This window comes from Miscanthus floridulus, chromosome 10 (assembly GCF_019320115.1).
Source record: "Miscanthus floridulus cultivar M001 chromosome 10, ASM1932011v1, whole genome shotgun sequence".
Lineage (NCBI taxonomy): Eukaryota > Viridiplantae > Streptophyta > Magnoliopsida > Poales > Poaceae > Miscanthus > Miscanthus floridulus.
This window is the reverse complement of record NC_089589.1, coordinates 117,070,018-117,214,196: the sequence shown is the minus strand read 5'-3', so window position 1 is coordinate 117,214,196 and position 144,179 is coordinate 117,070,018. Positions and strand designations below refer to the sequence as shown.

The 144,179-nt window shown below is 45.6% G+C and overlaps 1 protein-coding gene, 1 long non-coding RNA gene and 5 pseudogenes across 2 annotated transcripts; 2 read left to right on the top strand and 5 right to left on the bottom strand.

Annotated features, from left to right (window-relative positions):
* The first annotated feature begins 18,397 nt into the window (after window positions 1-18,397).
* Window positions 18,398-18,811, top strand: LOC136489391 (uncharacterized). The gene has a single exon (XM_066486040.1). It carries the CDS (start codon window positions 18,398-18,400, stop codon window positions 18,809-18,811), a length of 414 nt encoding a protein of 137 aa, XP_066342137.1.
* A 48,119-nt stretch (window positions 18,812-66,930) lies between these two features.
* LOC136489390 (AAA-ATPase At3g28580-like) lies at window positions 66,931-81,276 on the bottom strand (annotated as a pseudogene).
* LOC136487242 (uncharacterized) lies at window positions 74,045-77,001 on the bottom strand (annotated as a pseudogene).
* A 19,569-nt stretch (window positions 81,277-100,845) lies between the features above and the next one.
* On the top strand, window positions 100,846-102,860 carry LOC136486312 (uncharacterized). The gene is made up of 3 exons (XR_010766767.1): window positions 100,846-101,046; window positions 101,126-101,224; window positions 102,715-102,860. It is a non-coding gene; the product is annotated as an uncharacterized lncRNA (long non-coding RNA).
* A 154-nt stretch (window positions 102,861-103,014) lies between these two features.
* Window positions 103,015-107,844, bottom strand: LOC136489389 (disease resistance protein Pik-1-like; annotated as a pseudogene).
* A 615-nt stretch (window positions 107,845-108,459) lies between these two features.
* Window positions 108,460-111,231, bottom strand: LOC136489388 (disease resistance protein Pik-2-like; annotated as a pseudogene).
* A 22,531-nt stretch (window positions 111,232-133,762) lies between these two features.
* On the bottom strand, window positions 133,763-136,535 carry LOC136489386 (disease resistance protein Pik-2-like; annotated as a pseudogene).
* Window positions 136,536-144,179: the final 7,644 nt, after the last annotated feature.

The window sequence follows — 144,179 nt, the reverse complement described above, 5'->3', positions numbered from 1 at the left end:
TTTAACCAGGCGGGCGTCTCAGGATCGCCATTGTGTAAATTAACATTTACCCGGGCGGCAAACTCAACGAGCCACCCGTATGTAATGAAAGTTTACACGTCTGCTCAAAAGCAAGCCCAACACCACCACCGGACCCAGGCAGGCCTAACGATCTCCTTTCCAGGTCTGGCTCTACAATTTTAAGGGCCTTTGGGCAAGCAAGACGATAAGGACCCATTGAACTATGTAAAGACCAAATAATAAAAGTTAATTTGTAGCATATACTTAGTTTGTATAAAAGATAACGATAGTACAACAAGAAAATTAAAAGAACAATAATTGTTATGATTACCTCAAATAAAAATATAATGCTTCAGTGCCTTGTAAAAAACTGTCTTTAGGCATTTATTGATGCAAAATCTTTAAGAACAATATAAAGATCAATGTGGTCCAAAACATTCTTCCCAATATTTTACTTTTCTGAGCGCCCGACAAATGCTTCTTAGGCAACATCTAATAAGTATCTAAATAAATACATTGAATTAGAACTTTATAACCCTACCTCTGTACAAGTAAAGCGCATACACAAAACAATTAAACAAATAAGAAAAAATAGGCTTCGGTAATGTCCCTGGCGTTAGCTTCCAGAGGTCCAAGTAAAAAATTGGAAATTGGAAAATACTAACCGGTCATGGGTATTGACATGTTGGGGTTGCTTACTGTGATCGCATTTGCTGTTCGCCGTCCTTGCATGCAGTTGCAGCTCGCGCCGTCGTGGCACCACGGCGGTGTGCCGGTGTGCGGTTCGTTGGCGAGTCAGCGACTAGGTCGTGAGTCGGCGTCTCCACGCAAGAATAGCGCGTCCACGTCGATGAGCAAGAACAGGAAGCGCCAGCGCCGGCGGAAAACGAACGCTAGCTCCTCGCTCAATCCACGGCCTGCGCGGTAGAATAGAAATAGGTAGGTATGGTATGGCATGGGCTGGTGTTTGTTCAGCCTTTGAAAGCTTATGCCAAATAAGAAATTATATCTACTAATTACCTATATGCTCTTGGGCCCCCTAGCTCCTTGGGCCCTTGGCGGTCGCACCGGCTGCCCTCCCCCTAGAGCCGGGCCTGCTCCTTTCCAACACTCATTCCCGTCGGCCCACGCTTCCAGATCCTTCACCTCCTCCTGCGGCTCACCACCATTCCACCCGCTCCATGCCCTCCGCCGCCATGAGGCCCGTCGAATTCGCCATCAGAGATGATCTCACCGTGGTTGCCAGGATCCTCGGACAACTCCATGCGCTGTCCTGGTCAGGCGCATCGCCCACGTGCCCGATGACCGTGAGTTGCCCGCTTCCCTCACGAGTCACGATTCCTCGATTTCGCGTGGGTGGGTGGGTTCACTGGGGACTTGGTTGATGATTGCAGACACTGCTGGGTGTGCCACAAGCGGCGGCGGATCCAGAAAAAATTTTAGGGTAGACTGAGCAACACATACCTCCGACTGCTGCACGATCTCAGCCCCACCTACACTTTCATGGGGGCTCAACAAGGGTTCCACTGCTCCGGTATGGGTACGGGGTTGCCTAAAAATTCATGAGGCTCAACAGGGGTTCTACTGTTTCGGTATGGGTAGGGGCTACAGTGAAAATGCCACAGAGTACATACAGAGGAACCAATATACTACTACATGTTGAAGAAAAACAGAAATCAGAAGAACTGCTCGTATGCTGCTTTTACAGGATGCGTCCTGTTCTGTGTTACCTAAATGAACTGTAATAGGCGTTAGGGCCCTTCCTTTTCTCTATGCTTAGTTGAAACTTCATGCTGTTGTCTCTCCAGTAGATGACTGATCCTGAGACAGGAAGCAGTGTTAGGATCGATGTGTACCTTTCTGTGACCGTAGGATCGGGTAAGCATCCTCATCTTCTCCATGGATGCACCTCAGCGGGTAGACGCCGATGCCGTCGGTGTAGTAGGCGTCCATCGCAGTGGAGACGATCACCAGTGGCCCGGTGTAGATCCAGTGGCGCTGTGGTGACCCGTAGTGGTACGGTAGTGATCCTGCAGGGGCGACGGCGGTGGCGGGACACATCCCGTCGCTGGCAGCACTTCTTTAGGATCGGTTTAGGGTTTTCTCTATAGGTGGGTGTGGCGGCTCCGGTCAGCCTCGTTACCCGAGCCTAGTTCCCCACTCCTCTATATATATGTGCTGTGCGACAGGGGCCCACCAACCAGTTAGGGTTGGGCTCCCCCGATCAGGGAGCAGAGGCAAGGGCCCAATAGGCCGTTGGGCCTATTGGTGGAGATCAACTAACATTCTCCCCCTTGATCTCATTCCATCTTTCACTTTCATATATTTTATTTTGTTTATTCCATTACAGATTAGCGCATAGAGCATGTCTCATCGTCACGGTCCATTGCCGATAGATTTAATAGCTACAACACACTACTCTATTCTGAAATAGATACTAATCTTTGGGCCTTCTTTTGTCCAGGAATTTTAGGCTTTCCCTTAAACCCATGCTAGCTACATGTTCTCTGAACACCATGTTCTTTGAACATGTTGGGTGGTAAGCCTTTTGTAAGCAGATCCGCGAGCATCTTTTTTGTACTTATATGCTCAAGACTTATGACTTGATCCTAGACTTTATCTTTCACAACATAATACTCTATGTCAATGTGTTTGGCAGCACCACTTGACTTATGTTGTGAGCATCCTGTACTGCCAGATTATAATCGCAGTATAACTTTAGTGGTCTATAGATGTCGTCAACCACCTTCAAACCGGGTATGAACTTCTTTAGTCAGTTCACCTGCCCGTTGCCTCATAACATGCTACAAATTGTCATACATTGTGGACGATGTAGTGACAGTTTGCTTTGAGCTCTTCCATGAAATAGCTCCCCTTTGCGAGATGATAGAAAATCCACGTCTGGATATATATTCACTCTCGCATAATTAGAATCTGAACATCCCACTATGTGGAGTCAATCAGATCTTCTATACGTCATCATGAGGCCTTTCATTCCTTGCAAATAACGCAAGACTTTCTTTATCAATTTCAGTATTCTGTTCTAGAATAGCTCTAGAATCTGCCAAGTAAAAACCCGATAACAAATGCCAAGTCAGGGCGCGTACATACTTGAGCATGTTGCAAGCTTCCGACAGCTGAAGCATATGGAACCACTTTCATTTGATTGAGCTCATATTGGTTCCTGGGGCATTGAAAATCCCCATATCTGTCACCCTTGACTATAGGAGCAAGTGAGGGACTACATTTGTGCATACTGAATTTCTTTAAGATTCTTTCTATGTATGCCTTTTGTGACAGTCCTCATACCCCTTTTCTTATATCTCGGTGAATCTCGATCCCTAGAACGAACGAGACTTCACCAAGATCTTTCATAACAAATTTTGAGGACAAAACTTCTTTGTCTCCTGTAGTAGACTGACATCACTACTAGCAAGTAAGATATCATCCACATACGGGACAAGGAAGATAAACTTCTCATTCTTAAACTTTGTATAGACATAATTGTCCTCTACATTCTCTTTAAACCCAAAATTCTTTATTGTCTGATCAAACTTCAAGTACCACTGTCTTGAAGCATGTTTTAATCCATAAATGGATTTCTTTAGGCGGCATCCCATTCATTCTTTCCTTCCATGACAAACCTTTCGGTTGTGCCATGTAAATATTTTCCTCCAAGTTCCTGTTGAGGAATGCCGTCTTTACATCTATCTGATGTAATTCTCAATCGTAATGTGCCACTAATGCCATTATCATTTTGAAGGAAACCTTACAAGAGACTGGAGAAAAGTTCTCATTGTAATAAATCCCTTCTCTTTGCGTAAAGCTTTTTGCCATAAATCTCACTTTATATCTCTCTATATTCCCTTGAGAGTCAAGTTTTGTTCTGTAGACCCATTTACAGCCTACTGTTTTGGCTCCTTTAGGAATTATTTCCAAAGCCCAAACTATATTGGCATTCATTGATTTCATTTCATCTTTCATGGCCTCAAGCTATTTTGATGAATGATTACTTTTCATGGCTTATTCAAATGAGGTGGGATCATTCTCTATTTGAAATTCTTTAGTGTTGTACACTTTATAATCAACAGGAATAGCTAATTTACTAACTCTTTGAGACCTTCTAGTGGCCTCCACATTTGGCACATCTTCTATTTGAGGCTGTTGTTGCTCCCCCTCATGTGTGGTAATAGGTTCTATAGGATCCTGAAGAACAGGTTCCTCATTTTCATTCATTGTTGCCACAGGTGGAATAACAACAGGTGCTGACACCATAGTATCTTGCACTGTCGGTGCAGCGACAGCATGTAGTGAGAAAATTGGCTCATGAATCATTGGAGTGGGTGCATACACCTGCTTCACTTCAAGGTCAATTTCTCGAGCTACCATGCCCCCCTCATCTTTTCATCCTCTAGGAAAACAGCGTGTCTCATTTCCATAAACTTTGTGTGTCTCTCTAGATAGTAGAAATGAAAACCTTTTGACTTTTCTATGTAGCCAAACAAATGGCAACTTACTGTTTTGGGATATAACTTCCTAATGTTTGGGTTAAATACTTTAGCCTCAGCAGGGCTCCTCCACACACACGCAAGTGGTTTAGTGAGGGTACTCTTTCTGTCCACGACTCATATGGTGTTTTGGGCACCGACTTACTTGGTACTCTTTTGAGAATATGAATGGGGTTTTTAACGCCTCCATCCATAGACTCAACTGTAAGGTGGAGTAACTTATCATACTGCTCACCATATCCATCAGGGTATGATTAATTCTTTTAGCTACTCTATTCTGCTGAGGTTCACCCGGTATAGAATACTGGGCTACTATGCCATTCTTTTAGGGTATGCCGACTATAGTACTCCCCCACGGTCAGACCTGACTATCTTAATCTTTAATATCTTAAATTTATCCAATGCTTCTGTTCTTTCTTTGATTGGATAAATATAGCCATAATGGGAGTAATCATCTGTGAATGTTATGAACGGATCATAACCATCCACACTCTTTACAGGAAAGTTGACCACAGATGTCTGTGTGAATAATCTGTAAAATTCCTGCGCTTCGTTTGTCATCTTTCTTAATCTTCTTTACATACTTTTCTTTTATTGGATAAATTTAGCCATAATGGGAGTAATCATCTGTTTATGAACGGATCATAACCAACCACACTCTTCACAGGAAAGTTGACCACAGATGTTTGTGTGAATAATCTGTAAAATTCCTGTGCTTCGTTTGTCATCTTTCTTAATCTTCTTTACATACTTTTCTTTTATGCATTCCCTGCATTGAACTTAATCTGAGAGCTCTAATGGAGGAAGAATATCATTCTTAACTTGTCTTTCTATTCCCCCCTCGAAATATGGCATAAACGACAGTGCCATAATTTCGACAACGCATCGTGAGCTCTCTTATGCCACCATTTCCAGAGTAACACTCTGTCACCAGCTGCTTTATCAGCTGGGTAGCATATGTCTTTGAAGAGCCAGTGAACTGACTCTTTATTCTATCGAGGTACTCGGTGACTGATACACACTCTGGGATTGAGCCCACAATTGCAGGTTCAATCATGTTCTTTATCACAGCCAAAACATTTCTTGTTGGCAGTGACCCACTTCCTATGCATAAAAGTCATAGGACTATCTTTTGGGATTCAAAATCCCTCTCTTTAGTTGCCTAAGTGGCATCATTCTCTTTGTCTCCCTCACTGGTGCCACATAACTCAGTGGAAAACGCTGAGGTGACTACCCAGTCCACCTTAGACAAGATGAAAACCAGGTCAAAACTTTTCTTAACATAAAAATAACACCATTTGCATGCCTTGATTCCAACGTTGATTAAAATCAAAACATACAACTATTCTTATACACTAATTCTACATCACCGTTGGGCAGAAATATAATTAATGCATAAATCTTTAACTTTCACAACTGTTCTTACACACTAATTCTACATCACCATTGGACAGAAATAGAATTAATGCATAAATCATTAACTTTTATAACTGTTCTCATATACTAATTCTGCATCACCGTTGGGTAGAAGTAGAATTAATGCATAAATCATTAAAATTATCAACTTTTCTTATACACTAATTCTACATCACCGTTGGGCAGAAGTAGAATTAATGCATAAATCATTACAATTATGATATTGTTATTAACAACGTTGGTCAGAAAATAACAACATCATAATCATATCGAAACTCTTTTTCTCCAATTAAATACCACATTGGTTCAAAATAACTGGAGAATCAATAATTTCTTTAGCAGCGGAAAACTTTCTTTTTCTCTAATTAAATATCACGTTGGTACAAATTAACTAGAGAATAAACAATTTCTTTGGCTGTGGAAAAACTCTCTTTTCCTTGAATTTTACCCACAGGGAAAAATCACTTTTCTATTTTTCTTTTGAGCCAATTTGCATTTTTCAATTTTCCAGGAAAATGAAAAAAGAAATAACGGGCTCAATCCTTCTCTATCGGCCCAAAAACGGCAAAAGCCGGTTCGGCCCATCTGTCCGCGCGTGCACAGGCCGCACCCAGGCCGCAACCTGGGCCTGGGCCGGCAAAGTGCCGCGCGCGCTCACGCCCGCCTAGGCCGGCGATGGCCCGATTTGATCTGCGCCGTTGGTTCTGATTGGACGGTCGCACGCGTGGATAGGGAGAACAAAACCCCACCCATGGCCGCGCCCTCCAAACCCTAGTCCATTTCTCTCTCTCGGCCTCTCTCTCTTCGCTCTCTCATGCCGAGTCGCCTCTCTCTCTTCGCTCCTCACAGCAGCGAGGCGAGCGCAACCGAGCGAGCAGCGAGCGAGCGGGCGGTGGAGCGAGCATGGCGCCATTGCCGGCCCCCTCACCAGCGCGCGTGCTCCCCAACGGGTGAGCACGCCGCCGTCGAGCGGCCAGGCCGCGGTGCCCCTTTGGCCGAGCCCGACGAGCAGCGCCCCGACTCGGCTCTTCTTCTCCCACGCCGGCGAAGGGCCGGTTCGGCTCTTCTTCTCCCGCACCGGCGAAGGTGGGTCTGTCCCCCTTTTCCCTTCTTCCCCGTCCCTTCTCTCTTTTGGGATTAACCCGTGGTGGGGATGGGGTCAAAATTAGGGTTAGGGTTTCGCTTTTTGATTCGATTTTGTCGATTCGGTTTTCTGTTCTTTTGATTTCTTTTCTTTTCGTTCATCCGAATGTCGATCTAGGGTTAGGGTTCGGATCTGACCCCTGTTCTTTTTCTTTCTTTGGATTTTCCCTTTCTTTTCTTTGATTTCTCTTTTTCTTTTCGGAGTTCATCCGAATCGGTTAGGGATGGGGATTCGTTCTAGGGTTAGGGTTTTGGCTCTGTTCATCTTAAGGCCGAAACCTTTTCTTTTCCTCCTTTCTTTAACCCAGTTAGGGTTAGGGTTCAAGTGCCGAGAGCCCTTCCTTTTCTTCTTCCCCGAGCTTTCTGCGCGGGTTAGGGTTAGGGTTCTTGAGATCCTTTCCCCTTCTTCTCTGATCCGAACACGGATCTATTCTTTTCTTGCCGTGTCAGTGCGGCACTTTCTTCTCTAATCCAAACATGGATCTGTTCTTTATTGCCGTGTCAGTGCGGCACTTTTCCCGCGCAGTGGCGGTGGTGACCGGGGTTCTAGTGACCTCCGCCACCCCCGGTCCCTTTTTCCGTTTCTTTTACCCGATTAGGGTTAGAGTCACACAGAGGCAACCTAGCTCCGATACCATTGTTAGGATCGATGTGTACCTTTCTGTGACCATAGGATCGGGTAAGCATCCTCGTCTCCTCCGTGGATGCACCTCAGCGGGTAGACGTCGATGCCGTCGGTGTAGTAGGCGTCCATCGCCGTGGAGATGATCACTAGTGGCCCGGTGTAGACCCAGTGGCGCTGTGGTGACCTGTAGTGGTACAGTAGTGATCCTGCAGGGGCGACGGTGGTGGCGGGGCACATCCCGTCGCTGGCAGCACTTCTTTAGGATCGGTTTAGGGTTTTCTCTGTAGGTGGGTGTGGCGGCTCCGGTCAACCTCGTTACCCGAGCCTAGTTCCCCACTCCTCTATATATATGTGCTGTGCGACAGGGGCCCACCAACCAGTTAGGGTTAGGCTCCCCCGATCAGGGAGCAGAGGCAAGGGCCCAATAGGCCGTTGGGCCTATTGGTGGAGATCAACTAACAAGCAGTACTACTAGGAGCTGGTTACCTTTCTGTTTTGGGAAATTTTGCTCAGGAACATTGCACAAACGTCTAATATGCTGTTGGACACCGTCAACATCGAAATTAGTTGGCGGACATTACAAATTTCTGGTTCTTTGTCCAGAGACACCGTACCGATTATTTTATACATTTTTTAGTTTTGGAGAGAGAGAATGTGGGGGGAATGTCTAAATTGCCCTCGTCTTCAACCTCTGGCACCTCCTTCCCCGAGCTCTTCACCATGCCGTCCCGAGTCTGACTGTGCGCCGCCGCCACCATGTCCAACGCCACGCCGTGCCCTCATCCCCGGTGAGGCCGTGTGCCCCTGGCCAGGTCCCTGTCCCCCGGTCGCGCCCTCGCGCCCCTGTCCCTGCCGTCCGCCATGGTCGCACCCCGTCCCTGGCGGCCGCGTACCCCCGACCATGTCCCCGTCCCTGCCCGCGCCCCCATCCCCCACAAGAAGAGAAGACCGGTCGCCGCCGGAGTCATGCTATCCCTGCAGGAGAAGGCGGGCCTGGGTCTCCGACTGACGAGGACCGCGTCAGGCTTTTCCGAGCTCCGACGTTGGCTGCGGCGAGGCGGAAGGCGAGCGCACGACTGATGCCGTTCTAAAGAGCCCCACCGCGTGCACCTATGCCTGCACCGCCGGATCTGTAGGAGACGGACGAGGACGAGCTTGTCCGGGCTCTGGCGAGCCCGCCCTCGGCGAGGCCCCGCCCGCCCCCGGCACTACGTCGGCAAGGCCAAGGATCAGAGGGAGCAGGCCACGGGCAGGCGGCTTGTAGCTCTGCAGGCTAGCGAGCGCCTGGCCGGAGCGCCTCCCACCCCCACCCCCCACCCAAACGTGCACAACACTGAGCCATGGCAGAGAGACAGAGGTGGAAGATGACTCGCAGGGGCAATTTCGTCTATTCAGCGCCCTTTCTCTCTCCCAAACCATGAAAAATGAATATTTAAATGGGTGCGGTGTCCAGCAGCCAAGAATCATGATTTTATAATGGTACTGGGCATATTTTGGAGTTGGCGGTGTCCAACAGCATATTAGACCTTTTTGCAATGTCCTTGAGCAAAATTTTCCTTCTGTTTCTTGTTCTATCCTCTTATCAGACGCTTGTATTTCCGTTTTCTCCATAAATGGAAATGGGGAATGGCCTCGCGTTGGAAAAAAAAATACACTACTACCTGACGACAGTCTTATTAGAAGTATGTGGCAATGACAAGGGGGGCACACATCATCAGACATTATATTCTGACATGAGGGACACAGATACATGCTGTGGTCAACAGCGTTACACGGGACGCGAGGAGCGATGTACCATCCTGTGGTATGGATTGCCAAGCTGTAACTCTTGTTCTCTCATCTCCCTTCGGCAATTGAGTTGCCTCCAGAGACGAGACGACTGATCATTCCTGGTGCAACGAGTGTATATGGAAACTGTCACAGTGTGTATGGAAACTGTCAAGAAAATGGTGTTGACCCCAATGAGTTCGTCCAAGCGCGACGCTTTAGCTGCGTTACTCTCGACGGATCTGGTGAATGTGGAGGTGCTTCCTGAAATCTAAGTTCAGGCATCTTCATCGTCTGCTTCCTCTGGTCGCCGATAGTGTGGTTTCATAGTTAACTAATTGCAGCTTTTTTTCCTGTGGTAATCTCAGGATGGTAATCTCAGGATTACCACAGAGCCATGTTTTCAATCACTATGGCATGTTCTGGAATGAAGTCAAAACCTAGTATTAGGCACTGCAACTCGGGCAAGTCTCCGAGTTTATGCAGATCATACGTCACTTGATTGTTACAGATGGTGATTTGCACGAAAGATAGATAAAACAAGAGCCCATTGATCCACTGTGGAACACATGCAAATCTTCCTGCTGTCACCTTGAACTTCTCAAGCCTCCTAAGCGCATCATACTCTTCGAGGAAGCCCAGGAACTCTATCAGCCTGTTCGCTGGGTCATAAACGATCGTAAATTTTTAGCCAGAACAGTAATTTTCTCTCACACCAAATTAGTCAGCAGTAATAATCTATAATCGCAGCCGAAGAGGCAACATGGCGCCGAAGAGGCAGCCGAAGAGGCCAGGGACTCGAGGTTTTTCCACCTGCCAATGGATGACGGGAACGCTTCACAGTAGTCTCTGTCAGTGGACAGGTGAAAGGACGATGTAACTGCGAGCACCCTCAACTCTCGTAGATCACCGAGAGCCCTGACGAAGCTGGGTGTTGGGTCAAATCAACAGTGGGTGTCTGTAGATTGATAAGATGCCGTACATCGTGCGGCATAGCTATTTCCACGGAATTAATTGTTCCTTCACCACCAACGAGAAGAACCTCCAATGTACCCTGTAGGCCCGCAATTTGCTTTGGCAGCTGGCTTATCCGTGTCCCTCTTAGATGCAGGTGCCACAGATCTGTTAGCTCGAACAATTCGAGTGGGGTGCTCACTTATCTGCGTGTAACTTTACATCCCAATGTCCTCAGAATCCGCAGCTCCTTGATCTCGCGCGGGAGCTTGTGGACTTGTGTATTCCTGATGCTTAAATAGGCCAAAAAGATCATTTTGCATAGCTGCAGTAGGTCCTCATCCTTGAGATTCTCCCAGCCTTCGAGATCTAGCACCACCAAATTGATAAACTTTCCAGAGGGACTAGAAAAACTGGTGCGGCAGCCTGTGTAGGCCAGGATTATTTCTTTTGTTCTTTACTTGTATGGCGACACAACTTCTTATATTATATTTGAGATACTAGTGCCTGTTCACGGTTAGATATGATAAGTACTACCATTTGCACTCTCATGTAAATATAGGAGATAGGGTTTTCTAAATGGTTAGCTTTCTGAAGGCATTCCACATAGATTCGTTGTATGTATGGGACTATTAGTTGTTCTCTTTAACAATATGTGGTTGCCAAATAGAAGCTACTTAGTTTTTTTGTGCATAGATCGAATCATTAACAATATGTCTTAACACAAAATTGTAGACAGTCTGTACCGGAATTCCAGCAGAATCGATTGTATCGTTGATAGAAATCATTTGGCTGGTTTTTTGCAAAATGATCTTAACCATCTCTTATGCCAAGTACAGGTGAGTAAAAACACAAAGGAATTAGCAAAATAGGCCTCACTCATAGCAATATTCATAAGAGTTTGGTAACCCTCTTTTTTTCGCTACCTAGGTAGTGAGTGAACTGTAAGGAGATAAAGCAGGTCAACAAAAAATCATACCACTTCAATAGCAAGCATTGCAGCAAGTTCTTCCACCTTGTCTGAATGCTCATTCATTATTGCCTCTGAAAATCTTAACCTACAGGAATTGACGAACTAACAAATATTTAGATGTTGCAGGCATAAGTGATGACAAAAATAGCAGATGTAAGAATTACTACTCTATATTAGCAAAAAGACTATTGCTACTATTCTGAATAAACAGGTGAAGACACTACTAGAGAAACGGGTTTTAGTCCCGGTTGGGAAGGCCCTTTAGTCCCGGTTTTTCCAACCGGGACTAAATTCCCGGGACTAAAGGTCCACACCTTTAGTCCCGGGTCTGGGAACCGGGACTAAAGGTCACCCACGGAAGAAAAAAATAAAGGAAATCCTCGAGGCCTCGCTTGCTCTACGTGAGATTCGAACCCAACACCTCTCTCCTCGCGTGTAGGTACATTACCAACTCAACTGCACACCACTTGTGACAGAGTCATGTGCGCTCTCCTTTTGAATAGACTCGTGGGAGACCTTTAGTCCCGGGTAAAAGACCTTTAGTCCCGGTTGAAGACACCAACCGGGACTAAAAGGTCACCCTTTAGTCCCGGTTGGTGTTACCAACCGGGACTAAAAGTTGGTGAACTTTTACTCCGGGTTGGTGACACCAACCGGGACTAAAGATGATTTTTAGTCCCAGTTGGTATTACGAACCGGGACTAAAAGTCCTTTAGTCCCGAACGCAAAAAATATCGAGACTAAAGGCTAAAATCGAAGTGGGTGAAAGTTCTGTTTTCTAGTAGTGAGAGAATGATAGAAAGTTTGGTGATCTAGGGCATGTTATCTATTACATGACATAAATCAAAATGTGTAGTCATTTATGAAAATAAGCTTAGCGTTTTGGTAAGCAGCACATTGGAATTCTAAAGTTGGGATATTTTGTTGTGTTCATATAAGGAAACAAAGGTGACACTACAAGAGTTCAAATCCAATCTTCCTTTTTTGAACTGACTGATTAACATACGAATAGTTTGCAATAATGTGTAGCAGGATGGGTCACGTCTGAGACAGTTGACAGGTCACAATAGGTATGAATCAGTGAACTAATATGGTGGTTTTGCTCTGCATAGTTGAACTCTACAAAGATCTACTTTAGGTGGTTATACCTTACTCTACGTCTTCATGAAGGCACTGCATAGGTCTCTAAAATTGAATCTTAGATATGGCCTTTATTAAACTGCCATAGTCACATTTGTATCAAACACATCAAGTCGATGAAGGAAAATGGAAAAGGCCGCTGTAACCTTGACCTGGAACTTTTTTTTTTGTACCGAAAGAAACACAGAAAATTCAGAACATAACTGTCACACAAACAAATATAGCATTAACACTAATTACATGAAGGTAAGTGCATATCGACAGGCTGTAGGGTCTATCATGGGCAGAATGATGTATATTAATTATTGGTTCAAAAGATAAGTATGTCGAGCTGTCTCGCTAAAAAAAGGAATAGAATTATGCAGAGTGACTAAAGAGGTAAAATACGAAGATAGACAAAGAAGTAACTGTTCTCCTGATGCCTGCAAGTAGTATGAAGGCAACAAATTTGAAAACTGAGACAGAAATACCAAACATTTATTTGAGTTTGGTTACAACCATTTCCTATGATATATAACTATACTACGAACACCATGGGGAGATGATTTATGTCATGACAACCCGTGACGGGTTCCCAACCCATAGCTCTTACGAAATTCAACAATTATTTTGTCAGTAGTTTCACATGCACTTCTAATCATGTCTATTCTAACCTCAAAGGAACGATGTCAGGTTCATTCTAGTTATAGATAGCTGAGAAATGAAGCTGGCAACACATGTTATAGGTTTTCATTCTTCATACTAAATTGGTCACCTTTAATTTTTGAAACTGTGTAGGCACCGGTAGATTAGTTATTCCAGTCAAGAGTCACTCCCTCTTCGTAGTTTCCTCAACTTCCATCTCAGCGAGCAGTTTTGACGACAACAATACAGGTAGTACTGCAATATTCATACTGAGCAGATAAGGATCATGTTGCAACGTTAATAGCAAATAACTGTATAAACCATTGAAAGCATGCCAAAATGGGTACACTAAATTGCAATGGACAACAAACGATTAGAGTGACCATTTCTATATTCTAATATATTTTTTTTGTTGGGGCATTTCCATTGCATTTACCTATGTCAGAAAAACCTGCCGTGAAATTAAATAGAGCAAAATTGAGTTAGTAAAAAAGGAAAAACAAGCCTAAAAGTAAAGTTGATAAAGCAAGGCACGATTGAGAACCAAGAGGAGCACCTGACATGGCATCATTTTGTTCCCCATCCACACCTCTGCTGGACCCAAGCCCGGCTTCAACTTCATGTTCTGAACCCATGCCGCTGCCCATGAGCACACACATGTTTACTGTAGCACTACATTATCAAATCATGGACTACTTAGGCTTAAAAGATTCATCTCGCAAATTAGTCACAAGCTGTGCAATTAGTTTTATAATTAGTCTATATTTAATACTGCATGCATGTGTTCAAACATCCGATGGGGCAGCGACTAAAGTTTAGGAGGAGAAACCAAACATCCCCTAATCATGTTTATCGAGCAGCCTAGGAGTAACTCTTAACTCTAGGATCCTGACGTTTCTCTAAGAAAGGTCTGAATGATGTTTGGCGTATGTTTTTGATGTACGTGGAGCATGTGTAGCCGAATAACTTTTTTACCTATTCAAATATGATGTAAACTATCCTTCGTTTCCAAATACTGATACTTGGCAATTTTGATCGTGGCACGGAGCCCAAGACAGCCACCTTGTGTTGTAAAAATTGACCAAAATGTCCCTATGTTAAAATTGCTATATAAGAGTGTGTAGAAATTTCTAGAATAAGCAATGGTGAGAAGGGTAGACCCTACCAAGGGCAAAATTAGAAATGTAATCTTGGAAAACGTGTAGTGCCAAGTATTTAGAAGATTGAAAAGTGGTAAAAGTGACAAGTACTTTGATACGGAGGTTGGTATTATCGAATTTAGATCAAAGTCAAACCCAGCGAAGTCCAAGTCTTCACCGCCATGCTCACGAATGAAGTCGTGAAGGACCATAGTAGCGACAACAAATTTCCTGTGAACAGTCTCACCCGAGTGCTTTCATTTCTAGCACATCTATGTACGGATGGTTTCAGACCATACTATCTCCCAACCAATAAATCATGAAGGACGTAGAACATTTCTGTGCTCAACCGAAGCTGCGAATGACACTCACCAGGTGTGTTCAATGTCTCCAGCAACTAGCCCATACCACTGAGGTTGGAAGTCCTTAGGCCCTGTTCGTTTGTCTTATAATCCATAGTTTTCGGTTTGTCTTTTCAGTCGAAACAGTGTTTTTCTCTAACAGCAAATTAGCCATAACAGTGTTACAGCTTGTTTTTTTTCAGCGAAGCGAACGGGGCCTAAATCAATATAACCTGCAGCAAGTTTAGCACCACCCATTGCAAGATTCCAAAATGCCATGCTCTCACTGTTAGAGTCGCTTTGGTCACTACCAGTTTCGTCACTCTGCACACAGAGACAAAAAAAAACATATATATTGCCAATTAGAGACAAAAAAAGCAACACTGACAGAAAAAAAGGACATGCAAGTTGCCAAATAGCAATACATACCTCCTGGACCTCCTCATCCCCCTCAATGTTGGCATCAAATGGGTCACTTTGGGCAATATTCTCTCCACCTCCATATTCACTATCTACATCAAAAGGTTGCTCTTGAGTACTAGGGATAATAGGACTGTCACTAATAGGGTTCCAATGATCTGCTTCCACATTTGTAATTTCTAAACATTTTCCTAAGCAAATCCTCATTTTGGAGAGGCTTTTTCCTAAACTTGCCACACCCTGGAATATATCCTGTACAATAAAAACACAAACATCAGTACATATATCAGTACATACATCAGTACATGTGGGGGGCATGACCCTGGATATGCCCTCAGGGGTAGCCCAGCCCACAAGATGAAGCCTTGCAGGGCATGACTCTAGTCGGCGCCTTCCGCAAGACATCTGAAAGATATTCTGAAAGATACTACAAGATCTGTTAGGATATGTATGATCCCAAGATTCCTGTAATTAGTTATTACTTTCCGGTTATCTCTCAAATCTAACCGACCTGTAACCCTGCTCCCCGGACTATATAAGGCGGACAGGGACCCCCTCCAAACTCACGTAATATCATACGATAGCTAATACAAACCAACAGACCATAGGAGTAGGGTATTACGTCATACTGACGGCCTAAACCTGTCTAACTCGTGTGTCTCTGTTGCCTTCTTGTTCTTGATCTCACGCTCCTTTGCCGATCAATCTACCTTCGTGGGATACCCCTCGGAGGACTGCCGACGATATTCTGTCGACAGGTGGCGCGCCAGGTAGAGGACTATGTGTTGTTTCCTTGTCAAACAAGATGTTTTTTCTGTAGGCTCTTTGTCCCTCCCATAGCCCGCCCAGATCTTCATGGTCGGATCGATCTCCTGGATCATCAACACTGACGGAGTCGGAGAGCTCCTCGAGCCGGCGCAGATCGTTTCTGTGCCGATCATCCCCGCACCTGCGACTGCAGATCCGATCTCAGAACCACCTCCGAGGTCACCTTCATTGGCAACTCGCCGCCCGCTTTCTCGCTACCAGAGGAGGCAAATCAATAACGACGATCTGATCGAGTCCATCGATCGGGTCAGTCTGAAGCTTACCGATTGCCTCTCCATCGCTGAATCGGGCCTAGACACTTTGGTTCAGCGCCGACCACCCTCCGATCTAGATCTATCCTACTCGGAAAACTCCAGGAGTTGTGGCTCTGCCCTTCAGGCTCACCAACGTCGCCGCTACTTACCAAGATGACCTGAGGGGCAAATTCGTCGACCAGGTGCGATGCGCCCATCCACTCACCGACCAGATCGTCATCCAGCCTCCGCCAGTCATCAACATGCTACACATAGGCCGGTGCCAGGAGTGTCCCTCCAGACCATCCTAGAGGAAAATCCGGGCTTCGAGTCTCAGGGCTCTACGGAGACCCTCACTGAAACCTTCACTAAGCAACTCCTTCCCCCACCCTTTCGAGGTGGCATGATCTTCAACGTCAGCGTCGATAGCCCTCCTTGGAACGGTGAAACCAAGGAGGAACGTGTCACTCGTGAGAACCGAAACGTCAACTGCATGCCGCGCCAAGAAAACGAGGCAACCATTGCGAGGGCTGAGGCTGCTCGAAATAATTGGCTCGATTCACAAGGAAGGCCACTCCCGCTCCACTGTGACCTCGACGAAGAGTTTCTCCACGTTGACGGCCACGACGTCTTCAAGACTCCAAGCGCCAATCTGGCAGTGGCCGCTAATGAGCTCGCCCGCCTTGCGTAGACGCTCGAGCTCACCAAGTTCGCCGCCATGCTTAAAGCAGCACACTATCAGGTTAATGAAATTCGTGAGGATCAGAGACCTTCGTGCTCTACGAGCATGATTCACTGATCAGCTGTGCCGAGATCCAATCACCGCCCCAGTCAAAGCCGTTTCACCGACCAGTCACTGCCACTCCAGGGGGGAGCCAGGGGCCACCGCGCTGAAAACTATCGCCAACACGACCAAGAGGTCGAACAAGACGCTCGAGTGCACCATAGCAACCTCCGGGATGCACGACGGCGTATCGAGCAACGTCTCTTCGGTCGCCATGAAGACGAAGTACGCCACCGCCAGGAGTACGACCAGGTGTATGGGCACTCGGACTCAGCTCTCGAGCCGATCGACGTCGGCAACGCTGCAGCTGACACTGACCACAACCCCGAAGGGCCCCCAGCGTTCACGAGGGTGTTCTGAACACTTCAGTGGCCCCATGGCTTCAAAATCACTAGGGTCGAGCCCTACAAGGGAAGGATGAATCCAACACAGTGGCTATAGGCTTACGCCACTGCTGTCCGCACCGCCAGAGGAGACACCAGTGTCATGGCGAACTATGTCCCCGTCATGCTCACGCCAGCCATCATGAGCTGGTTTACCAGCCTTGCCCCAGAGTCCATCGGATCCTAGGAAGAGCTAAAAAAGTCTTCACTGACAATTATATGACTATGTGTACTCGGTCGGGCACCAATCATAATGCCAACCATATCAATCAGAAGCCGTTCAAGCTCCTCCGTAGTTACATCCGACGCTTTTCCGAGATGATGAATTCTATTCCCAATATCACAGAAGTTGAAGTTATCACCGCCTTCATCCGAGGACTCCATCACCGTGAGCTTCGTTCCAAGTTCAACCGCAAACTGCCCATAGGGATTGGTGAGATGATCATGACCACCAACCAATACGCTGACGCCGAGGAAGCTGAGGTGTGCTTCAATGAGGATGCGGACACTCATCGCCCACCTCGCCACTACGATGACCACCCTGACGACCAACACCACAATGACCGCCGCTGCAGTTACCATCATGATAGCGGCCGTGATCGAACAGAAGGACCCAAGTCTGGCCAAAATCGCCGCCGCCAGCCAGACCACATCGTCGCTGTCGTCAGTCAACCTTGCACCAAGCACAACTACGATGAGCAATACCAAAAGATCCTTGATGGCCCATGCCCTCTCCATAAGAACGCCAAGCACAAGATGAAGAACTGCCTAGGCTTGGCCAACGAGTTTCAGGACAAAAAGCTAGAAGACGACACCAACGACGGAGCCGGAGGCTGCCGACCACCTGGGGGCAACAACAATGCCTTCTAGGACCACGACAAGGTGGTTGCCACCATCTTCGGGGGCCTTGCCTCCACCGAGAGTAGAAGAGAATGGAAGCTCGCCATACGGCGGGTGCTCTCCGTCACTACGGAAGACGCCACCGCCAACCCCAGTTATCACCCATGGTCCGAGGTCCACATCACCTTCACTAGGGCTGACCAGTGGGCGGACATCCCCTACACAGGGCGTTTCCCCCTCGTCCTCGATGCTACCGTCCAGAAGGTGCTTTTCAGAAAGATGCTCGTCGACGGGGAGGGGAGTGCTCTGAATCTCCTCTTCGTCGGAGCCCTAAAGGAGCAGGGCCTCGGGCTATCAGATCTCACACCCTCCGACTCCTCCTTTTGGGGTGTGGTACCTGGTAGGGCCTCCAAACCACTTGGAGAGATCACACTACTAGTACAGTTTGACACAGCAAGCAACTACCGCGTCGAACACATCAACTTCTACGTCGCCGACTTCAACACTGCCTACCACGCCATACTTGGTCGGCCAGCTCTGGCCAAGTTCATGGCCATACCGCACTACATGTATCTGGTACTGAAGATGCCTTCGCCTGCAGGAGTTCTGGCCCTACGGGCCAACCTCTCCATCGCCTACACCTGCGAGATAGAGAGTCTCGCCCTTACTGAAGCCACCGACCTCTCCATCTAGATGGTTAGTGTGGTCACTGAAGCCAAGACGCTACCCACCGATGACATGGAGACCCCAGAGCAGGAGCATCCCCGTGCCTCCGCCAAGTCCAAGGAAAATTAAGGAGGTCAGCCTTGGCCTCGACGACCCCTCCAAGACCATGAAGATTGGGGCTCACCTTGACCCCAAATAGGAAAGTGCGCTCGTCTCCTTCCTATGTGCCAACACCGATGTGTTTGCTTGGAAACCTATAGACATGCCGGGGGTACCACGAGAGAAGATCGAGCACTCCTTGAATGTCTCGCCGACCGCCAAAACGATCAAGCAGAAACTTCGCCGATTCACGCCAGATAAGAAGGAGGCTATTAGGGTAGAAATAAAACGGCTCTTAGCTGCCGGATTTATAAAAGAAGTGTATCATCCTGAGTGGTTAGCAAACCCTATTCTCATTCGAAAAAAGAATAAAGAATGGAGAATGTGCGTTGATTACACTGATCTTAACAATCACTGCCTTAAAGACCCCTTCGGTTTGCCTCAAATAGACGAGGTTGTAGACTCCACCGCCGGCTATGAACTGCTCTCCTTCCCTGACTGTTACTCCGGCTATCACCAGATCTCCCTCAAGGAAGAAGATCAGATCAAGACGTCGTTCATCACACCCTTCGGTGCGTATTGCTACACCACCATGTCCTTTGGACTCAAGAACGCTAGGGCGACTTATCAAAGGGCTATCTAGATGTGCCTCGATCAACAAATTGGCCGCAACATCGAAGCTTACATCAATGATGTGGTCGTCAAGTCCAAGACCGCTGATGATCTTATCACTGACCTCGAAGAAACGTTCGCCAACCTAAAAAGGTACCAATGGAAGCTAAACCCTTCAAAGTACATCTTTGGAGTTCCATCTGGTATACTCCTGGGCTACATTGTCAGCACACGAGGTATCGAGCCCAACCCTAACAAGGTCTCCGCCATCACCAACATGAAACGGCCAACATGCGTCAAGGATATATAGAAGCTTACAGGCTGCATGGCTGCCTTAAGCCGCTTCATATCGCACCTTGGCAAAAAGGGCTACCTTTTTTCAAACTCCTCAAGGCCTTCGAGCGCTTTTCTTGGTCAGAAGAGGCAGACACAGCTTTTGAGCAGCTTAAGTTATTCCTAACAAGGCCTCCAATCATGACGGCGCCATGGCTAGACAAAACTCTCCCGATCTATATCGCCGCTACTTCTCGCGTCGTCAGCACAGCAATTGTGGTCGAGCGTGAAGAGGTTGGGCATGCCTATAAGGTGCAATGTCCGGTATATTTCATCAGTGAGGTTCTTAACAAGCCCAAGACTCGTAACCTTAGGTCCAGAAGCTGCTGTACGCCGTCTTGATCACGTCACGTAAGCTCCGTCACTACTTCAAGTATTACAAGATCGCCGTGGTCACCAAGTTCCCTCTAGGGGACATCCTCCGCAACAAAGATGCCAACGGCCGTATCATCAAGTGGGTTGTCGAGCTCAGCACTTACTCCATTGAATTCAGAAGTAGGCCTATGATCAAGTCTCTGGCACTTGCTGATTTTGTTGCTGAGTGGACCGAGATCCAAGATCCCATCACCGCCACATGCCCCGAGCACTGGGTGATGTACTTCGACGGTGCCCTTAACATCAACGGTGCTGGTGTGGGCATTCTGTTCATTACGCCGAACAAGGATAAGCTTCGATACGTTCTCCGGATACACTTTCTGGCCTCCAACAACACCGTCGAATATGAAGCATGTCTCCATGGACTCCGTATAGCCATTGAGCTCGGTGTCAAATGCCTCATGGTATACGGGGACTCCACGCTGGTCATCAACCAGCTTAACAAAGACTAGTCTTGCTCCAGCGAGAAGATATATGCATATTACGCCGAAATCAGGAAGCTTGAAGGAAAATTCTACGGCATCGAGTACCACCACATGGCACGCGACCAGAATCAACTCGCCGACCATTTATCCAAGTTGGACTCTTCTTGCGCCGTGATCCCATCGAGGGTCTTCGTTCAAGATCTCCTGGCGCCATCCATTAAAGAAGATAAGGAAGTTCAGGAAGTTCCCCCTGCCGAGCAACTGGTACTGGCGGTACCTTTGTCGGCCGCCGATTGGAGGGAACAATTCATCAAGTACCTTACCAATGCCGAAGTACCTGCCGATAAGACTGAAACCGAACGCCTAATCCATCGAAGCAAACATTACGTGCTAGTGGATGGCAACTTGATGAGAAAAAGTGCTAAGGAAGGGATTCTACAAAAATGCATCACCCAAGAAGACAGAGTGAAGGTACTTCTCGAAATTCACTCTGGTTCCTACGACAACCACACGGCTTTGAGAACACTAGTCGGCAAAACTTTTTGAGCTAGTTTTTACTGGCCCACGGCCATCTCCGATGCAGAAGACCTCGTCCGATGTTGTGAAGGATCCCAATTTTTCGCCAAGCAAATACACATGCCAGCACAAGAGCTGTAGACCATTCTAGCTTCCTAGCCCTTTGCATGCTGGGGACTGGACATGATTGGCACTTTTAAGCCAGTGCCAGGTGGCTTTTGGTACGTATACGTCGCCATTGATAAGTTCTCTAGGTGGATTGAGTATAAACCGTTCATCTCGGCTACTGCAAAGAAAGCAGTCGAGCTCTTCAAAGACATCATCCACAGATTCGGTCTCCCGAATAGCATCATCACCGACCTTGGAACTACATTTACTGGACATCACTTTTGGGACTTCTGCGAAGACCATTGCATCTTCGTCAAATACATCTCCGTTGCTCATCCTAGAGCCAACGGCTAGGTCAAGCGAGCAAATGGCATGATCCTTGATGCCCTCAAAAAGAGACTATATCAGAAAGAAGAAAATCACCTGGGCAGATGGCTCAAGGAGCTACTAGCTGTAGTCCAGGGACTGCATACTCAAGCTAGTCGTAGCACCAGTGTGTCTCCATACTTTTTGGTCTATGGCTCAAAAACCATACTACCAGTGGATATTGCCTTCCGAGCACCTAGGGTGGAAAATTATGATGAAAGAGCAAGCCATAGTTGTTCGGACAGAGGACGTCGACAGGGCCGAGGAAGAATGCCTAATCACCTGTGTCCGCACAGCCAAATATTTGGAAGGCTTGCGGAGGTACTACAACCGCAACGTCAAAGGTCGTTCATTTGCTCTCGGCGACCTTGTTCTCCACAGAAAACAAAAAACCAAAGGGATGCACAAGCTCTCCTCCCCTTAGGAAGGGCCTTATGTCGTCAAAGAGGTCACCAGATGAAAGCTCTAGTTTGGTTTTGGTGAATTGATGAAACCCTAAGTGCTAATCTAGTTTATCAAGTGATCATGAGATAGGTAGCACATTCCAAGTTGAGAAGCAAACAAAGATCATGGCATGATGAAGATGATGCCATGGTGATGATCAAGTGCTTGAACTTGGAAAGAAGAAAGAGAAAAACAAAAAGCTCAAGGCAAAGGTATAAACCATAGAAGCTATTTTGTTTTGGTGATCAAGACACTTAGAGAGTGTGATCACATTTAGGTTTGATAGCTGTACAATTAAGAGGAGTGAAACTCGTATCGGAATGCGGTTATCAAAGTGCCACTAGATGCTCTAACTCATTGCATATGCTTTTAGGATCTAGTGGAATGCTAACACCCTTGAAAATGTTTGTGAAAATATGCTAACACATGTGCACAAGGTGAGACACTTAGTGGTTGGCACATTTGAGCAAGGGTGGAGAAGTTAGAAGTGAAAACGAGTAAGTGTCGCTGGTTATACAGTGACCGGACGCTGGACCTCTGAGGGACCGACGCGTCTAGTCATGTGTAATAGTGTGATGCTGGTGTCGGTCAACTGACCGGATGCTAGGTCGCTCTATGACCGGACGCTGAAGGGCTACGTCCAGTCGTGTTTTCGGTCAGCACAGTAAGAAGTCACAATGTGACCGGACGCTGGCAGGGTCCTATCAAGCTTGACCGGACACGTTCGGTCGGCAAAAACATGTTTTGGACCCTTACTGTAAACGACCGGACGCTAAGGGTCCAGCGTTCGATCAGCTCTGTCGGAGCGTCTGGTCAACATGTCGACCGTTGAGATCAAACGTTCACTGTTGAACACAGGAGACACGTGGCCGCCATCGGGCGACCGGACACTGAGGAGCAGCGTCCGGTCAGTAGGACCGGAGCGTCCGGTCACCCCGATCATCACCCAGTGAAGGGGTACAACGGCTCTATTTCATGGGGGCTTCTATTTAGTCCCCACGGCCGGCTGTAGCTCACAACCTTTGGCCATTTTCATTGACATAGCAACCTTGTGAGCTTAGCCAAAGCCCTCCCACTCATCTCCATCATTGATTCATCATCATAGTGAGATTGGGAGTGAATCCAAGTGCATTGCTTGAGTGTTTGCATCTAGAGGCACTTGGTGTTCGTGTTTCGCTGTAGATTTCGCTTGTTACTCTTGGTGGTTGCCGCCACCTAGACGGCTTGGAGCAGCGAGGATCATTGAGCGGAGGGTGGTGATTGTCTTCGGCTCTGATCGTGGTGATTGTGAGGGGTTCTTGACCTTTCCCCGGTGGAGCATCAAAAGGTACTCTAGTGGATTGCTCATGGCTTGTGTGATCCTCATCTTGTGTTGGTTGTGCGGCACCCTATTGAGGGTTTGGCGTGTGAAGCCAATTAGCGCATGAACCTCCAAGTGAGTGAATCGCCACAACGAGGACTAGCTTGCCGGCATGCAAGTGAACCTCGGTAAAAAAATCATTGTGTTCATCATTGATTCTAAGGTGATTGGTCTTCATTGTTATTCATCCTTGTGATTGATTGTTTCTTCATCTACATGGCAGTATAACCTTCTTGATCACTCTCTTTACTTTACCGCAAACTAGTTGACAAGCTCTTTAGTGTAGCTAGTTGTGAGAGCTTGCTTGCTTGGTTGGTGTGGCTCTTTAGATAGCCTTTGAGAGCACACTAACATAGGGTAGTGTCATAGCTTTTGTGTGAATATACACTATCTAAACTAGAATTGTGGTAGGTGGCTTGCATTTTGAGTAGGCTAGCGCAACACTTGCTTCGCCTCATAATTGTCTAACTATTTTGTTAAGTGTTGTTGTAGAAATTTTTATTAGGCTATTCACCCCCCTCTAGCCATTAGGACCTTTCAAGTGGTATCAGAGCCGAGGTCACCGTTATTTGAGGCTTAACCACCTTCGGTGTTAAAATGGCTCAAATCAACAACACTAAGAAGCCACCCTAATTTGATGGCTCCAACTATCCCTATTGGAAGGCCAAGATGACAACTTATATCAAGTCAATCAATAGGAAGGTTTGGAAGGTGGTAGAAACAAAAATTAAGATTGAAGATCCAGAGAATCCCACCATGGCCGAAGAAGTACTTCTCCAAAACAATGACATTGCTCTAAGTGCTATTCATGATGCAATTGATGAAAGAACATTTGAGCAAGTCAAAAATATTGAGATGGCTCATGAGGCATGGAAGAAGTTGGAAGAATCATTTGAGGGCACTCAAGCCGTAAAGGGTGCTAAGGCATATATCCTTAAAGAGAAGTTTACAAGCTTCAAGATGAAGGATGATGAGAGTGTGCCAGAGATGTTCCATAGGCTTCAAGTGCTTATCAATGATCTCAAAGCACTTGGGGAAGAAGTGAAGGATAAGGACTTCTCCCACAAGTTCTTGAGATGCTTACCTTCAAGATTTGGTACATTGGTCACCATTCTAGTAAGAAGCGGTTTGGACACCATGACACCAAATCAAGTATTGGGAGATATAATGACCGATGATACTTATAGAGATGATGATGAGAAGGAAGAAAAGAAGGAGAAGAAAGATGAGAAGAAGAAGAGCGTGGCATTCAAAGCCACATCATCCAAGGGCAAAGCAAAGCAAGAAACATCATGTGAAGAAGATGAATTATGGGATGATGATGATGATGATGAGAAGATGGCTCTATTTGTCAAGAGATTTGGCAAGTTCATGGTGAAGAAGGGCTACTGTGCTAGAAGAAAGAAGCCTTCATCCAAGAACAAAGAAGAGTCAAGAAGGTGCTTCAAGTGTGGAAGCAAAGATCATCTTGTTGCTCAATGCCCATACAATAGTGACAATGATGATGACAACAAGAAGAACAAGAAGAAGGACAAGAAGGAAAAGAAAGAGAAGGACAAGATGGCCTTCAAGAAGAAGAAGGGTGGTTCATATGTAGTCACTTGGGATAGTGATGCTTCCTCAAGTGATGATGATGATGATAGTGATGGTCACAAGACCACCAAGAAGAAGGTTCTTGCAAGCATTGCTATTAATGAGAAGCCTTCTCTCTTCGAGTCTTCATCATGCTTCATGGCTAAGGCCACTAAGGTACAATATTGTGATGATGAAAGTGATGAAGAACATGATGATGAAAATGAAAATGATAGTGATAGTGAAAATGATGAACCTACTAAAGATGAATTATTTGACATGCTAGAAGATGCTAAAGAACATTTTGACATTAAGAGAAGAGAATGCAAGAGCTTGAATAAGGAGGTAAAAGCCCTTAAGCAAGCCCTGGATGAGCTCAAAGCAACTTATGAGAAGCTAGAGGAAGCCCATGAGAAGCTTGGCAAAGCTCACAAAAAGCTTGAAAAGGCTCATTCATCTTTGCTTGATGAGCAAAATAAAAAGAAGCATGTTGAAACTTGCAATGTAGGTTTAACTTGTGATATAATTGATAATCACTATCTATGCCTATCATTGTTCCACCCACTAAACCTTCTTGTAGCACTTCCACTTCTACCTTATCTAGTAGTGATGGTCTCACTTGTGATACCTCACTAGTGGTTGAGAATGAGAACCTCAAGGAGGTCACTAAGCTCACTCACACCTTAGCTAAGGCTTATGGTGGTGACGACCGCTTGCTTATGTGCTTGGGTAGCCAAAGAGCTTCTCTCTACAAAGAGGGATTGGGCTATACCCCCAAGAAAGGCAAGGCGGCCTTTGCTCCTCACAAGACTAGTTTTGTGAAGAACAATGGTCGGTTTTGCACTAGTTGCAAGCAAGGTGGTCACAAAGAGCAAGAATGCAAAAACAAGAGCAAAAATGCTAATGTATCCTCCATTAAGCTTGATTCATGCTATATGCTTACTAGGGGTACAAATGGTGTAAAGGTTAAGTTCATTGGTAAACCATGGATGGGCTCAAAGAAGAAAGTCATTTGGGTACCAAAGAGCCTAGTGACTAACCTTCAAGGACAGAAGCAAGTTTGGGTACCTAAAAAGAATTGATCTTCTTTTGTAGGTCAATTACAAAGCTGGAGGAAGGCATTGGGTTCTTGATAGTGGGTGCACTCAACACATGACCGGTGATACAAGAATGTTCAACTCAATCAACACCAATGGCAATGATGGTTATGATAGTATCACATTTGGTGACAATGGCAAAGGCAAGGTCAAAGGGCTTGGTAAGATTGCAATATCCAATGACATGAGCATATCCAATGTGTTGCTAGTAGAGAGCTTGAACTTCAATTTTCTATCCGTGGCTCAATTGTGTGATCTTGGATTCAAGTGCATATTTGGGTTAGATGATGTAGAGATTATAAGTGTAGATGGCTCTAACTTGATCTTCAAAGGCTTTAGATATGAGAATCTATACTTGGTTGATTTCAATGATAGTGAAGCTAGATTGTCTACATGCTTGTTCACTAAGTCTAGCATGGGTTGGTTATGGCATAGAAGGCTTGGTCATGTTGGAATGAAACAATTGAACAAATTGGTTAAGCATGACTTAGTTAAAGGCTTGAAAGATGTTGTGTTTGAAAAGGATAAGCTTTGTAGCTCTTGTCAAGCCGGAAAACAAGTTGAAAACACCCATCCTAAGAAAAGCATGATGAGCACTAGTAAAGCATTTGAGTTATTGCACATGGATTTGTTTGGGCCAACACAATACACTAGCATCGGTGGTAACAAATATGGTTTTGTGATAGTGGATGATTACACTAGATACACATGGGTATTCTTTCTAGTGGACAAAAGTGATGTGTTTGCAACATTCAAATCATTTGTCAAGGGCATTCACAATGAGTTTGAAACAACCATCAGGAGAGTTAGAAGTGACAATGGTAGTGAGTTCAAGAATACTAGAATTGATGAGTTATGTGATGAATTTGGAATTAGACATCAATTCTCAGCTAAGTACACTCCACAATCAAATGGCCTTGTTGAGAGGAAAAATAGAACACTCATTGATATGGCAAGGTCTATGCTTAGTGGGTACAATGTGAGTTAATCTTTTTGGGTCGAAGCTATCAACACGGCTTGCTATTGTAGCAACCGCCTCTATTGTCACCCATTGAAAGAAAAGACACCATATGAGCTCTTGAATGGTAGAAAGCCCCACATTGCATATTTTCGGGTCTTTGGTTGCAAATGCTATATCTTGAAGAAAGGCACTAGATTGGGCAAGTTTGACAAGAAATGTGATTAAGGATTCCTACTTGGTTATTCCACTACAAGTAAAGCATATAGAGTTTGGAATTTGGATAGTGGTACTCTTGAGGAAGTTCATGATGTTGAATTTGATGAAACCAAGGGTTCACAAGTAGAGAATGAGAACTTGGAAGATGTTAGAGGCATTTAACTTTCAAATGCCATGAAGAACATGGATATTGGTGAATTGAGGCCTAGGCAAGTGAATGATGATGAAGATGATCAAGTGCAAATGCTCTCTAACTCAAATGTGCAAGATGATACAAATCAAGTTAGTGCAAGTGGCTCTCATGATAGTGAACAAGATCAAGTGGCTAGTACATCATCTCAACCAAATGATCAAGCAAGTGTAAGCAATCAAGTTCCAATCCTCCAACCAACCAATATTGCAAGAGATCATCCGTTGGACACTATCATTGGTGATATTTCAAGAGGTGTACAAACAAGATCAAGATTGGCATCATTTTGTAAACACTTCTCATTTGTGTCATCCATTGAACCAAAGAAGATAGATGAAGCATTGAAGGATGTTGATTGGATGAATGCTATGCATGAAGAATTGAATGACTTCACAAGAAATCAAGTATGAGAATTAGTAGAGAGACCAAAGGGACACAATGTGATTAGAACCAAATGGGTCTTTAGAAACAAGCAAGATCAAGATGGGATAGTTGTAAGGAACAAAGCAAGATTGGTAGCACAAGGCTATAAACAAGTTGAAGGTCTTGACTTTGGAGAAACATATGCCCCGGTTGCTAGATTGGAAGCAATTAGAATCTTGCTAGCCTATGCTTGTGCCCACAACATCAAGCTCTATCAAATGGATGTTAAGAGTGCATTTCTCAATGGCTACATCAATGAAGAAGTATATGTTGAGCAACCTCCCGGTTTTGAAGATGACAAGAAGCCCAACCATATGTACAAGTTAAAGAAGGCATTGTATGGCTTGAAGCAAGCACCTAGAGCATGGTATGAGAGATTGAGAGACTTCCTACTCTCTAAAGGGTTCACAATGGGCAAGGTTGACACCACTCTTTTCATCAAGAAGATTGGAAAAGATCTATTTGTATTGCAAATCTATGTTGATGACATCATATTTGGATCAACCAATCAAGAATTTTGTGATGAGTTTGGAAAGATGATGGCTAATGAGTTTAAAATGTCCATGATTGAAGAGTTAAGCTACTTCCTTGGTCTTCAAATCAAGCAATTGAAGAATGGTACATTTGTGAGTCAAGGCAAGTACATCAAGGACATGATCAAGAAGTTTGGCATGATTGATAGCAAAGTCATTAGCACACCAATGGGAACCAATGGCAACTTGGATAGTGATGCAAGTGGAAATATGGTGGATCAAAAATTATATCGGTATATGATTGGAAGCCTGCTCTATGTGACCGCATCAAGGCCGGATGTCATGTTTAGTGTATACATGTGTGCAAGATTTCAAGCCTCACCAAGAGAAAGTCATTTGAAGGCTACAAAGAGGATATTGAGGTACTTGAAGCATACACCAAATGTTGGTTTGTGGTATCCCAAAGGAGCAAAGTTTGAGCTAGTTGGTTACTCTGACTCGGATTATGTGGGATGCAAGGTTGAAAGGAAGAGCACCTCAGGCACATGTCAATTGTTGAAAGATCACTTGTTTCATGGTCACCAAAGAAGCAAAATAGTGTTGCATTATCAACCGCCGAAGCCGAATACATATCCGCCGGTAGTTGTTGTGCACAAATACTTTGGATGAAGGCCACTTTGAGTGACTTTGGAATTAAGTTCAAGAAAGTGCCATTGCTATGTGACAATGAGAGTGCAATCAAGTTGACCAACAATCCGGTTCAACATGCAAGAACAAAGCACATTGATGTATGCCACCATTTCATAAGAGATCACCAACAAAAAGGGGACATTTGCATTGAGAGTGTAGGCACCGAAGATCAACTTGCCGATATATTCACCAAGCCATTGGATGTGAAAAGGTTTTGCAAGCTTAGGAATGAGTTGAACATATTGGATTTCTCAAATATGTGTTGATGCACCCCCCACTCATATGACATGCCTCTCCTTCGAGCAATCCAAGGTAAAAGTTGATTGGCATGACATACATCTTTGCTAAAGACATGATTAGTGCATCTAGTCACATCTTCAATTTTATTAGGACCTTTCTAGTGGTTCTATTTTATTAGGCTCATTCATGAAAATCAAATGATTTTGATGTCTATATGGTATCACTATTGCTTCTATGCTTGACTTGATCTAGTGGTAGCATATGACATGTTTATGGGCTTGTAAACCTAGTGTTTGATCTAGAAAATGAGCTATAAGTGTTTAACTCAACAGGGTACAAGATAACCCTTATTTGGAGGTGTGAAGAAGCTTGTCCTTGGATCAAACCAAGTTAAATATCTTTGGCATATATTCTAGTTTGAACCAAATTTGGAACTTTGATCCTCACCCCATTGATTGACATTGATAATCTTGACTCTACAAGTAATACTATCTATATTTTGAACATTTATGGTCATTGATGACAAAGGGGGAGAGAAACAAAGATAGTAGTAAAAATAGTGAAAAAGGGGGAGAAATATCATAGAGGGAGAGAAAACATAAAGATACCATGATATATGACATAGGGGGAGAGATATGACAAAGGAAAGGGATCAACTAAAATTTTGAGCACACAAGTAGGGGGAGTAAGCTCATGAACTTGTATGGTGCATTTGAATGTGCATTTCATATGTTTGCTTGCATGGCACAAGTATTAAATTTAAACATCCATGCTTGTGTGATGTATGTTAGTTGTAAGATTGAATGATGAAATGAACTCACTAGATAACTTTCATTTCCAAGTATTGTTTCCAAGTGGTATTGAGCTAACCATGGTGCTAAGGATGGTATATTGGTGGCATCATTTGGTAGACATTGACTCCTATATTTCCTATCTAAGCATATGTGCAAGCTACAATCTAAACTCTTAGCACATATGTAGGAGGAGCAATTGCTACCATTTAGGGTTCATGAAACTTGTCCATATCCTTTTACACATGGTAAATATGCTTGGGCAAGCAACATGGATTCAATTGAATTTCAATTCATATCTTTGTGTAAGGGTTGTCATCAATTACCAAAAAGGGGGAGATTGAAAGCTCTAGTTTGGTTTTGGTGAATTGATGAAACCCTAAGTGCTAACCTAGTTTATCAAGTGATCATGAGATAGGTAGCACATTCCAAGTTGAGAAGCAAACAAAGATCATAGCATGATGAAGATGATGCCATGGTGATGATCAAGTGCTTGAACTTGGAAAGAAGAAAGAGAAAACAAAAAGCTCAAGGCAAAGGTATAAACCATAGGAGCTATTTTGTTTTGGTGATCAAGACACTTAGAGAGTGTGATCACATTTAGGTTTGATAGCCGTACTATTAAGAGGGGTGAAACTCGTATCGGAATGCGATTATCAAAGTGCCACTAGATGCTCTAACTCATTGCATATGCTTTTAGGATCTAGTGGAATGCTAACACCCTTGAAAATGTTTGTGAAAATATGCTAACATATGTGCACAAGGTGAGACACTTAGTGGTTGGCACATTTGAGCAAGGGTGGAGAAGTTAGAAGTGAAAATGAGTAAGTGTCGCTGGTTATACAGTGACCGGATGCTGGACCTCTGAGGGACCGGCGCGTCGAGTCATGTGTAACAGTGTGATGCTGGTGACGGTCAACTAACCGGACGCTGGGTCGCTCTGCGACCGGACGCTGAAGGGTTGCGTCTGGTCATGTTGTCGGTCAGCACAGTAAGAAGTCACAATGTGACCGGACGCTGGCAAGATCCGGTCAAGCTTGACCGGACGTGTCCGGTCGGCAAAAACACGTTTTGGACCCTTACTATAAATGACCGGACACTGAGGGTCCAGCGCTCGGTCAGCTCTGTCGGAGCGTCCGGTCAACATATCGACCGTTGAGATCAAACGTTCATTGTGAAGGGGTACAACAGCTCTATTTCGTGGGGGCTTCTATTTAAGCCCCATGGCCGGCTGTAGCTCACAACCTTTAGCCATTTTCATTGACATAGCAACCTTGTGAGCTTAGCCAAAGCCCTCCCACTCATCTCCATCATTGATTCATCATCATAGTGAGATTGGGAGTGAATCCAAGTGCATTGCTTGAGTGTTTGCATCTAGAGGCACTTGGTGTTCGTGTTTCGCTGTGGATTTCGCTTGTTACTCTTGGTGGTTGCCGCCACCTAGACGGCTTGGAGCAGCGAGGATCGTTGAGCGGAGGGTGGTGATTGTCTTCGGCTTCGATCGTGGTGATTGTGAGGGGTTCTTGACCTTTCCCCGGCGGAGCGCCAAAAGGTACTCTAGTGGATTGCTTGTGGCTTGTGTGATCCTCATCTTGTGTTGGTTGTGTGGCACCCTATTGAGGGTTTGGCGTGTGAAGCCAATTAGCGCGTGAACCTCCAAGTGAGTGAATCGCCACAACGAGGACTAGCTTGTCGGCAATCAAGTGAACCTCGGTAAAAAAAATCATTGTGTTCATCATTAATTCCGAGGTGATTGGTCTTCATTGTTATTCATCTTTGTGATTGATTGTTTCTTCATCTACATGGCGGTATAACCTTCTTGATCACTCTCTTTACTTTACCGCAAACTAGTTGACAAGCTCTTTAGTGTATCTAGTTGTGAGAGCTTGCTTGCTTGGTTGGTGTGGCTCTTTAGTTAGCCTTTGAGAGCACACTAACATAGGGTAGTGTCATAGCTTTTGTGTGAATATACACTATCTAAACTAGAATTGTGGTAGGTGGCTTGCATTTTGAGTAGGCTAGCGCAACATTTGCTTTGCCTCATAATTGTCTAACCATTTTGTTAAGTGTTGTAGAAATTTTTATTAGGCTATTCACCCCCCTCTAGCCATTAGGACCTTTCACCAGACCAGGGTCTTATCGCCTATGTGACTTAGACTGAATCGATGTTCCCAACTCATGGCACATCGAGCACCTTATACGTTTCTATCCTTAAAATGCTTGAGATATGTACTCTCCACTTTATGTTAAATAAAGTTTTGGTCTCCATAACTTGTCTCCACTTTTTCTCCATTGTGGTTTAACTCTCACTTACGGTCGTAGAGCTCTATGCTACTCCATAACGAACTCCAATACGAAATCGCCATAACTGCACCGACCACGTTTCTCCAAATCTCAAACGTTATCGCCGAACGGTTTTCTCCAAATCGCCGAACACTTTTCTCCAAATCGCCGAACACGTTTTCACGAAAAATTGCCGAATAAGTTTTCTCCAAATCACCGAATGATTTTCTCAAAAAATGCCGAACACGTCTTCTCCAAATCGCCAACGTATTTCGCCATAGGTTTTCTCCAAACCGCCGAACAATTTTCTCCAAATCGCCGAACACATTTTCGCCAAAAATCGCCGAATAAGTTTTCTCCAAATCGCCGAACAATTTTCTCCAAAATCGCCGAACACGTCTTCTCCAAATCACCAACATATTTCGCCACAGGTTTTCTCCAAATTGCTGAACACTTTGCTCCAAATCTCCAGGAAATTTCACCGATCAGCGAGCAACATACTTTATTTTCTGTTCTCTTCAGAGAAGACCCAGTCCTCGATCTCTCCCTTCATGTGCCACAGGCTCCGCGCTCTGCGTTATGGGTGGTCAGTTGTGGTTCCTTGGTCATGCTTGTTCCTCCTACACGTCCACGGGCTCTGCGCTCGACGTTATGGACTATGGGCTAGCCAAGGCCGAGAGCTCAGCACAGAACTAATTGCTCGGACGCCGCTTATAATACTGCGTATATCTCCAAGTTATGTCAACAACCGCCGAGCAGCACACATTCCATTCTATTCTCTCTAGAGAAGACCCAATCTCCGATCCCTCCCTACACATGCCACGGGCTCCGTGCTCTGCATTATGGGTGGTCGACTGCGGTTCCTTGGTGATGCTTGTTCCTCCTACACATGCACGGGCTCCACGCTCGGCGTTATGGACTATGGGCTAGCTAAGGCCAAAAGAGTTCAGTAATGAACTAACTGCTCGAACGCAACTTATACTACGTATAATTGCGTTATGGTTAAAACTATGAAGATTTTTTCACCTAAATACCAGCAAACTGGATAAACGTGCACCGTGTAACATTTATACACATACTTAAATATTTTTTGCGCTTTTGCGCGTTCTAACTACCCCATCCAGATGTTACAGATGATACCCACCAAGCAGATCATCGAGCTTCACCATCACCATCTGTCTCACCAAATAGGTCGATGTCACCGGCCAGCTTTTTTGCCGCGTCCTCCACCTCGTCCTACAGCTGTTGAGTCTCCACCTCGCCCAACCCTTCGGCGAATCCGACCCCTATCACCTGAAGGTGAGTGCCTGGATAGTGGGACCGAACCACAGCAAGCGTGTGGGTAGCAGCAGAAACAACGGTGTCATGGTTGAAGCTCTTGAAGCTCTCCCACGTCGTCTTGCACCTTTCAATGACGATGTCCAGGCATGACGGCTTGCCATTGGGCTAAGGAACCACCTCTGGGTCGACGCAGTCGAGCACTAGTTTGATGCCGGCAACTATGGCATCAAACTTGTCCCTCTGGGTCTGAGCGTCCTACTCCAGCACATCAAACTATGCCTTGACCCTCCGACGGTAGTCTACAAGCATTATAAAGTTCCATCAAGCAAGGAAATTACTTCAGCAGTAACCCTGACCAGGGAGTACTCACCGTTTAGCTCTTTGGCCAGTTTGTTCGCTCGCCTTGTCTTCTTCACCTTCTCCTCTCAGAGTTGTTCGAGGGTCTGGCATAGCTGGCCGAGCTCCACATCTTGCTCTACAAGCACAACAATCACCACAAAAAATAAGCATATCCAACTATGCAAAGCGCTTTCGCCGATCACACATACCTTTCTTCTGCTCGGAGATTTTCTATAGCTGCTCCAACTGCTTGGAAGCATCCTTTAGTTGTGTGGAGGCAGTGGCTAGCTGCTTAGACTTGCTCCGCAGCTGTTCGAACGCAGCTACCAGCTGCTCAGACAGGACCCCCTCTGGTGTTCTAGGTCCCACGCGTTGGACTCAGCGAGGTCTTGCTCGCGTCGGGCCCTCTAGGTATTTCTCTCCAAGAGGTTCATCGCCTCCTTGAGTTTTTGGTTCTCCTCGGTGAGGGGCTCCATCCTCTTTGTCAACTAGTGCCAGTGTTCGGCAGTCCGAGTTATCCCTTGAAAATGCACGATGACAATGATGGAATTCGATCTCCAACGTCAAAGACGAGTACTTAGAATTCAGTACTAACCTTGATTTGTTTTATTACTTTGGCGAGGGTGGATTTCAGTCTTCTCATCTCCTTGGGGTGTCCTCCTCTTCGACAATTACCACTTCATCGCCGCGCTTGTGGAGGATTCAGATGGATTGGGTTTGAGGTTCGGCATGAATGATCTCTTCCACCTCGTCCTCCTCCACTGCAGCTAGAGGCACCGCCGGGGGCTCTGTGGTCGGATAGTGGGACCGACCATGCCCTACGATGCCTCAGGCGGTGCCGTTAGCTCCTCGAATGCCACTGGATTTGCCAACTCGGATTCTGGTGCATTGCCGACAATTCCAACTTCAGCTCCTAAGGGTCCGACAGTACCAGCTGTTGCTTCGGGTATTGTCATCGACCCACCCTCCCCCGATGTCGACCTCTCACCGTCTCCAAGTCCACCCCCAGTGGTGGTTGACTCTTCCGCCGGCTACCGAGCACTTAGGGATTCCGATACGGGAACCGCTGGCGTTGCCTCCACCCTGGGATTAGCCTGATGCTGCTCGTCAGTCTGGGCGGATGGGTCTGGACCCTCCGTATGCCTTGCACTACATCAGATCATTTTGTCAAACGCCAAAAAGCTAAGATAAGACAGCAGAGTAACTCCAACATAAGGATACTTACCATTTGGTCTGCCGATATAATTTTTTGAATCGGCGATGCCTGCCCGACCCCTAGACGGGGCTATGGGGTCGACTCCCATGCACTGGGGTAGAGGTCTCGCCTCCTCCACAGTTAGCCTCTGCTCCACCTGCTGCTTCGAGACTTCCCCCGCCCGTCGCTCTAGGTTTACCTCCGCCTGTTGCTCGTGGACTCCCGTTGCCCACCCAATGGGGACTTCCGTCGTCTGCTGCACGGGGATTTCCTTCACTTGATGCTCGGGGAATCCACTTGCCTGCTGCTCGGGGACTTCTTCACTTCCCCTTGATTGCTCCTCCACGTGTGTGCTACGTGAAGGTGCCTGTGTGCTCGGAGAAGGAGCAACTGGAGCTTCGTCATCATCAGACCACTCGATCACCACGATCTTTCACGTTTGAGTGGTTTGGTCACCTTCAATCGAGATGCCACCCAGTTTGAGGGGAGCGGCAGCTACCATCTTTCTCTTCTTCTAGGCCGGCTCGTCTTCCGCTGCCCTCTTCCCCTAGACTTTCTCTAACACTGGGGGTGAACTCTCCGTCTGACCAACGTCGGTGCCTTCAGACTCTAAGGAGGCGCTAGCAGCATCTTCCTCAGGTTGAGCCAGTGGCCGGGCATCTAACACTCTCGACCAATCACCCCTAGGCATGCCAGAGAAATATACTGCTCTTTCCTGTGAATGGATCTTTGCATAAGTGAATCAGTTCACTGCTCGACAATGCTTCAGGATTAAAAGTATCAAAAATAAAAAATCGAGATGGTTACCTGAGGAGGCGGATCTGTGCAATTGAAGGCCCTCGTTTGCTTTGGCCAGATGAATGAAATGTTGGGAGCGAACAGCTCTGCACCCCGCTCTAGGACATTCTTCTTCATCAGCCACTCTGTCCTCTCCTAGGTCCCATTGTCATCACCTCTATAGTCAAAGCCTGGGTGGGCCCTCTCCTTGCAGGGCTAGATGCGGCGCACTATGAAGCTTGTTGCCACCAGTTCACCTCTAATTTCCATGCCTTTAATCAGGTCGAGGAGCTCCCTCACTTGTTCCATGTTAGCACTATTCGGTTTCTCCGACTAGCTCCTCTGGTTCTCCGGGATATGGTGGATGTCGTGGTAGATTGGAGGGTGACTCTGTTTCATGTAGAACCACTTGGAATTCCACCCTTTTAGAGAAGTGTTCAGCGGTACATTAATGTACTCGCTGGCCATTCCATCCTGGAGCTGTAGATATACGCCGCCAACCACCTTGGAACCACCACCGCCTTTCTTCTTCAACTAGAACAGGTGTTTGAAGAGGTTGAAGTGCGGCAGAACCCCTAGAAATATCTCACAGAAATAGATAAAGATCGAGATGTGTAATATGGTGTTGGGGTGGAGATTACACAGATTAATCGCCCAGATTTCCAGCAGATCCCGTAAGAAAGGATGAATAGGGAACCCCAACCCACGCCAAAAATAATACTCAAAGACTATAGCTTCATCAGTGTTGGGCATCGGGAAGGGCTCACCGCTGGCTGGCCGCCATCCGGCGGTGACTCGATCAGGAAGCACGCCCGCCTCCACCAATCTCTCGAGCTCCGCTTCCCCCGTGCGCGACGGCAACCACTCTTCATCATGACTGGCTCCTGCTCCTGATTTCTTTGGGCTCGCCTTCTTCGGGTTCACAGTACTCCTCTTCAGCGCCATCTCTTAGATCTGGATGGGGACTGGCGTCGGGAGCATGCGTGGATTCGAATCTGGAAATATAAGGGCTGAGGATGAAGACGGGATGGCAAAGTGGCAAAGGTATGAACGCAGGATACGGCGGTGCAGTTATAAAGCACTTTCCCGTCCTTTCGCATTTGGTGGTTTTTGGGAAACCGTTCCCATGATTTGCGCCCCTCCGAATTCTCCGATGCAGCTTAATGGGCAGTAGCCTGGGCTTTCACGCAACCGTAGCCCATGTCGCTCATTTATCGTCGCCGTTGGTTTTTACTCGCCGAATAATCACCGACTTCTCCGCCATTTATTGAGGCTTAGTAACAGTTACTGTACAGCCATTACTCCGGTTTTTCTCCACGGTTGAGTTTTTTAGATATCTCCATAAACAGCTCGGGGACTGGCTACCTGCTCGGCTGGTCTTTTTATTATTTTTCTGTTTCTAACCCTGGCACCACGTGACTGCGTCACCTACTGTCAGGCTCGCAGACTAAGTGGGCACACTTCACCTTGTGGTGAATGTGCTCTCTCTCATTTTAGGGCTACGCTCGAGGACTGGCTGCCTGCTCGGCTGGTCTTTTACTATTCTTCTACTTTGGATCCTGGCACCACATGACTACATCATCTACTGTCAGGCTCGGGGACTAAGTGGGCATACTTCACCTCGCAGTGAATGTGCTTGCTTTATTCTAGAAGACTCCACGCCTCTTGAAGTTGAAGAAGACTATCTCCTTTTCTCGTGGTCGGACTCTAAGTAGGTACACTTGTTCCACTACGAAGAAATTTTTTATTCTAAACTTGACCTCCTTACACCCTTATGGCAAGCCGTGCGTGGGTTATGCTGCTCGGCTACAGTTCATGCTACTCGGCAACTGCTCACAACTGCTCGGCAACTCATCATGGTGGTCTGACCATGAGTTCGACTACTCAGCTTCGTTCGCACCTGCTCGGACAAGCTCAAGGCGGTGTTGCACTACGGGTACAAGGCGCTTAGGGACTAGCTATGGGGGGCACGACCCCAGATACCCACGGCAGACTACATGAGCTGCGCCCTCAGGGGCGGCCTAGCCCACAAGACGAAGCCTTGCGGGGCACGACTCTGGTCAGCGCCTTCCGCAAGACATCTGGAAGATATCCTGAAAGATACTACGAGATCTGTTAGGATATGTATGATCCCAAGATTTCTGTAATCAGTTATTACTTTTCGGTTATCTCTCAGATCTAACCGACTTGTAACCCTGCTCCCCGGACTATATAAGGCGGGCAGGGACCCCCTCCAAACTCATGCAATATCATACGATAGCTAATACAAACCAACAGACCACAGGAGTAGGGTATTATGTCATACTGATGGCCTGAACCTGTCTAACTCGTGTGTCTCTGTTGCCTTCTTGTTCTTGATCTCACGCTCCTTTGCCGATCAATCTACCTTCGTGGGATACCCCTCGGAGGACTGCCGGTGATATTCTGTCGACAATACACAATTATTTAATTATTGACAATTTGACAACACTCACATTTCTTGCCTTCTTCCACCACTCAATCTCCATGTCAATTGTTTTTGTCGCATTATTCCAATCTGTACCTATTTGCCTCCTTTTCAACTTTAGCCAAATGGTCTGATTAGCCTCTAATTTATCCCACTTGTTCTTTATTTGAGTCTTTGATAATGAGATATCGGCCAATTGTAAAAACCTATCCGAGACCTCGGTATAACCTACGGAGTTCAAATGAGTATTTCGGCGATTGCCTCTACTAACTTGTTTAGCCATCAACTCGCAAACTAATGTCACATGTGCATCGGTCCATTCCATTTGATCACCCTGACCATGATATTGCAACAGCATGTTCAAGCATTCAACACAATCTATTGAATTTTGCAAGCACTATGTCGCACAAGTACAATTTATTCAAGGCATCTGAAGCTCATATTGAAATTTTACAGCAAAGAGCAATATCTGTTCATCTTTCTTCTTCGCTAGTGCATCGCGTTTTCATGCAGCAGACCCTGCAGGGCGCTGGCTGGCCGGAACCACCCCAAGGCCGGCCGTGGCTTGGGTCATGGCAGCCTGGGCGCCTGTTGGCTGGCCGTCCGTGGCCACCAAGTGTGGGGCAGTCGTCGGCCCTGTGCGGCAGCAGCTGGCAACAGGCGGCCAGCAGCCGTCCCTGGCTGGTCGGAGGTGGCCGGCGGCGCCGCCTGAGGAGGCCACGGCAGCCCCACCCTTGGCGCCGGCGAGCTACCTGGACTCGCGGTGGCGGTGGTACTATTGAAAACTTGTGTTGAACTCTGAATCGATCAAGAAAAAGGTTAAAGTTGCTGTTTTCTGTTAAATGCGCAAAACTTCGTCCGATTTTCGCCGATTCTCGCTCATAAATTTCACATTTTTCACCAAATTTTGGATAAGTTTCGGTGTGTCAGTTTGAATTGGTTTGACACATTTTTGTACTGAGAAATCTCGAAAATCGGCGAAAATCGTGGAAATCGCTTCTATCACAGTGGTCCGATATTTTTTCACTTAACGATAGCCTGAATCTTAAGCATGGATGGTGGATGCGTGACCGCGTGTGGATCGAACGACCCTGGTTTCGGGGTGACGTGGCCGCTTGGAGGAATGATGAATAGTGAATAGTACCGACGCGAGAAACATAAGGTTTTATATGATGAGGTAGATCATATTACAAATTAAAGTGTCAAAAGAGAGAGCCATCCACAATGCTAGCTAGTATTAAATATTTTACTCTCTGTCCACCAATGCGTGTTTTAAAATTTGTCTGTCCATGAATGTGTGTTTATAATTTGTTAGGATTTCTGTAAGAAAAATGTCTCATCAATTACCTCCCCTTTAAATTTCTTTCCATTTTACCCCAATCGCCCTTTCAACTTCAATCATCCCTCATTTAGCGAAGGGCATCACCATCTTTTCTTCTTAACCTTAATCTCATTTAATGAAGGGCACCATGCACATTCTTTTTTCTCAAGCTTAATCTCCGGCAAGCAAAGTTTGTATTTGTTGACGGAGGATTGCTACGTAGCTCTGACACCTCCTTCTTGCTTGATTTATTTTAGTTTTTCCATGTCTTAAAGATATGACTTCAACTAGTTTAATTTTTTTTACAATTTGGATTATGTATAACGATGAAATCTCTTAATACAAATCACTCACCAAAAGCGAGCCAACGAGAGTGGCCACGTCGCTCGCCGTTCTAGGACGTCGGATTGGGCGCATCGACGGCCCAGATCGAGCCCTGGTAAAGCGGGTGGGTGGCCAGCGACCCCAGCGCGAGCGGGGTGCGGGCGACGCCTGCGCCGCAGTCGCGGCGTTCCTGGGCATCCCCGGCTGCCGTGCCGCGGTCGCAGCCGAGCTACGCCACTGCAGCCAGGCCTATGCTCGTGGCCAGAAGGCCACGGGCGTCTCCAGCCGAGCCACGGCTGGCCCCGGTGTCCGCGCAGGACCAGCGCAGCTCGCCGGCAGACCAGGCGTCGGCGCTGAGGCCGTCCCCATCTGGATCGACGCCGGCGTCGACACCCTGCGTGCGTGCTTTGCTCTGCTGAGCGCTCCTGGGTGAGGAAAGGAGAATAGAAGCTTTTTCAGGGTTCCTAATGCAAAATCTCCTAACACATATAAACAGTTGTTAACTTTTACATCATAGCACATTGAGAATAAGGAAAAGTATAGGGGCCTAAGTGCAAAACATTTGTCCTATTAGGTTTTCCTTTTACTTTCATGTTTTAATCCGCTAATAAAAGTTATAAAATCTATATGAAAACATACAAAATTCATAAAATAAAAAAACAAGTTATGTTTTGTATCTCATAACGAGATCTATGCAATAGATACATAATATCGTACACATTAGTGCAACATCAAATATTCAACATTAACGATTCATCAGTTTGTCCATCTATATCCATTTCACATATTGAAGTATTTTTATCATTTACTTCCAGATAATCATGCTCCAAAATTTATTTGGCATCGGTATAATAATATTTGAGAAACCAAATCAACCAAAGGTTCATTTCCACCGGTTAAAATCCATGCATGTGATTATACTCTTAAATAACCACGTCTATGAACGTTGTTGCCCATTTAGAAAAATTCGATTTTTTATTTGCAAATTCTATACTTCATATAAAAATTGCTTATATGACTAACACAATACATATCAATAACATCCATTATTGTAGGGCTAAACAGGTAATTTAAATACATACACTAACATTTGTTTATATTCACGTATCTACGAAGGTCGCTCCATATTACTACACATAATTTCCACCTATAATCTTTTCACGTACGTTTTCTTGTAAACCATGGATTTGTCTTTCCAACGTTGCTTAAAAAACATACATCTGTCTATGTACAATTATTATTACTCTGTACATGAAATAAATTTTTTATCAACTATAATACTTCGACATAACACAGGCACTGCGCGGCAACGCCGCGCGCCTTTCTAGTGATAGTACTATAAAAGAATTCATGATAAATCCAATGACAATTTTATATATAAATGGCAAACATATTATTTATCAAAGTTTGAAAGGTTGACAAGACAAATTCTATAGAACATAAGTAGCAGTTGAGGTTATGACCACTAGTAGAGAAACTAGATGTACTCCCGGTTCTCAACCCCTTTAGTCCCGGTTTTGGAACTGGGCGCACGAATCCGGGACTAAAGGGCCTCTCCTTTAGTCCCGGTTTCGTGCCCGGGACACCTTTAGTCCCGGTTGGTAATACCAACTAGGGCTAAAGAGGTCTCCCGGTCTGGCCACGTAGGCCGGTCCTTTAGTCCCGGTTGGCATTACTAACCGGGACTAAAGGTTTTCTTTTTTTATTTTTTTTTGTTTCTATTTTCAATTGATGATTCGTTTTGGTTTTCGAATACGCATTCTACGATGCTAATAATATACGTATTCTACACATTTATAATGTTTGAACATTTTGTACAAACTAAAGTATAAAACTAACGTATATATTACATGCATATATATATATATATATATATATATATATATATATATATATTGTACGTTATTTTATGAACATATAATATGTATATATATATATATATATATATATATTACAAATAAAGCTTACATTGTATATTCTATCATATTCTTGGCATAACAAATTCACTCCATCTGGTTTGGCTTCCATGTTTCGTTCACGTTATTGTAGAACTCGCCGACGGGGTTTAGGACCTGGTCATTAAGAAATCCTGCTATGGTCTCTTGAATTGCTTTCAGTTGGTCACGTCATATGACTTTTTCCTTCAATCATAGAGTCTTCAATAAAAGTTAAAGGAAAAATATTAATATATATATATGTGTTGGTCACGTGATTACTTATATATATGAGCAATAAAAGAAATTGTGAATATATGAATATATTTATATAACGTACTTTGAGGTTCTCTTCAGGAGTTCTTTTTGAGTACGTCATGATGAACTCGCAAACATAGTATCCGCAGTAGTTGTTCCCCTGTTCTTGCCTCAGAACCCACTTTTACGAGAAAAAAGATCCGATGAATTGAAAGCATGCATGGTGTTAATTGAATTATATATATATATATATATATATATATATATATATATATATATATATATATATATATATATATATATAGCTAGTACTTACTTTGTGTGCGATTACATCTAGTGGCGCTTTACAATGTTTCATGTGGTGTTCCTCGATGAAACTTTTCCAAACACTGCGCCCAATAAAATAAGAAATTAATTTGGCCTTTAATAATTGTTGCAGTTAAGAGATCGGGGTATATATAGTTGCTAGAGAAACCAAATTACCCTTGGATAATATCTATCATGTCTTGGTACTCTGTTTGCTCTTTTCTTAATGAGTCTAAGATGCTCAACTGACTATTGGCCATATCGATGACCATCAATATCCAGTGATTGTTGCATATGTTTTTATACACAAATATGATCGATATTAACTAGAGTCAACATATATATATATGGGAGATAGCTTAGCTAGTAAGCAAATAACTGAACAAATATCCATATGATCGACATTAATTATTTAACACTCACTCGAAGTTGTAGGGGAAGAGTATGTCCTTATTTTGTTGGTTCACTAAGAACCTCATGAGATTTTTCTCGAGTTCAACTTTCCATTGAGGCGGTGGATTAGGGTATTTGAATACGACATTTGGATCAACGAAACCAACATCATTATCCTTTCTCTTTCTGAGTTCTATCGTCTTATATCTGCATATATAAAAATATAGTGTGAGGATATATAATTTATATATATACATGTAGCTTTATATATATACACTTTAATAGTAGAAAATAATCACACTTACAGACAATAGCAGCTAATGAGACTTTTGTCGAGAGAGTCCAGGTGGCATAGTTGGTGTAATTCTAAAAACTCGACATATATAACGTCATCGCCACGGAAGTAATGTTGGTTTCTAACTCTGACAGAAACAAAAATCTCTCCCCGTTCACACGCCACCAAGTACCACATGTTTAGCAGGTACATTTACGTACCCAGTTCACCTAAGGCCTTAGGGTTGTATAGACTCTTTCCATACTCAAATTTCTTCCAAAGATCCACTTTCAGAGCAGATGGTTGTAACACCTCGGTGTTAAGCATGCATTAACATTTTGCAAATCATGAGCATAATCATTATTATGCATTCATAAGCATGACACAAAATATAGAATTGAAACATACTAATGAAACATGTATGTTGCATAGTTATGTTTTAATAGATTGGATGCTATGTTTGTTTTGCCATGTGTGTACCTTGGTTGATCACTTAGACCACTTAGAAGTAATTAGGATGCAATTTGGAGCAAGGTATATATTCAAAGTTTTCTTAAATTTTGCTTTTGAAAATAATCTTCCAAAATACGGCTTTGAAATTAAATTGACCTTAATTTTCTAATTCAAAATCTAGTGGGAATTAGCCCTAGCTCCTTTTGACAAAGTTGTAGAGAATAAATTTTAGAGGAACTTTTATTTTTGGGCCAAAGTTTGAAACTGATTGAAATTGCTCAAAATTTGCATTTGAATGTAATAGGAGTAGAAAATAAATTGAAAAAAATTCGATTTGCTTCTTACCGGGCCACCGCTCCGCTTCTGGCCCGCTTGCGAATTCGGCCCGCGTGCTCCCGCTCCCGCGCCGCGCGCTTCGCTCTGGCCCAGCAGCAGCTTCGCCGGCCCAGGCCCACGCCGCGCCTCCCGCTCGCCCGCGCCCTCGCCCGCGCTCCGACCGCGCCAGAACGCACAGGCCACGTGGCGGCCATGCGCCGGCGAGATCGCCGCGCGGCACCGCCGGCCTACCCCATTCTGACCCGCGCCGCCACTCCACCATGCACGGCAGCGGCCGGCTTCCTGAGCTCCTTGGCCCCTGCCACGGGCACCGTTGGGTTCGCGCGAGTGTGGGGAGCACGCTGGCCACCTTAGCTAGCCGGAGACCTCACCGTCAACGAGCTCTCGCCGCCGGTGATCTCCTCTGTTTCGGTTCGGCTGACGGGTGGGGTCCCGCTAACCCCCGGGCCCGTTTGTCAGCCCCTGTGTGTGTACGCGCGTGTTCAGATCTGGGTGGATCTAGCAATTTTGAACCGGGAATTTCAGAAAGATTAAAAGAAATGATTTACAGATTTTAATTAAATGCTTTGGAAATTCATAAATCGAAAAATATTGCTCCAAGTTTGATGAAACAAATTTTGCTAGGTTTCTTATGACTAGATCTATCTGTTAAAAATATTGCATGTGGTTTTTGTGATACTTTTGTATAGGGTTTTATTTAATTCTTGTATTTGCTATTTTCTTGGAAAATGCTTAATAAAGAGAATATACATCAGAAAAATATGATTCTAATTTGGTTGATCTATTCTTGAGATGTACTTTCTGTGAAAAATATATGTCATGCATGTTCTGTAGAGAAATATTGATGTGTAGTTCAAGTGCCTTTAATTGATGATTTTTGTTATTTTAATAGAGAGCAAAAATTGTATAAAACATGTGTATGAAAATTCTTGTACAGTGATTGTATGCTATGTAAATCATGGTAAAAATACCAAATCTGTTGTTTGACACTTTTCATAGTACAAAGTATTTTCATGCTAAATTATCAGCCATAGCTTGTCATTTTTGTGTAGGCTATTTTACTTATTTAAATGCCATGAAAATTTTATGCTAGTCTACTTGGAGTAGTACTATGCTACTATAATTTTCTTAGATTTTTATGAGCAACAGAAATATATGTTGCTGTTGTAGCCCTAGTTTAAAATAAAATAAAATAATCTTCTTTAATGCATGTTTAGTTAATAATGTTTGCTTTGGTGTATCTTTGAAGCATCTTAGCTTGCTGTGGTGACTTGGCATGTTAGTACAGTGGTTGTAGTAGTAGTATAGTAGTACATGTTCTTGGATGATGTTGGCTACCTTGTAGAAGAGCTTTACTTCTACTATGTCCAATAAAGTTAAACATGTTCATCTACATTCCATGCATCATGATCATTACATGTCATCTCTCTGATGCACCTATGCATGAGTACTTATACATCTGCATCATACAGGATCGCAGGAGGAGTTGCTAGTAGCAGTTCAGGAAGAGCAGACCGGGACAGATCCATAAGAAATCCAGGCACAGGAGGTGCCAGAGGAAGAGGAGCAAGGAGAGGACTTGCCCGAGTGCGTGGATCATCAACCTAGTTCATTCGAACGAGGCAAGCCCCGGAGCATTCTAAGTCTCCTACTTTATAAAAGCAATTCTTTCTATATATGAGTTTATATATTGTTGCATTAAGTTGTAGGAGTTGATTGAAACCATTGAGGCATTTATTACTATCCTTGCCTACCTTATTACCTTTTTACCCTGTTAGGTCGGGATCGAATAACTGCTTAGCCTTGCTTAGACCGGTAGCGATCGGTGATTTTCGGTCACCTACATTTATAGGTGGTTACTGGAAGAATTTAGCTATGGAAAGAACGATATCCTAGAATTAACCATGTGTGATGGATAATGGGAGACTGAACAGAAAAGTTGGAGGCAACTAGATAGGGTTCTGGGGTGCTGTTAGTTTTCCGTCTGTGTCGATTAAGGACCAATCGTTGCTCGTCCCTCTTGTCATGTTGAACGTATGCCTCACATTTAGCTGGCCGAATAAAGTACCTTTCGACCGCGAAGCTAGTGACACTATTCGAGCCAGGATAAACTCGGATTGGCAGACTGGTGCTGAAGGGGGTATGACGGGGACGCGAAGAGTGAGCCCAAGGTGCGTCCTGGCTGTCGGGCGGTCCCTGGGTAGTGTGGTCCATGACTGTTATCCCGCGGCTACTTGGAAAGTGTCATTAGTGATCTGTAGCTCACTTGATCGGTGAGTGTGGTTTGTGTGAGGAATAAATCACCAGCTGGTTAGGAATCGATTCGAATCGCCATAGCTCCTGGATAGTGAGCACTTGACTCGAGCTACAGCATCGTAGTAATTATGATGGAACACTGATGGTTATCTGGATGGTATGGGATATGCTAAATCTAAGTTGGTAACTGGATGTTATTGGTTAATCAAGTGATTGCTATAGTATAAGTGCTTACCTAGATGGATAGGTCATAATAAAGATGATGCAAAGTACTTAAAATGGTTTCTTCATGATAGCTTATGCTTTTCACAAACAAGTCAGCTAGCCCACTAAAGAAAGCCTTGCATAATCCTTGGTGTCACTTTATTTTGGTTTAAGATGGGTAAGTCTAGCTGATTACCATCTCATACTCAGGGCATTGTTCCCATTGTTGTTGTAGATGGTCAAATGTACTACGGCTATTGCATTAACTGCATGTACCCGGCGATGGGTGACAACTAGGACCATGGGCAATGGTCACTCCGTATCTCTCATCTAATGCTTTTGTTGGAGACGACTACCTACTGGCACTGTATCTGAACCAAAAGTGTGTGTGTGGCTTTAAAACTATTTGCTTCCGCTATTTTAGTTTGAACTTGGGTTGTAATAACTTTATGCTCTAAACTCTGATGTATCCAACTGTCATTGCGAACTTTATGTAGCATGGGATGGTGATTGCTAAACTTGTACGATCTTGATCTGTATGTTGATTGGTTTGAAATCCTTCGTGGTTTCATGGACTACCGGGTTATACGGGCTTAAGTTTGCTAAATTATCTGCTTTGGCGGAAGATTTCCTTACTTAATCTCGTATAATTGGTCGGTTCTGTTACAGATGGCATCAGAGCAAGGTTTAGCAGGTTACTGTTCCCATGAGTATTTAAAACCAAAATTGTGTTTAAAACTGCGTTTTAAAACTTAATAGTGTGCCAGTGGTCATATCCTTTATGCCTAGTTAAGGACTCTAGGTGGCTTATTTAAGTACTGACTTGGGGGTCTTTGCATCATATTTCTATTTCGTTGCTCATATGGCGTGCTATTGTATGAGTGCCATTCACTTGAGTGGTAATGTATGGATCCATTGCCTCTACGCCTCGGTAAGTGAGAGTTGTGAGAGCATGATCGGATACACTACCGATCTAGGGAAGTGCTTATATGATGCTGGATTATTTACATGTCATACGCGTGTTTGTATGAAGGTATCCAATGTGTGGGGAAATTCCATCCTGTGGTGACGATGTCGTCGATAGGACGATGGTTTGGGTAGTTGCTACCGTTGTACGCGTATCTAGGGATGCGTGTAGGGCGAGTAGATTACTTTACTGCTTTCGTGCATATTTTTCATACTGTCAGGGTTTGGGCTGAAGTGGATCTTTTGCAGGTACATAATAGTGCTATCGTGTAGTACGTATTAGCTACGTTTATGAGAGACCATTGTATGCCACCATCTATGCCGCTAGCAATTGTTATTTTTCCTAAGTTTGTGAGAACGTACGGAACGTGCATGCATCATGTTGTTACATATCATTCATGGCATTGTTCCTCCCCTTATAAGTTGATTATCTCATTTTGATAAAAATGACAACTTAACCTTGTTCTCACGTGAGTAATAAAACAAAAATTTGCTACAAATGGCACGCACAAAGCAGACCGCTCGCAAGTCCACCGGAGGCAGAGCTCCCCACCATCAGCTTGCTCCACGTACCCGTCAGCACCACATGTTTCTTGGAGAGTTTGGGATGCCTACACTCTTGTGGAGAGTGCTCAGCTATGTAGGCTATCCTGATGGAATGGAGCCCCGCTATTTCTAGACAAATGAGCAGTTGGGGGAAGGTCTCTTGGTTACTGTGGAGGCCATTATTCATCCCCGAGGTGACGGTTCTGAGTCGACTGGTTGGCGTTATGAGTCAACTGGTAGGACTGCTGAAGAAGCAGCTGACAGGGTAGCCTTTGGGATACTGAGGGATATTATGGATCGTTTTCCTCAGGAGTTGGCAGCCGCTATAGTTGGAGTCTTTCCGAGGGGCAACCCCTCCACTGACTCATGGCAACAAGCAAGAGGAAGATCTCTAGAGATTGGTGCAGCAGAAGGACAGAACAGTGATAACCCTACTATGAGCGCCATGTTCGTAGTGATGAAGGCTTTCGATGGACTAGAAGGTAGCCTGAGACATGTGTCTGGTGCTCTTGGTCAAGCCCGCGATGACCGACGTCAGCTTCAGAGGGATCATGACGCCGAGATTGAGAGGCTCAATGCAGAGATGGCTCAGTTGACTCGTCAGAGGGATCAGGCGACCTAGAGGACTAGAGTCTATAAGGGAGATGTACGTGCACTAAGAGAGCAAGTTGAGCGTCTGACCACCACTAACAGGAATGTTGAGCGCATGTTGATCCATGTGCTCCACCAGAGGAATGAAGCCTGGTCTACAGAAGATGTTCTGAGAGCTCGACAGGTTGAGCTGGAGCAGCAGTTGGCCAATGCAGAAGAGTACAACGACAACCTACATGAGGAGGTTCATCAGCTGAATAACTAGCTCCACCCTTACGTTCCTCCTGGAGTAGCAGAGATGGATTTAGATGAGGATGAGGATCCCGAAGAGCCTGAGGCACCAGCTGATGATGACAACGATGATGTGGATAGTGACAATGTCGACATCTCCGACTTAGACAGCGACCACGATGAGTAGGCTAGTAGTTGTTGCGCTAGCTACTAGGGTTTCATTTGCGATGACCTTTTGCATGGTTGGCATGTCTGGCATGTAATAATGAGTAGAAAGACTAAGACCTTGATATAATGTTGGAAAACTTGGATTGGTTGGTAGCGATATCTGAACGTCAAAAGTCCAGTGTATGTATGCTGGCAATTTGGTTGTAATGGACGTGATGTATGCGCTTAAGTAATCTAATTAGTGATGTTGTGTTAATTAGAATGACTTATTGTGCCCCTGTTTTATTGTATGAATTTATTCTCTCCAGTGAATTCAATACGGCAAAATTTTTCATTCACCTGCAATTTCTACAACATCGCCTAATAATTACTGTTGCTGAAATATGTAGATGCCGAACACTCGTCGTACTGTGTATGACGCTACTGAGGCAGGTGGCAGTGCTGCTGGGAATGAGAATCATGATCCACCACCACCTCCTCCTCTATCGTACACCGCGGAACAGTTCTTCGCACAGTTCCTTGGAAGTCAACGCAACATGGAGGGCATGCAGCAGAACATGGAAGCAGCATTGCGCCACATTGCTGACAACACCCGCCATGGGTTAAACCTAGGTGGACATGAAGCGAATCAGTATAGCAGTTTCAAGAACTTTATGGACACCAGACCACCAATTTTCAAAGAAGCAGCAGAACCATTGGATGCAGAAGAGTGGATAAACACCATGGAAGATAAGTTTTGTGTTCTAAGGATGACAGAAGTGTTGAAGACTGAGTATGCAGCTCATCAGCTATAAGGCCCTACAGGAATGTGGTGGAAGCACCACCGCACCACTTTTCCCACCAATGCCCCCATTACTTGGAGGGAATTCACTGAGGCTTTTCATGGAGTTTACATTCCACCTGGTTTGATAGAAATGAAGTTTGGAGAATTTCTAGCACTGAATCAAGGCACCAAGACTGTGACACAGTATCTACATGCATTCAATAATCTAAGTCGCTATGCCTCTGACATGGTGAATACCGATGCCAAAAAGATCGCTAGTTTCAAGAGAGGTCTGAATCCCAAGATGATGAAGCACGTGGGTACCAACACAAGAACCGGTTTCAATGACTTTGTTAGTGACTGCTTAAAGCAAGAAAAGAACAACAATGTATATGCTACATCCAAGACTCGCAAGAGGGCTTTTGAGTCAGGGCCGTCCTAGCCAAGGGCCCCAATGGCAAATCATTCTGTGTATCGTCCGCCTACCCCTGGTGCAAGGTTCAGGCCACCCCAGCGGAGGAATTAGAATGCCCAGCAACCTCAGAGGAATCAGAAGCCATTCAAGATGGCGGTGCCACAAGCCAAGACCAGACAAGGCAGTTCATCTGGAGCTGCTACTCAAGTCAGGGGACCGTGTTTCAATTGCAATCAACCTGGGCACTTTGCGTAGTTTTGCCCATATCCCAAGAAGCAGCATAATCAGTACCAAGCTCGTGTGCACCACACCACCATTGATGACATCTCAGAAGGAGAGCCCATGATAGCCGGTATGTTTTCTATCAATAATCATCCTGCAGTCATTTTGTTTGATTCTGGATCATCTCATTCATTCATAAGTCAAACATTTGCAAGAAAGTATGAACAAAAGATAGTTGAATTGGAATGTGCTTATCGGATAAGTTCAGCTGGGGCTGATCTGTTAACTAATCAGATAATCCAGGGGGTAACCCTGAGTATAGCAGACAGGCAGTATAAGCTTAACTTGATAGTTATGCCAGGGCTAGTTCTAGATGTGATTATGGGAATGAACTGGATGAATAAGATGGGAGTAGTAATTGATGTTGGAGGAAGAAGCATTTCTCTCAAGGAACCTATTGGAGAAGGTACATTTCAAGTAACCTTACCTCGGAGAATAGATCTGGCCAGTACAACTTGTGCAGTCCAAACTACTCTTCTAGCCAAGATTCTAGTAGTGTGCGAGTTTCTGAACGTGTTTCTAGATGAGTTACCCGGTCTTCCACCAGACAGAGATGTTGAGTTTGCCATTGAGTTAATCCCTGGAATACCACCGATCTCAAGAAGGCCTTATCGGATGCCTCCAAATGAATTAGCCGAGTTGAAGAAACAACTCCAAGATCTGTTGACTAAGGGTTTAATTAGTCCAAGTTCATTGGAATGGGGATGTCCTGCACTGTTCATGAAGAAGAAGAAGGATAACTCCTTACGGATGTGCGTGGACTACCGGCCACTGAATGCGGTGACAATTAAAAACAAGTATCCTCTACCTCGGATTGATATCTTGTTTGATCAATTGTCAAAAGCCAAGGTGTTCTCCAAGATAGATTTGAGATCAGGGTACCATCAGATCAAGATTAGACCACAAGATATACCCAAGACCATGTTCTCCACCAGATATGGTTTGTACAAGTATCTTGTCATGTCCTTTGGTTTGACAAATGCTCCTGCATACTTTATGTATCTGATGAATTCGGTCTTTATGTCGGAGTTGGATAAGTTCATGATTGTGTTCATTGATGACATTCTAGTATACTCAGAGAACGAATAGGATCATGCAGAGCATCTAAGGATTGTCTTGACTAGACTCAGAGATCACCAGCTATATGCTAAGTTTAGTAAATGTGAGTTCTGGCTGAAGACAGTTCCTTTTCTCGGTCATGTGTTATCTGAGAATGGAATCTCAGTGGATCCTAGTAAGGTACAAGAGGTTATGGACTAGAAGGCACCAAGCACAGTTCATGAGGTTCAGAGTTTTCTTGGATTAGCCGGATACTATTGTCATTTTATACCGGACTTCTCGAAGATTGCCAAGCCAATGACAAGTTTGCTACAGAAGGATCATAAGTTCATCTAGACAGAGGAGTGTGAGGCAGCTTTCTGCACCTTGTGGAATTTACTAACCACTGCTCCTGTTCTAGCGCAACCGGATATAGAGAAACCGTTTGATGTGTTTTGCGATGCATCAAAGAATGGTTTAGGATGTGTTCTGATGCAAGATGGAAGGGTCATTGCTTATGCCTCACGTCAGTTGAGGAAGCATGAGGTTAACTATCCTATGCATGATTTAGAGCTTGCGGCCATTATGCATGCTCTAAAGATTTGGAGACACTATTTGCTTAGGAATGTGTGCAATATCTTTACAGATCATAAGAGTCTCAAGTACATATTTACTCAGTCTGAGTTGAATATGCGACAAAGAAGATGGTTAGAGCTGATAAAGGATTATAATCTGAATGTGCACTATCATTCGGGAAAGGCAAATGTAGTAGCAGATGCCTTAAGTAGGAAGTCACATTCTCTTGCCATGCAACCGTTGTTTGAAGATGGGTTCAATTTGTTGCATCCTGCTGTGTTGCATAATATCCAGGTTAATTGTACCTTGGAGAGCAAGATCATTGAGGGTCAGAAAATAGATAAGGGAATATTCCATATCAAGGAGAAAATGAAGAAAGAACCGACCAAGCACTTTAGAGTGGATGAACAAGGAGTGTTATGGTTTAAGGACCGTCTAGTTGTACCTAAAGATCGAGAGCTCAAGAACAAATTGATGGATGAAGCTCATCACTCTAAGTTGTCTATCCATCCTGGAAGTAACAAAATGTACCAAGAATTGAGACCTCGTTATTGGTGGACGAAGATGAAGAAGGAGATCGCAGCGTATGTTGCTCGTTGCGACATGTGTTGTAGAGTGAAAGCTCTTCACATGAGACCCGCAGGAATGTTGCAACCTTTGTCAGTACCAGATTGGAAATGGGATGATATAAGTATGGATTTTATCACCGGTCTTCCCACCACACCAAGGGGGAATGATTCAATTTGGGTGATTGTAGATCGCCTTACCAAATCAGCTCACTTTTTACCAGTCAAGAACGCTTTTTGACCCCCTAAGTATGCTGAGAAGTACATTATAGAGATTGTCCGATTACATGGTATACCAAAGACTATCATGTCTGACCGTGGGTGACAGTTTACCGCTCATTTTTGGGAGCATCTTCATAAAGGTTTGGGTACTAGCTTGGTTCGTAGTACAGCTTACCACCCACAGACAGAAGGGCAGATAGAGCGAGTTAATGCTGTTCTTGAAGATATGCTTAGAGCTTGTGTGTTCTCGTCTAGGGGTTCATGGGAATCATGGTTACCTTTGGTAGAGTTCGCTTACAACAACAGTTACCAAGAGAGTATCAAGATGGCTCCATTTGAAGCATTGCATGGCAGGAAATGTAGGACACCGTTGAATTGGGTTGAGCCCAGAGAGAGAAGGTTTTACGGAATCGATTTTGTTGATGAGGCTGAGAAAAAGGTCCGTATTATCCAACAAAACATGAAAGCGGCACAGTCACGCCAGAAGAGTTATGCAGATAAGAGAAGGAGACCGCTAGAATTTCAAGTTGGTGACTATGTCTATTTGAAAGTTACCCCAATGAAGAAGAAACGGTTTGGAATCAAGAAGAAACTTGCTGCTAGGTTTGTAGGACCGTACAAGATCATAGAGAAGAAGGGTCCCATGGCTTATAAGTTACAGTTACCAGATGAGATGGGTTCGATCTTTCCAGTCTTCCATGTATCACAGTTGAAGAAGTGCTTGCGTGTTCCGGAAGAGAGAATAGAACCTCAGGGAATTCGGATCAAATCAGACTTGGAATACCGTGAGCAACCAGTTCGAGTTTTGGACACTAAGGACCGAGTCACTCAGAATAAAGTGGTGAGAACATATAAGATACAGTGGAGTCATCACGATGATGGTGATGCGACGTGGGAAATAGGAGAATATCTACAAAACGCTTATAAGGATTTTTACAACAAATGGTTCGTAACTCAAAATCTCGGGACGAGATTCTTATAAGGGGGGAGGGCTGTAACACCTCGGTGTTAAGCATGCATTAACATTTTGCAAATCATGAGCATAATCATTATTATGCATTCATAAGCATGACACAAAATATAGAATTGAAACATACTAATGAAACATGTATGTTGCATAGTTATGTTTTAATAGATTGGATGCTATGTTTGTTTTGCCATGTGTGTACCTTGGTTGATCACTTAGACCACTTAGAAGTAATTAGGATGCAATTTGGAGCAAGGTGTATATTCAAAGTTTTCTCAAATTTTGCTTTTGAAAATAATCTTCCAAAATACGGTTTTGAAATTAAATTGACCTTAATTTTGTAATTCAAAATCTAGTGGGAATTAGCCCTAGCTCCTTTTGACAAAGTTGTAGAGAATAAATTTTAGAGCAACTTTTTATTTTTGGGCCAAAGTTTGAAACTGATTGAAATTGCTCAAAATTTTCATTTGAATGTAATAGGAATAGAAAATAAATTGAAAAAAAATCGATTTGCTTCTTACCGGGCCGCCGCTTCGCTTCTGGCCCGCTCGCGAATTCAGCCCGCAGCGCCCGCGCGCTCCCGCTCCCGCGTCGCGCGCTTCGCTCTGGCCCAGCAGTAGCTTCGCCGGCCCAGACCCATGCCGCGCCTCCCGCTCGCCCGCGCCCACGCTCCGACCGCGCCAGAACGCGCAAGCCGCGTGGCGGCCATGCACCGGCGAGATCGCCGCGCGGCACCACCGGCCTACCCCATTCCGACTCGCGCCGCCGTTCCGCCATGCACGGCAGCGGCCGGCTTCCTGAGCTCCTTGGCCCCTGCCACGGGCACCGTTGGGTTCGCGCAAGTGTGGAGAGCATGCTGGTCACCTTAGCTGGCTAGAGACCTCACCGTCGGTGAGCTCTCGCCGCCGGAGATCTCCTCTGTTTCGGTTCGGCTGACAGGTGGGGTCCTGCTGACCCCCGGGCCCGTTTGTCAGCCCCTGTGTGTGTACGCGCGTGTTCAGATCCGGGTGGATCTAGCAATTTTGAACCGGGAATTTCAGAAAGATTAAAAGAAATGATTTACAGATTTTAATTAAATGATTTGGAAATTCATAAATCGAAAAATATTGCTCCAAATTTGATGAAACAAATTTTGCTAGGTTTCTTGGGACTAGATCTATCTGTTAAAAATATTGCATTTGGTTTTTGTGATACTTTTGTATAGGGTTTTATTTAATTCTTGTATTTGCTATTTTCTTGGAAAATGCTTAATAAATAGAATATACATAAAAAAATATGATTCCAATTTGGTTGATCTACTCTTGAGATGTCCTTTCTGTGAAAAATATATGTCATGCATGTTCTGTAGAGAAATATTGATGTGTAGTTCAAGTGCCTTTAATTGATGATTTTTGTTATTTTAATAGAGAGCAAAAATTGTATAAAACATGTGTATGAAAATTCTTGTATAGTGATTGTATGCTATGTAAATCATGGTAAAAATACCAAATCTATTGTTTGACACTTTTCGTAGTACAAAGTATTTTCATGCTTAATTATTAGCCATGGCTTGTTATTTTTGTGTAGGCTATTTTACTTATCCAAATGCCATGAAAATTTTATGGTATTCTACTTAGAGTAGTACTATGCTACTGTAATTTTCTCAGGTTTTTATGAGCACCAAAAATATATGTTGCTGTTGTAGCCCTAGTTTAAAATGAAATAAAATAATCTTCTTTAATGCATGTTTAGTTAATAATGTTTGCTTTGGTGTATCTTTAAAGCATCTTAGCTTGCTGTGGTGACTTGGCATGTTAGTACAGTGGTTGTAGTAGTAGTATAGTAGTACATGTTCTTGAATGATGTTGGCTACCTTGTAGAAGAGCTTTACTTCTACTATGTCCAATAAAGTTAAACATGTTCATCTACATTCCATGCATCATGATCATTACATGTCATCTCTCTGATGCACCAATGCATGAGCACTTATACATCTGCATCATACAGGATCGTAGGAGGAGTTGCTAGTAGTAGTTCAGGAAGAGCAGACCGGGACAGATCCACAAGAAATCCAGGCACAGGAGGTGCCAGAGGAAGAGGAGCAAGGAGAGGACTTGCCCAAGTGCGTGGATCATCAACCTATTTCATTCGAACGAGGCAAGCCCTGGAGCATTCTAAGTCTCCTACTTTATAAAAGCAATTCTTTCTATATATGAGTTTATATATTGTTGTATTAATTGTAGGAGTTAATTGAAACCGTTGATGCATTTATTACTATCCTTGCCTACCTTATTACCTTTTTACCCTGTTAGGTCGAGATCGAATAATTGCTTAGCCTTGCTTAGACCGATAGCGATCGGTGATTTCCGGTCACCTACATTTATAGGTGGTTACTGGAAGAATTTAGCTATGGAAAGAATAATATCCTAGAATTAACCATGTGTGATGGATAATGGGAGACCGGACAGAAAAGTTGGAGGCAACCAGACAGGGTTCTAGGGTGCTGTTAGTTTTCCATCTGTGTCGATTAAGGACCGATCGTTGCTCGTCCCTCTTGTCATGTTGAACGTAAACCTCACATTTAGCTGGCCGAATAAAGTACCTTTTGACCGTGAAGCTAGTGACACTATTCGAGCCAGGATAAACTCGGATTGGCAGACTGATGCTGAAGGGGGTATGACGGGGACGCGAAGAGTGAGCCCAAGGTGCGTCCTGGCTGTCGGGCAGTCCCTGGGTAGTGCGGTCCATGACTGTTATCCCGCGACTACTTGGAAAGTGTCATTAGTGATCTGTAGCTCACTTGATCGGCGAGTGTGGTTTGTGTGAGGAATATATCACCAGCTAGTTAGGAATCGATTCGAATCGCCATCGCTCCTGGATAGTGAGCACTTGACTCGAGCTACCGCATCGTAGTAATTATGATGGAACACTGATGGTTATCTGGATGGTATGGGATATGCTAAATCTAAGTTGGTAACTGGATGTTATTAGTTAATCAAGTGATTGCTATAGTATAGGTGCTTACCTAGATGGATAGGTCATAATAAAGATGATGCAAAGTACTTAAAATGGTTTCTTCATGATAGCTTATGCTTTTCGCAAACAAGTCAGCTAGCCCACTAAAGAAAGCCTTGCATAATCCTTGGTGTTGCTTTATTTTGGTTTAAGACGGATAAGTCTAGCTGAGTACCTTCTCGTACTCAGGGCGTTGTTCCCATTGTTGTTGCAGATGTCAAATGTACTATGGCTATTGCATTAACTGCCTGTACCCGGCGATGGGTGACAACTAGGACCAAGGGCAATGGTCACTCCATATCTCTCATCTGATGCTTTTGTTGGAGATGACTACCAACTGGCACTGTATCTGAACCAAAAGTGTGTGTGGCTTTAAAACTATTTGCTTCTGCTATTTCAGTTTGAACTTGGGTTGTAATAACTTTATGCTCTAAACTCTGATGTATCCAACTGTCATTGCGAACTTTATGTAGCATGGGACGGTGATTGCTAAACTTGTATGATCTTGGTTTGTATGTCGATTGGTCTGAAATCCTTCGTGGTTTCACGGACTACCGGGTTATACGGGCTTAAGTTTGCTAAATTATCTGCTTCGGCGGAAGATTTCCTTACTTAATCTCGTATAATTGGACGGTTCGGTTACAGCTGACATCAGAGCAAGGTTTAGCAGGTTACTGTTCCCATGAGTATTTAAAACCAAAATTGTGTTAAAAACTGAGTTTTAAAACTTAATAGTGTGCCAGTGGTCATTGATCCACGCACTGATCCCAAATTAAATTCTTATCAAGATCAGAGACAAAACTAACATGAGGCTCGTTGATCTTTTGCTTCCATTCACGGGCACTGATCCGAAGTCTGTCCCTTACAAGGCACCCATAGTGTTGCACGAATTTCCTTGCATGTGGGCCAAGTGGTTCACCTGTCTCGATATTGAATTCCGATATTATGCAGCGTCCCTCCAATGGCTTTTTCGGACCTCGAATATTTTTGCTTTTCGCCATTGTGATCGTCGATCAAGAGGGCTAAGTATAAAAAAGAATAAATAAATATCATGTGTACACATAATAGATGATAGATATTCAAATATATATATATAATATTCAAATATATATAAATATATATACCTCGCCAGTTGCACAATATTTCTTGGTTATCTTCAAGAGCCAGGTATTGACTTCCGTCATCTACATCCTGCTGGTCACCATCGGCCAATTGAGTGCCGGTGTTGATAATATCCATCATTTCTTCATCCATGTTGCCTCTCGGGGTAGCCATCTAGCTTTTACACCACTAGATATATCTATAAAAAATAAAACTATATCTATCAAATATCCATCAAATTCTAGCTCAAAAACATGTTTAAATAAATAACCATCCGTACTAGTTGACCTTGCTTACGTGATCATCTCGACGAGCATTTCTCCACCGAACGACACTGTACTTGGCCACGGAAGAGCTCCGAATCTACGAGGAAGGGAACACGGTCTTCCACGACCGTTGCCGCTCTCCCTCATAGAATCAAAGCTCCTCCTTGATGTCTGTTACCGCTCGGCAGAGAACATGCTAGCCGAGATGAACACGGTCCGCCTATGTGATCAACTAGTATGGATTTTCTACAATTTTCTAACTATTTTCTAAGTTTTTCATTTCATGGAAAAAAATAATTCTAAAAAATAAAAGGCATGATTTCTAAGTATTTCATTTCATGGAAAAAATAATTCTAAGTGACCTGCTCGACATCGGCAAGCTTGTGGGCGTTTCATGGAAAAATTAATTCTAAGTGACCTGCTCAACAAAATTGAGAAAAAAACACATGCTCTCATGACCTCACACATCTTCTAAGATCACATAAGCTTCTGTACTAGTTGACCTTGCTTACATGATCATCTCGGCAGGCATTTCTCCACCGGATGGCACCGTACTTGGTTATGGAAGAGCTCCGATTCTACGAGGAAGGGAACACGGTCTTCCACGACCATTGTCGCTCTCCCTCGTAGAATCAAAGCTCCTCCTTGACATCTGTTACCGCTCAGTAGAGAACATGCTAGCTGAGATGAACATGGTCCGCAAGTTCAACTAGTATGGATTTTCTACAATTTTCTAACTAGTCCGTGCCAAGGAGGCGGTGGTATGCTCGCCCGAGTACGAGAACTACGTGCCTTTGCTACTACAACGTCACGGATGTCATCGAACGTCTCGGATCTGGGGGCCAGCATCGTCATAAGCTACTGCGCAAAAAGGAGGAAACGATGAGACATCGGGCCACGCCTGTGCTCCACTAAGCTCGATGGCTCAATGCAAAATCGCATTACAAGATTGCCGGCACGAGGGCTCGGCACACGCATCCATCCGATTACAAAAGGTTGGAGCAATTAATCCATCATAAACGGATTATATATGGTGGCGGCGGTGGCTCACATCCAAGGTGTCAAACGCGAGGTCCAGCTCCTGTAGCCAAAAACATGTTAGAGACTTAGACTTTACTAAAAACAGTAATAATCTATTTCATTATAAACCGATGGTAAATATGGCTGCAGGAAAGCTCATCCATTCGAACTTTGCCAAGCTTTGCCTCTTAAGAGCAGTAAGTATGGTTAGGTGAAATCAAATATCGCCATGCAAAAGTAGCAGACTAGCTAAATTGTTACCCTCAACCTCAAGTGGCATGGGTGATTGACCGGTAATAACAGTGGTATATGTCTTTGCCATTTAATTTGATCATCGACACGCACATGCAAATACATATTACATAGGGCCAGACACAAGCATAAATATCAATATGAATTCATGGCCTCAGTTGCCCACATTCTAGCACCAAGGAGCCTAACATACAAATAGAAGTATGCACCAATTGCAAAGGCTACTAGCTAGCACCAAATCGAAGCGATACATTCATTGAGCAACGGCACTGAATGAGTTGGCCATACAGCAGCAAGAGAGTGTAGAGGAAGAGGGAGACCGGGCCAAACCTAGAGAAGACGTGACATAATAGAGATGTTGTGGCCTGCTGTGGATCTTGGAGAAGACTGCGTCTCGCGGATCTAACTCAAGAGCAAGGGCTTCAAAGTTCAAACATAGCACGGAGAGGAGGATGAAGAAGGGGATGAATTGGAGGAGATAGACACCTCAAAGAACCTTGAACCGCTTGGGGGCGAGGTGGGCTAGGGACGAGGACGACGCGAGGCGTGCGCTGGTCGGCCGGAGAAGAAGCGCGCGTGCACATGGGGCCGGTGGGGGCAGCGGCGCTGCTAGATTCAGTTGGAGAAGATGAGATGACGGAGAAGAAGGCTTGGCGGCTACTGCATCCGGTTGGAAAAGAAGGCGGCGGAGACAGAGAGGAAGAGAACTAAGGGAGAAGGGCATGGTTTATAAAGGGGGGCCTATAGTCCCGGGTGGTTGTTAGAACTGGGACTAAAGGTTCTTTAGTCCCGGATGATGGTTAGAACCGGGACTAAAGGTCTGACCTTTAGTCCCGGGTGTAGCCACGGCCCGAGAGTAAAGGGGATTTTGGCGGGCTGTGAAAACGTAGCCCATGTTTAGTAGTCTCGGGTGATGGTTAGAACCGGGACTAAAGCTCTGACCTTTAGTCCTGGGTGGTTGGTCCACCCGGGAGTAAAGGTGGGCTGCAGTTTGGCTTCCCGCCAGTTTGTAGAAGTTTTTCCTTTTTTATATATTTCTTTTATATAAATATGTAGAGAGTTGTTAATTGCCTAGTAAATAAAATATTAGCAAAAAAATACAAAAAGAATTCCGGGACCTGGTTTTGCATTATTGTACATAAGAAAAATCTGTAACCTAAACTCTTTTGTTTTACCGTATAAATATTTAACATAGTGTAAATAATAATCATAATTTTCACCATGCAAAAATGTACTACTTAATTAAAATCATTAAAACTATTGCTTTTCGATAGGAAATTAGTTTTCACATCTTATTGACGTTGATCATTTGTTTTTTCATCACACATTCTCCATAGAAAATCCACCGTCAAGCAGAAAATATGAATACATGACAGAAATATGAATACACTATATATCAAGCGGGCACAGTAGTGAACTTCTTCTTAACGTATATCCCTTGGTTATGATCGCGCCGTAACGATGGAGTGTCATCATCATTTAGCTAGATGCTTGGGTCTTTGTTCACTGTGAAGGGTGGAATTTGGTCATCCTTTTCATAATCTTCTGATATGTCTGACTTGTCTTCAAAACTGACGATGTTTCTTTTCCTAGAAAGAACTATGTGGCGCTTTGGCTCATTGATTGGGTCGTTGTTGTTCTTCCCTCTCTTTGGTTTTGTAGACATGTCCTTGATATAGAATACCTGATTCACATCCTTGGCAAGGACGAACGGTTCGTCTTTGTACCCAATATTGTTGAGGTCCACGGTTGTCATTCCATACTGGTTGTCGACTGATACCCTGCCTCTAGTCGCCTTTACCCATTGGCACTTGAACAAAGGTACCTTCAAAGTAGGTGCATAGTTTAGTTCCCATATCTCCTCTATGCGGCCATAATATGTTTGCTTATTTCCATTAGGGTCGGTGGCATCTATGCGGACACCACTATTTTGGTTGGTGCTCCTTTTATCTTGGGCTACTATATAAAATATATTCCCATTTATCTCGTACCCTTTGTATGTGAGGATATGCCACGATGGCTGCCTAGCCAACAAATATAGTTGCTCATCAATACTCTCATCACCCTGACATTCTTTTCGCAACCAGTCGCTGAAAGTTTCCATGTGCTGACGTGTAATCCAAGCTTCATACTTCCCTAGAAACTCGGATCAGAGCAACTCTTTATGTGTCTCGATATACGGATCCACCAAGGAGGAGTTTTGCAGAACTATGTAGTGTGCTTTATTAAAATAATTGTCCTACATACCAATATATGTTTTCTTACCTATTGTCCCCTTTCCACTTAGTCTCCCCTCGTGTCGCGATTCAGGAACACCAATTGGGTCAAGGCCGGGAATAAAGTCAACACAAAACTCAATGACCTCCACTGTTCCATAGGCCTTGGTGATGCTTCCTTCTGGCCGAGCACGGTTATGAACATATTTCTTTAGGACTCCCATGAACCTCTTAAAGGGGAACATGTTGTGCAGGAACATAGGACCGAGAATGCTAATCTCCTTAACTAGGTGAACTAGGAGGTGTGTCATGATATTAAAGAAGGAAGGAGGGAACACCAACTCAAAGCTGACAAGACATTGAACCACATCATTCTGTAGTTTAGCTAGATCTATTGGATCGATTTCCTTCTAAGAAATTACATTGAGGAATGCACATAGCTTCACGGTGGCTAGACATACATTTGGAGGTAGAATTCCTGTTAATGCAACTGGAAGCAATTGCATCATGAGCACGTGGTAGTCATGGGACTTTAAGTTTAGGAATTTCTTCTCTGTCACATTTATTATACCCTTTATATTTGAGGAGAATCTAGATGGTACCTTGATGCTTGCTAAGCATTCAAACATGCTTTCCTACTCTTCTTTGCTAAGAGTGTAGCTGGCTGGACTTAACTTAAGTAATGGCGTCCATCATCTGTCTTCTCTGGATGTAGGTTGTCTTGTTCTTTCAAACATCGTAGGTCCTATCGTGCTTCAAGTGTGTCCTTAGGCTTCCCATACACACCCATGAAGCCTAGCAGGTTCACACAAAGATTCTTCATCAAGTGCATCACGTCGATCACGCTATGGACCTCTAGGACTTGCCAATAGGGTAGCTCCCAAAATATGGACTTCTTCTTCCACATGGGTGCGTGACCATCAGCGTCATTCGAAACAGGTTTGCTGCCATGTGCCTTTCTAAATACTACTTTCACATCATTGACCATATTGAGTACATCCTCACCAGTTTGGTTGCCCGGCTTAGTCTGGTGGTCTGCCTTACCTTTAAAATGCTTGCCTTTCTTTCTTAGGGGGTGATTTGCAGGAAGAAATCGATGATGGCCAAGGTACACGACCTTTCGACATTTTTTCAAGAACATACCTTTAATGTCATCGAAACAGTGTGTGCATGCATCATATCCCTTGTTTGATTGTCCTGAAAGATTACTTAGAGCAGGCCAATCATTGATTGTTACGAACAACAATGCTCGTAGGTCAAAGTGCTCCTGTTTGTGCTCATCCCACACACGTACACCTGGTCTGTTCCACAAAAGTAGAAGTTCTTCAACTAGTGGCCTCAGGTACACATCGATGTCGTTGCCAGGTTGCCTTGGGCCTTGGATGAGCACTGGCATCATAATAAACTTACGCTTCATGCATAACCAGAGAGGAAGGTTGTAGATACATAGAGTAATAGGCCAAGTGCTATGACTACTGCTCTGCTCCCCGAAAGGATTCATACCATCCGTACTTAAAGCAAACCTTAAGTTTCTTGCGTCATTTGCAAACTCCACGAATTCTCTATCGATTGCTCTCCACTGGGACCCATCAGTAGGGTATCTCAACATATTGTCTACGTTACGGTCTTCTTTGTGCCATCGCAATTACTTTGCATGGTCTTTGTTTCTGAACAGATGTTTTAAGTATGGTATTATAGGAGCATACCACATAATCTTGGTAGGGATTTTCTTCGTGGGACGTTTGCCCTCAACATCACAAGGGTCATCTCGCCTGATCTTATACCGCGATGCATGACATACCGGGCATGCATCTAACTTCTCATACTTCTCGCCACGATAGAGGATGTAGTTATTAGGACATGCATGTATCTTCTGGATTTCTAATCCCAAAGGGCAGACTACCTGTTTTGCTTCATATGTAGTGACGGACAATTCGTTATCCTTCGTAAGCATCTTCTTTTGGATTTTTAGTAACTCCCCAAATCCCTTGTCAGATACACCATTCTTTGCCTTCCATTGCAGCAATTCTAGTGTGGTACCCAACTTTTTCTGTCCTGCATCACAAGTTGGTTATAGCAATTTCTTGTGATCCTCTAGCATGCGCTCGAACTTGATCTTCTCTTTTTCACTTTCGCATTCTCTTTGTGCGTCACGAATGGCCTGACCAAGATCATTAGCGGGCTCATCTTCTGCCACTACCTCTTCTTCAGCTTCCCCATTGTAGTCTCATTGAAGGCACCATATTCAACAATAATGTCATCATCGTCCCATTGTTCTTCTTCACCTTCTTCCATTACAACCCCAGTTTCTCCGTGCTTCGTCCAACAAATATAGTTTGGCATGAAACCCGACTTCAACAAGTGTAAATGAAGACTCCTTGAGCTAGCATATTTCTTCAAATTCTTACATATGGCACATGGGCAGCACATGAAACCATCGCGTTTGTTTGCCTCGACCACACGTAAGAAAGAATGCACGCCCTCAATGAAGTCTTGGGAGCGGCGATCAGCATTGTACATCCAATGCCAGCTCATCTGCATTTCATGACATACATACCATATTAAAACCTACAACATAATTAGTTAATTATACGACATGCATGCCACCACACAAGGTATTAATTTATGAAAGTCTCGTTACAATGTAGACAATCCCAACTACCACTAAAAAAACTAAAGCTAAAATGCACTTCAGCAACATAAGGATTTCACGACCAATCCCAACTAAAATAGACAGATCATGCGTTTGTTCAACATCTATGGCCTTCTTCCGCAGAATCACTGCCTCATCAGCCGCCGTAGCCGCCTGTGCAAGAGAGTTTTGCACGTGTTCAACATACTCTTCCTCCCAGTACCAGCCTGAACATCCAGTGCCATCCCACTGAAATTAAAACAAAAAATTAGAACTTTAATCACAATCATCATGAAAATAAGTATAAATTAACTATAATCATCAAATGTGACAAAATAACTCACATTGCGATCCGGACACTTGTAGAAGATACGGCCCTTGTTGGGACACTCCTTCCTCACCCGGTACTCCATCACAATCTTCTCCTCACACTTGCCGCATGCAATGAGAGGGAGGTCTGGCCTCGGTCGCTTTGGAACCCGATGAGAGGCCGAGGACCCGGAAGCAGTTGACATCTACTCTCTATACTTATTTTTAATATAATATAAATTTCTCATTTTATAAACAAATAAAATTAAAAAAACTCTAAAATTCTCTATATCTCTAAACCATGAAGTGTGCTATGCATGCTAGAAATGAAAGCTGAATACTAGTTTTGAATAACTACTTTAACCTTCCTTCATCCAAATATGTAAACTTTAAAGTGATTTTGAGCTTAAATAGCTTACAAATAAAAAAATCCACCATAAAAAAATCACATATATCTAGTCCACAAAATGAGATATGCTACTGATGAAACATGAGAGTATAAAGTTGGTAACCTTTAGAACCGAAGAATCGATGGAGGAATTGAAGAAATCTTGTGATTACCGGCGATGAGGAAGAAGAGAGGCCGGCGATAAAGCAAGAACACTAAGCTCGAAGTGGCTCGGGCTCGGGGAGGAAGAAGTGTTGGGAGTATGCCCTAGAGATAATCATAGAGATGATTATATTGCCTTGTATCCATGATATATTATGAGTTCATTGAATTTCCATTAAAGATAACCTGTATCAATTAGCAATTATGTGAATTGTTTGTGAAACTCTTTTACTTGAATGGTTATTCTAATGTTGTCCCTGGTCAGAGTTCGTGTGAGGACACACATGAATAATGAATCAACACATTATTAGTTGATGACTATGTTTCACAAGTCATAGACATGGAGATGTCAAACTAATAATGTGGGCACATGTATGACATGGGGCTGGACTGACCCAACATGAGATGTCGTTATTATCTCTATTCACATCATGTACGTTATGTCCTTAGACCTGAGATTGTTGTTTGTATTCAAGATGTGAAACAACCTACTCAGGGACTATCAAATGCTACTCCGTAAAAGGGTAGTTATAAAGGTAGTTTTTGGGTTTGTCAGAAAACATGCTATGAGACATAGACAATCAAGATGGAATTTGCCCCTCTCTATATATGAGACAGATATCACTGGATCACTCTAATGATTAGATTAAGAAATGCATGGCCGTGCTTGGGTTAAGTGTTAACCTATGAGTTGGACCAAATATCGTGAGGCAAGGGAATAACAAGTATGTGGTATTGTGGTGGTTCGTCTGATATGATCTTTGCGTACGTATAGGAGTTGACATGCCTTGCTAGGGGCTGCTATCAACTAATGGCCGAGTAGGAGTACTTGGGCCATGTCTATGTGTGCATGAACCCATAGGGTCGCACGCTTAAGGGGCTAAAAGCCTAGTTTGGATTGGATCCGAATTAGACAAGGCTTAGGGTTACTAATGGGCCTCCAACTCGGGAGCTCATTAGGGACGCCTATAAATATGTGAGGTGGGTAATGGGGCAAATCAATCCATGCCTTTTGGCAGCCGCCGCCGCCCATCCTACGCCCGCACCTGCTACTCCTCGCGGACCTAGCAGTTCGGAGGCACAACGCTTCCTCCCTGTATGTGTGGATACCTCGGAGGTGCTGCATCTAGAGCACAAGGATGAACCGCATGAAGGGGATGGACGGACGGACGACCTCGTAACTGCATGGCACTGCTACGACGCGTTCGACTATATCGAGTCGCTTCCGCTGCACCTACGCGTCTAGTGGTAATCCCATGATATATAACTAGCAGTAGATCCTGGTTTATGAGGTCGAAATTTTTGTTTTTCGGCTAGCGTAGCATCCTCATAACCCTACAAGAAGGGCTATATAGGAGGGGACCTTTAGTCCCGGTTGGAGACAAAAACAGGGACTAAAGGTCCCTTTCTAGTCCTGGACGGAGCCTCTAGCCAGGAGTAGACTTTTACTCCCGGTTGGAGGGACCAACCGGGAGTAAAAGTTAACCTTTAGTCCCGGTTGGTAGCTCCAACCGGAACTAAAGGTCCCCTGCAGCAAAAGCCTGCCGCAGTAGCCGTTGGGCAGGGATCTTTAGTCCCGGTTGGAGCTACAAACCAGGACTAAAGGTCTCTCTAGTCCCGGGCGCGAAAAATACCGGGACTAAAGCCAAATTTTGACCTGGATCAAAGGTCGTTTCTCTACTAGTGGATGTATCCAAGCTTAAGTGACTAACAAACACGAAAATTATGTAAAATAGCACAAGACAAAGATCTAGCCACCCTTATTATATATCTGGCCCCCTGTCTAACTTTCTTGTGCGTTAGGTTATTCCTCTTTCGCCTCTTCCGTTGAATCCATAGGAGGTGCTGCAGATTTCATCTTAGCCTTCTTTAGTGTTTCCACTAAACCTGCCAAGCAGTCATCTGCTTCTCTCCTCCTCTTGACCCACAGCATGAGGTTACCGGCCACGTCTGCCGGTGCCCCATTCATCTCATCGAGCAATCGATCGATTTCACCATTCCTCTTGCCCCTCTGCATCAGGTTATCAGCCACGTCTACCGGAGTTGTGTCGATCTCATCGAGCAGTTTCCTGATTTCACCGAATAGTGAATGCTCAGTGATGTCTAGATAGCTTGAAGGCCTTGAACCGGCAGTAGGACAACTCAATGTGCCTGTCCATCCTACCACTACCGGACTCAGTGGCTTTGCCGAGTGCTGCACTCGGCAAAAAATTGGGTCGGCAAAGGTGTCTTTGCCGAGTGTTTTTTGTCGGGCACTCGGCAAAGGCTTTGCCGAGTGCCCGACACTCGGCAAAGTTGGAACCGAAAAAAGCCCAAAAAATGGGGAAAAATGGAAAAAAAAAATTTAATCGGTGGAGACCCCCACCGGCCAGCGCCCGCCATCTCCGGCATTTTTCGCGTAAAGTTTGCAGCAACGTGGCCGACGGGATTCGAACCCGCGACCTCCCTCTGCACGCCAACCTCCTCTACACTACACCACACTGTCACTTGTGTCTGGATTCCGTTTTAGTTCCCAACATATTATACTAAACCGAGTGTAAATTGCTTGTTTGAGGCCCTAAACGAATTCAAATAAAAAAGTTGTAAACTACAAAGTTTCATAACTTTTCAAGATCTACACTTTTAGTTTAGGAAGTTTTTCCAGCCGAGGTCGTTTACAAAATTTGAATTTCAAAATTTTGAAATTCAAACGCAGTTTTGCATGTCAAGATGATTTCAAATCAAAAAGTTACCAACTACAATGTTTCATAACTTTTCGAGATCTACAGAGTTTATTTTGGTTGTTTTTCCATCCGAGGTTGTTTGAAAAGTTTGAATTTAAAATTTTTTAAATTCAAACACAATTTTGCATGACAAGATGATTTCAAATCAAAAAGTTGCCAACTACAATGTTTCATAACTTTTTGAGATCTACAGAGTTTATTTTGGTTGTTTTTCCATCCGAGGTCGTTTGAAAAGTTCAAATTTTAAAATTTTGAAATTCAAACACAGTTTTGCGTGACAAGATGATTTCAAATCAAAAAGTTGCCAATTACAAAGTTTCATAACTTTTCGATATATACAAACACTACTGGAATCGCGCGATTTGCCTAGTGCCGTAGGCACTAGGCAAAGGCCCAGAAAACACTAGGCAAACAGTTTGCCTAGTGTCACACTAGGCAAACAAGGGTCGGCAGAGGCGGACTAGGCAAAGAGCACTTTGCCGAGTGTCAAACCTCGGACACTCGGCAAAGTGTTTGCCTAGTGTCAAGGAACACCACTCGGCAAAAGTATTCCACTGACGGTGGAAATCGTAACGGACGTTTTGCCTAGTGTCGGAGGTCTGACACTCGGCAAAGTATGCAAGGTTTGCCTAGTGCCAGGCGTCCGACACTAGGCAAATATGTCAAGCTTTGCCTAGTGTCAGGCCGCCTACACTAGGCAAATATGCCAAGCTTTGCCTAGTGTCATGCCTCCGACACTAGGCAAACTGTCCTACTTTGCCTAGTGTCAGTTTCCTAACACTAGGCAAAGCCTGATTCCCAGGTGTGCCACGTGTGGCCCCTTTGCCTAGTGTCAGACCCCTGACACTAGGCAAAGTAACCAGAAGCTGAATTTTTTTTTTGATTATTCCATTTGCGACACAAATATAAATCATATTCAAACATCACAAATATATCACATGAATCATAAATAAGAACCACATGTTCACATATATCACATGTTCATACCAAAAGTCCAAATGTGCCACAAGTTCACAAGTTCATAAGTGCACAACCAAATTTCTTAACAAAGTTCACAACAAGCTGATCACGACGATTGTCAAGGGTGAAGAGGCCCATGGTTTGATGCTCCAGGCGACCCTTCCACTTGATTCGGCTCAAGCTGTAGTGCCGGCGACGCTCCAATCTGTGAAGCCGGCGACCCTTCCACTTGATTCGGCTCAAGCTGTGGTGCCGGCGACGCTCCAATCTGTGAAGCCGGCGACCCTCCAATTTGATTCGAATGCCACGCCCGATTGATGCTGAAAAAAATGAAAAGGATACCGTCAATAAAAAATTTCGACAGAACCTCCCCTGCATGGAGAGGTTTCCAACCCCTGCAAGAAAACAAACGGCACGATGACCGTCAAGAACATACATATCAATACACCGCCACCAACACCACCACCACCCGAACACCACAACTGCCACCACCACACCACAACAACAACCTGCCGTCACCACCAACACCATATTGTATGTTTGAGATTGCATATTTTTTCTAGTGTGCCCTATGTCAAGTTGGAACATAATAAGTAATATATTGGTACTCACAGGAGTAGCTGCTTGAGGAAGTGGCAAGACTAGGCTAGCTGGCATGGTCCGCCCCATAGCGGCGCCAAGAGTGGACACGAACCCCACCAGCTCCTCTATCCTCTGTCGTTGGGCCTCCCGCTCTTCCACCGCCCTCGCTTCCATCTCCTCGCGAAGCCTCCTTTCTTCTAGCAGTTGGGCCTACAACATTTGACCCCCAATGTTAAAGTAAGGCAAAGGTATGTAAAAATCAATAAGCAACGAATAAAACAGAAATTACCTGGAGTTCGTTGACAAGGTGCGAAGCAGTGGTTGGCCGTGGACGTATGGCCGGGCTTGCGCTCGTGCTCCGTGCTCGGATCTGGGAGAGGGTGGGAGTAGAGGACGTGTCGATGACACCATCACCCATCCAATACCACCCATGCTTCTTGCCACCTCCCACCCTCATGACGATCTCTCCATCAAAGTCATGGGCGCTCGGATCGTACTCTGGCCCATGGACCGCCCTTGCCATCTCAGTATACTGACTGAGACGGCTATGGACGGTCGCATTGCTGTATGCCAAAGGAGGGTCATCTGGGTTGTAGGAGACGTCGGATTTCGCCTTGCCCTTGTGGGCCATGGCATATGCCATGAACTGGGTAACCGGCTGCCCACCATGCGACGATGACTGCGAGAAAAACAGCAAGATGATTAGAAATCATGCAACATACAACGTTATAATAAAAAATGGATTCTCATACCCAAGTTTGCGCGTATCCGTTGAGGCTGCGGTTGCCTTGATGGTGTGGTACACCTATCATCTGCAAACGGTGCTCCCGACAAGCTTTGTGCTGGGCAATCCATTCGGGGTCCAACCACTTGTCCACCATCATCTCCCAGCATCAGGGATCCCCAGAGCACCAGCACGGAACCACCTACAAGCCATGAAGTATATGACATATAAGAAGTTAAATTAAAGCTATCAGCACTACATTATTAATGTTCGAATACATTTACCTTCATGAACTCTTCCTTGGTCAGTGCCATATCTCTTGCTTCTTTCTTCGTGACCTTCGTTGCAAGGTAGGACCCGTGGTATGTTATGATGGCCTAGATGCGTGCCTCGTAATGCAGCTGCTTCACGAGTCTTTTACATGCTTTGGTTAGCACCACATCCGCCGTGTCCTCAAAGCCTTCCTGAAGTCTGAAGAAATCCTGCATATACACATGAAGTATTCATTCATTATTTCAAAAAATGTCCAATGAATGCGATGTATTGAACAATGTAGTGCGAGGAAGACTTACCCACAGCTCAGCCTTCACCCTGCTCCGCCTTGTTGGGGAATGTCCTGCCAAGCAGATCTGTAGCATCGGGGGCGTTGGCGTAGTGGGCAAACGTGTAGGGCGGCTCCTCTCTCCCGGCGAAATGGACCAAGCCAGGGAAGTGTTCCTTGACCAGAAGGCCAAGGATGCCACTGACCTTGCGTGTGTGACATCCTGCAGACTCTACAACCGTCTAGCCCCTGCACAAGTTATTAAGAATAATAGTTAGCTTCTAGTGTGATTTTTGAACATATCATTTGAAGTAGTGAAAACATATTAATTTACTTACGTTTCTCCGTCGGGTGCAATCTTCGGGCGTCTGTAAGAAGGTATCGGCTGCGTAGGGAGGCTCGCGGGACCTTGCAAGTACACACTCGGCGTACCAAAGGAAGCCGAACCCGCTGCTGCCTCCTCCTCGACCTCCTCCTCCTCCCCGTCCTCGTCCTCCTCCCGCTCGTCCTCCTCGTCCTCCACCCTCTCGTCCTCCTTGTCCTCCACTCGCTCCTCCTCATCCTCCACCCGCTCCTCCTCCTCCTACGGCAGTGGCAACTGCTCCTCCTGCGACCGCCTCCTGCGACCGGTGCTGCTGCTCCTCCTCCTCCTCTTGCGACGGCATCGATAGGTCCTCATCTGCAGTGGTGTCTACCGGGCGTGTTCTTTGGTAGATCGAGCTGACCCTCCTATTTTGACGCCCGCCCGCCATCTTTGATCAATCACCTGCAATCAAAAACAAAAAAACAATGTTGTATTAGAAATAACATAATTACATAAAGGCAAAAGGAACAAACTAAAATTACAAAATAACATATTATTACATGTATTAAAAATAATCTTCATGATCGGGATTAGCTGGATCATAAGTCTCATCATCACTATCAATCATGTCGAAATACTCGACACTATCCGAAGGGGGGATGTTGTCAACATTATCTTGGCCTAACTGTAATCGGTCAAGCATTTGTAAGTCCTTCTCATTTAGCACCTCGTCTCCAGCGTTGCCTGCATCAACCCATTCATTGTCTACTTCCATTCCAATCGCTTCGGTTAAGTCTATCTCAAACCTTCCTTCCAACCCCTCTTCTTGGAAGAATTCTCCATCATATGTGTTTGGGTTAAATGTATAATCTTCATCGTTTGGCAAAGGTAGTTTACCGTGTGGTGATACCTTGTGCACAATATCCCAACCATTAAGATTCTCTTTGTCTTGGCATGCGTATGGGAGATAATAAACCTGTGTGGCCTGTTGGGCCACAACATAGACATCGTCTCCTGGTAAGACGGAATCTTGTCGAATTTCAACTACCCCAAGACTAGCCCAAGTCCGTCTCGTTACTCCAGGATCAAACCAATGGCATTTGAATATAATAGGATTAAGAGGCCTGCAACCATGAAAGCTTGAGTTCGTATATTTCTTCAAGTCTTCCATAATACTCGACCCTATCTTGGCCGACCGTAAAAACTCCAGTACTTGTGGTTTTTCGATTGGGCTGACTCTGCTCGTAGCTTGATGTGCGAAAGCGATATCCATTCACGTCATAACTAGTAAATGACTTCACCTTATAAGCAAAGCCATTGGCAACCTGTCTCAACTCGGCCATCATGGACGCATCGGTTTGGCCCTGCTAAGCTCGAGCAAGATAGATCATTTTATATTTCACATGTACAAGCAACTTAGAATGTGAAAGTACAAGATAAATTGGATGGTACCTTCTTTTTGAACCAAGAAATGAAGTCGGGGCTCCCATTTCCAGCACCCTGTCTAAGAAGGGTATCCCATTCTGGAGGGGTAGGTTCCCTTTGTCGATGCCAGGTTTGACGATGAAATTCCCTGTAGCAACGAGACAAAAAGGGGTTGGCCAATGAGTGATGACGTTATGAATCAAGTTCGTTGAGAACTTACCCCAAGTATGGCTCGACTTCGTCAAGGTTGATCAACACATACAGCATGATACTACGCCACTCTTCAGGTTGCAACACTTTGGTGGTCGATGCACTTGCGCTTCCGAGTTGCCCTCGAAAAAGGCTGAGGTTCGATTCATTTTCCCCAGCATTGTAATGAGGGGGAGGATTATGGATGCTAGGAAGGTTTTCAGCGTAGTATGTTGTTGTGAAGTTTGACACCTCCTCCAGAACGGATGCCTCTGCAATGGAAGCCTCAATTCTGGCTTTATTTCTACATTTTTTTCGAAGAACCTTTAGACATCTCTCGATTGGATAGCACCAATGGAACTGCACGGGCCCCGTCATTCGTGCCTCATTCGAGAGGTGCAAAATCAAATGCTGCATCGGCAAGAAGAAGCCGGGGGGAAAGATCTTCTCCAACCTACAGAGTAACAAAGGTGCCGCTCTATCCAAGTCATCAATCACGGTTCGAGATAACTCCTTGGCACACAGTTGGCGGAAGAAATAGCTCAACTCTGCCAACACTAGCCAAACATTCTCAGGGACAAAGCCTCGAACCATAGCTGGAAGAAGCCTCTCAATCCATATGTGGTAGTCATGACTCTTCATCCCTAGGACTCGCAGAGTAGATAAGTTCACTCCCCTCCTCAGATTCGCTGCATATCCATCAGGGAACATTAACCTCTAGATCCATTCAAGTACTTTTCTCCTTTGGTCTCTGCTCAAGACAAAATCGGCCTTAGGCCTTATCCATTTCTTGCCGCCTCTAGGAGGACGCATATGTTGATTTGGTCTATCACATAATGCTGTCAGGTCGACTCTAGCCTTAGGGTTGTCTTTGGACTTATCAGGAATGTCCATGAGTGTAGCCCAAAGTGCCTCGGCGACATTCTTTTCAGTGTGCATTACATCAATGGTATGTGGCAAGAGAAGATCATTAAAATACGGGGAGCCTCGTCAAGCCCGACTTATGTGTCCACATATGTTGCTCACCATATCCCACAAAACCACCTCCTTCGTTGGCCACGAGAGCATCTATCTGAGCATGAACCTCGGCACCAGTCATCATGTGTGGTGGAGGATTTGTCTCTACGACACCTTTTGTGAAGTTCTTTATGTCTCGTCTAAAAGGATGGTCCATAGGGAGGAATTGACGATGTTTGTCGAATGACGAATACTTGCCACCCTTCTACAACCAAATGAACCTCAGAGCTGCCTTGCATACTGGGCATGGGAACTTCCCATGAACGCACCACGCGCTGAATATCCCATATGCCAAGAAGTCATGCATGGAGTACTGGTACCAAACACGCATTTTGAAGTTTCTCTTTGTAGCCCGATCGTATGTCCATACCCCGTCCTCCCAAGCAAGGATCAATTCATCAATAAGAGGCTCCATGTACACACCCATGTTATTCCCCGGATGTCCAGGAATTATCAATGACAAAAAGATGTTCTGTCGTTGAAGGAGGATGCCGGGGGGGAGATTGAGGGGGATAACGAAGATGGGCCAACAAGTGTACGGAGCAGACATCTGACCATAAGGATTGAACCCATCTGTTGCCAGCGCAACACGTACATTATGAGCCTCTTCAGCTTTGTCATTATGAATGCGATCAAAGTGGGTCCATGCTTTACCATCGGAGGGATGTACCATCTTGTCTGGATTGTATCGTTTGCCCTCTTTGTGCCATCTCATCTGTTTCACGGATTCCTCGGTCATATATAGACGTTGCATCCTCGGTAAGAACGGAAGGTACCGAAGGACTTTCAACGGGATAGAAAGTTGCCTCTTCTGGCCATCACCAGAGTCAACCTCAAGGTACCTGGAGGATTCACACTTTGGACAGTATTTTGCATCCTTGTGATCTTTCCTAAATAGGACACACCCCTTCGGACAAGCATCTATCTGGTCATACGGCATTTTAAGTGCACGAAGCACTTTTTGAGACTCGTACATGCTCTTTGGTAGAATGTGGCCCTCAGGAAGTAGGCTGCCAATGAGGGCCAACATACCATCGTAGGCTTCTCGACCCAGCCTAAACTGGGACTTGAACCCCATGACACGTCCAATGGCATCTAGTTGAGAAACCATTGTCCTATCGTGCAGAGGTTTCTGTGCTGACTCCATCATGTCGTAGAATGCCTTTGTTGTTGCATCCATCTCCTCCAACCTACGTCCTTCAACATACTGTGCTTTATGAAAGTCATCTAACATGTCCGCTACCCCGGCATCAGCATCGAAACCCTCCAGACGTGGTCTCACTGCCTCCTCTCTCATACGATGGCCTTCACCATGGTGGACCCACCGGGTATAGTTCGGCGTGAACCCATTATTCACTAGATGTTTACCCACATTCACCTTGTTTTGCCTTTTTCTGTTTGCACATTTGCTGCAGGGACACAAAGCTTTAATAGGTCTGCCACCAGCCTCACCAAAAGCTGACTCCAAGAACTCATCTGTTTTGCACATCCATTCTTTGGTGAAATCAACCTTGCTTCTGTGGCCCGTGTACATCCACTCACGGTCATCCATCCTCTAACATATGTATCAGCGAGTAATATAAGCATCGATTGCATCTACATGGTGTTCCTACCATCTAATAGGTGAGGATAGGTCCTAATCCCACCCGCAGATGCGTAGATGAGATTAGTTTTCATGATCTACTCCTATCTAAGAATGAATTTCGGCAGCACCTACCCGTTGTTCTCCAAATACATGTCCTGACAAGGAGAGTGTATCCGGAGAACAACAGGGAGGTGATACCGAAACTCTATCTCGGATAGGAGTAGACCATGAAAACTAATCCATCTACGCAGCCGCGGGCTGTCCAAAAAAACATGGACAATTCGAAACACATACGGTTATCGATATGCAAAGATTTGCATACCTCCAACCGTATGTATTTCGAACGGGAGATGCCTAACTGGGCTTCGCCACCTACAACCATGATACGGAAAGAGGGGTTATACCTAAGGTGGCGGTGGAGTCAGGCTAGCGGGGCCGTGGAGGGTCGGTGCAGTGGCGAGGCGACGCGGTGCAGGCAGACCGACACCGGTGAGGAAGACGATCGGGGTCGCCTCTGCTCCTTTCTCACCTTCTTTTTCCTGCAAATAAAAACAAAACGAATTAAGACGTCTAAAAATTTCGGCAACACCTCCCCTGTACGGTGAGATTCTCAAAACCTGCAATGAACCAACGGCACGATGGCCGCTAAACACATATATATCAAATCTGTATGCTCCAATTGATTGTTCCATTCCAATTCATAACTTGGAAATAGGCCTTACCAAACAGGAAGGAAATCCAAAAGATCAACATGACCTTCTGTCTCAACAAAATACACCAGTAGTGGACAAGATCCTTTCTAGCCTGCAACATAGAACCAATAAGGCAAATTAGTCAGTAAACTGTGAAAAAATAGAACAGCTAATCAAAGCAGTCATGCTACTCGAATTGAACATGAAAGAAAGGTTCGGTGCCAAGCTCACAGCTGGTCTCTAGAAGGATATGCAGGATTGGAATGTGAAGGCATGTCCAATTCAGAAGAGAGGAGTGTGGCATAACGTAATACGAGCTTTTCATCTAGTAATAAGCATGCACAAGGAAGAGGCTGTAGCCATAGAGTTCTGTTGAACAAGAAGATTAGTAAATGGATTTCGTCAGTTGTTGATCAATCAGGTTACTACAGGATGAACTGTTCCAGCATTCTGTTGACCATCAAGCGCGCGGTGGAGGACGAGAGGCTAGAAGCAAGTAGAAAATACAGAGCAGAGTAAAACCCAAGGCTAATAGCCATTCCATTCTGAACAGATCATCCTGAAACAGCCATTCCATTCTGAACAGAGCCACACCCAAGGCTAACCACAAACTGTCTTGACGGATATCAATAGAAAACAAAATATACAGTTAAAATAGATGAGTGCTTAGGGAATTTTCAGCATATACAGTTAAAATTTGCCTAAAACCCATGCATATATACATTAAAAAAACACTTTACAAACAGGCTTTTCTGAACAGGTGATCTAGACTCGAATAAGAAAAGCTACCACGGAGGCCTAAGAACCGGAAGAACGGCATGGCTTATGCCCAACAGATCACGATTAGTAGTTATGTGAGCAAATCACGCTCCAACCTACCAATCAAATGTGAGCAGTTCACTGGTATAACCAAAGTAGTAGCACGCGCGATGGATCCATGTAATCACAGTACAGCTACTAACTGCTCGGGCAACGGCAATCCCATGCAATCGCACAAGCTCATCTCCGCTGACTGCAGCGATGCGCGACCATTTGTTGCAGCGTCGAATCAGATGGGAAACGGGGTGAGTCGGGCACTGTTACCTTGCCGGAGCGCTTGAGGAGGGCGGAGTAGGCCTTGACGAACTCGTGAGGGTTCCTTCACCGTCCTCGCCGTAGATGCCGCCGGCGGCGGCGGCAGCTCCACCACCACCGCGTCGAATGACCCACCAGCCGCTGCCAGCTGCTCCTTATCGTCGTCCAGGTGGAGGGGGGCCGAGCGCCGGATCTGGTGGAGGGGGCGCCGAGGTCGGAGAGGATGGTGAGGATGGGGCGGCACCGTGGGAGCAGACGGACGGGCCGCGCCGAGGAGCGCTCCCAAACCCTAGCCGGCCCGGCAAGGACGGAGGTCGAGGTCGAGGTCCGAGACGGGGCAGCCGGCCGCGGGCGAGCGCTCCCAAACCCTAGCCGCCGTCGCGGCCTGGGGAACGGCGGTGGATGGGGTTCGCAGCACAGGAGAAGGTTTCGGACACCGCACCGCGCTTGCAGTGGCCGCCGGCGATGGCGGCGGCGGCGGAGGCAGGTGTTCCGGGGCTGGGTTTGGTCGATTTGGGTTTAGCTCCTTTTTTCCCCCTTTCGATTTTGCTACGTTTCTATCGCACAATTTGATGTCGGATTTTGGAGGGGAAGAGTGTGGAGGGAGAACGGTGTCACGCCGTTGGTGCGGGGTTCGCTCGCGCGTGTGGACTGAGGTGATAACATGTGGAGATGTTAGGGTTTCTAAGCATCATACGTGACGATGTGCTCGAAATCTTTTTAAATTTTTATCATGGCACCCGCATGCGATATCTTGACTTGTCGACAAGTTTCATGAATTTCAGACTCCATTTTCATTTAATAGAATTTAAAAACTATTTGCTCGCAAGTTCGTGGTCATGTCTCGACGTGAAGATGTGTGAAATTTTTGGTCTGTTTCTGGATACGGCCTCAACTAACACTTACTAACATGAATATCATTTTTGCATTCATGAATTGCCATTATTCGTCACACTTGCAGTTCAAATTTGCATTTGTCGAAAAAATTCAAAGAAATTAAATAAACTAAAGAAATATAGCAAAATTTCATAAAATTGTGCCAACTTTCAACATGTTGGTCAAGGCATAGTAGGAAAGCTACATAAAAAAATTGGAAGCTAAAATAAAAAAAAGAAAAAATATTTTGCCTAGTGTCTCTGTAAGACACTAGGCAAACTGGCCGGTTTGCCTAGTGTCGTCCGGAGACACTAGGCAAAGTTCTAATTTTGCCGAGTGTTAACGGAAGACACTCGGCAAAATGGTAACGGCGGTTGCCCTCCGGCAGCCTTTGCCGAGTGTGATGATATGCCTAGTACTGACACTAGGCAAAATGGTCATTTACCGAGTGGATTTCTTTGCCTAGTGTCGACACTCGGCAAATCATTATTTTGCCTAGTGCCTTCGTTTTGCCGAGTGCTCCGGGGTCTAACACTCGACAAACAAGCTCTTTGCCTAGTGTCCGACGATTTACACTAGGCAAACCATTAAACACTAGGCAAATCTCGGTTTTCCAGTAGTGAAAGTTTATTTTGGTTGTTTAATCATCTGTTTACACTACAGGAATCAGTGGCTTTGCCGAGTGCCAGGGGCACTCGGCAAAGCCCAATTTGCACTCGGCAAAGGCTTTGCCGAGTGCTGCACTCGGCAAAGAACACTCGGCAAATAACCCGTCGGCAAAGGCGTCTTTGCCGAGTGTCTTTTGTCGGGCACTCGGCAAAGCCTTTGCCGAGTGCCGACACTCGGCAAAGTTGAAACCGAAAAAAACCCGAAAAAAATGGGAATTTTTACCCAAAAAAATGGAATTTTTTTTTTATCGATGGAGGCCCCCACCGGCCAGCGCCTACCCATCTCCGACATTTTCGCGTGAATTTCATGGCTACGTGGCCGACGCGATTCGAACCCGAGACCTCCCGCTGTGCACGTACCTCCTCTACCACTACACCACACTTTCACTTGTGTCTGGATTCCGTTTTAGTTCCCAATATATTATACTAAACCGAGTGTAAATTACATGTTTGAGGCCCTAAACGAATTCAAATAAAAAAGTTATAAACTACAAAGTTTCATAACTTTTCGAGATCTACACTTTTAGTTTAGGAAGTTTTTCCATCCAAGGTCGTTTACAAAATTTGAATTTTAAAATTTTGAAATTCAAACGCAGTTTTGCATGACAAGATGTTTTCAAATCAAAAAGTTGTCAACTACAATGTTTCATAACTTTTCGAGATCTACAGAGTTTATTTTGGTTGTTTTTTCATCCGAGGTCGTTTGAAAAGTTCAAATTTTAAAATTTTGAAATTCAAATGCAGTTTTGCATGACAAGATGTTTTCAAATCAAAAAGTTGCCAACTACAATGTTTCATAACTTTTCGATATCTACAGAGTTTATTTTGGTTGTTTGGTCATCTATTCATCTGACATGGTCGTTCTAACATTGTTCACAAATCTTATATATCTCTCTTGTAGTTTCATAAACTACAAGAGATATATGTTAGATTTGTGAACAAATTTATTTTCACTTTGTCATATGAAGAAAAGACCAAAACAAACATTGTACATCTTGATGAGTTATACAACTTTGTAGTTGAAAACTTTTTCATTTGAATTAATTTACTGCTTCAAAATATGCTTTGAAATTTTCTTTGCCGAGTGTCAAAAAATAACACTCGGCAAAGAAGCTCTTTGCCGAGTGTCAAAAAAAACACTCGGCAAAGAGCCTCTTTGCCGAGTGTTAAAAAAAACACTCGGCAAAGAGCCTCTTTGCCGAGTGTCAAAAAAAAAACACTCGTCAAAGGCGGCTTTGCCGAGTGCCCAAAAACAACACTCGGCAAACCACCTGGCACTCGGCAAAGAGCCGGTCTCCGGTAGTGTTATCCGACATTGTCGTTCTAACTTTTTTCACAAATCTTATATATCTCTTTTGTAGTTTCATAAACTACAAGAGAGATATGTTAGATTTGTGAACAAATTTACTTTCACTTTATCATATGAAGAAAAGACCAAAACAAACATTGTACATCTTGATGAGTTATGCAACTTTGTAGTTGAAAACTTTTTCCTTTGAATTAATTTACTGCTTCAAAATGTGCTTTGAAATTTTCTTTACCGAGTGTAAAAAAAACACTCGACAAAGAAGCTTCTTTGCCGAGTGTTAAAAAAAACACTCGGCAAAGAGCTTCTTTGCCGAGTGTCAAAAAAAACACTCAACAAAAACGTCTTTGTCGAGTGCCCGAAAAACAACACTCGACAAACCACTTGTCACTCGGCACAGAGGCGGTCTCCGGCAGTGATAGCCCGCCGGATCAGCGCTGGGTCGAGCCGGTCAACGTGGTTCGTGGTGAACACGAAGATCCGCTCGCTGCCACAGGCCGACCACAGCCCGTCTACGAAGCTGAGCAGCCCCGACAGCGTCACTTTGCCTTTGTTATTCTTGTCGGACAGCTCTATCACCAGGTTTTTGTCGTCCTTCTCTTCGGCTGCCTCCTTGACCTTGCGCTTGGTGGTGAGTTCGAGCTCGATCGCGTCGATGTCCTCGATAACGATGATGGATCTGTCCGTCGTATCAAGGAAGAGCTTCCGCAGCTCAGCGTCGTCCTTGATGGATGTTAGGTCGAGGTCGTAGACATCATACTCGAGGAAGTTGGCCATAGCCCCGATCATAGTGGACTTGCCTGTGCCCGGCGGCCCATGCAGGAGGTATCCCCGCTTCCACGCCTTGCTGACCTTGGAGTGGTACTTCTTCGCCTCACGGAATGCCGTGACATCCTCCATGGCTCCATGATCTTGACCTTCTTGCTGTGTTCCATGGCGAGCATGTCGAACGTCGCCGGGGGATTGTACGGGACATTGATCCACTCGCTCTTCCCTTGTTGGGAGTAGTTGGTGAACAGTAGCCTCTGCCGGTTCGCGGCGGTTAGCTCGCGCCACTGCCGGACGACGCTGGGCAGGTAGGAGTCGAGCACAAGTTTGCGGTGGCGCTTGTGAAACACCAGCCTGTAGCACCGAGGCTCGTCGGAATCGCCAGGCAAGAAGCTGATGACGGTGGCCCCCCTGTTCTTGGCGGATTTGGGGCACAGCCTCCACCACATGCGGGCTCCGTCGAAGTTGTCGACGACCTCCTGGTTCTCGTCCAGACTGATAAGCGGGTCGTCCACTCGTCCTTGCTGTTGTTGCCGAGCTCGGCCTTGAGCTTGCTTGCATTCATAGGGGTTGAAGTAGGACATCACCATGAGAACCAAGCTACTGATGATGTGCCTAGCCTCATCATGGACGTGCTCCGGCATCCTCGACCAAAGCAAGCCGAAGCCAGCCATGGCCGACCCGAACCCTACCCACTTCTCCACAGATAACGCCATGAATGCGCACTGCAGCCCCTACTCACCTAATCAAACTAGCTAGCTCTCTGTAATGGTTGCCGTTGTGGCTGTGTATGTTTACTGTTGCTTCTATGCCCTCGGCTTATATAATCGGTGATTTGGCGCGTAAATTAGCCCGCACGGCATCGTCGAAATTTCGTCGAAGCAAGTGCAAGAGGTGCTATTTAAACTTAGATGACAGGAAGTAGAAATTGCGGGGCGGCCCTAAAAGACAAGAGTAGATGAAAAGCAACTTTAGGCTTGGGTATCGGCACGAGAGGGGCCTATCACCACCATGTTGGGTTTAGCAATTAATTAGGATTTTGTTTGGAATCTTTGGATGCGTGGGTGGACCAGAGTTGAGAACCAACGTCAATAGGACGGATGGTTAATTGCTATTTATAAAAAAATTGACATGCATGTCACCTAAAAGCTGGAGGCCAAGATTTTTGCAGGCGAAAACACAAAGGTACAGTACGTGTTAACACTAGTGAAAGAAGATTTGTACAGGCGAAAGGCAAAACTTTTATCAGGCCGGTGAAAGATTGCACAGTCCGTGTTAATTTTATTAGGGATGGGGAGCCGCTTGGGTAAACAGTTTTAACCAGGCGGGCGTCTCAGGATCGCCAACCGTGTAAATTAACATTTACCCGGGCGGCAAACTCAACGAGCACCTGTATGTAATGAAAGTTTACACGTCTCTGCTCAAAAGCAAGCCCAACACCGCCGCCAGACCCAGACAGGCCTAACGATCTCCTTTCCAACACTCATTCCCGTTGGCCCACGCTTCCAGATCCTTCACCTCCTCCCGCGGCTCTGCCGACCATCACCACCATTCCACCCGCTCCTCATCCGTGTAATGAAAGTATATTATTAATTCGCCGTCAGAGATGATCTCGCCGTGGTTGCCAGGGTCCTCGGACAACTCCATGCACATCGCCCACGGGCCCGATGACCGTGAGTTGCCCGCTTCCCTCATGAGTCACGATTCCTCGATTTTCGCGTGGGTGGGTGGTTGATGATTGCAGACACGGAGGTGCAAATATGGGTGTGCCACAAGAACTCACCAAGCCAAACATATACACGCTGTAGTAGTTCAGGAGACATATACACACTAGTAGTTCAACAGACTGATAAAATAATCCCAAGTCTCGCATTATTACGAAGAACACAAGCAAGAGCAAAAAAGAAAACAACCAAATTACATATGAATGATTAATCTCATAATGTTGGGGTCTCACAAACCGATGAACGGAGAAACTGTTCTTGACAGATTAATCTAAGCAAAACACAAACCCAAATGAAAACTCTAGGGTCGTGCAAAGACCCCTGGACACGCCCCCTAATGGGCCCAAACACGATACACGGTCCAACGGACCAAAAGACGGTGTCGCAGCACCCTGGCAGATTCTGGATGCTGACTTGTTTTGACGATTCCCGTTGATTCCGAAAGGCTTTTAACGTGAGACCACTTGCATTGGCTTCCTTATCTAATTAGCTTTCATCCATATGTGGATCGTCGAAAACAGAGCCTGGACATGCCCGTGTGACCAGTTTTATGACAGACTGATCCTGAAACCCGAGATGGGCTCCAACTTCAGTTGGACTGGGCCTCCAGCTTGTGTTGGTCGTCCTAGCTGGTCTTCTCCACCTCTATACCTTTATCCAAGTTCCTCATGACCCTCTTCTATGTTTCTAAGCAAGATAACATCATTAGGTAGTAGTCTATTCTCAAAAGTATGAAAAGAATCGTTTAAGAACGAGCTCACCTCTAAATTAAGTTGACGCATTCGAGCTCGGGTCATTGGACCTTGCATAACGGTTGGAGTATCAGCGGGTACATCCGAAGGAGTGATGTCCTCATCATACACTCTCTTGGTACTCATCGTCCTCTATTGATCGGTGCTAATAATAAGTCTACCTCTAAACACAAACAAACAACAAAAACAAGCATAAAACAATATGATGGTACTAGGTAGAATAAATAGAGTTAGATTTTAGAAGAATTTTGGAAGTGGTTTCATGGGAAACAGAGTTAGGATGGGAAAGATATAATTTTTAGAAGTTTAATTATAGTTTGAGAATTAAATGGAATTTATGGAAATATTTTGGTTCATGAAAAATGGGTGAAAATAATATTGGTAAATTCCTGGGTGCATCTAGTTTATTTAGGAATTTTCTAGGAATTTTTGTAATCAAGGAAATTAGGTTTTTAACCTGTTATGTACACTATCCGGGTGAACCTAGCAATATCCATATGTTGTGCGCTGTGTGAATGCAGTGTGTGTGTGACAGGTGGGGCCATGACGTCAGTGATGGGTGCCACTGACGTGGGGGCCAGCCTGGCCTTTTAACTAGGACAGAGGACGACGGCGCCATGACTACGGGCCCACATGACAGAGCAAGAGAGGGAGACGGACGGGGATGGCGTCACTTGCTGGTCCCACATGACAGAGAGAGAAGGATGGAGAAGAGGAAGACGATGTCGAGTGGCGATGACCGCGAGGGGTCGAGCTTGCCGAAGCTTATTATGCTAGTGGCGTTGAGCCTCGGTGCATGACGCGGAGTGGCGGACGGTGCTCAAAAGGCCAAGCCACAGCCGTTGGTGGGGTTTGGCGGCGCGGAGCATGGCTCCCGGTGATAGCGCGACACAGAGTGAGAGAGAGAGAGGGAAAAGTGTCCGAGAGGGTGGGGGAGGGGATGAGGGACTCACCTTCTACCCTAATTGGCCACAGATGTAGCGGGAAGAAGATATCGGGAGGCGGCTCTGATGACGACGGTGGCACCCAAATTGGGGAAAACTAACCTAAAGGTCAGAAGAGGGGGAGAGAAGGAAAGGAGGGGGAGATGAGATGTTCTAGATCCTAGCGGAGCTCTTGGTGGTGGTGGTGATGCCGGAGCGCCACTAGCCGAGCCTATTTATAGGTCGGCCATGGCGGTGCCCGGCGTCGAGATATTTCTCTGGCCATTGGTATCTGCACTACCATGCTCGTGCTCGAATTCGAAAGGCGGTTCACCACAGTGTAATCTTATCCGCGCGCTTGTCAGAGGAGCTCCGAGCTTATCCATGGCAGCAACGGTCAACTGAGCTTGAGCCGCCGCGCGTCCAGGGAGAGCAGAGGGAGATAGAGAGGGAGAGAGGGGACGCGATGGGGCCAAGAAGCTTTCGGAGGGCATCCTCGATCTTATCCGTTCATCGTCAGGGTGAGGCGGTGGCGGCGCGGCCAAGGAGCCAGCAACGATGCAGTATTCACGTTGTTGCACTGAGGTAGACGGCGGAGCTGACTGGCAGGGCCCGCACAGTGCGGGAGAAGAGAAAGAGAGGGAGGAGCGAGCGCACTCGGGCTAGGCTGCTGCCGATGCCAGACCAGTGCGGAGAGAAGAGGAGGGGAGGGTGGCGGGCTGCGTCGTGGGCCGAGGGGAAGAATGAGCCCGGGTGGATTTTTCTATTTATGAATTCCTTTTTTTCCCAGGAATTTCTATAATGTGTTTTGAATTGAGTATGAATCAAATCTGAAAATGGTTTTTCTAGGAGAGTGTACCACCATATGTTCAACAATCCAAGCAAGTAAACAAACACCTCAAGCAATGTCACACATGTAGTTTTATTTCTAGGTGGATCTATTTGCGATAAAATAATTCCTACGTGAGTCATATTTATTTGTTTTATGGAAAGTTTTAAAAAGATAAACAAAATTAGTGATTTTCAAACTAGGGTAAAATTTAGGGTGTTACACTTGGCCCCTAAATGGACTCCACCGCCGGATGGCTGGTTGATGCTCACTGTAGATGCAGCCACCTTTAAAGATCCCTCTCGAATCGGAATACGTGGAGTGATTCATGATTATCTTGAGGATTTCAAAATGACATTTTGTAAGAAGATGCAGAGTTGAAGATCCTGAGTTGGCTGAAATTTTAGCAATTCAATGTGGTTTTGTTTGCAAAAGAACGAAATTTTCAGCATATCATTGTGGCTTCCGACCGTCAAAACATCATAAAAAAATACAATCATCACATCTAGATAGATCTCAAGTTGGAGCCATTGTGTGTGATGTAAAAAACTTAGTATGTGAAGCTTCTCTCTTTTATGTATATTCAGAGAAGTTGAAATAAGGATGCTCATATAATGGTTAGGCTAACTGATCAGTTCTGTAATTTAGTTTGGTGTAACGAGGCTCCGGATGCAAATCGGGCCCTCCTTTGTAACGATATGTTAAAATAATATAATGCTGCCTTTTTCAAAAAAAAATACTAGTAGCGTGCGTTACTTCGATAGGCTCTGTTCACTCGGAGGAATTTAGAGGAATCTAGAGGAATTTGAAGAGATTAATTAAACAGTCATAAACAGTAAATTCCGGCTGAAATTCACACCAGCCGATGTCCGCTGCAGATGTGTCGCCTAGTTGATGTTTACAATTATACGAGTGAGACGGCCTTGATCGCACTCAGGTGCTGTTTGGTTAGCTCGTTTTACAGCGGGAGGTGTTCACAGCGCTAACTACTTTCGTTACTTTTTGTTTGACCCGATGTCACGGAGCCACATGCCGCGCCTTCATAATCCTGTTCCCCCTCAATTTTAGGCGGCAAAGGATCCCAGTAATGATTTGGATGGCGGCCTGCCATTCCATTCCCATTACCCGCGTTCATCCATTGCCTTTACGTTAGAGTTGCTGTTTGTGAACCAAACGGCACCTCAATCTTATGCTAATCCATGTACAGACGCTTGAACTACTTTTCAGCCAACGAACAATGTTTTCCTCTCACAACAAATCAGCGTAAGCTAAATTTCAGCACAAATGAACATGGATACAAGGAGGGAAAATCAATGCAATATTCAGTATTACAGCTGGGACTATCAACTGTTGTGAGTGACCTAGCAAAGATAATATGACACAACATACTCAAATAAATCAACTTAAGTCAAACTTTTTAATTTTGACTGACTTTATAGAAAAGAGTATCAATATTTATGACACTTGTTTAGTATCATTAGACACCATGGAATACATTTTCATAATATGTTTATTCGGTGTCAAAAATATTTGTGTGCCCTTATAGTGTAGATTTTGTTCAAACATAAAAAAAATTGTGTTGACGCCCAATTGGATCACACACCAGCTAGGGCTAGATCGCCCGGGTTGCCATGGACCTAAGAACACGCAGCAAGGATCGCACTTACGTGGTGAAGAACGGAGAGGTTTATGAGCAAACCACCAAAGGATAGCCAATTGTGCTTGCGTGACGAAGAATAGCTAGTTTCCGAGCAAACTATCAAAGGAACCATCGAAGCTATCTTGTTCGAGAGGGACTCCGTCGGGGCAAGGATGTCGCCGGGTTTCCCTAGGTCGGCCAGCAAGCCTAGGGCGCCGTCCTTGGTCGTCGGATCAAGCAATGAACATCACGGGGTTGAAAGAGATTAGGGCAAAGAGAGAGGGTATGTGTTGTCTTTTAACGACTGGGTGTTGGATTGTCCCTGAATCGGCTGTGATCCTCTCATTTATATACAGGGGGTGGTCTTATCCTAGTAAAAAACAAGTCTATATAGTAATCCACAAGTTTCTCACATCAAAAATAGATCTAAAACCGATTTGAAAACTAATCGGATCGAAATAGGATAGGAAAACTGGTCTGGCCAGGTCCCAAACTGGTTTGGCCAGTTTTCACAGGAACTAGGAAGTCACATTGCCAGGCAAACCGGCCTGACCGGTTCCCAAATATGCCTGGCCGGTCCCAAAACCAGCTGGTTTTACTGCACATCCAGTGTTGGAAACATTCCAAAAATTGCAATTAATTCATCCGGACTTCAAATGAGGCTATCCATATATATATTTTTCGATCAGCTCGATGAGAGGAACACGATGGTACAACCTATTCTTGCATTTGAGAAAGTTGAGAAAACCGGCTGGCCTGTTTTGGAACGGTCTGGCCAGTTTCGGCTAGGCCAGCTCTAAAAAGCTGTTTTCTTCGTCCAAGATCCAAATGAGGTGATCTAAATATGTTTTCTGACCGTTTCGACGATAGAAATATAATGGTGGAGTCCATTATACACTTTGGCCAATTTTGAGTGTCAACACTTTGACTGAAGACAACACTATAAGGCCCCGTTTGGCAGAGCTTCTCCACCGGATTCAGGTGCCGTTTAGAGCCATTTTGTGCCAAATAGGGTAAAACAAAACGCTTCATCTAGGAAGCCCCTTAAACGTGCTTACCCTGCTTCACCTCATCCTGCATGGCATTTTGTGAGAGCGTGTCTTAGGGAACTTTATATGTGGAGCTATGTTGCCAAACAATTTACCAAAATGGCTCCAGCTCTACCAAAACGGCTTCACTAGTAAAATGGAGCCGTGCCGGGGCCTAAGTTGATTTGTATGGAGATGGAATGAGTACCTGAGAGACATTTGGGGCATTTCGATCAAGACCTTTATTGAATGATATTGTAGTGACACCGTATTATTGAATAATATAACATCGTGATACACTGCACCAAGAATATTCTTAAGTACATGCTGAAGCCATTATTAATGTAATGGCTTTTGGAGCTTAGAAATGTCATCAAATGAGGAATATATTATTGTTACCGGCTACCATGCTGTGATATGCTAACTACTCCTATTAATTAATAATATACTAGATATAAGGACAATGTATGATCTTGACAACCATTGTTGGCACTCGTTTATCCAAGTCAGTGCGCACTCACACTAATCGTGCATCAAGCAATGCTTATTACACTACTAGAGAAACGGGTTTTAGTCCCGGTTGGGAAGACCCTTTAGTCCCGGTTTTCCCAACCGGGACTAAATTCTCGGGACTAAAGGTTAGTCCCGGGTCTGGGAACCGGGACTAAAGGTCATCCATGGAAGAAAAAAATAAAGAAAATCCTCGAGGCCTCGCTTGCTCTACGTGAGATTCGAACCCAACACCTCTCTCCTCGCGCGTAGGTACATTACCAACTCAACTGCACACCACTTGTGATAGAGTTATGTGTGCTCTCCTTTTGAATAGACTCGTGGGAGACCTTTAGTCCCGGGTAAAAGACCTTTAGTCCCGGTTGAAGACACCAACCGGGACTAAAAGGTCACCCTTTAGTCCCGGTTGGTGTTAGATGACTTTTAATCCCAGTTGGTATTACGAACCGGGACTAAAAGTCCTTTAGTCCCGAACGCAAAAAATATCGAGACTAAAGGCTAAATCGAAGTGGGTGAAAGGTCTGTTTTCTAGTAGTGTTATGCTGTTATAAGAATAATTAGGTGGTGGTGTAAAGGTTGCTTTAGTGTGCTAACGTTAACCACTCGCCGCCGAGAAAAATGGTTGGTGTCGTCCTCGTCCATGAAAAAGTAGAGCTATATATAAACTACTCACTAGGTCTTTAAAGCACCGGTACGCTAGGGGCAAAAGAAGACGAGAATATCGCCAGAGTCTTAGTGTACTCCATCCGTCTTAGAATAGATGCCGTTATGGAATACGTGCAGATCAAAAAAAATTTAATTTTGACTAATTTTGTAGAAAATACGTGCAACATTTATGTCTCTAAATAAATTTATTATGATAGTATATTCAACGACCTGTCTAATGATACTAATTATGTATTATAAATATTAATATTCTTTTATATATAATTGATCAAAGTTAGAAAAAGCTGACTTCTCGAAAACGAGAATGACTTCTATTTTAGAACAGAGGAGTACCAAAGAAGAATAGTGCAAAACAATGATTTCGCTTTGATTATGCAAAAATTCAAAAAGTTAGTTGGAGTGTCCTTGTATTCTACCTTAGTGGAATCTCCACCCACCCCGTATGGAATTAAGAAATTTGCATGTTCTAGATGTCACATTAATTTTTCATAAATTAATATGAAAAGATGTTTCGAAAGGTCCTCTACCTAAATGATGTATTGATGATGATTTCTTTCCTCATTAAATGACTTGCCACGTTGGCAAAATGCTAGCATGACAACGTAATTAATGAAGAAAGAGAGCAAAAATCATACAAATGGTTTCCTCATGAAGAAATCAGGTCTTCTCTTGACTCAATGCACCAAGAAACCATGAAATCGCCATTGGGCAGAAACCACTAGTTTCTAGGGGCTCGTGCCACACTCGAATTTTTTTTAATTTTAACCCTTTTTTTAATATAATTTTAAATCTAACACTAACGATTTTTTTTAAAATTAACACTTTTGGCCGCGCCTATTGCCCTGGCGCGGTCAAATGCCTGTGCCGCGCCATGCATGGTGGTGCGGCAGAGGGCTGACATGGCGTGGGGCGGTCGGGGGGCCGCTGACGTGGCCGGTCCTGCCGCACCACCCATCATGACGCGGCAGTGCCGCGCCGTGTTGAGTGGCGCGGCTGGACCAAACATACCGCACGAGCAGCACCACCACCTGGCCGCTGCGCCCGCCGCCGGCCCGGGCTACCTGGATGGTAGAATCAAAACGCGTCGCGCCAGTATATTGTTGAGTTTTTTCACGGCCGAATAGAGAATTTGATAAGCCAATGATTAGTTTTTCGTCTTTCATAATACGGTTATGCACCATTTTAACTAATCAATTACGAAAAATTGCCACCGGTGTCCAGATACGCCGGGACTGCAGGGCACTTAATCTCGTCGGCAGTGCTGCCACGACTCAACGAAACGAATAAGAAGCAAGTTGACAAGCTGCCACATAACATATTCATTGTTTTGACATAAGTTTGACATAAAATAACCAAATAACCCCGCAAGTTTCGGATGTCAATATTTATTTGACCTAAACAAACTAAGACCCAGGAGTGTAAGGATCCCTCGGACACCTCTATCTCTTCGGATTTGTTGGCAACACATTGTGAGTGTAGCCAACGTCGGTATGGTCGCGTTGACGGTGCGTACGGCTCGTACCCTGCAGGTATATGATACGCACGATTACTTATAATTCTTTATGATTGTTAGTTCATGGAGCCTACATACTGAAACAAACTATCTTTGTTAGTACCTATGAGGCTCCTTGGGTGCCAAGCAGGGCACCACCTAGCTGAGACATGCCGATCTTGTCCTACGGCCATTCATCCCACTGGCCGTGCTGTCCGCGGAAGCCCGGGGGTTCGTCGTCGTCGTCATCGTCGTCCTCCTCGTCCTCGGTTGCAGGGTCCTTCCCAGCGCTAAGATGTGGTGGTGTACGCACCGCGGAAGTGGCACCCTACGTCATCGCCTAACAAGAGCCGGCTGGTATCCTCAAAAAGGCTGAAGACGTGCCACCCGACCGCGCGGGGAGTGGCGGTTCCTCATAAGGGGTGTCTATGCAGCTCAACTTCTGAGCTAGCTTCCTGCAGCTCTTCTTCACCTTCTGCATAAATAGACGTTAAAGTTAGTTCATTACCCAAACACATATGCACTAAAGAAATATTTTCAAAACGGACAAGTTTATGTTTACCTCCACAAAAGCCGCGAGAACGCCTGGCCCCTGCCCTCTACACTCGTAAAGCCGGAACGCTGCTTCGTTGGACAGCCTTGACAATTGTGTCGCCTGGGTAGAAAATCGCGGTTGGACAGTTTTAATACACATACTTAATACCAAAAGGATAACAAATTGTACCATTCAAGTATCTTACCACGTATCTTTGAAGCGGGGTTCTCTGTAGCTGTGTGTCCTCCCTAGTGGTAACGTCGTAGACATCTTCAATGACATCTTCCTCCGAGTCCTCGTCAATCGCCATGTCAGTGTACGGGGGCTTGATATGTGTCCTCGTAGACCTGTGAAGCCACCGCAGGTACTCGTCGAAGGTGTGCTGGTCGTGTGGAGGACCCGCAAGGACCGCATGTGGTACCCTGGTCTGCCACAAATAGATGTACGAGCTGTGTGTCACGCGCCAATCCTTGGTCTTGTACCTCTTCCTGCGGTCAAACCTGCAACAAAACGATGTTAGTTGTACCAAACACACCTCTGAATTGTAGCATTGTTATTAATCGATAACACACCCGTGTAATTCTTGGTTGGTGGAGTAAAGCGGTGGTGGGCAGCATGTCATTCTTCCAAACTATCTGCAGACCCGGATGGGCAAGTGAATCTCGACCACATGGAAGAAAATAAGAGGGACGTCGCAGCGATACTCGTATGACTCGTCCCTAGTGACAGGACTGAGATAGTCCTGGAGCTCCGGAGAATCCCAAGGACACCAATGCACCTGAAATTTCGTAATTGAGTTAGGCTGTGATATAGTGTACATCGAAGAGGACACAGGTATGATAGTAAAAAGAGCATAACCTAGTGTTGTGTCAGGACATCGAGACCGTCCGTGTACTCCCTGTACTTGCGCCATGCATTCCCTCTAACTAACTGTACTTCCATCCAGATATACAGAGCTGTAGGGAGTGTATCATGTCCATTCCATAGCTGCATTAAACACGATATTGAATTAGCAAAAAAAATCTCATCATATCTAACTGCCTGGAATAATATAATGAACCGAAGTACTTACCGGTAAACCATTATTAAGGGGCCTCCCAACGGGAAATCGTTCCCAACACCAAACCTGGAGTAGGTAGGAGCAACCGCCAAGGTTCGCATGTTCTGAGGTGCGACGGCAGGCAACGCATAGTTGTCGATACGTCCATGCCAGGACTGCGCTGCCCCAGCTGTACCCCGCTATGTTCTCCCACGGCTGGCGAAGTATGTCAAGGAACATCCAGCTGATGGTGTTGCCCGAGGCATCTGGGAAGAGCAAAGCACCAAGAAAGTGCCAAAGCCACACTCGAGTGAACCTGTCGATCTGAGCCTCCTCAGCTTGTGGGTCCAAGTACTCAAAGCGCTCCGTGATCCAGGACGACGAAACACCGAAACTTTTCCTGTAATTGGTCAAAGAAAATGAGACCCGATGCCAGCTGTAAAGCAATGCAAGTATTAAATAGGCTTGAATTTCTCACTTATTTTTCTTGGAGGCCTCATCGTCCGGTGGAAGAAAGTCAATAAACTGAGCCACCAGCTCCCTCCAGTGATCATTGTCAACTATCCCTGTCACTGAAAGTCCCCCCAACCGAAGGCCTAAAATAGCATTCACGTCCTGCAACGTCAAGGTCATCTCGCCACAAGGTAGGTGGAACGTGTGGGTCTCAGGCCTCCACCTGTTATAAGAATAGAACGACTGTTAGTAGTCTCAAATTTGTTAGAAGAAAGTTTACGTACAAAGAATGCACTCGCACCTGTCTACAGCTACAGTAAGTAGTGCTGGGTCAAGGGGCGGAAGACCGTGATTCACAACACGGACAAGCTCGAGGAAGCCAGCACGCCGTATGTATGGCACGTAACGCTCGTCCCACTGATACGCCCTGGTGTGCGTGCGGGGCCTCAAAGGAGGCAAGGCCACCTCTGCGTCGTTGTCGCTCAAGATGTGTGCTCGGTGCTGGTCGTCGTACTCCACCTCAAGAATGGGGTACAACGGGTGCTGCGTGGGAGGGGCCATCCTGTTACAAATTGATAAACAAAACTTTAGAGTATTCAAATTAACAAAATTGAAATTAACATTATGTAGCATTGCAAAATTTGAACTACTTGTAATACAATATGAAAGCACATGTATATATCGGCACAAGGCTAGGATAAACAAGCGAGCAAAAGAGGTAAAGCCCGATGGTCATGTGCTATGGACGTGGATAGGGGCTAGAGATCGTAAAATAAACACCAACCAAGAAGTGAGGGAGCGAGTTACGCTCAGCGTTACGGCCACGGTAGCATTAACCCACGATCGAAACGTTCGAATGAATTACGATCCCTCGACCGGCTCGCTACAATCCCTAACTAAATAACTAACTACAAACTAAATAATAAATACCTAATCAATCACAAACTAAATATCCTAAAACAATAATAATCACAAACTAAATAATAAATCCCTAAAATCTAAAAACTACCTACGTAAATCACAAACTAATTATCCTAATACAATAATAATCAAAATAACTTTAAATCAAGACAGAGGTATCTTAGGAGCGGGTGGCCTTGACGCACCGGCGTTCGTGGCGCGGCCGGTGAGGGTACTGCGAGGCGCGGGTGGCCGCGGCTGGCGGGAGTGGCCGGCGAGGGCGCGGGCGGGCGCGGCGTGGGCTGGCACGGCCGCGTGCGGGCGCTGGAGGCGTGCGCTGGGCGGCGGCGTAGCGCGGCAGCTGGCTGGCGGCGTGCGCGGGCGGGCAAGGGTGCGTGCGGGCGGGGGGCTCGCGCGCTATATTTATTTGGCCCTGCTGCGCCATGGATCAGGGTGTGGCAGTGCCGCGCCAAGATCGGTGGCGCGGCAGAGCCCTGCCCCGTTAGCGGTCAGCGGACCGGGTCGCCGCCACGTCAGCCCTCTGCCGCGCCACCATGCATGGCGCGGCACAGGCTTTTGGCCGCGCCACGAAAATAGGCGCGGCCAAAAGTGTAAGTTTTTTTTAAAAAATCCGACAGTGTTTGATTTAAAATTATATTAAAAAAAGGTTAAAATTAAAAAAATCGCCACACTCCCATTGGAGAAAGAAGATAGCGTTGGGAGAGAGAAAGATAAAATAATTATTACACAAAGACACCTCCACTGTGGAAGGTAGTTTCTATAGATGATTTCTTGTGCTATGAAAACCGCATCAGTTTCTTCCATCGGGACTGCCCTAAATGGATCAGATACACCTCACACTGGCCTCAGCGCACTAAGGACAAAATGGAGGCTATGACGCAGGTAGGTGTCTACTAGATTGGAGGGCACTGCAATTCTTCAACTCAAATGGATGGCCCTCTATTTTTTGAATCATTTCTTAAGCTTGAAACTTCTAGGCGTACAAGACGTTCTTTTATTTTATAATAAGTGTGGACTGATATCTCTTCTCTCAAGAGGGCTAAAACCGGAACCTTAATTCTATTATCTAAAAAAAAAAACACCGCACTCTGGCCCGTAGGATCACATTGTACAGATGGCAAGCAGTAATCGGAATGGTGTGAATGTTCATGGAGCTGGAGTTTTGTTATGGGCTGATGCTGTATACTCTGTCCGCTTTAAATTCTAAATCAAGAATTTCTATGTTTGAGCATCAATTTCAGTAAATCCACTAGAAAACTCGGCGCGGCTTTGCCGCGCCCTGCTTGATTTTGCCAGCCTAGTTTTTTTTTCCTTTTTTTTTTGTCATTTGATCTAGCAACTGGTGGCCGTTATGGAGCTGCTATCCTGCCACTGCAACCTCTCAGGCTGACTCCAACGAAGGGGACCCAAATACGATACCCATTCGCTATTATATGTCATCTACAGTAAAAAAAGTCACGACCTAGATATCTCCGCTTCAACAGACAGACCCAAATCCACGCCCACACACCACCGGACGCCCACGCTTCTTTTCCTCATCCTCAACGTCCCGATCCAGAGCCGAAGAGGTCGAACTCCTCGGAAGGAGGACCAGGAGTGCAGGGCGGCGTGCGGGGCGCTCGCCATCACCTCTAGCCTGCAGCTGCATTGCCTCCTGGCCTCTGACGATGACCCCGGCAAGGACGGCTGCCACCACCCGTGCCTTCCCGACGCCGGCAGCGCGGGCGCCGCCCAGAGCACCCCGTCCAACCCCGCGGCCGCGCGGGCTGTCCCCGACGCCGGCAAATCTCGCGCCCAGGAGCGCGGCGCGGGGACGGGGCCTCCTCCCCCGGCCGAGCTCGCGCCCGCACCCGGATCCGGCCCCCCTCCCTCTCCTTCTTCTTCCCCGGCGGAGCTCGCGCCCGACGGAGCTCGCCCCCGCGGCCCGACCGAGCTCGCGTCCGCGCCCGGATCCGGCCCCTTTCCCTCTCCTTCTTCTTCCCCGACGGAGCTCGCGTCCACGCCCGCGGCTCGGCGGAACTCGCGCCCGGCGGATCTCCCTCTCCTTCTTCCCCAACGGTGCGGGAGCGGGCCACCTCGGACGCGAGCGAGCACGGACGATTTGCATAGCGAGGAGAGAGGCGATGCTTTTTTGCGTATCGATTGCTTCGGTAGGCAAAATGGGTGACTGGTTTGGGTCGGCTGTTGGATGGTGTTTTCGGATAGGCAAAGCACTGTTGGGGACGCATTTTGGGTTTGCCTCTCGGTGTTGGAGATAGTCTCACATCTCAATGACAAATAGTGCAACTATGGTGAGATGGAATGGAATCAAATAAATTGCTTTGGTACAGAATTAACATACTTCACATTCAATTAGCAGAATGCCGGAGTTTACAAGTACTTTCAGATTTAAAAGCCAGTAGTAAAGACAGTACATCTAACACTGAAATCAAGATCATCTATGCTCTCAATTTTGAATTATCTAAGGATTTTCAATTATCTATAATAACAATGTTGGTCAGAAAATGTAGGCAGCTGAAGAAGATAATTTAATGTCTCATGAAGTTGGCATTACCAGTGATACTTCACTCCTGTAAGAACATTCATATTTCTTAGCAGCATTATAGTATCTGTGAAGCTAGAAGTGTACATCAAAACTAAGTTATCTATAAAATTAATCAGACAAAAACATACAAGTTGCATTAAAGAAAGTACTATAATTAATTTAGAAGTTATGACAATTTCTAACATGTTTAAGACTTTAAGTACCAGAATGTTTTATTTTAAATTTTCTTAAAATAAACAAGTCAAGATGTAGCAATCTGAAATGTCAGGTCTTGTTCAAAGATGGGAAGCTCTTGAATGCCACATATTATTAACATGAACAAGTACTGTCTAGGTCTTCAAAAGAGAATCCTATTCTTGAAGGTCTGTGGATATCTATTAGTTAATGGTTTGGAGTTGTGGATCTAAGAATAATCTTGCCCATTCAGATCTCCATGCCCTTGTCTAGTGTTTCATGCAAAGGAGTACAATCTGACTCCATATGACTTCCATTAGAGCACTCATAAGACAATTTAGTGCGGACTTGGATTCAGACCCAACTGCTAACATTTTTGTTGCCCACCAGCAAACCCATTACTGGTCTTATCTTTGTTGTTATACTCATCAGGATCTACTTTGTGGATCAGCTTCTTCTTGATGGTCTTGAGACTGCTTTGTTGTTGAAGCATTTCTCATGATGCCCTTTGTTGTCTTCGTCTTGGGCTTTTTCTCTTTTTCTTCACCTTCTTCTTTGTCTTCCTCCTTTGTAGTTTCTGGGGTTGTCAACATCAAGCTCCTTGGTTGAGTTGATGATTTCAGAGTACTTCTTCACTAAATCCTGCATAAAAGAGAATTCAAATTAAACGCTTGTAACAAGAGATGCACAAAATAACAGATATATTTCTACATAGATGTGTTTCATTATAATGGCCCTGTTCGGTTTGCTGAAACTTGGCTGAAACTGGCTGAAAAACACTGTTCTGGCTGAATTGTTGTGAGAGAAAAAACACTGTTCCGGCTAAAAAAACAAGCCGGTTTCTGGGTAAGCCGAACGAGGCCAATGTGTCCAGCCCAAGTAGTGGACAGGAAAAACAAGTACATGTGTCACTTGCTCTCACACAATTACACGAAAATTATCCCAATAGTATTGCCAGGGACAGTTGCTAAGCAATCTGCTATTTCTTGTAAAAACAAAACAAATGACCACGTGACTTCTAAAAAGATCTGATTACAATTTCCATGTTAGCACTGTTGGTGTCATGTCCAGGTCTAATAAAAGATGCCAATTTTAGATAACACGGTTGGACTTCAAGGTGAAAAATAGATAACAGCTACAACAATCTTGGTGACCATTGTATATTTGTAGCAGAAGCCAATTAACACAAATAAAAGACATATGAATATGGTGATAGCTTTAGCTTATCCTCTTACAAGTACTTTTTGGCCTCATCTCGCAGATTGTAATCTTATTTTAGTTCCAGAGCCAAGGGGCTAGTTCCATGTATCCTCAAAGATAGCAAATGACTCATAAGCTTTTGACTCCCACGCATGACACATCTAAAACAGTACAACACTACAATAACATAAAGCAAGTTAGATAGGCAAAACTGTTTCGGCCACACACTGGCGGCAGGGATACCGAGCACGGCTTGATCTGATGGGTACCATCTTCGTTCAGGATGGTGAAGCTGCAGATAGGCCACAGTGTTGTGGACAGCAATTTCATCCAACACCATGCGGGTGTCCCTCGAGTGGTTGTTATCCCCGGGCTTCTTTCAGTGTCACACCGCACCACAGCTCCGAGGCCCTGCTTGGCCGCAGCTAGGCAAAAGGAGCTAGCCTGCTGGGGGCAACGCAAACAGACAGGGTGTGTCCTTGCGGTCACAGCGGTGCGGAACAGCGGAAGGCGGGAGGAGGAGCGGGCGGCAGAGCACGTGGAGGGCACAGGCTGACGTGCGAGGTGGCCAAGCGCCAGGACATGGTGCTAGTGGTGGAAAGTACGGTGCAATTGCGCCGGTCGCCACTTCCAGCTCCTCTTGACGCGCGCCAGCCATATCTCGTTCTCCTGCTAGAGCGTGAACTGAAGCGATGGCGCCATTGGCCCTGGCGCTACAACCAAGCAGTAAAACGGCTAATATAACAATGGTGCAAATCTGCAGTTGTAACAACCCCAAAAATTACTCTGGAGTTCAGCCTATCGCTTCATTGAGTGCTTGCACAAGCACTTGTAATAAGAAGACAAAATTAATAATGATGCTGAACATGAGTAATATTTAAGTCAACATCGGTTTATTTCGAAGGAAGCTAACCGATTGATGCCAAATTAAAAAGCAGATAATTGGGCAAGTTACCTGGTGAGTCATTTGTTGCACTATTGGTATCTCGTTTCGATTACATAATCCAGCAAAACTGCCAGAGACGTATGTGATGTACGTATACTTTCACAGGGGTTGATTGTTTGCTCGTTGGTCCGTGTAGACGCAACGCAACATTTCGTCGAACAGGTCGCGGGGACACAAGGTGTGCTATGCCCGTACGCTGCTGGCACACTCGCAGCTGCCCGAGGGCGAGGAGAGTTGCTGTTGCAGTTGGACCTCCTGTAATCCTGTAGCTGCTGGCCGAGCCCACTCGGATCGTCCGCACCAGGTCCCATTGCTCTGTCGCGCCGCCCTTTGCCGGTGCAGACAGCTTGTGCCATCTGGGCAGGTGCGGCGCCCCTCGTGGCGAGCAGCGGCGGTGGTGGCGCGGCCTCGACGGGGGCGCAGGCGTCGAACGGCGACGCCGCTTCGGCGGTGGCAGCAATGGCACTCGGTAGCGTGGCCTGGGTGGGGGTTGCAACGAGGGCGAGGGCGGGAGTGGTGGCCGTGGCGGAAGTGCGGCGCGGGCCTGTGGGAAGAGGTGCGTCGGGCCTCCCGTTAAGGCGGCGCTTGGCAGCGTGGCCTGAGCGGAGGCTAGGACGGGGGCAGCACTCGGCGGGGACGGGAGCTGCGGCGGCGCAGCATGGGACTACGGGAGGAGGAGCGCCGGAATTCGGGAATGGGGGAGCACGGCACGGGAGGACGGATTGAGGTCAGGCCCGAGCGGGAGACAGGCCAGCCTGGACTGAGTGTTGATTTCAGTAAAGTTCGAGGTTTTTTTTTTTAAAAAAAACCCAGAGAGGAGGCCTGGACTACATGTTGATTTAACTAAAGTTTAAGGTTTTGTTTGTAAAATGACCATGGCTCGCCCGATCTGGGCCGTCCGCGCGGCCGATCGAACGGCCGGAAAAAACACACGACGTGGCACGCTGCCTGGCTAGCTTTTGGAGGCAGGATTCATATAGTAAGATGGAGTTGCACAAAGAACAAGTTGAAATAGTTCATGCCACTAGCAGCGTTGTGAAAAAAAAAGTCATACTGCACAAAGCATCGTATGCCAGCATCGATCTGTAGTTTCGGGATGATGCAACGGGCTCTAATTTACCGACGATGGCGTCTCGAACCAGGTCTCCTCGGCCCGTGTTTGTAACGGGCCAAAAGAAGCCCATACACACTCTACGGCTAATGCTACAATCGACCATCGGCCTGTTCGGTTGGATGGTTCGTATCGTTGCTGGTTCATGAAAAAGTACTGCTGACTGGTTTGTGTGAGAGAAAAATACTGTTTCGGTTGGAAATTTACGATCGTTTACGATAAGCCATAGCCAAACGAACATGCACCTTGCCTCTCCTGCCTATTTGCATGCGACGCATGAACGAGAAATACAAATACAAATACAAATACAAAATACCAATATCTCATCCGGTTTCAAGGACAATTGACTGCACATTTCATGTATATCAGGATCAGTTTATGTATATATGTGGAGTCTGGAAGAGAGATCTTTGTGCGAGAAGCAAGATTTGAAGCTACTGTGTTCCGTGGCACCAATGCTGCCACCTCTGAGATTTATGGAAGGAGCAATGCGAAAACCGGAGGTTTCTGGCAGAGTCTTGGTAGCACTGCTCGGGTCGTACACAGAAGAAATTTTTTATTTTTAACTTTTGTCAAACTATTTTTAAAACTAACACTTTTTATTTCCAAAATTGATCCATTTGGCCGCATCTATTTCCCTGCTACCGATTAACGTAAGCGGCCACACAGTCCGCTTGCCTCGGTTAATGAACTTGTACTACATCGCAAAATCATTTATTTAGGCCTGATTCACTTTGCAAATTTTTTGAACCCGATAAATAGTACTACTTTCGTCTTATTTGACAAATATTGTCCAATCGTGGACCAACTAGGCTCAAAAGATTCATCTCGTGATTTCCAACTAAACTGTGTAATTAGTTATTATTTTACCTACATTTAATACTCCATACAAGCAGCTAAAAATTGATGTGATGAATAGAGAGTGAAAAAACTTGGAATTTGGATGGCACCTTAGTAGTGACTGCTCCGCCGCGCCGCGCAGCGTGGCGCGGCTAGCCTGCCACTGTGGCTGGTCAGTCGCCCGCTGACCCGCTTACTTGGCAGTACTCTGTCACGCCATCAACACGGGGCGGACCTGCCGCACAATCTATCTCGGCAAGTGGTTAAGAGAAGGTTAAAAAAAATCTACACTGGGAGGTGCAAGTGGTGCGATCACGGCCGGCCCCCAAAAATTAGGCCCCGTGTAATCAGTAATTAGTCACAGAAGCCCAATTAGTTTAAGTCCATATAGCCTGAGTTTATGTTGTTGTTTTTTAGTTTTTTGTCGCAGTCCATATAACCCCGAATTAGATTATTTTTTTAAGGAAAAACAACTGTTGCATTATTACATTATTATATGGTGAGTGTTACATGCAAATCCACAAGACTGAAAGAACACACACAAACAAAATACTCCATTTGATTCGGTGCTGTGTGGAACAGTACAGATTCCGTAGGATTTGGAAGAAAAATCCTGATTTCCGCACAGGTCTTACAACTTTTTTTAACATATAATAAACAAATGTAAATGAAGGTGCAACCAACTGCAAATGGCACAGAGTACACGGAGGAACAAACACACGAGATAACAGTCTTGGAAGACTACAGTGCAAATGCGGCACCAAAGGGCACATCGTTTGACATGTGAGATTCAGATACATGCCGTTGGAGTTCGTGCTAGAGCTAGATTAACGAAACTTGAAAATTAGCATTGGGCCTGCTCGACTCCTCGAGAAAGTCCTCAACTCAAAAGCAAACCCCAACAACACCACCAGGCCCATACAGGCCTAACGATCTGCTTTCCAGCACTCATTTCAGTCGGCCCACGATTCCAGATCCCCTTCTCTACCTGCGGCGCCGCCGACCATGACCATCACCGGCCTCTGCCGCCGGCTGCCATGAGGTCCGTCAAATTCGGCGTCGAAGATGACCTCGCCGTGTCCGCCACGGTACACGGACAACTCCATGGATCACGTGCCCGCCGTCCAGGTCAGGCGCGTCGCCCTCGGGCCCGATGATCGTGAGTTGCCTGTTCCCCTCACGATTCCGCGTGAATGTTTGAAAGGGTTTTTCATTGGAGACTCTGTTCGTGAATGTAGAGACGGAGGAATCGGCGCTCGTGATCAGGGGCATCAATGGAAACAGACCAGAGCATCGTCCCCGTCTGCAACGACGCCAGGGTTGGCTGGGACTCGGAGGTCAGCTTCCTGTCGCTGAGGCCTCTCGTCGCTAGCAGTTTAATTAATGCTCTGTAATGCAGCAAGACAACACCAAGGTCTTGTTTAGATTGTAAATTTTTGCAACCTGGACACTGTAGCACGTTTCGTTTGTATTTGACAAACTTTATCTGATCATAGACTAATTAGGCTTAAAAGATTCGTCTCGTGATTTACAACTAAACTATACAATTAGTTATTTTTTTACCTACATTTAATGCTCCATACATGTATCAAAAATTGATGTGATGAAGAGAGAATAAAAAAACTTAAAATTTAAAGGTAATCTAAACCAGGCCCAACTAGAAATAGTATGGAACGGTAGTAGTAGTACGACAGAGCCGCAGAAGTTAACCGGACTTTGTCCATATCTTGCTCATAAGTCATGACTCAAACAGTATTTTTCTTCTACACTAAACTAATTAGTAGTACTTTCAGTCATGGCTTATAAGTCAATCTAGCCGAAACGAAGAAGCTGGACACTTCCTTCGGTCAGTCTCACTTAAACCCAAACTACATACTTAGTTAAATAAGCTGGCAAAATAACACCATGTTTTGCATTATTACATACTGTCAAGGTCTTACAAGCAAACAAATCCATTTGAGACTGAATCAAGAACACATATACAGCCTGTTCGGCTGATGCTGATACGATCGTATACGATCCTGCATTATTATTGCTGACTAATTTAGTATGGAAGAAAAATACTATTCTGACAAACCGTTTACTGCTAAGCGAAGAGGCTGATAAACAACAGTTCAGTTGGGTTGGTCCTGTGTGGAACAGTCCATCTTCGGTATGAATTTTCAGAAACTTCTGATTTTTCCACACTAGTGACAATCTTGGACGAACAGAGTAGCAGTAGTTATATAGAGAGAGTAGTAAGTAAGGCTATCTTGATGTATTGTGAGATCTAAACTTAAAATGGATTTTCAACCAAATACATATAGTCTTTAATATAGTACAAGACCTATTTTAGATGTTAGGAGATGCATAACCTAAATTTGAGTATCCTTTTTTCTGTAGATCCATTTATATAAAGAGTTCTTTTTTAGGTCTTATTATTGAAGAAAAACTTTTATAGATATTAAACCCTTTACCTATAACACTATTTAAATATGGAATAAGTCTTGTACATTGAGTAGCTGTCGCTGGAGACAGTCTAGGCCTTGTTTAGATGGCCTTAAAGTTCAAAGTTTTTTCACTCTCTCTTTATTACATCAATTTTTGAACACATGCATGGAGCATTAAATATAGGTAAAAAAAATAACTAATTATACAGTTTGGTTGTAAATCATGAGACGAATCTTTTAAACCTAGTTAGTCTATGATCAAACAAAGTTTATCAAATACAAACGAAACGTACTACAGTGTTCAGATCATAAAAAATTGCAATGTAGGCCCTAATGCGGCAATGACCACGGACCACCAGACGCTCACATCATCTCTGACCTGAGATACATGTGTGCAGCAGCAATGCACAGGAGGAGGCGAGGACTGATGTGTGGTATGCTTGCCAGGCTGGCTCCAGAGAGAAGATGATCATTCCTGGTGCAGCGACAACCGGCCTGTTGATTTGAGCCAGCTCAAATCAGTCAATCAACAGTGTTTTTCTTTCATAATAAATCTTCACAATAAATCACTATCAATCAGTCTAAACTAGTTCAAAAACCAACCAACAGATCGAACGAGTGATATATATGAGAACTGTAGAGAAAACAGAACTGACAGTGGGCAGTCAGAATTTCAAAGCAACAGAGTGGTGATTTGATTACCTTCTGCTGTGACTGTGAGGATCAGATAGCGTGGCTTTGGATCTACTTTCAGCTTCAGTAATCTCAATTTCAACCACTCCTTGAGCCTCCTCATTGACTGCTTGAGCATCGTCTCTTCCGGGTCCAGCATCTGTTCCGCTCCAAGAAGTTCCGGTTGCATTCTCTGCCTCCTCATCAACAGCCTGAACATCATCATCTTCGACGTCATTGATGAAGAGATCGATCGGGTTGCGATGCTTGGCAACCTGTTCCCTCACCGCCTTCACCGTCATCTTTACACTGGTGCTGTTGACGCACCACTCGCTGTAGCTGAGGACCACTTCGCTGATCATTTGGAGGTTGGTGATACCGGACGGAACACGCTCTTCACTTGCGGGGCCCGAGGAGAACTTGAGTCGAAGGTGTGCAAGCCATGGCATGGCTCCTGTTTGAAAAGTGAGCCATGGCAATACGCAGTCAAGGGAGAACCTCTGGAGCTCGCGGAATCCTTCATTTCCAATCACTATGGCATGTCCTGGAATGAAGTCCAAGCCTAGTATTAGGCACTGCAATTTGAGCAGGGCTCCAAGTATCTTCAGATCATCCGTCGTTGTTTGCTTGTTACAGACGGTGATTTGCACGAAAGATAGAAAGCTGAGCCCATGGATCCATGGTGGAACACTTGCAAATCTTCCCGCTGTCACCAAGAACTGTTTAACAGCACATTCGTTTCGACTTATTCGTTCATATCTGTCTTATAATCCACAATTTAAATAGTATTTTTTTCTCACACTAAGGGGATGTTTGGTTACTACAGAAAAATTTTAGTCCCTGTCCCATCGAATGTTTGGACACATGCATGAAGTATTAAATATAGACGAAAAAAATAACTAATTGCACAGATTGTGGCTAATTTGCGAGATGAATTTTTTAAGCCTAATTAGTCCATGATTTGATAATATGATGCTACAGTAAATATGTGCTAATGGTGGATTAATTAGGCTTAATAAATTCGTCTCGTAAATTAGTCTCCATCTATGTAATTAGTTTTATAATTAACTCATATTTAGTTCTCCTAAATAGTATCAAACGTTCGATGTAACATGAACTAAAATTTAATCCATAAAACCAAACACTCTCTAAATCAGTCAACAGTATTCTCAGCCATAACTTAATCCAACCGAAAGAACGTGCTGTAAGCCACCGAGGCGCAAGAGACTTTTCAATGGAGCCCACATGGAGCAGCCGAGTCCAAGTCCACAGTAAATGGTCAGGGACTTGAGGCTTCACCTTTTGATGGATGACAGCAACGCTTCACAGTAGTCTCTGTCAGTGGACTGGTGAAAGGACCATGTAACTGCGAGCACGCGCAAGTTGCATAGATCACCGAGAGCCCTGACAAAGCTTGCAGTGTGTTGGGTCAAATCAACAGTGGCTAGTGTATATAGGCTGCTGAGATGCCGTACATCGTGTGGCATAGCTGTTTGCACGGAATTAATAGTTCCTTCACCACCACCACCAACGAGCAGACGACTCAAATTATGCCGTAGGCCCACAATTTGCTTTGGCAGCTGGCTTATCTGCGTGCCTCTTTGGTCCAGGTACCGCAGACCTGTTAGCTCGAACAATTCGACGGGGAGCTCACTTATCTGCGTGTAACTTGCATCCAGTGCCCTCAGAATCTGCAGCTCCTTGACCTCGTGCGGGAGCTTGCTGACTCGAGTATTCCTGACGCTCAAATACCTCAAAAAGATCATTTTGCTTCTGCATACCTGCAGTAGGTCCACATCCTTGAGATTCTCCCAGCCTTAAGATCCAGTACCACCAAATTGACAAACCGGTGCAGAGGGATTATTCCGCTGTTGATGGCCCCGGACACAGCTAGCGAACGAGTCTGGGACAAATCCATAGTTTGAAGCAGCGACAGGAGCAGGGGATGTGGATGGTGCAGGGCTAACCTCCGTGGCATCCTGCCGCTAGTTTGTTTGTCACACTCTGTTGTTGTTGCTGCAGATGCTGCCAATAAGTTGAGTGTAGTGGTGGTGAAAACGAAACCTATCTCCGCAGATTTGGAGGCAAGGAATTGCTGCATAAAATGATTGACTTGCCACTGCCAAACCTCAGGTTCATCTTGCTTGTGTTTGCAGTTCGATGCTACACAGCTGATGACATTCCTATCCACTAGCTGGGAGAAGAACGTCTCTGCTTCTGACATAGCATCACTAGAATGCGAGTAATAAAATGGATTAGTATGAGTAAGGCCTTCATGCAACCATTTCAACATGAGACGATCCTTTTCAAACTTGTACCCATAAGGAAACATGCTCATGTACAATAATAGTAACCTTGAGTCATCATCAGGGAAGTCATTAAAAGCAGAGGACAGTGCTTGTTCTAACCGTTCTGGCAGCCGGGGGACTTGTTCCTCGTCCTCACCCTCTGGTGGTCGTGGGCACTGCTTCTGCAATCGTTGTCCCTTCAGCCAGTCTGCCATGCCAATTATAAACAATTGTACACCATCACATCTCCTTAATATTTCATCACAATGTACCTTCAAAATATTCGGCAGGCAACCATCCATTGAATCAACTGCATTTGCTTGGAGCAGATGTTGGGACATTGGCACTCGGGCTGCCGGAGGCTGAGGAACTAACATCATGATGGTTGCATTATCTTGTCCAGGAGATTCGCAAGGGAAGCCTCCGGGCGAAGAAGGGGCCGGAGCGAAGGCACCCGGGCGAAAGCGAAGGCCCGCATGGTCGGAACAGGCGCCACCACCGAGGGAGCCTCCGCCAGGCTCAGCAGAGCCTCCGACGGGCAGCGGAGGTATTGCACCGTGCAGAGCCACCGAGGACAAGCGGAGGCATCAGGACGAAGGCCCGAAGGCGAAGGCCCTGAAGCGGAGGCATCGAACGGAGACCTCGAGGTGATCCCGGTCCCGGAACACAAGATGGGCTGGTGTTGGGCTCAATGTCAAGGCCCAGGTAGCGCAAAGAGGGCTGATGAGCAAAACCTAGAAGGACCTTGAGGGTTAGAACTTGGGCCGGAACAGTTGGGGAGAAAACATGTAATGAGCATAAATGGCAAAGGGACACCCTATAAAAACAGAAGGGCAGCCCGTGTAAAAGGGGACAGCATTTATGAAACTATAAGTCTACAGTTACTCCGTGTCCAAACCAGATCATGCACCCCGAGGCACCGCTCGGGCGGAGATCCCTTAGTCGCCACACGGCCTAATCCCTATCGGAGACCTGGTATCTTCAACAGCAGACTTTCTGAATCCACTTCACTTAGAGGTTTCATCTCATGCACAAGGCCATCATAAGAATCGGAGCAACATGCCCACCATGCTGTAATTGTACTGCGTGTTGTAACCAATATTCGGCTATCAAGATTATTCCTAGGGAATGCGGGTTCGATTTTCCACTAGTCTGATGCTTCCCATAAATCATCGATAATGACAAAATACCTGGCCAGCCGGAAGCATTATGAGAAAGAAATTAGCAAATATATTTGCAGATTAAAGATATATAATCATGCCAAAGCTAGTAATTAAGTTGGTCGTTATTGGTATCCAGTGGCGGAGCTAGCGCTCAAAGCAAGCAGGGGCCAAACGGGCCTCAAGAACGTACTGCTACAGGCAAGCATGGCATCGTAGCTAGCAAGCTTGCATGCATCAAGAATCTAGTCAGTAGTAACAGACAAACACTAGTAGAGAACCTGGTTGTAGTCCCGGTTCTCAACCCCTTTAATCCCGGTTTTGGAACCGGGACTATACAATCATGACTAAAGGTCTTGATTTTTAGTCCCGGTTCCTCCAACCGGGACTAGAGGTATTTATTGGGTAAAAAAAAAGTTGCAGCTATGGAGATTCGAACCTAAGACCTCCCACTTAAGCTCTTGCATGCGTTACTATCTCATCTACCACCACACATCTAACTTAGATAAGATACGCTTTTCTTTTAAATTCAGTTTGGAGACACCTTTAGTCTGGGTTTGAGACACAAACCGGGACTAAAAGTCACACTTTTAGTCTAGGTTCATGTCTTAAACCGGGACTAAAGATTCTCGCATTGACATGCCTCTGACATACCTCGGTAACCGTTACAACCGGGACTAAAGAGTAGAATTAGTCCCAGTTTGTATTACAAACCGAGACTAAAGGTCTAGTCCTCCCTTTAGTCACGGTTGTAATTTTTAAACCGGGACTAAATAGTTTTTGGCCATAGATGAAAGGTCGTTTCTCTACTAGTGAAATCAACTATGCCAGTAGACAGTGGGGAAATATACATACACTTGCACATGACAATTATGGAACTCGATGCACGGCAGGGGGGGGGGGGGGGGGGGGGGCATGGCCCTAAGGTAGCTCCGCCAGTGTTGGTACCTCTTATCTCGCAAGCACTCTGAAACGAGGCGGACTAGGACCTCCATTGTCTTGGCTTCTGACGACGGGCCTGATGACAATGCTGTTGCTGCTGCTGGTTCTGAGACTTGGGAGAGGATATCTTGAAGAAGAAGAATGTTCCTATCAGCCCCACCTCATGCTTGAACCATAACGTTGCATTGGAAATAGTAGTGTCCTCCACTAGTTTCATGATGCCTGATTCGATTGCAGAGATCCACAGCAAGAGTTGTCTTGCCAATCCCCATAGGACCAACGATAGACATGACATGACTCTCAGCAGGCTCCTGTCCATCGTCCCCAGCTGTGGCTGTGAGAGCCACCTGAGGATCTTCTTTGCCGGGCGATCGATGCCGACAAGCGGAAGGGCACCCGCCTCGGCCTTTGCCAGTTGGGGTGTAAGCCCAAGGTAAGGTAAATATCTTGTGAGAAGACCATGCATGTTCCTGGAGGTATGTTCTGTCTGGTCGTGCAAATGATGTACGATGTCCCTATAAAGATGCTCTACTAAAGTTACACGGCGGAACCACTGTGCGGCTCTTCGCAGCAGCGTATGACGTGAGGGATGAATAAATCTACGCAAGGTGTGGTTGTGTCAGCACCCAGCTTCCACCGGATGTTGCTGATGATGGCACAGCGACGGGCTCAGCCTCTGCATCGCCCGCGCTCCAGCCCAAGAGGCTCCGGAGGCCCAACAGCCGTTACGCCGGCCCATCCTGGAGGACCTAATGTTAGCTAGTATAAGTAGGAACTAGGAAGGCGAGAGGAGAGTACAAACCATGAACAAATTGTATCACAAACTCTTATCGATCAAGCACTCATCCGAACTAAATTCCTTGCTGTTATTCCCCTGCTCCTCTTTTCCCCTTCCCCAAGCTGCTGTGCTCCTCACAGGTTGGTCGTGTAGAGAAATCTGACATAGAGTCCCAGCACCCTCGTCGAGCACTCGTCGATGAAATGCTCTGCAGGTGAGGACGGTTAACTCGGTCTCCACGGAGGTTCGAATTCAATGTCGTCAAGAACGCCGCAAGGAAGCTTATCTCCGTCTCCACGAAGATCAAGCAGTGCCGTCTAGCGTCGCAACGCCATGTGGGCCAGCAGGCCCCAGCAGTTGAGATATCCTCGCACGAAGGGCCTGCGCCACTCTTAATAGCTCCTTGATCTTGGCCTCCACCTCCTCAGAAGCTGAATGCTGCTTCGCAGAATCAGGATGCGCCATGACATCCCTTTCCTCTTCATGCTGCTGCTGCGGATCGGGATCGGGAGCGGCAGGCACGATCTCTGCCTCCTTGCCCTGCTCCTCCTCCTCGGAAGCTTATTTGGTATTTGCTGTAAACAATGAACTTTTTCAGGTTGGTGAGGTTCTCCAAGGCTTTAAGGGCCAAGCCAGTACAGATATGAACTCCTCATAGTGTTTGGAGAGCCGTCATTTTTGTGATTCCTTCAGTCAACTTCAATGCAATTCTCTTCTTCTTGTCGCCAGCTAGCAGGTGTACCATTCTCTGAAGCCTCTCAACTAATGCCGGCAATTTTTTTACTTCCGTCTCCCTTATATCAAATACCTCCAAATATTCCAGTTTGCTTATCTTCTTTGGGATCATCTCAATATCCGTCCGGCACAAGCTTAAGTACTTCAACTGATGCATTTTGCATATCTTCTTGAGGTGATGGAAGGACAAGTCCTTGCAGCCTTCAAGATCCAACACCTGCAGTATCTGAAATTTGAGCCAAGTAGAATGAAGTGTCCTAAAGCTCCCCAAAGCTGTTAAGGAACGGACATGCCACAATTTCATCCTCTCAACTGTTTCCTTCTCTTTCCGGTCACTCTTGTGGACAGTCGCCTCACCTTGTAGGTCGGAAATGGTGTCTGCCAGTGGCCACCGACAATGGTGATGAAATTCTCGTCACTGGACTTGGCGACGATGTACTCGAGAACCATGTCATGAATCTGGCAGCTCTTCACTTTGCCATTGCTACTGTTGTTGACTGCACAGACCAGGTTCCTGCTAATGAGTTCATTGAAGCTGTCCGCAGCAACTTCCTCAACGTTCTTCCCATGCTTCTCAGAAATGAACCCTTCAGCTATCCACCTTCTGATGAGGCTTTTTCTACTGATCATGCAGCCCTTGGGAAACATGCTCAAGTACAGCAGGCAGGTCTTGAGATCAGCCGGCAAATGGTGGTAGCAGTGATTTAGTATGTGAGTCACTCCATCTGTGGTGAGGTTATTCACCAACACCTGACTTAAATCCTTGTCCACATCAACCAAATGTGAATGGACTTCCTGGTCTGTGTTTGATTTTAGTTTACTAGCCACAAGCCCTGCTACTACAATTATTGCCAAAGGAAGACCTCCACATATTTTCATGATAATCCCACCATCAATGGGCTTAGAATGACAAATCCCATACCCAATACTGGAGATAGCTTGATAGAACAATTTGCATGAGCCCTCTTCGAGGAGTGCCTGGTGCTCATGGACGTAGCCTTGTGGGCGGCGGCAGGCTTCGACTACGGATTTGAACCTTGTCGTCACCACTATTCTGCCCTTCCCGTTACTGGGAAAAGAGTCGCGTATATTTTCCCATGCTGATACAGACCAAATGTCATCCATCAAGATAAGGTACCTATTTCAAGCATTATAAAGAAATGATAGTTTTACAAGAGCAATTTTCCTCCAAAACACATTGCAAGACTAATTGATGATTAGTACTACACAAGTGTACAATAATTAACTACTATGACCAAATGCCTTGTATCAGGATATGCTACCTATTTCACGCAATGTTTGAAAGCAATATTGCAAGATCAAAATCTATCAATCTATATCTATAAAACAAATGCCAACAGTATGATGATAGAATCGAGCCTACTTAAACTATGGTGCCATATGAATTAGGAAATTCAAATGGTTTCTGGGATAAAGAAAAAAACAAACTGAGCCCAAATTATAGTGCAGTACCTCTGTTGTAGTAACTGGTTGGCGAGTTTGTCTTTGAGCTTGTCCAGTCCCCATTCTTCAATCCCGTCGAAGTCAGTCTTGGATGCACCAGATTGCTGCTCATTCAGCTGCCTGATTATGCTTCTCAAGACAGTCAGCAGATGGAACTTCTGTGATGCAAGCACGGATGCTTTTAGAGCGAATTTGTCTCCACACTCACGGTACAGCGCCACGGCAAGCGTGGTCTTGCCAAGGCCACCAAACCCAACAATAGCGAGGAATTTCAGTTGAGGTTCAGCAGTATCCTGTGCACCATCGTTAAAACACGGCTTGAGCTTCTCCATGGCGTCCTCTATTCCCACAGGAGCCTTGTTGCCGATGAGCTGGGGACTGGGGAAGTGGCGCTCGGTGGTCTGGGGAAGTGTTGACTCCAGCGGGACCTTCAACTTTTGTCAGGTTTTCCACCCCGTACCTGGTCCGCCGCTCGCTGACTTGCTGTGCCCGGAGCTTGAGGTTGCCGATCTCGGTGGCTATGCAGTGGCGCGCGTGCAGCATGGTGAGCAGGTACCACTTCTTCCGGAGATACGTCATTGTTCCGCTCCCGCGGGGTTCGCCGCTGAGCCGATGGTCCACGTCGTCGACACAGTCCTCGATGTCGTACGACACCTCTCGGACCTACTTCATCCAGTCCAGACGCTGCTCGTCGTGGTCGTCTGGCGCCCGCTTGAGCCTGTTGAGGAAGGCCTGCATGCTGGCCAGCTCGTCGGTGATGTACTGGATGTCATCACGGACGCCACGGATCAGCGTGTACTCCTGCGCGAGGAGGCTCCCGAGCTTGTTCACCAGGGGATCTCACAGTGTCGTTGAGGCGCCGACCACGAGATCCATCGTCGCCCCGCTGTAGCGCCGCCTGTTGGTTCCGTAGGTGTACTAAGCTTTTTGCTCTTTGGATGCAACTAACTAGAATGGTAATGCCGCGGCGAAGGACACCCTGGATGCGTACGTTGTGCACTTTTGATAGTATGTTTTGCTTTGAGAGAAGGTCGGAGTGTGCTTTCTAGGGGAAAACGGATTTAGTGATGGAAGCCAGAAAGCAGTAGTATAAAGTGTGTTTGGTTCCCTGGCTAACTTCTAGTCTGGTTACAATCCTAGCCTAGGCAGCGTTGGCCATTTGGTTTGCTCTCACCAAACCAACTCTTGGTTGTTTGGTTGTCTGTACTGTCTTAGCCTGGCTAGCCTCAGGGTGTGTTTGGTTGCCTGGTTTGTTTTGATACAGTCACCTCTTCTTCAAATCGGTAAGGTTATCCCTTCGAGGCATTTCGTCGAACAAGTGGTGGACATCCTTGACGAAGATGGCACACGGCAGTAGCAAGGCGAGCATGGCACACAACAACAGCAAGGCGAGCAGCCGGGCTAGCACGACGAGCACGGCCTTCCTCCTCCTTTCTATCCCCGCACGACGAGCATGGCACACCGCCGCTTCTTCCAGGAGGTGGGAGTATGCTGAAGGGAGGAGAAGGACCGAGCAGCTCTGGCCCCTCGCCATGGCCGGCAACGCAGCACCTCGCGACTGGGCCCTGGTGGCCTGTTGATATTTCTAATGTTGCTAATAATAACGGTGCAAAAAATGCTTGTCAGCATTTCTTAACGTCGCTAATAAAGTTCTAGTTCCAAATTCTTAGCAACCCCAGAAACGTTAATGGTAGTTATTAATGTGTCACTTGGTTGAGTTACTCAGCCGCCTATTATATACCTATATCCCCTAACTTACTAAGTTGTCATCCCTAGTAATGATGTTAGAGAGATCTATTGGTGTTACGTAGTATTACTACTTGAATAACACTACGTAGTTCTTATTAATACAAGTGACTAGAGAGAATATATAAATATTAATCTATGAAAGTATCCGCAAGCGCACAGATAATTATACCATTGTAGCATTTTACCCGAGAGTATTCTAGGTATCGTTATTTATATTTTTACCACTGGGAAGGTCTAACATGGATATGTATTGTTCAACTTATATTATTGAAAGAGATAATAATCATAGCCATACCTCTACTCATACAGGAACAAGTCATAGAATAATATATATAAATGATAAGTATAGACATGGATAAATCACTTAGAGCACTCCTTCTTTAGCATTAGCATGGCCAGATAGAATATTAGAGGAATAATTTCTAAGTCATTCTTAATTATAAGTCAAAGCATGCATTTGATTAGTGCAATTACATCCAGTAATCATGGCTAAGATCATCTTTATATCTACACAGAAGGGATATTACTAAAGGAAGATTGAAGGCAGAGCTCGTTCTACCTTCGTAATCGGACCCTACGTGCACCTATATTCGGGGAGTCGACTAAAAAGGACTCAACGGGAGTGTCACATCCACGATCTATCACATGACCCAGAATATAGGGTGTATTCGCAGGTAAACAACACATAAGCACCATGCTTACACAATGTCGACCACCCACCCAGTGTACATCAGAATGAGCGCTATACGAACTTATGCATAAACACAATGATAAACTAGCTATACTAGATAGATAATTAATGTAGACGATAAACATCATAATGAAGAACATGAACAAGATGAATATTAATATTGTCATAACAATTGTATCTAACATATAAAAACAATGGAGAAACAATAGAGAGAGGGGTACAACAGTTTATACCGAACCACGCTCTGGACAAGATCGGGAATTCAAATCGGTAAGGTTACCCCTTCGAGGCAGTTCATCGAACAAGTGGTGGACATCCTCAGCGAAGATGGCACACGGCAGTAGCAAGGCGAGCATGGCACACGACAACAGCAAGGCGAGCAGCCGGGATAGCACGACGAGCATGGCACACCGCCGCTTCTTCCAGGAGGTGGGAGTACGCTGAAGGGAGGAGAAGGACCGAGCAGCTCTGGCCCCTCGCCATGGTCGGCGACGCAGCACCTCGTAATTGGGCCCTGGTGGTCCGAGACGTAGTGGCCGTAGCATGAGCAGATGGGATCTGGTGGTGCCGCTTCTTCCAGGAGGTGTGTGTGGTGGTGGGTGCTCATGCCGGTGCCGGCCGCGCCCCATCACACCGGCCTCCCGGTGCCCGGTGCATGCCTTTCGGGAGGAGGATGAGCTCCTGGCTGCTACTGGATGCGGCACATAGCACAGAGCTCCTGGCTGTTACCAGCGACCGCGACCATGAGTGCTCTGCTTGGAGCCTTGACGGGAGGAGGAGTAGGGGAGGAGGACGACGAGCGCACGGAGGAGGAGCGGGCGCGAGCGAGGAGGAGCAGCGGCCCACGAGCGGAGAGGTCGACAAGCGCATCACTACATGGAAGGTGATGCGAACCGAGACAAAGGCTTGGCCAAACCTGGCTCCACAAAAACAACCTCCACGTACCCGTGTTCTTTCCTGGCCAGGCCAGGGCAGTACGGATGGCCCCCCGAAGCCAGGCTCCAGCCCATCTCTTGAATCTAGGGAACCAGGCCAGGGGTTGGCTACCTAACCAAACACACCTATAATGATCCCACCTTGGCTAGGTCTGTTAACAGCCACTACACTAGCCGGACCATCACTATCAGGTATACTAGAGCAGGTAATGACTACTCCCTCCATCTCAAAATAAGTGTCATTCTCCCTTCTTGAGAAGTCAAACTCTTTTAACTTTGGCTAATATTTTTTTATAAATATAGTTAATGTTAAGAATGTTTGACCAGCATGGAAACCAAAACAACACTTATTATTTTAGGACAGAGGGAGTATGCTTCATTGTCGGGTCATAAGTCTAGAATCCGTACAATGATGGAAATCCTATTGACCTAGCAGTGAAGACCACCTTTCACCGCCGGCGCGACTAATGAACCAACACTGATATAAACACTGCCGGTTAGAACCAAGAACTAGCAATGATAGTCAGATTATCAATGTCGGTTGTTAACACACCACCCGACAATGATATATTAATGTTGGGTCGTGGCTTGACTTAATAGCTATATAACAACATCACTAGTAGGTTGTTGCTTGACTCGACATTGTCTTAGCTACAGTATAAAAACTAACCCTTTATTCTTTCCACCCGTCCAGCACAAGCACACCCATCCAAGGAAGCGTCTTTGCCCACCTCTCTATGTATTGGTGTGGCCATTTTTCATCAAATCATGGGGGCTTGGTTTTTGAAGGATTAACAGGATCCCCTTGCTTTAATTTAAGGTGTCTAACTAGCAATCCTTTGAATTTATAACTAATTTTGTTGGTTATACTGTCTTTGACTCTCATGCTTGTTCTTTATCTAATTGAGAGAACATTCTTCATATAATTTTCATGATGGTGTCCGAATTTTGGTGAGTCCATTTGCTACTGATAATTTAAGGTTAGTACCTACGTACCTATTTAATTTGTAGCTAGCTAGTTTGCTTCGTTAGATTGCTTTTGATTCTTATGATGGATTAGTCCATTTATATTATATTAGTTTCGACTCTTTAGTTAGTGTAGCATAGAATACAATTGTTCATGAGGGCCAACATTTTTTTATGAACCCATGTGGCACATGTACTTTAGTTTGAGGCTATTAGCTAGCAAGCATTTAATTTTGGGATAGTTTGCTTAATTCTGTAGTAAATGACTTTGCGTGGCTTAGTTGGTGCATTTAGTTTCTACATTTTATTTAGTGTAGCATAGAATAGAGTAGTTCATGAGGGCTACCAAAATTTGATGAACCACTTTAAGTTGTGGCTATTGGCTAGCTAGCATTTAATTTTTGGATAGTTTAGTTGATTCTCTTGTAAATATGGTTGTTTTATTGGTTGATTCTCTAGTAATACAATTTATGCATGCATGCAGAAGTTTGGAGCTTTAACTAAATTCAATGGCACACTTATTTTTCTTTGTTAATAGATCGATTGAGGATGGATATATGGTCTCGTTTGGTTGTGATTAGGGTTGACTCCTTTATCTAGGTAGCCAAAGCCTATGTCGCATGTAATCCACCAGATGAAGGCTACATATGCTGCTCATGCCTTGCACAGCAAGAGTCATAGGCAATTTCTCAATCCCGAGTAGATACGATCGCACTTGATTACTCAGAGTTTCGTGGAATACTATAAGATATGGACCAAGCATGAGGAGGAGGGTGACAACATATATAGCGGATTGGGAAAACGATGAGAGCATCGCTGTATTAAGAGAGGTGTCAACATGGCAGGGGTGGTTAGCGATGTTTTTAGGAATACGTTAGTTGAAGATAACTTAGAAGATGACCTTTCTAAGATGCTACATGAGGTGGATCCAAGATTCCTTAGTCCAAAATATTTGGAAAAGTTGGAGAAGATGAGGATGGATGCTAAAATACTATTGTATATAGGTTGCAATATAATGTGAGCAAACACTACTGGAAACTCGAATATTTTTGTGGGTGATGAATTTTTCTGTGCGTTTTTTTCGGTACGCATAGAAAAATTACGATTATTCTGTCGGTTTCAAAATATCCCGACAGAAAAATACGAAAACCCACAGAATAATTGTATGATTTTTCTGTGCGTGACAATACACACATGGAAAAATAAGCACTCACAGAAAAATACAATTTATTCTGTCGGTTCTTTAAAAACACACAGAAAAAATATATGCACGCACAGAAAAAATAAATAAAAAAACAAAGAAAGTCCCGTCTTCCTCCGCACCCGTCCCGCACCCGAACCCCTCCTTCTTACCCCAGCGCCCCCTCCCCCTCCCTTCTTCTTCCTCCGCACCTATCTTCCTCCGCACCCGAACCCCAGCGCCCCATCCCCCTCCCTTCTTCTTCCTCCGCACCCGGACCCCAGCGCGCCCTCCCTTCTTCTTCCCCAGCACCCGGCCCCCAGCGCCCCTCCCCTCCCTGTCGCCGCCCCTCCCCTTCTTCTCCCCTTCTTCCCTGGCGCCGCCCCTCCTCGGCCTTCTTCTTCCCCGGCGCCGCCCCTCCCTCTCCCGGATCTGGCCCTCCCTCTCCCGGATTCGGCCGGTGGAGGCCGGTGGCGGCCGGATCTGGGCTCTGGTGGTAGCGGGCGGCGTGCGGCATGGCGACGGGCTTCGTTGTGCTGGCGTGGTGGTGGTGGTCCCCGGCGCCGCCCCTCCCTGGCCTTCTTCCCCGGCGCCGCCCCTCCCTCTCCTGGATCTGGCCCTCCTTCTCCCGGATCCGGCCGGTGGAGGCCAGTGGCGGCTAGATCTGGGCTGTGGTGGTGGCGGGCGGCGTGCAGCGTGGCGGTGGGCTTCGCCCCTCCCTGGCCTTCTTCTTCCCCGGCGTCGCCCCTCCACGACCTTCTTCTTCCCCGGCGCCGCCCCTCCCTCACCGCGGCCACGATGGAGGAGCTGGTGCGGATGGCCTAGCTCGGTGAGCCGCTTTGGACCCCTGCCCTTGTCATAGACAGTGCTACCATTGAGACTCTCTTGATGCTTGTTAATTGGAGATTAATACTGAAAATTTTGTGGCTATAATAGTAGTAGTTTTATCAGAGGATATAGTAGCTCCACTTAGCCTATGGTTTTCATGGTATATTCTGTTTCATGTCTAAATTGTTAATCATTGAATTGTTACAATCAGAGGATATAGCAGCTCCACCAAGCAGTGTGGAAAAAGTCATGGGAATTGATGAGCACATAGGCTGTGCCATGAGTGGACTTATTGCTGATGCTAGAACACTAGTTCTGCCAAATTTTTGCTACACTGTATCAACATTTATTAACAGCTGTGATGATTGTAATTCCTTGTATTTCAACCTGTTTTGTATATCTACCTAGCTTCTATTAAGTCACAAGTAAACTGCTACATATTGTTTTGGTTATCTACCTAGTTTTGACTTATCTAAAGTTCCAAACTACTATATGTGCTAAAAGCTCCAAACAACTATGTTAGAATTTGATGCTAAAAGCATGCTGGGGATTTCTTGTTGTGATTGAGCAGGCGAAGGAGAATATCGGCGAGAGAGTCGCGAGGCTTATGGCGGAAGGGTAGTTTCTATGTTAGTCCTGATCCAAAGTTGATGTTTGTCAGAAGGGTAACTAACTCAGATTCTTGTTGTTCTTTTGCTTGCTTTAGACAGATTCTTGCTGTTATGGTCCATATTTATAAGTTGTAGTTATTCTGCTTGATCTTTGGAAAGGGTTTGCTACTCTCGATTGTCTATCTTGATCACGGTAGTGTGAATGTGCAGCAAGCAAAACTTAAATTAGTTGTAGATGTGCAGGAAGATGGGAGCTGCAATCACTCTTCTTGATCACAATAGTATGAATGTGCAGGAAGATGGTACCTGCAGTCACTCTTTCTTATTTGTATAATCATAAAGCTGACAATTGGTTCTTTTGTTTTCTCATGCTATAGCTATCAGCTGGATATAATGTTGACAAAGCAGCCGATTTCTTTGAAGCAGTACACAGGCTGTTTTCCTCCTTAAGGTAAATCCCAGTGCACGGCGTGTAAAATTCTGAGAGATAATGATAGAATTGTATAAATTCTATATTTCTTCTCCTGGACTTATATCTGCTAGAGTCAGTGAAGTGGATCTCCTGGCAGACCTTCAGTTTTTTGTTTGGTTGGCTGCTTGCAAATTATTCTCAAATTAGTATGAAACTGTCTGTGTATTGGAAATTGTTATGTATGATAGCGAATTGGGAAGTGATAGCAGCTTGTTTTGAAGAGCCAATTTCTCACTTGTGTGTGATCTATTTTTGCATTGCTATTTGTAGAAGAACATGACTTTTTTGCATGCAAATCATATATTTGTTGCCTTGGACGGTGAAACTTAGGTAATACTTTCAAATATGAAATTTCTAGAGATAGTCACCGTCTTGTGGTATTTCTTCTGTGAAATTTTGGTAATTATATACTTTCAAATGTGAAATTTCTGGAGATGGTCACTGTCAGTGTGGCATTTCTTCTGTGAAATTTTGGTAATTATATACTTTTAAATGTGAAATTTCTGGAGATGGTCACTGTCTGCCTGTCATTTCTTTTGCACTTGTAGATTTGTAAGTTCTTCCTATCTCTTGCAGCTGTACTACTTTGTGAAGGCTAGAAGTAATTATGGGCAGCATTTGTATTATGAAAACTTGAGTATGTGTAAGAACTAAAAAGCTTGTATGCTATGGCCACTGCTTTAGGCTCTTACCATAGTCCCAACACTACATGGTTTAATACTAATTTTGTTTGCTTGACTGGATCCTGCATTAGACTTGGCATTTGGTCTTCCAATTCCATCTCCAGCATTCCAAGCATTGCCTGATGGTGGCATCACATTGTTATAGGAGGAATCATGATCAGCATTTGTCTTCTTCCGTTTGGAAGTGCTTGGTTCCTCCTCCCATTGGCAGTTACCATCTGCCTTCTTTTTGCCCATTCCAGTTGCTGGGATGCTCCCAATTGCCATGGCCATCATCAGACTTCTTCTCCCAGGCACCATCACCTCCATCTCCTTTTCTTTTGTCCCATGTATTTTCTTATTTGCCCCATAGGTCATTTTTATTTGATGCCTCCCCAATCAGTGGAATATTTTATGAGTTTTCATTTCCATTTAGGTGCAAATCAAATTGGCTTGACCTGAGATGAAAGGTACTGAGCAGTCCCCACTATGCTCAATAAAAAGGCAAACTTCTTACAATACTAGTGTTTTTTTTGTTGACTAAAAATATATCTTTGCTTAACAGGTAGAGATGGAGTGGAAGGTGAAGCAGTTTCTTTCTCCTTCCCCGCTGCCTCCCCTGACCTTGAGAGCCTCACGCGAGGACGCGACCATGACGCCTCCTTCCACGGAATCGATCCTAGCGGCGGCGCCCCTCAGCACCCGACACCACGATGCCCCTGCAGCCTGCGCCCTCACGCTGCCAACGCCTCCCAGTGCCCAGTCTGCCGTGCTGTGGTGCCGCCACTAGCTGGAGGTGGTGGGAGCCCTTCTGCTTTGTTGAACATGTAGATGACCAGATATCATATTTGTATATATGATATATGTGCTGATATATCAGACTGATTCTATTTTTGACATAAGTGTTGACTCCATTCATGATGAACTACTAATTTTTGACATAAGTGTTGACTCATACTGTTAAATTAAATACCAACGTTAAAATGATATTTAATCTAAAAAGTAAAGTTTATGAATTTAACACAGTCACGGAGTGCGCGGCGTTGCAGGCTCACAAACTCTAGAGCTTCCAGAGATTGGGTCAAATCCAACCTAGAGCCTCGGAACCCTGCATCTTTTCCTGGACGGACTTCACTTCGGATGCACCGGTAGCAATATCAACGGTCTCTAGTCGATGGACCAAGTCGTATGGATCCCCATACAATGGCTCAGACATGTAGATTTTGTTCTCCTTGTACTTGGATACACTTGTTCCACTAAAGCTTTCATTGAAATATTTAGACATGAACATTGTCTGATCACCGATGTCCCTCACCCTAGACCACTCCGGCGTACGGTCGTGGAGGTTGTACTTGTAGATCGCGCTGCTGTAGGCGAAGCTCTGTGTCTCGTGAAACGTGCTCACCATGGCACCCACAATGTGCAGCTCACCGTTTGATTCTAGGTAGCTGCGGTGGCAGAGCCCCGTAGGTGGCGACAGCGATGGCAGCAGCGTCGCGGTTGGAGTAGCGCCGGCGGCGTTGCTGCTGCAGACGGAGATTTCTCCAGTGCAGTCGATCGCCAAGAACTTGTCTTGGCAATGGACGATGGACCCCACGGAGAACTCCAGTTTGGTGTCAAGCAGTGTCCATGGGCCGTCGACTCCAACCCGGTAGAACGCGACCTCCGTGGAGCACCCAAGCATGGCCGTGGCCACGCAGTCGTGGCCGGCGGCGTCAGGCGGCGTCGAGAGCACGATCTCATGGAAGAACACGTCCCTCATGTCTTCTAGCTTGATGGCTCTGCCTGTGGCATCCGCGTCCCCGTAGCCGTTGGTGGGATGGAGGACCCACCGGCCGTGGACCCTAGACACGCGTTCCGATGAGGACGCCACCGCGACGTGTTCGCCTGCTGGTGGGATCTCAACGCGGGGGGCACGGGCACCCGCGAATGGATTCAGCAGTGTCATTGACGCCGCCTCGTCCATGAGCGCCAGCCACCCACACGAGGAGCCGCACGTCACCTTGCCGCGCACGTCGGGCAGCGTATTGGACAAGACCTTCTTCTCCGGGACGCAGTAGAAGCCGACACGGTCCGAGTCGGGGTCGAACGGGGCAGCAGGAGCGGCCCGAAGGTCGCGAACGGGACGGCGGCGCGCCATGGGGAGCAAGCGGAAAGGAAGGATGCCGCATCGTGGCCTGACGCGAGACGCTGCCCGATGGACTCGAGGGGATCATCTGGCAGGCCGGATCTCCAGTCAGGGAGAGGTAGGAACCTTCTTTTGGGATTGGGAGGCTGAGCCATGGAAGACAGATAACATCAACTATGGTTCACGCAAGAAACAACAAGCGAGGACGATGGAACACGTGATCGTGAAACCAAATGAACGGAGGAAAAAGCTGTCCCTTTTGCAAATGCAAAGAGGGGAACTAATTATATGTAGGCAGATTGGACAAGGTTCTCAGAAATGCAAATATGTTCCTTTTCTCTTAATTCTCTTTCCTTCCGTGTTAATTCTCTTTCCTTTTGCTCGTTGCCATGTATGCTGGTGCATGCAAACATGCAATGTGTATATGGATAGCACAATAATTTTCTACTTCCTATTTTGCCGTGATTCATCTATCACATGACAGACAATATTCAATCAAGGAGAATGGCACGATCAATCAGTAATTAAGATGTCGTGGGATCGTAGGCGTGGGCAGACGGAGGAACCAAAACAAATATCGCACCAAAAAATGTCCACACTTTGTTCTTTTTAGTTGCAGGAGAAGTGCACCCAGATTACAAGTTGATGCCATACCAGGGAACGCTTGAAATAAAAACATATTTGGTTCTGGACATGACCTGAACAAAATCATTTGTAATCCAATGCAGCAAAACCATTTGCACATCAATATAGTTAAGCCAGCTAGACAATCTGAACTACTCTTGAGGTCTCTACACTAGCCCGTGCATACATAGTCAAATTTAATACATTGCAATTCTCACGACGATTACAACCCAAAGGAGATTAGTCTGATGTCTTAAATATAAGACAGGGCACTTGATGATTCTGATGCTAGCACCTTTGTAAGCTGGAGTTTCTCTGAATCTGTTGCCCCATCATTGTAGGTAGCAACAGGGACACCAAAAGCAACGAGCTGCACAGGTAAACAACATTAATTGGCAAGTGATAACCACAATCAAGTTCAGCGAAAAGGGAGGCCGGATGATAGGTAAAAACAGCATACGAAGCACTTAAGTGTAAGGATAAAAAAACAGCATTGGTAGAAGATCAGATGATATCTAGTCAACACCAAACAACTTACAATGACAGTGAAGCCATGGGTTCATCAAGCCAGAACATATCCACAAATCCAAATTAACATTCTTGAGCACATCAGGTAGATTTCATTGACAAGCAGGTGTAATGTATATAGGTCTAGTGTAGTGAGAAATTACATTACAGTACCAACACTAAAATATAGAAAACAAATCATTTCATCAAACTCATCCTACAGAAAATGTGTAGACATGCCAAAACCTAAGGAAGTTGTGGCGTGTTCAAAGTTATAACCAGGAATTACAATGGCAAAAGAGAAATAACTATAATAAGCAGAGCCAGAAAATCTGTTCTTCTTACACGCAGTTCCTTTTATTAATTGGCAAGTGATAACCACAATCAAGTTCCTTTTATTTACATGAGCTCCTTAATTGCTTCAGGTAAAAATACAGTTTGATGCACTACAGTAAATAGTAATTTTCTAGATATATCGCAATGAGTCGCCTTTGAAGATCCAGCGAGATCTTCTTTTATTAACACAGATTAGAATACTTTCCTTTCTCAACCAATACAGCAAAAAAAGTAGACATATAAAGAAGCTTAGACCTGAATCTAACCATCCATAAGGAGATAACAGTCAACAAGTTAAAATTAATAGTGAAACAGAGATGACATATTTACATCCAGAAAATAGTGAAACAGAGATGACATATTTACATACTTCAGAAAATAGGATGATCGAAAACAGGATCTGCACATTGCAACGCTAGCTAGCTAGCTAGCTATCTCTTGTTAATACAAACAGGTCTGCACATTGCAACGCTAGCAAGCAATCTCCTGTTAATACAAACAGGATCTGCACATCTACAGAATGTCAAAGTAAAAAAACAGGATATCCTGTTACAGAACTAGTAGAGTATATTAGTTATGGCTTGGCTGCAGTCACCTGAATTCTTTCTTCATGGCATGTATGACAGACTAAAAAGACTAGTGGCATGGCCTCATCAGAATGCACTCACAAGAAAGCAACAAAGAGGCTTCTATACTGGCACATGCCACAATAATCAGTACCAGACTTTTTCTTCAGAGGTAGACACATAGCCCCCTTGCTAGGTTAAACTGAATGTATCTCAACAAAAGACAAGATTCACTTCATCTTCATGCAAGTCGAGCAGTGCAGAACAAGCATGCAACCTTCGATTAAGAGAAGTAGGAGGGCACTAGTCCTAGGACAACACATTTATGGCAATGCAAGATCACAGTGCCAACCCACATAATTGCAATATGTTCTGTATAAAAAGATCAAGAACCAAATCAAGAACCCTAAATGCCCTATCATTCAACTGAACTAGAGATTGGGGAAGAAGCTTACTGGTGAGAAGGCAGGCGTTGAAGGAGATCGACGTCATAGAGAAGAGTTCAGCGTCCACGACGCCGCCCCCATCTAAAAGCTCTAGTTTGGTTTGGTGAATTGATGAAACCCTAGCTACTAACCTATGTGCTCTAAGTGAATGTGAGAAAGGTTGGTAGATATTCCAAGTGGTGGAGCAAATGGATGAAGATCATGGTGGTGATGGTCATGATGATCAAGTGCTTGGACTTGGAGAAAAAGAAAGAGAAAAACAAAAGGCTCAAGGCAAATGTATATGTGGTAGGAGCCATTTTGTTTTAGTGATCAAGACACATAGTGGGTGTGATCACATTTAGGATAGATAACCATACTATTAAGAGGAGCGAAACTTGTATCGAAATGCGGTTATTAAAGTGCCACTAGATGCTCTAACTCATTGCATATGCATTTAGGATCTAGTGAGTGCTAACACCCTTGAAAAGTTTGTGAAAATATGCTAACACACATGCACAAGGTGATACACTTGATGGTTAGCACATTTGAGCAAGGGTTGAGAAGTTAGTGAAGAGATAGGAGGTCACAGAGGTGACCGAACGCTGGTCCCCATGGGACCAGACGCGTCCGGTGCCTGACCCTAGGTGCCGCTGAACAACCAGTGAGCATCGGACGCTGTTGAGGAGATGCACCAGACACGCTGGGGGTGCGTCCGGTCAGAGGTGACGTGTGCTGACGTAGATGAGGTGAGAGCACCGGACGCTGGGGTGCGTCCGGTCATGAAAAGCCCTCTCTGGAACCTTACTGGAAGTGACCGGACTCCACTTGTGGAGCATCCGGTCATTCCATCAGGCGCGTCTGGTCGCAACTTAACCGTTGAGATCGGGCGTTTAGCATTTGAAGTCAGAAATGACGTGGCATAAATCTGTGCACCGGATGCTAGTGAGTGCGTCCGGTCGCCCTGAAATTTCAGTGGACAGAGAGCCAACTCTATTCGTGGGGGTTGTCTATTTAAGCCCCATTGCCGGCTTTTGCTCACTCTCTTGACCATTTTTATTGACATTGTAACCAAGTGAGCATAGCCAAGGCATTCCCACTCATCTCCATCATTGATTCATCATCTTTGTGAGATTGGGAGTGATTCCAAGTGCATTGCTTGAGTGTTTGCATCTAGAGGCACTTGGTGATTGTGCTTCGCTGTGGATTTCCCTTGTTACTCTTGGTGGTTGCCACCACCTAGATGGCTTGGAGCAGCGATGATCGATGAGCGGAGGTTGGTGATTGTCTCCGGCTCCGATCGTGGTGATTGTGAGGGGTTCTTGACCTTTCCCCAGCGGAGAGCCAAAATGTACTCTAGTGGATTACTCGTGGCTTGTGGATCCTCATCTTGTGTTGGTTGTGCGGCACCCGATTGCGGGTTAGGCATGTGATGCCTATTAGCGCGTGAACCTCCAAGTGGGTGTATCGCTACAATGAGGACGTAGCTTGCCGGCAAGCAAGTGAACCTCGGGATAAATCCTGGTGTCTTGATTGTTTCTTGGTATTCTTAATATTCATATATTGATCACTTGCCATGGCGGTATATCTTCCTACCACTCTCTCTTGTACATCATTTCATATTTACTTGGATAGAGCTTGAGGTAGCCAAGATTTGATAGATTAGCTCTTGATCGTATTACTCCTGCTAGATTGGTCATCTAGGTATATTTTAGCGGTATAGTTTTGTTGTGATATACTAGTGATCATAGAAGATAGATTTGGGTAGGTGGCTTGCAACCCCACATATAGAGCTAGCGCAAAATTCGCTTCGCCATCTTGCTTACTAACAATTTATCTTAATGTTGTTGTAGAAATTTTTATTAGGCTATTCACCCCCTCTTGCCATTTAGGACCTTTCACCATCGCTAGCGCGTCGTGCCGCCGCCGCCGCTTGCGTGCGCTCCGCCGCTCCCCTGATGCGCTTTCGCGTGCGCACGCGGGGATTTCTCCCACGCCACCTCTGGCTAGGCTCAGTTCCCGGGCCAGGGTGAGAGGATTTGGCCGGGATGGACCGGGCTAGGAACCCCGCGTGGACTAACCGAACACGAATTCTATCATGGACCAGGATTAAATCCACGCCGGGCTGATCCACGGGGATTGGGCCCCGAATCTGCACTACCGGACTCCCGGCATGCTCTCGGCAAAGACGATCTGACGCTCGGCAAACTATTTGCCGAGAGGAGCTCTCGGCAAAGAGCCTTCGGCAAAACATCTACCGGCAAAGGATTTTTTACCGAGAGCCCCTCTCGGCAAAACATTTACCGAGAGTAATGGCAAGGCTCTCGGCAAACTCTAGCTCTCGGCAAACTGGCGCGCCCTAGTAACGGCCAGGCGACGGGTAACGGTGTGACAGCTTCTTTGCTGAGAGCGACTGTCGGCAAAGAACTTCTTTGCCGAGAGCAACTGTCGGCAAAGAATTGTAAAAAAAAAGATTTGCGGCCGAGGTGGTTTTCAAAAAAAAAAAGGTTTGCCGAGAGCCGACCACCAAGCTCTCGGCAAAGAGGAAGATTTGCCGAGAGCTAGGCTCTCAGCAAAGAGGCATATTTGCCGAGAGCCAGGCTCTCGGCAAAGAGTCTAGAGAGCTTTTTTTTTATTTTTGTTTATATTTCCAGCTTCAACGACACATTTCACAAATATAACACATCATCCACATCACATATATCACAAATATGTCATCCACATCACATGTCTCACATTATAATCCATCTAAACATCTCAAATCCAACAACACATGTCCATCTCAAAGTGCTAAGTTCATCTCACACAAGTTCATGTCACAAAGTGCTAATACATGATGAAGAACAACAGGCTCACTCCCAAGGCTCCCACCCTCCCGACGGCGGCTGCTGCTGCGGCGGACGGTGTGGATATGGCTGGTACCCCGACCCTCCCGGTGGCTGCTGATGCGGCGGAAGTTGTGAATACGGTTGGTGCCACGACCCTCCCGGCGACGGCTGCTCAGGCACATCATTCGAACCCGCCGATTGATTCTGCACAAAGGAGAAGAAAAATTAGTAATTATAGTAATACTAAGGCATATAATTGTAATCTAAGCGTAGACAAGTCAAAATTTGCAGAACTAGGTATAAAATTGTAATCTAAGCCTAGACACATCAAAATTTCGGCAGCACCTCCCCTGCACGGTGGGGTTTCCAAAACCTGCAAGAAAACCAACGGCACGATGGCCGCCCACCACATATCAACGGCACGATGGCCGGCACTCATATATATCACCGACACGAAGGCCTCCCATCACATATCAACGACACGATAGCCGACATGCACAGTAAAGAGCTTTTGTTAGAGAAGTTGAACTCACGTATGAGTAAGGTGGGTATGGGTAAGGCGATGGAGGAGCGAACAGCTCTAGTGGCGCTGGACGACCCATCGTGACGCCAAGACTTGCCACGTACTGAGCCAAGGTGTCAAACCTCGCCCGCTCGGCCTCCCACCTCTGTCGCTCGGCCTCCCGCTCCCTCTGTCGCTCTTCCTCCACCGTAGCCTTATGCTCCTCGAGCGCATGCACCTGGGCCTATAATTTTTCACCGCATTGTTACAAGCAATTTCGAGGAATGTAAAACCAATGAACGACGAATAAAACAGAAGTAACCTGTAGTGCTGCCATACGATGCGTCGAAGTGTCCTACCTTGGGCGTATGGGCACGCTACCGCTCGTGCTGCTTGTCCGGACCTGTGAGAGAGTGGGAGTGGTGTGCGGGTCGAGCGTGCTGTTGCCGATGAGGTACCGCCCATGCTTCTTGCCTCCTCCCACCCTCATGATGATGTCGCCGTCAATGTCCGCAGTGTGCGGATCCTAGTCTGCCCCATGGACTCCCCTTGCCGCCTCGGTGTACTGACTGATGCGCTCGGGGATGCTCTCGTTGGTGAACGACTCGGCTGGGTCGTCCGGGTTCCAGTTGATGTTGTCTGTCGCCTTGCCCTTGTGGGCCAGGACCCATGACTTGAGCTCTCCGCATGGCTGGTTTTGATGTGCAGCCGACTGTGAGAAAAACAACAAGACGATTATAAATCATGCAGGAATAAATGTCTGAAAGAATAAATGAAGCTACACCAAGTCACGTACCCATCTAGCCCCGAATTCGTGGATGTTAAGGTTGCCCTGGTGGTGTGATACACCTGGCATCAGCAAACGTCGTTCCCGGAGGATGGTGTGGTTATCCGCCCAATTGCCACTCACCCACCTGTCGACCATCATCTACCAGGCCCGCGTTTTATTGGCGCACCAGCCAGGAGGCACCTGTACGACATCAAGTACATTGACAGATGTAAGAACAATTCAAGCCTACCCAATCTTAGAAGAAATCAATATTGATGTTGTATATTTACCTTCAGGTACTGCTCTTTGGTCAGATGCATTAATCTTGCATCTTCTTTCTTTACCTTCCGATGCTCGTAGACGGCATAGTAATCGATGATGGCCTAGAGCCGCGCCTCGTAATGCATGTCTGAGATGCGACATCTAAAAGATTTGGCCGACGCCTTGGCCGCCCTCGCCTCGTAGCCCTCGACGCATTTGAAGAAGTCCTGCATATAGAAAAGATGTATCAATACACTGGTTCAAGAAACTCTAGCGAATGCAATGTATTGAGCAAAGTAGTGGGAGGAAGACTTACCCAAAACTCGCACATAACCCGCTCCGCCACGCTTTCGTACGTGCGGCCCGTCTCGTCCTCCGCATCAGGGGCGGCGACGTAGTGCTCGTACGTGTAGGCCGGCTCCAGAGCTTCGGTGTAGCGAACCAAGCCTAGGAAGTGTTCCCTGCAGAGAAGACCCAGGATGCCATTGGGCAACCTTTTGTGAGCACCTAGGACCACGACCTTCCAAGACCTGCGTAAGTAATTAAGAAAAAACTGTTAGTTTCCATTGTGATTCTATCATATGTAGGAGCGAAAAAATGTAAAAGTTACGTACTTTTGCCCAACGGGTCGAATGACCGGGCGTAGAGCCTCAGGTATCGGCCGCTCAGGTAGGCTCGCTGGACCTCGTTGGTAGACACCCGAGGTTCCGGTGGAACTGGAACCTCCTGCCTCGGCCTCCTGCTCATCCTCCCGCTCCTCCTGCTCGTCCAGCTGCTCGGCCTCCAGCTCGTCCTCTCCCTGCTGAGCCTGCTCGTCCACCTGCTCTTCCTCCTGCTCCTCCTCGGGCTCTGGTGGTGCTGCTGCTACAGGCTAAGGCGGTGGCGCCCTAGGCCTCCTCCTGGCCGCCCTCCTCCTCCTCCCCTGAGGTGGTGCCGACCCCCCAGCTTCACCTGAGGGCCCTGGTGTACTGCCCCCCGTGTCGTAAAGCGACCTGACCGCCCGCAAAGCTCTGCGGCCCGCCATCTTTGCACAATCACCTACAAGACATAAACAATAAGATCGGATTAGATGGATCATAAACAAGACATTATTATAAAGAGATGCAAAATAAATAAAGCATAATTAAAAAATAACATAATATTACATGTATTAGAAATAATCATCCCCATCGGGATTAGCTGGATCATAGCTCTCATCATCACTATCAGCCATGTCGAAATGTTCAACACTTTCCAAAGGAGCAACTATGTCATCATTGCCATTGCCAATATGTAATCCTTCAAGTAACGCCAAGTCCTTCGCATTTTCCACCTCATCCCCCTCGTCCACATCAACATCCATTTATTGTCTACTTCCATTTCCATAGCTCCGGTTAAGTCAATCTCAAAAGTCCCTTGTAGGCCCTCTTCTTGATAGAACTCTCCATCATATGTGTTTGGGTCGAAGTTGTAGTCTTCGGCGTTTGGGGAAGGTGCTTTACCGTGCGGCGATACCTTGTGCACAATATCCCAACCCTGAAGACGAGGGTCCCTTTGGCACGAGTAGGGGAGATAATAAACTTGTGTGGCCTGTTGAGCCACAATATAGACATCCTTTCCGCCATAGACGGAATCCTGTCGAATTTCTACTAGCCCAAGGGAAGGACTTCGTCTCGTTTCTTGAGGATCAAACCAATGGCATTTGAATACGACAAGGTTAAGAGGTTTGCGACCACGAAACCTAAGTTCGTATATTTCTTCAATTCTTCCATAATACTCGGCCCCATCAAGGCCGCCAGTAAAAACTCCGGAATTCGTGGTTCTTCGATTGGGCCGGCTCTGCTCGTGTCTTGTTGTGTGAAATCGGTATCCATTCACATCATAACCAGAAAATGACTTGACCCTATGTTCAAAGCCATTGGCAACCTGTCTCAACTCTGGATTCATAGTCAAATCGGTTTGGCTCTGCAAGGTCAAGGAGGATAGATCGTTAAATTGGAATGTACAAGCAACTGGGAATGTGAATCGGCGAACGAGCTAAATTGCATAGTACCTTTTGTTTGAACCAAGAAATAAAATCGGAGATTCCATTTCACAAGCAATACATTCCCTGTTAATCCTATTTTGGCTTCTCATCATTTCAACCAGCAAATAATTTTCAGACACTTTGCTTGTCTATAGCAAACAATGTGACAAATGGATTTAGGATGCACAGTAATTTAGTAAATGCAGGAATTCTCCTTTTAAGAAATACAAATTCGGATATTTCTATTTTTAACATTATAATCCAGTTAGCCTCTTTTTGCTCACGGAGATAACTTAGTTTATTTGACAAGAAAACAAAGTACTACTACATGATACATTGCAACTGTGCACGAGGAAGAAGTTTTAATTAAATTCTTTAGATGTTTCATCACAGGTGCCAGCTCAGTAGCTGTTTCATCATTCCATATCAATCACCAGCCCATAGCAGCCAAGAATCATCAGTACGGAAGAAAAAGAAACTACTAGTAACTCTCGCCTGAGCTTAAACATATGAGAAACTGTCATCTGAGTTTAAACATCTGAGATAAACAAAATGTCTGAGCTTAAAACCACACTACATTACTGTCAAGCAAACGACATGCAGCAAAAGATCTTACCCTCACAGTTACCTCTAATAATAATGATAGTTATTTAAATTTAATTGCATTTTATATACATAGCATACGACATTCAAATCAAAGCAGATCAATGGATGCAGAACCGCATGCTGAAATGAAATTAGATTCGATCCGAATACAAATTCACAAAGCATAAAGGGAAGAGAAAGGGGTGGGCATACCTGTTGGGTGGCCGACGAAGACCTGACAAAGGGTACGATGAAGACGCGAGCGCCTGGCGTGCGGCGGCGGCGGCGGCGACCTTGACTCCTGGCGTGACGGAGGCACGGAGCAGGATGGGGCGGGCTGGCTCGGGCGGAGCGGCGGCGGCAGCGCGCGCGGCTGGGCGTGGCGGGCTGCGGCGGCGGCGGGGCTGCGGCCGAAACGGTTCACGCGGCTTGCGGGGCTGCGCCGAAACGTTTAAGTGGTGAAGCCACTTTGCCGAGAGCCAGATCTGGGAGGCTCTCGGCAAACCTTCCCCCTTTGCCGAGAGCCCCCAGATCCGGCTCTCGGTAAAGTTATTTTTTTTCAAATTCGGTTCGAATTTTTTAACTAGCTAACTGCACAAAAAAATATAAAAAAATAAAAATTATTATTTGCCGAGAGTAGCTCTCGGCAAACCTCTTCGCCGAGGCTCTCGGCAAAAAATTGATCCAGGCCAGGTAAAAAAAAAGAAATCTGCGCCGAGAGCGGGACTAGTTGCTCTCGGCAAAGAGTCTTTGCCGAGAGCAATCCCCTGAAGCTCTCGGCAAATCAAATCCAAAAAAAAATTTAATAAACAACAAACGGCTCCGGAAAAATACGAATTTTTGCCGTGTTACAACTTATGCTCTCTAATGGCTATACAAAAAGTTTGGAACTCCAAAACTAATTCGACCGTGACATTGTTTGAAAATCCTAATGACTCCTTCTCAACTTTATGAAACTTATTCGGAGATGTCTCAGATTATAAGAATCATACGCAACCACTTGTGCGAAACATTTTCAATTTTTTACCACAGCCTCCAAGTGTGATACCATGACTTCATTGCAAATATCACAATTTTCCGACTTCGTTTCCTTTTTTAAGAATTTTTAAATCGTTGGGCGACATATGTTCGTGGTCTTCGATTCGCAAAATAAAAGGTGAAAAAAACGTCAACAAGATGTTATTTGCCCTCAATAATGCATAAATAGCATGAATATCATTTTCTACTTAATTTTTTCCCGTGTTTAAATCAATCGCTGTTCAAATTTTAATCGATTAAAAAAACTCATAGAAATGCAATTAATTAATTATATATAGCAAATAATTACAAAAATACACAAAATTTTAATATTGAGTACAACCTGTAGTATGTCTGTAGAGAAAAAAGTTTGGAGCATATGAAAGAAAAAATTATTTAATTGGAGAGAGTTAGAAGAAGAGAAACACATACACATGAAATATAGAAACCACATTTGCCGAGAGCCTGGGAGGGGCTCTCGGCAAATTTTTGCCGAGAGCAGCTCTCGGCAAAGAGGTTTGCCGAGAGTAGTAACGGAGGGGCTCTCGGCAAAGCGGTGACGCCGTCAGAGCAGGTTACGGCTATGGGCCCGCAGCAATGTTTTGCCGAGAGCCTTATTTTGCCGAGAGCGCGGCCTACGGCAAAGGACCGTTTTGCCGACGGGCATTTTTTGCCGAGCGCGGCTCTCGGCAAAACGGCCCACTTCGCCGAGAGCTGTTGCTTGCCGAGATGCAGGCCCACGGCGATCCTGTCACTTGCCGACAGCCGATGTTTGCCGAGAGTCGCTCTCGGCAAACGTTTTATTTGCCGAGAGCCCGCGTTTTTGCGCTCGGCAAAAATATAGGATCTCGGCAAAGGACGTTTTCCCGGTAGTGCTGGCCGGGAATACGCTAAACGAACAAGGCCCTAGAGGTTTCATCTCATGCACAAGGTCATCATAAGAATCGGAGCAACATGCCCACCATGCTGTAATTGTACTGCGTGTTGTAACCAATATTCGGCTATCAAGATTATTCCTAGGGAATGCGGGTTCGATTTTCCACCAGTCTGATGCTTCCCATAAATCATCGACAATGGGAAATATATTTGCAGATTAAAGATATATAATCATGTCAAAGCTAGTAATTAAGTTGGTTGGTCGTTATTGGTACCTCTTATCTCGCAAGCACTCTGAAACGAGGCGGACTAGGACCTCCATTGTCTTGGCTTCTGACGACGGGTCTGATGACAATGCTGTTGCTGCTGCAGGTTCTGAGACTTGGGAGAGGATATCTTGAAGAAGAAGAATGTTCCTATCAGCCCCACCTGATGCTTGAGCCATAACGTTGCATTAGAAATAGTAGTGTCCTCCACTAGTTTCATGATGCCTGATTCGATTGCAGAGATCCACAGCAAGAGTTGTCTTGCCTATCCCCATAGGACCAACGATAGACATGACTCTCAGCTGGCTCCTGTCCATCGTCCCCTGCTGTGGCTGCGAGAGCCACCTGAGGATCTTCTTTGCCGGGCGATCGATGCCGACAAGCGGAAGTCACCCTGTACATGGTCCGGTTTAACCGGTTCTTGGTTAAAACCCAGCCCAACCCGTGAAAGATTCTATCCAGCGGTTAGGAACCATCGGGTTTCGTGGTTTCCGCGGTTAAACTCATTCCGATCTATCAATTCGAGCAGTACTCGCAAACGACGGCACCAGATGCCCAGCCAGCGCCACGGGCAGCCAGCCAGAGGCGGACAGGGGAGGGACACGCACCTGACATCGGCATGCAGGAGGCGTCCCGTACCAATCGCCGGGCGGGTCACCCGCGGCGGCAGCCGCCATTGCGGCCGCGGCCGCCTTCCGGCGGCGCTTGGACCCGCGCAGCCGCGGCATGGCGCGGGCGGTGAAGGAATCAGAAGGAGGGGCCCGGAGGCGCACGGGTACAAGACGAATCAGGAAGCCGGGGCGACGGCCATGGCCATGGACGGCGAGCGCACGGCCGCGGTGGCGTGGGGGGCTCGGATTCAATATTTGAAATTTGTCTGATTCGTGTCGCGCGTGCAGTTCATAGAGAGGTTCGATGACTCGCTCGGCCTCGGCCAGGGCTCCCCGCGGCTGTACCGCTGTATGCGACGGTCGACCTCGGTCATCACGGGCGAGGCGGCGACCCCGTGAACCCGCGCTGGTACGAGGCGTTCCACATGTAGTGCGCCCACTTCGCCTCTGACGTTGCCTTCTCTGTCATGGGCTCATGGCTGCGTTGCCATCGGCACCACGCTCATCAGCCGCGACTACCTTCCCGTCCGGGACCTCGCCCATGCGTGGCCTCTACAAACGGTTTTATCACGGGCTGGTTCCTGGGTTGGACCGGTTACAAACCGAACCATGTACAGGGTTAAGTGGAAGGGCACCGGCCTCGGCCTTTGCCAGGTGGGGTGTAAGCACAAGGTAAGATCTTGTGAGAAGACCATGCATGTTCCTGGAGGTATGCTCTGTCTGGTCGTGCAAATGATGTACGATGTCACTATAACGATGCTCTACTAAAGTTACACGGCGGAACAACTGTGCGGCTCTTCGCAGCAGTGTATGACGTGAGGGATGAATAAATCTACGCAAGGTGTGGTTGGTCGTGTAGAGAAAGCTGACATAGAGTCCCAGCACCCTCGTGGAGCACTCGTCGATGAAATGCTGCAGGTGAGGACGGTTAACTCGGTCTCCACGGAGGTTCGAATTCAATGTCGTCAAGAACGCCGCAAGGAAGCTTATCTCCGTCTCCACGAAGATCAAGCAGTGCCGTCTAGCGTCGCAACGCCATGTGGGCCAGCAGGCCCCAGCAGTTGAGATATCCTCGCACGAAGGGCCTGCGCCACTCTTAATAGCTCCTTGATCTTGGCCTCCACCTCAGAAGCTGAATGCTGCTTCGCAGAATCAGGATGCGCCATGACATCCCTTTCCTCTTCATGCTGCTGCTGCGGATCGGGATCGGGAGCGGCAGGCACGATCTCTGCCTCCTTGCCCTGCTCCTCCTCCTCGGAAGTTTATTTGGTATTTGCTGTAAACAATGAACTTTTTCATGTTGGTGAGGTTCTCCAAGGCTTTAAGGGCCAAGCCAGTACAGATATGAACTCCTCATAGTGTTTGGAGAGCCGTCATTTTTGTGATTCCTTCAGTCAACTTCAATGCAATTCTCTTCTTCTTGTCGCCAGCTAGCAGGTGTACCATTCTCTGAAGCCTCTCAACTAATGCCGGCAATTTTTTTACTTCCGTCTCCCTTATATCAAGTACCTCCAAATATTCCAGTCTGCTTATCTTCTTTGGGATCATCTCAATATCCGTCCGGCACAAGCTTAAGTACTTCAACTGATGCATTTTGCATATCTTCTTGAGGTGATGGAAGGACAAGTCCTTGCAGCCTTCAAGATCCAACACCTGCAGTATCTGAAATTTGAGCCAAGTAGAATGAAGTGTCCTAAAGCTCCCCAAAGCTGTTAAGGAACGGACATGCCACAATTTCATCCTCTCAACTGTTTCCTTCTCTCTCCGGTCACTCTTGTGGACTGACAGTCGCCTCACCTTGTAGGTCGGAAATGGTGTCTGCCAGTGGCCACCGACAATGGTGATGAAATTCTCGTCACTGGACTTGGCGACGATGTACTCGAGAACCATGTCATGAATCTGGCAGCTCTTCACTTTGCCATTGCTACTGTTGTTGACTGCACAGACCAGGTTCCTGCTAATGAGTTCATTGAAGCAGTCCGCAGCAACTTCCTCAACGTTCTTCCCATGCTTCTCAGAAATGAACCCTTCAGCTATCCACCTTCTGATGAGGCTTTTTCTACTGATCATGCAGCCCTTGGGAAACATGCTCAAGTACAGCAGGCAGGTCTTGAGATCAGCCGGCAAATGGTGGTAGCAGTGATTTAGTATGTGAGTCACTCCATCTGTGGTGAGGTTATTCACCAACACCTGACTTAAATCCTTGTCCACATCAACCAAATGTGAATGGACTTCCTGGTCTGTGTTTGATTTTAGTTTACTAGCCACAAGCCCTGCTACTACAATTATTGCCAAAGGAAGACCTCCACATATTTTCATGATAATCCCACCATCAATGGGCTTAGAATGACAAATCCCATACCCAATACTGGAGATAGCTTGATAGAACAATTTGCATGAGCCCTCTTCGAGGAGTGCCTGGTGCTCATGGACGTAGCCTTGTGGGCGGCGGCAGGCTTCGACTACGGATTTGAACCTTGTCGTCACCACTATTCTGCCCTTCCCGTTACTGGGAAAAGAGTCGCGTATATTTTCCCATGCTGATACAGACCAAATGTCATCCATCAAGATAAGGTACCTATTTCAAGCATTATAAAGAAATGATAGTTTTACAAGAGCAATTTTCCTCCAAAACACATTGCAAGACTAATTGATGATTAGTACTACACAAGTGTACAATAATTAACTACTATGACCAAATGCCTTGTATCAGGATATGCTACCTATTTCACGCAATGTTTGAAAGCAATATTGCAAGATCAAAATCTATCAATCTATATCTATAAAACAAATGCCAACAGTATGATGATAGAATCGAGCCTACTTAAACTATGGTGCCATATGAATTAGGAAATTCAAATGGTTTCTGGGATAAAGAAAAAAACAAACTGAGCCCAAATTATAGTGCAGTACCTCTGTTGTAGTAACTGGTTGGCGAGTTTGTCTTTGAGCTTGTCCAGTCCCCATTCTTCAATCCCGTCGAAGTCAGTCTTGGATGCACCAGATTGCTGCTCATTCAGCTGCCTGATTATGCTTCTCAAGACAGTCAGCAGATGGAACTTCTGTGATGCAAGCACGGATGCTTTTAGAGCGAATTTGTCTCCACACTCACGGTACAGCGCCACGGCAAGCGTGGTCTTGCCAAGGCCACCAAACCCAACAATAGCGAGGAATTTCAGTTGAGGTTCAGCAGTATCCTGTGCACCATCGTTAAAACACGGCTTGAGCTTCTCCATGGCGTCCTCTATTCCCACAGGAGCCTTGTTGCCGATGAGCTGGGGACTGGGGAAGTGGCGCTCGGTGGTCTGGGGAAGTGTTGACTCCAGCGGGACCTTCAACTTTTGTCAGGTTTTCCACCCCGTACCTGGTCCGCCGCTCGCTGACTTGCTGTGCCCGGAGCTTGAGGTTGCCGATCTCGGTGGCTATGCAGTGGCGCGCGTGCAGCATGGTGAGCAGGTACCACTTCTTCCGGAGATACGTCATTGTTCCGCTCCCGCGGGGTTCGCCGCTGAGCCGATGGTCCACGTCGTCGACACAGTCCTCGATGTCGTACGACACCTCTCGGACCTACTTCATCCAGTCCAGACGCTGCTCGTCGTGGTCGTCTGGCGCCCGCTTGAGCCTGTTGAGGAAGGCCTGCATGCTGGCCAGCTCGTCGGTGATGTACTGGATGTCATCACGGACGCCACGGATCAGCGTGTACTCCTGCGCGAGGAGGCTCCCGAGCTTGTTCACCAGGGGATCTCACAGTGTCGTTGAGGCGCCGACCACGAGATCCATCGTCGCCCCGCTGTAGCGCCGCCTGTTGGTTCCGTAGGTGTACTAAGCTTTTTGCTCTTTGGATGCAACTAACTAGAATGGTAATGCCGCGGCGAAGGACACCCTGGATGCGTACGTTGTGCACTTTTGATAGTATGTTTTGCTTTGAGAGAAGGTCGGAGTGTGCTTTCTAGGGGAAAACGGATTTAGTGATGGAAGCCAGAAAGCAGTAGTATAAAGTGTGTTTGGTTCCCTGGCTAACTTCTAGTCTGGTTACAATCCTAGCCTAGGCAGCGTTGGCCATTTGGTTTGCTCTCACCAAACCAACTCTTGGTTGTTTGGTTGTCTGTACTGTCTTAGCCTGGCTAGCCTCAGGGTGTGTTTGGTTGCCTGGTTTGTTTTGATACAGTCACCTCTTCTTCAAATCGGTAAGGTTATCCCTTCGAGGCATTTCGTCGAACAAGTGGTGGACATCCTTGACGAAGATGGCACACGGCAGTAGCAAGGCGAGCATGGCACACAACAACAGCAAGGCGAGCAGCCGGGCTAGCACGACGAGCACGGCCTTCCTCCTCCTTTCTATCCCCGCACGACGAGCATGGCACACCGCCGCTTCTTCCAGGAGGTGGGAGTATGCTGAAGGGAGGAGAAGGACCGAGCAGCTCTGGCCCCTCGCCATGGCCGGCAACGCAGCACCTCGCGACTGGGCCCTGGTGGTCTGTTGATATTTCTAATGTTGCTAATAATAACGGTGCAAAAAATGCTTGTCAGCATTTCTTAACGTCGCTAATAAAGTTCTAGTTCCAAATTCTTAGCAACCCCAGAAACGTTAATGGTAGTTATTAATGTGTCACTTGGTTGAGTTACTCAGCCGCCTATTATATACCTATATCCCCTAACTTACTAAGTTGTCATCCCTAGTAATGATGTTAGAGAGATCTATTGGTGTTACGTAGTATTACTACTTGAATAACACTACGTAGTTCTTATTAATACAAGTGACTAGAGAGAATATATAAATATTAATCTATGAAAGTATCCGCAAGCGCACAGATAATTATACCATTGTAGCATTTTACCCGAGAGTATTCCAGGTATCGTTATTTATATTTTTACCACTGGGAAGGTCTAACATGGATATGTATTGTTCAACTTATATTATTGAAAGAGATAATAATCATAGCCATACCTCTACTCATACAGGAACAAGTCATAGAATAATATATATAAATGATAAGTATAGACATGGATAAATCACTTAGAGCACTCCTTCTTTAGCATTAGCATGGCCAGATAGAATATTAGAGGAATAATTTCTAAGTCATTCTTAATTATAAGTCAAAGCATGCATTTGATTAGTGCAATTACATCTAGTAATCATGGCTAAGATCATCTTTATATCTACACAGAAGGGATATTACTAAAGGAAGATTGAAGGCAGAGCTCGTTCTACCTTCGTAATCGGACCCTACGTGCACCTATATTCGGGGAGTCGACTAAAAAGGACTCAACGGGAGTGTCACATCCACGATCTATCACATGACCCAGAATATAGGGTGTATTCGCAGGTAAACAACACATAAGCACCATGCTTACACAATGTCGACCACCCACCCAGTGTACATCAGAATGAGCGCTATACGAACTTATGCATAAACACAATGATAAACTAGCTATACTAGATAGATAATTAATGTAGACGATAAACATCATAATGAAGAACATGAACAAGATGAATATTAATATTGTCATAACAATTGTATCTAACATATAAAAACAATGGAGAAACAATAGAGAGAGGGGTACAACAGTTTATACCGAACCACGCTCTGGACAAGATCGGGAATTCAAATCGGTAAGGTTACCCCTTCGAGGCAGTTCATCGAACAAGTGGTGGACATCCTCAGCGAAGATGGCACACGGCAGTAGCAAGGCGAGCATGGCACACGACAACAGCAAGGCGAGCAGCCGGGATAGCACGACGAGCATGGCACACCGCCGCTTCTTCCAGGAGGTGGGAGTACGCTGAAGGGAGGAGAAGGACCGAGCAGCTCTGGCCCCTCGCCATGGTCGGCGACGCAGCACCTCGCAATTGGGCCCTGGTGGTCCGAGACGTAGTGGCCGTAGCATGAGCAGATGGGATCTGGTGGTGCCGCTTCTTCCAGGAGGTGTGTGTGGTGGTGGGTGCTCATGCCGGTGCCGGCCGCGCCCCATCACACCGGCCTCCCGGTGCCCGGTGCATGCCTTTCGGGAGGAGGATGAGCTCCTGGCTGCTACTGGATGCGGCACATAGCACAGAGCTCCTGGCTGTTACCAGCGACCGCGACCATGAGTGCTCTGCTTGGAGCCTTGACGGGAGGAGGAGTAGGGGAGGAGGACGACGAGCGCACGGAGGAGGAGCGGGCGCGAGCGAGGAGGAGCAGCGGCCCACGAGCGGAGAGGTCGACAAGCGCATCACTACATGGAAGGTGATGCGAACCGAGACAAAGGCTTGGCCAAACCTGGCTCCACAAAAACAACCTCCACGTACCCGTGTTCTTTCCTGGCCAGGCCAGGGCAGTACGGATGGCCCCCCGAAGCCAGGCTCCAGCCCATCTCTTGAATCTAGGGAACCAGGCCAGGGGTTGGCTACCTAACCAAACACACCTATAATGATCCCACCTTGGCTAGGTCTGTTAACAGCCACTACACTAGCCGGACCATCACTATCAGGTATACTAGAGCAGGTAATGACTACTCCCTCCATCTCAAAATAAGTGTCATTCTCCCTTCTTGAGAAGTCAAACTCTTTTAACTTTGGCTAATATTTTTTTATAAATATAGTTAATGTTAAGAATGTTTGACCAGCATGGAAACCAAAACAACACTTATTATTTTAGGACAGAGGGAGTATGCTTCATTGTCGGGTCATAAGTCTAGAATCCGTACAATGATGGAAATCCTATTGACCTAGCAGTGAAGACCACCTTTCACCGCCGGCGCGACTAATGAACCAACACTGATATAAACACTGCCGGTTAGAACCAAGAACTAGCAATGATAGTCAGATTATCAATGTCGGTTGTTAACACACCACCCGACAATGATATATTAATGTTGGGTCGTGGCTTGACTTAATAGCTATATAACAACATCACTAGTAGGTTGTTGCTTGACTCGACATTGTCTTAGCTACAGTATAAAAACTAACCCTTTATTCTTTCCACCCGTCCAGCACAAGCACACCCATCCAAGGAAGCGTCTTTGCCCACCTCTCTATGTATTGGTGTGGCCATTTTTCATCAAATCATGGGGGCTTGGTTTTTGAAGGATTAACAGGATCCCCTTGCTTTAATTTAAGGTGTCTAACTAGCAATCCTTTGAATTTATAACTAATTTTGTTGGTTATACTGTCTTTGACTCTCATGCTTGTTCTTTATCTAATTGAGAGAACATTCTTCATATAATTTTCATGATGGTGTCCGAATTTTGGTGAGTCCATTTGCTACTGATAATTTAAGGTTAGTACCTACGTACCTATTTAATTTGTAGCTAGCTAGTTTGCTTCGTTAGATTGCTTTTGATTCTTATGATGGATTAGTCCATTTATATTATATTAGTTTCGACTCTTTAGTTAGTGTAGCATAGAATACAATTGTTCATGAGGGCCAACATTTTTTTATGAACCCATGTGGCACATGTACTTTAGTTTGAGGCTATTAGCTAGCAAGCATTTAATTTTGGGATAGTTTGCTTAATTCTGTAGTAAATGACTTTGCGTGGCTTAGTTGGTGCATTTAGTTTCTACATTTTATTTAGTGTAGCATAGAATAGAGTAGTTCATGAGGGCTACCAAAATTTGATGAACCACTTTAAGTTGTGGCTATTGGCTAGCTAGCATTTAATTTTTGGATAGTTTAGTTGATTCTCTTGTAAATATGGTTGTTTTATTGGTTGATTCTCTAGTAATACAATTTATGCATGCATGCAGAAGTTTGGAGCTTTAACTAAATTCAATGGCACACTTATTTTTCTTTGTTAATAGATCGATTGAGGATGGATATATGGTCTCGTTTGGTTGTGATTAGGGTTGACTCCTTTATCTAGGTAGCCAAAGCCTATGTCGCATGTAATCCACCAGATGAAGGCTACATATGCTGCTCATGCCTTGCACAGCAAGAGTCATAGGCAATTTCTCAATCCCGAGTAGATACGATCGCACTTGATTACTCAGAGTTTCGTGGAATACTATAAGATATGGACCAAGCATGAGGAGGAGGGTGACAACATATATAGCGGATTGGGAAAACGATGAGAGCATCGCTGTATTAAGAGAGGTGTCAACATGGCAGGGGTGGTTAGCGATGTTTTTAGGAATACGTTAGTTGAAGATAACTTAGAAGATGACCTTTCTAAGATGCTACATGAGGTGGATCCAAGATTCCTTAGTCCAAAATATTTGGAAAAGTTGGAGAAGATGAGGATGGATGCTAAAATACTATTGTATATAGGTTGCAATATAATGTGAGCAAACACTACTGGAAACTCGAATATTTTTGTGGGTGATGAATTTTTCTGTGCGTTTTTTTCGGTACGCATAGAAAAATTACGATTATTCTGTCGGTTTCAAAATATCCCGACAAAAAAATACGAAAACCCACAGAATAATTGTATGATTTTTCTGTGCGTGACAATACACACATGGAAAAATAAGCACTCACAGAAAAATACAATTTATTCTGTCGGTTCTTTAAAAACACACAGAAAAAATATATGCACGCACAGAAAAAATAAATAAAAAAACAAAGAAAGTCCCGTCTTCCTCCGCACCCGTCCCGCACCCGAACCCCTCCTTCTTACCCCAGCGCCCCCTCCCCCTCCCTTCTTCTTCCTCCGCACCTATCTTCCTCCGCACCCGAACCCCAGCGCCCCATCCCCCTCCCTTCTTCTTCCTCCGCACCCGGACCCCAGCGCGCCCTCCCTTCTTCTTCCCCAGCACCCGGCCCCCAGCGCCCCTCCCCTCCCTGTCGCCGCCCCTCCCCTTCTTCTCCCCTTCTTCCCTGGCGCCGCCCCTCCTCGGCCTTCTTCTTCCCCGGCGCCGCCCCTCCCTCTCCCGGATCTGGCCCTCCCTCTCCCGGATTCGGCCGGTGGAGGCCGGTGGCGGCCGGATCTGGGCTCTGGTGGTAGCGGGCGGCGTGCGGCATGGCGACGGGCTTCGTTGTGCTGGCGTGGTGGTGGTGGTCCCCGGCGCCGCCCCTCCCTGGCCTTCTTCCCCGGCGCCGCCCCTCCCTCTCCTGGATCTGGCCCTCCTTCTCCCGGATCCGGCCGGTGGAGGCCAGTGGCGGCTAGATCTGGGCTGTGGTGGTGGCGGGCGGCGTGCAGCGTGGCGGTGGGCTTCGCCCCTCCCTGGCCTTCTTCTTCCCCGGCGTCGCCCCTCCACGACCTTCTTCTTCCCCGGCGCCGCCCCTCCCTCACCGCGGCCACGATGGAGGAGCTGGTGCGGATGGCCTAGCTCGGTGAGCCGCTTTGGACCCCTGCCCTTGTCATAGACAGTGCTACCATTGAGACTCTCTTGATGCTTGTTAATTGGAGATTAATACTGAAATTTTGTGGCTATAATAGTAGTAGTTTTATCAGAGGATATAGTAGCTCCACTTAGCCTATGGTTTTCATGGTATATTCTGTTTCATGTCTAAATTGTTAATCATTGAATTGTTACAATCAGAGGATATAGCAGCTCCACCAAGCAGTGTGGAAAAAGTCATGGGAATTGATGAGCACATAGGCTGTGCCATGAGTGGACTTATTGCTGATGCTAGAACACTAGTTCTGCCAAATTTTTGCTACACTGTATCAACATTTATTAACAGCTGTGATGATTGTAATTCCTTGTATTTCAACCTGTTTTGTATATCTACCTAGCTTCTATTAAGTCACAAGTAAACTGCTACATATTGTTTTGGTTATCTACCTAGTTTTGACTTATCTAAAGTTCCAAACTACTATATGTGCTAAAAGCTCCAAACAACTATGTTAGAATTTGATGCTAAAAGCATGCTGGGGATTTCTTGTTGTGATTGAGCAGGCGAAGGAGAATATCGGCGAGAGAGTCGCGAGGCTTATGGCGGAAGGGTAGTTTCTATGTTAGTCCTGATCCAAAGTTGATGTTTGTCAGAAGGGTAACTAACTCAGATTCTTGTTGTTCTTTTGCTTGCTTTAGACAGATTCTTGCTGTTATGGTCCATATTTATAAGTTGTAGTTATTCTGCTTGATCTTTGGAAAGGGTTTGCTACTCTCGATTGTCTATCTTGATCACGGTAGTGTGAATGTGCAGCAAGCAAAACTTAAATTAGTTGTAGATGTGCAGGAAGATGGGAGCTGCAATCACTCTTCTTGATCACAATAGTATGAATGTGCAGGAAGATGGTACCTGCAGTCACTCTTTCTTATTTGTATAATCATAAAGCTGACAATTGGTTCTTTTGTTTTCTCATGCTATAGCTATCAGCTGGATATAATGTTGACAAAGCAGCCGATTTCTTTGAAGCAGTACACAGGCTGTTTTCCTCCTTAAGGTAAATCCCAGTGCACGGCGTGTAAAATTCTGAGAGATAATGATAGAATTGTATAAATTCTATATTTCTTCTCCTGGACTTATATCTGCTAGAGTCAGTGAAGTGGATCTCCTGGCAGACCTTCAGTTTTTTGTTTGGTTGGCTGCTTGCAAATTATTCTCAAATTAGCATGAAACTGTCTGTGTATTGGAAATTGTTATGTATGATAGCGAATTGGGAAGTGATAGCAGCTTGTTTTGAAGAGCCAATTTCTCACTTGTGTGTGATCTATTTTTGCATTGCTATTTGTAGAAGAACATGACTTTTTTGCATGCAAATCATATATTTGTTGCCTTGGACGGTGAAACTTAGGTAATACTTTCAAATATGAAATTTCTAGAGATAGTCACCGTCTTGTGGTATTTCTTCTGTGAAATTTTGGTAATTATATACTTTCAAATGTGAAATTTCTGGAGATGGTCACTGTCAGTGTGGCATTTCTTCTGTGAAATTTTGGTAATTATATACTTTTAAATGTGAAATTTCTGGAGATGGTCACTGTCTGCCTGTCATTTCTTTTGCACTTGTAGATTTGTAAGTTCTTCCTATCTCTTGCAGCTGTACTACTTTGTGAAGGCTAGAAGTAATTATGGGCAGCATTTGTATTATGAAAACTTGAGTATGTGTAAGAACTAAAAAGCTTGTATGCTATGGCCACTGCTTTAGGCTCTTACCATAGTCCCAACACTACATGGTTTAATACTAATTTTGTTTGCTTGACTGGATCCTGCATTAGACTTGGCATTTGGTCTTCCAATTCCATCTCCAGCATTCCAAGCATTGCCTGATGGTGGCATCACATTGTTATAGGAGGAATCATGATCAGCATTTGTCTTCTTCCGTTTGGAAGTGCTTGGTTCCTCCTCCCATTGGCAGTTACCATCTGCCTTCTTTTTGCCCATTCCAGTTGCTGGGATGCTCCCAATTGCCATGGCCATCATCAGACTTCTTCTCCCAGGCACCATCACCTCCATCTCCTTTTCTTTTGTCCCATGTATTTTCTTATTTGCCCCATAGGTCATTTTTATTTGATGCCTCCCCAATCAGTGGAATATTTTATGAGTTTTCATT

What these genes read in the sequence shown, in the direction of transcription:
- LOC136489391 (XM_066486040.1), top strand. Translation starts at nt 18,398, where the DNA reads ATGCTCGTCGACGGGGAGGGGAGTGCTCTGAATCTCCTCTTCGTCGGA.